The 144179-nt window shown below is 45.7% G+C and overlaps 1 protein-coding gene and 1 long non-coding RNA gene across 5 annotated transcripts; one reads left to right on the top strand and one right to left on the bottom strand.

The window, feature by feature from the left end:
• The first annotated feature begins 29654 nt into the window (after positions 1 to 29654).
• HUNK (hormonally up-regulated Neu-associated kinase) lies at positions 29655 to 135953 on the top strand. Of its 4 annotated transcripts, XM_082393669.1 has the most exons (11): positions 29657 to 30542; positions 70709 to 71001; positions 82852 to 82907; positions 88323 to 88458; positions 101338 to 101465; positions 109622 to 109757; positions 114940 to 115102; positions 118978 to 119061; positions 123924 to 123971; positions 129302 to 129482; positions 132592 to 135953. In XM_082393669.1, exons 1-11 carry the CDS (start codon positions 30282 to 30284, stop codon positions 133248 to 133250), a joined length of 2145 nt encoding a protein of 714 aa, XP_082249795.1. In that variant the 5' UTR covers positions 29657 to 30281; the 3' UTR covers positions 133251 to 135953. The 4 variants fall into 4 exon arrangements, with proteins under 4 accessions (XP_082249798.1, XP_082249796.1, XP_082249797.1 ...); XM_082393670.1 differs by lacking the exon at positions 123924 to 123971 and having other exon boundaries at positions 29656 to 30542; XM_082393672.1 differs by lacking the exons at positions 101338 to 101465; positions 109622 to 109757 and having other exon boundaries at positions 29655 to 30542.
• LOC309629571 lies at positions 115109 to 123913 on the bottom strand. The gene is made up of 3 exons (XR_014245115.1): positions 120904 to 123913; positions 119185 to 119451; positions 115109 to 115693 (listed from the first exon to the last, which is right to left on the bottom strand). It is a non-coding gene; the product is annotated as an uncharacterized lncRNA (long non-coding RNA).
• Positions 135954 to 144179: the final 8226 nt, after the last annotated feature.

The raw sequence follows: 144179 nt of genomic DNA, 5'->3' as shown, positions 1-144179 counted from the left end.
TTTGCCCTTAGTTGATAACCATGTGTCCCATCATTATTTATTGAATGGCTGGTCTTTTCTGATTTAAATGCCCATTGTGTCAAATATTAAATTCGCATCTATACGTGGGTGACAGGAAGTGATAATGGAGTTGTTTTCGTCTTATTTTAGCTGGGTTCTCAAGAGATGCCATGTCCCACTTTCCAAGTGGGAGGACCAGGAAGGGTTGGCAGAAGGGTTTTAAGACTCTTAGTTTCTCAAAAATACAGGGTGCACAAAAGAACTAAGACGGAAGCTAGAGGAGGATTTTCCTTAGAGAGGGTGGTTGACAAATTTGGGGTCTCTTCACCCCAAAAGGGAGGAGGTAGGGGTGCTTGCCCTTCTTCCTAAGTCTAGGGAAAGGGGATCCCATGGGACCACCCAGAGAGCTTGCTGTGCGTGTCCCACAGCTGGGGTGATGCGGTAGGCTGGTGTTTGACTCATTCCGGAAAAACCTTAAGCTCAAGAATCTGCAGCTGCTCTGTGTGGCAAGGGCAGGTGGCCACCCTGCCCCGTTCCCCCTCCTTCCCCTCCCAGGGCTGCCCTCAGCATCTCCACCCTCCTGGGCATCACAGAAGCCAACTTCCCAAACGGCACCAACTTGGCTCCTTGCCCTCTGGATTCCCGCTGGGTCTGGGCATCGGGAGGCCCCAGCAGAGGGGAGAGTGGACAGGGGCACACAGATGGGAGCATGTGCCCCCCCAGCCGCCTCCCCGCTGGGCACGGTTTGTGGAAGGGCTGCCATTCACAGCTCCACACCCTTGCTGCCTCTCGCTCCTCCAGGCCCAGGGGTGAGAGGTGCTCCTGCTTTCCCGAGCTCAGAAGGCTCCCCTTCTCTGCTGGCTTCCCTCAACGCTGCCCGCACTTTTATGGCTCGTCCTCCCTTCATTGAATCAGCTTGCATTTCCCTTCCGAGTGGCCCATCTGTTTCCCATGGGGAGGAACCTCGATACAATGGCTTTTTATCTTTTTGGAAGAAGATCTTTATTCATTTCTTTTTCCTAATTCAAACTTTTTTATGCTTAGTGCAGAAAACTTGGAAATTAGAAATGCATTGGAGAAAAGTTGGAGGACTTAGCCTGACTGTTCTGTTTTCTCTGTTCTACCCCAATTCCTGGGTGATCTCATCCAGGCCCAGAGCTTCAATTCATCTATATGCTACGGATCCCCAAATTTGTATCCTCACCCATTCTTCTCCTCTGAGTTCCAGGTTTGTGTGTCCAAAAACCTATTTACTATGTCCATCTGGTGTCTGCCAGAGCTCCTGATCTCCCCCCGCACCCAGCACCCTACGCGACCCTCCACCTGACACTCACTCCTCATGAGGCTGGGCTGTCTTAGCCATGGCCTGCACCCACCCAGCTGCCTGAGCCCCAGATTTGGAGCCACTGAGGACTGTTTTCTCACTACTCCCCTCTCCTCCTTTCCTTCACCCCCTACACTGAATCCATCATCAAGTCCTGCTGTCCAACTTCTAAAATAGACGTCAAATCTGTGCCCCTCTCTCCACATTGTGGCCATGCCACTTGCCCAAGACAGCTTTGTCACTTGTCTGCACAGTAGCTTTTATAGGGTCTTCTTGCTTCCGTCTTCTTCCAAAAAGTCAGAGTTGTGTTACTAAAGTGCAAATCAACAGTCGTCACCCTCATGCGTCCCAGGATGAAGTCCAAACTCCTTACAGCGGAGCCACTGGATACAGTGGGGCAGTTTGTGTCCTGCTCTGGGCTCCTGGCCACCATGTCCAAGGGCTGATATATGGCCTGAGCCTGGGTCTGTGTCCTGCCGCAGGGAGAACCTCTGCTCCGAGGAGAGGGTGCTTTTCTCCAATCTGTGCAAAGGTTCCCTGACTGCTGGGCTCTAATGGCCTGGCTTCTGCTCACCGTCAGCATCACCTCTCACTGCTCTGCCCCTTGTTTCCAGGGCTGCAGCCACAGCGAATTCCCTCCCTCTGTGAACATGCGTGTCCCCAGATCTGTGCAGTAGCAGTTGTGGGTCTCTGCTTCTTGACTGTCCTTCATTCTCAGTCTTTGGGTCTCTGTCCAAATATTGCGTCTTCAGAGAGGTCTTCCCTGACCACTGGAGGGAAGTGACTGCCCCAGTCAATTCACACACTCACCCAGTGATTCCATAAATACCTAACGCGTGCCTGCTAAGTGCCAGGCATTGATCCATGTGTTGGAACAGTGACTCAGATGAGAATTCCTGCCCACGTGGAGGTTATGCGCCAGTGGTGAGAATCAAAGATCAGATGAAATGGTACATTTTTTGTGTTAACTTGGCTAGGTCATGGTACCCAGTGTTTGGTCAAACGCCAGTCTGGATGTTGCCGTGAAGGTATTTTTTGGATGTAATTAACATTTCAGTCAGTAGACTCTGAATAAAGAGGATTGTCCTCTGCTGTGTCAGTGGGCCTTGATCAGTCCAGTTGACAGCCTTTAAGAGACAAGACTGAGTGGTCTCCTGAGGAAGAAGGAATTCTGCTTCCTGCCTGCCTTAAGACTAGAGACTCCAACTTCTCCTCTTTCATGGGTCTCCAGCCTGCAGGCCTGCCTTGCGGATATAAGACTTGCCAAGCTCCCAATCATGTGAGCTAATTCCTTAAAATCACTCTCTCTCTCTTTCTATGTATATCTCTTACTGGTTCTGTTTCTCTGGAGAACACTGATTAATATGATAGACAAGATAAAGAAGTAAAATAGATTACATATACAGCAGACAGTAATAAAAAACAGTATAAAAACAATGGAGAAAAACCCATAATCTTATTTATTATTCTTCACTGTCTCATGCTGTTCTGGTTATCTTTGCTGTGTAACAAAGCACCCCAAACTTAGTGGCATTAAACAGCAATTATTTTATTGTGCTAACACATTCTGAGGGTGAGGAATTTGGAAAGGGCACCATGGGGATGAATATTCTCTACTCCATGATGTCTTGGTCTCAGCTGGCAAGACTCGAGGTGGAAAGAGCAGAGGCTGCAGGAACCATATCTTGGGGGGCTCCTTCACTGACCTGCCTGGGGCCTAGGCTGGGCTGGCTGAGGGATGGGCTCCACTGAGACTGTTGACCCCAGTACCTCCACATGCCTTGCCTGTGAGTTGGGTGTCTCGCAGCACGGTGCCTGGGTTCCGGGTGGGAGCATCCAAGGAGAGTGTTTGGGCAATGAGCATTCTGAGAACTCCAGGTGGAAGAGGCTTGGTTAACTGGGTGGTTAGAGGGGTGGGGTAAGGGAATGTGTGAAGGTGGTCAAAGGCTACAATCTTCCAGTTATAAGATGAATGAGTTCTGAGCCCCTAATGTACAGCATGGTGACTATAGTTAACAATACTGTATTGCATACTTGAAAGTTGCTAAGAGGGTACACCTTAAATGTTCTCACCACAGACACACGCACACACACACACACAGCACACAAAAGGTAACTATGTGAGAGAATAGATGTGCTAACTAACCTTATTGTGGTAATCATTTCACCATATATGCATATATGAAATCATCACGTTGTACACCTTAAATTTATACAATGTTATATGTCAAATATATCTCAATAAAACTGAAGAAAAAATTAAGGCGATGTTTTCAAACCATCTCACACGTTCAGCACCTAACACAGTTCCTAGCACACAGAAGATAATCAACAGGCGTTTATTGATTGCATAAACAGAAAAGCCCAAGCCAAACAAAAGAAATATCACACTTATTCTACTACCTAGAAATAATCACTATTAAAATAACGCTTCTGCTAATTTTTTTCATTGCAGGGACTGTATACACATATGTCCTTTTTACTCAACCATCACTTCTGTAAGTACCCTTAACAGTATAATATTTTCCACTTAATACTAAAACTTTCCCATGTCCATAAATATTCTTCTGCACCACAATATGGCTGTGTAGTTGCACATTTTCAGAGGTACTGGACTTTACGTATTTGATCTTGTAGTATTAGGCAATTGGATGTTTCCCAGTATTTTGCTGTAAGTAAATACTGCAATAAACATATTTGTGTGTATGTCTTTATACATTTTTGTTAATAATTCTTTTAAGGATAAATTCCTAGAAGTAAAATTGTGGGTCAAAAGGTATATACACTTTCAAGATCTTTCACATATATTCATTCATTATGATTTTCTCATTTCTGAGAAACCGAAACTGAACAGTCAACAAAATCTTTCTTGCATGTTTTAAATTAGATTTATTTTCTTTAGAACAATAAAGCATACTTTTTTTTTGGTCTATTCTAAATGTTGTTCTTTATGGCTTTTGCTTTTTTGATTTCAATAAAATCAGTAGTGCTTCTGAAAAGAAATATTAGGAGGCTTTCTAAAAATATCCATCTTTGCAAAAATGTTCAGATTTGAAAATGAAATGTGTCCCTAGTAATTGAATCCCCCTGCAAACCAATTCATCTTAGTTCTATGTAGCAAAGAAAATTGCAGGTGAGAGGCGTGACTATAGCACATTACTTGTGCTACATGACTTGCAAACTTGCTTGAACAAAAACCTGGAGCCTAGATGTACACAAAGAGAAGATTTTAGTTTTTAGTTTTATGATGGTGATATGACATTTCATCTTTTAGAAACGATTGTTCTGTGAGTTTTAATCCTCTTAGCGACCATCTTGTCCCTTTCATTTTGGCACACCTTTAGTTATATTAATGATGGGTGTTATACTGATGCATAATCTAACTTTTATAGTCTCACTAAAGTTGCAGAGTAAAGAAACAGGCTATCATATCACATAATGCAGCTGCAGCTAAGCTTGTATTGTAAGTTGTGCATGCTTAAATGTTGCACATTGTATAAACCAGTTGGTTTCATGGTATCTCATATTTAGGTTAGCCAGTGTGATGGCCAACTACCTCAACCTTATCAGGAAGATGGCCTGTAAAACATACATTTATCTGTTTGTGTCTCTATCTCCCGTAGAGCAAATGCTATCAGTGGAATAAAATACTAAAGCTTCTAATTTTTAGATTAAAAATAAAGTGATTTATAGTAATTTTCTCCCCCCCCACTTTGATTGAAATATAATCAGCATATAACATTGTATTAGTTTAAACTGTACAACATAATGTTTTGATACTTGTATATATTGTTAAATGATTACCACGTTAAGTTTATTCAATATCCATTACCTCATACAGTTAAAATTTTTTAATCTTACAATGAGAATTTTTAAGATCTACTCTTTTAGCAATTTTCAAATATACAATACAGTATTGCAGTCATGATACTGTACATTACATCCTCAGAACTTATTTATCTGGTAAGTGGGATTTTGTACTTTTTGACCACCTTCACCCCTCCCTTCTACAACTCTGGCAACTACCAATTTAGTCTCTGTTTCTATGAATTTGGTTTCTGTAGATTCCACACAGGTGAGATCATACAGTATTTTCTTTCTCTGACTTATTTCCCTTACTATAATGTCTTCAAGGTCCATCCATGTTGTCCCAAATGGCAGGATTTCCTTCTTTTTATGACTGATTAATATTCCATTGTATATATACACACATTTTCTTTATCTATGCACCTGTTGATGGACACCTAGGTTGCTTCCATGTCTTGGCTATTGTAAGTAATGCTGCAACGAACATGGAGTGCAGATATCTCTTCAAGATAGTCTTTTTGTTTCCTTCAGATATATACTCAGAAGTGGAATTGCTGGGGTTATACAGTAGTTCTATTTTTATTTTGAGGAATCTCCATACTGTTTTCCAAGGTGGCTGCACCAATTTACATTCTTACTACCAGTGCACAAGGGTTCCCGTTTCCCTCAAGCCTTGCCAACACTTGCTATCTCTTGTCTTTTTGATGATAGCCATTCTAACAGGCGTGAGGTGATACCTCACTGTGGTTTTGATTTGCATTTTCCTGAAGATTAGTGATGTTGAATATCTTTTCATGTACCTGTTGGCCTTGTATCTGTCTTCTATGAAAAACATCTATTCAGTTCCCCTGCCCATTTTAAAATCAGATTGTTTGTATTTTTGCTATTCAGTTGTATGAGTTCTTTATATATTTTGGATATTAACCTCTTATCTGATGTATCATTTGCAAATATTTTCTCCCATTCTGTAGATGTCTTTTCATTTTGTTGATGGCTTCCTTTGCTGTACAGAAGCTTTTTAGTTTTAGTTTGATGTAGTCACACTTTTTATTTTGCTTTTGTTGCCTTTGTTTTTGATGTCAAATCCAAATAATAAATTGCCAAGATTGATGTTAAAGTTGTTATTGCCTATGTTTTCCTCTAGGAGTTTTATGATTTCAGGTCTTATGTTCAAGTCTTTAATCCATTTTGAGTTGATTGTTGTCTATGGTGTAAGATAGGGGTCCAGTTTCATTCTTTTGCACGTGCTGTCCAGTTTTCCAAACACCATTTATTGAAGCCATTATCCTTTCCCTAGTGTATATTCTCCTTTGTCATAAATTGATTGACCATACATGCATGGGTTTATTTCTGGGCTCTCTATTCTGTTCCACTGATCAATGTGTCTGTTTTTATGCCAATATTGTACTGCTTTGATTACTACAGCTTTGTAATATAGTTTGAAATTAGGGAGTGTGAAGCCTCCAGCTTTGTTCTTCTTTCTCAAGATTGCTTTAGCTATTCAAGGTCTTTGTGGTTACATACAAATTTTAGGATTGTTTTTCCATTTCTGTAAAAAATGCCATGGAATTCTGATAGGAATTGCATTGAATCTATAGATTGCTTTGGGTAGTATGGGCATTTTAACAATATTAATTCTTCCAATCCACAAGCATGGAATATCTTTCCATTTATTCATGTTTTCTTTAATTTCCTTCAGCAAAGTCTTATAGTTTTCAATGTACAAATCTTTCACTTCTTGGTTAAATTTATACCTTGGTATTTTATTCTTTTTGGTGCAGTTGAAAATGGGATTTTTTTCTTAATATCTCTTGCTGATTTTTCATTGTTAGTGTATAGAAGTGCAATTGATTTTTATATATTAATTTTGTATCCTGCAATTTTATTGAATTTATTAGTTCTAACAGTTTATTTTTTTTAATTTTTTTAAATTTTTGGCTGTGTTGGGTCTTCGTTTCTGTGCGAGGGCTTTCTCTAGTTGTGGCAAGCGGGGGCCACTCTTCATCGTAGTGCGTGGGCCTCTCACTATCGCGGCCTCTCTTGTTGCGGAGAACAGGCTCCAGATGTGCCGGCTCAGTAATTGTGGCTCACGGGCCTAGTTGCTCCGCGGCATGTGGAATCTTCCTGGACCAGGGCTTGAACCCATGTCCCCTGCATTGGCAGGCAGATTCTCAACCACTGCGCCACCAGGGAAGCCCCTCTAACAGTTTTTTAAGGGAGTCTTTAGTGTTTTATATATATAGGTTCATGCCATCTGCAAATAGAAACAGTTTTACGTCTGCCTTTTTGATTTGGATGCTTTTTATTTCTTTTTCTTGCTTATTGCTCTGGCTAGGACTTCCAGTACTATGTTTAATAAAAGTGGTGAGAGTGGGGATCTTTGTTCCTTGTTCCTAATCTTAGAGGAAAAGTTTTCAGCTTTTCACCATTGAATATGACGGTATCTGTGGGCTTATCATATATGGCCTTTATTATGTTACTATGCTCTTTCTATACCCAGATTGTTGAGACTTTTTATCATGAATGGATGTTGAATTTTGTCAAATGCTTTTTCTGCATCCACTGAGAGGAATTATAGTAATTTTCTTTGGCAATGTTATAGTAGCAGCAGATTACTATCCTGTAGTAGGGTTTATTTGCAATGACATTGTCACTATTACTGATGTTAACATCTAATGAACAGTACTGAGATCTTTGTTAACAGCGGTTTCCTACTATATCTTTCTAAGTTCTTGCCCATTTAACATATCCTCTTCCTATGTCAATTAAGTGACCTCCAGAATCATGAGGAATTCTTTGAAATTAGTTTGAATCTTGGTCCAGCCACAGCTTTACATCCTTGAGTATATGATGATGGGCTCAAACCTTGCTTCCTCATTAAGGATACTGGCACTTTCTCCCAGTTGCTTCTCTGGGCTCTGGGAAGAAGATGAACATTTGCACCTGAAGGGGGAACACATTGAGTTTAAAAAGATAACATAACTAACCATTTAAGATCTTTTTAAAAAAAAATTTAATAAACAAATTTTTACAGATGTGAAATTAGCTCATATAAGTTCATTTAACAGATTCAGTCCACATTTTGTTTTCACTGGACCCAGAAAATTTTTGTTATAACAAGGCATTTGTACTTTGTATTAGCTAGGATTTGGGGGGCTTAAATTATTCAAGAATTATGCATTTGTAACAGGAGTCCTAGTTGTGTAAGGTCAACAGGGTTCCAGAGATGTCTCAGCCCTGAAAGATAACACTGGACACTTAAGACTGTCTGTATTATTTTCTGCCATTTTTCTGAGGTCCGGAAGATCCTTGATAAAAGAGTTTACCCCTGTTGTTGGTGGTCTGTATCCATCACTCAGAGTGTCATGAGACGTTGCAACTTAGGGGAAAAGTTGTCAGTTTTTTACCATTGAGTATGAGGGTGAAGAATTCCTGCCACCTGTGAAGAATTCCAGATATTTCCATAGTCCCCACACAAAGTCTCAGGTCCACATCAGAGTTGTCTGATTCTATTTAGAGTTTGCAGATATTGTGAAAAATATCCCCAAGATATTTTTATTCTTAATTAAAATCCCAGGAAGAGGAGTGGCCAAGATGGCAGAGTAGGAAGACCCTGAGCTCATCTCCTCCCATGGCCACACCAAGGTTATGACTATTTACAGAGCAACTATTGATGAATAAAACCAGAAGATTAGCAGAAGAGATCTCTAACAAAAGACATAAAGAAGAAACCACAATGAGACAGGTAGGAGGGGCGGAGATGTGGTTTAGTCAAGATCCATACCCCCCCAAAGGTGACCCACAACAGAAGGATAATTACAACTGCAGAAGTTCTCCCCAAGGAGTGAGGGGTCTAAGCCCCACATCAGGCTCCACAGTCCAGGGGTCCTGCACCTGGAAGATAAGCCCCCAGAACATTCAGCTTTGAAGGCCAGTGGGGTTTATTTTCACGAGACCTGGGGGCTGTGGGAAATAGAGACTCCACTCTTAAAGGGCGCACACAAAATCTCACGTGCTCTGAGACCCAGGGCAGAAGCAGTAATTTGAAAGGAGCCTGGGTCAGCCCCACCTGCTGATCCTGGAGAATCTCCTGGAGAGGCAGGAGGCAACTGCAGCTCACCCTGGGGACATAGACACTGGCAGCATCTATTCTGGGAAGCTAGTTCTACCACGTGGACACTGATGTCGGCAAGCACCACTTTGGAATCCTCCCTCTAGCTTACTGGCACCAAAACCTGGCCCCATACACCAGCCTTTCTGCACTAGTACTGGGAGGCCTCAGGCTAAGATACTAGCTGGGCAGAGACATAGCCCCACCCACCAGTAGGCCTGCTGTCCTAAGCCCCCCTGAGCCCACAACTGCCCTGGGATCCTGCCCTGTCCACCAGAGACCTCAGGACCTGGCTCCACCCACCAGTGAGCTGGCACCAGCCCTGGGATCCCCTGGGCCTCAGCCCTGTCCAGCAGGCCGATACCAGCACTGAGACACTTTAGACCCCTCAGCCAGCTGCCCCAGGATCCAACCCAACTCACCAACAGGCCAACACCATACTTGGGACATCCCAGACCCCACAGCCAGCTGTTTTCAGGAACTTGGCCCACCCACCAGTAGTCCTACACTAGATCTGGGATCCCTGGCCTCACACCACACACCCCAGAATCCAGTTCTGCCCACCATTGGGCCAGCACTAGCCCTGGGAATCCTAGGACCACACAACCCACAGCCACATGACCTGGCCCCAGAAACCAGCCTCTGCACAAGGCAGGACCTGGCAACCAACCAGACTGGGAGCCAGTCATGCCTACCAGACCACCCACAGTAGTCAGCCTGCCACAACAGAAAGACCCACATAGCTCACATAGGGGGCACTCCTAGAGTATATGGCTTTGGTGACCAGAGGGTAGAGCACTGTTGAGATGCATAGAATGTCTCCTACAAAAGAAGAGAACGCCACTTCTCCAGGGTTGGGAAACATCATCAACCTACCAGATACATAGAAATTAAAAAGATCAAATTAAGTAAAAAGAGATGCCAGAGGAACATGTTCTAAACAAAGAAACAAGATAAAACCCCAGAAGAAGAACTAAGTGAAGTGGGGTAAGCAGTCTACCTGATAAAGACTTCAAGGTAATGATCATAAAGATGTTCAAAGAATTTGGGAGAAGAATGAATGAACAGAGTGAGAAGTTGGAAGCTTTTAACAAAGAGTTGGAAAATATAAAGAAGAACCAAACAGAGATGAAGAATACAATAACTGAAATGAAAACTACACAGGAAGGAATCAACAGTATAATAGATGATACAGAGGAACGGATCAGCAAGCTGAAAAACAGAGTAGTGGAAATCACTGATGCTGAACAGAAAAAAATTAAAAAAGAATAAAAAGAAATGAGGACAGTTTAAGAGACCTTTGGGACAATATCAAGCACACTAACATTCACATTATAGGGGTCCTAGAAGGAGAGGAAAGAGGGGGGTGGGCAGAGAACATTTTTGGAGATATAATAGCTGAAAACTTCCCTAACCTGGGAAAGGAAAAGACCTCCAGGTCCAGAAAGCACAGAGAGTCCCAAACAGGATGAACCCAAAGAGGAACACACCAAAGCACATTGTAATTAAAATGGCAAAAATTAAAGAGACAATATTAAGAGCAGCAAGGGGAAAGCAACAAGTTACATACAAGGGAACTCCCATAAAGCTATGGCTGACTTTTCAGCAGAAACTTTGGAGGCGAGAAGGGAGTGGCACAATATATTTAAAGTGATGAAAGGCAAAAACCTACAACCAAGAATATTCTACCTGGCAAGGCTTTCATTCAGATTTGAAGGAGCGATCAAAAGTTTTACGGACAAGCAAAAGCTAAGAGAGTTCAGCACCACAAAACCAGCTTTACAAGAAATGTTAGAGGGACTTCTCTATGCATAAAAGAAAGGGCCAAGACTAGAAACATGAAAATTACAAGGCAAATATACAGTAAAGATAGTAAATCATGCACGCCCAAAGCTAGTAGGGAAGGTTAAAGACAAAAGTAGTAAAATCATCTATATCCACAAGAAGTAGTTAATGGATTCACAAAACAAAGAGATGTAAAATATGATGTCAAAAACAGTAAACATGGGTGGGGGGTGAATAAAATGCAGGACTGTTACAATGAGTCTGAACTTAAGAGATCAGCAACTTGAAATACATAGATGATAGATAGAGATATATATTGCTATGTACAGTGTGGGGAATATAGTCGATAGCTATGTTAATATCTTTGTATGGTGACATATCATAACTAAACTTATCATGGTGATCATTTTGATATGTACAGAAATATCAAATCACTATGTTGTATAACAGGGACCAACATAGTGTTGTGGGTCAGTTTTACTTCAAAAACAAGCAAACAAACTCATAGAAAAAGCGATCAGATTTTTTATTACCAGAGGTGGGGGGTAGGGGTAGAAGGAATTGGATGAAGGTGGTCAAAAGGTACAAACTTCCAGTTATAAGATAAATAAGCACAAGGGATGTATACACAACATGGTAAATATAATTAACACTGCCGTATGTTATACATGAAAGTTGTTAAGAGAGTAAATGCTGAGTTCTCATCACAAGGAAAAATATTTTATATTTCTTTAATTTTATATGTATATGAGATGACGGATGTTCACTAAACTTACTGTCATCATCATTGTATGATGTATGTTAAGTCACATCACTATGTTGTACACTTTAAACTTATACAGTGCTCTATGTTGATTATATCTTAACAAAACGGGAAGAAAAAAAATCCCAGGAAGTCCAGAAACTCATCGATAGCATAAGTAAATTGAAATAGAAATACTTCACTATCTCAGCTCATCAATGACATCTTACATTTCTTTTTTCCTGAGTATTAAGTGGAAAAAAAAAAAAGCCCAGTGGTTTCTCTTAGAATATTTTCATCGAGTTGTTGTTTTCACCTTGGTGCCTGGGTTTTTTCTTCCTTGGCAGTCTTCAGCATTCTCTTGGAAGTGAAGGCACACCATAAGTCAGTTGCCAAAGCTTTATTTTTATGCCTGTTTTCTTTTGCACAGTGTAATGTATCACCAAAAAAGCTATAATTTTGACTTTAATTAAGGTGGACCTCATTGAAATCTTTTATTACATTTTTGGTTCAAGTCTGGACTCTGAGTTTGCTATTGTGCATTTAGATTTGTTTGTATAAGCTTAAATGTGCATATTCTTTATTGATTCTCTTTTGAGATTGGTTTGTATTTTAAGTTTTATGCTTTTGACCTAAAAGTAGCATTTCGCTTTCACCTTTCTTTTACTTTTGAAAAAAATTTATTTTATTGAAGTATAGTTGATTTACAGTGTTGTGTTAATTTCTACTGTACAGTGATTCTGTTGTAGATATATATACATTCTTTTTCATATTCTTTTCCATTATGGTTTATCACAAGATATTGAATATAGTTCCCTGTGCTATATAGTAGGACCTTGTTGTTTATCCATTCTACATATATTAGTTTGCATTGGCTAATCCCAAACTCCCAATCCATCCTTCCCCCACCCTCCCCACCCCTTGGCAACAACAAGCCTGTTCTCTACGTCTGTGAGTCTATTTCTGTTTCGTAGATAAGTTCTTTTGTGTCATATATTAGATTTCACATATAAGTGATATCATATGGTATTTGTTTTTCTCTTTCTGACCTACTTCACTTAGTATAATAATCTCTAAGTCCATCCATGTTGCTGCAAATTGCATTATTTCATTTTTTATGGCTGAGTATTATTCCACTGTGTATATATATGCACACACCACATCTTCTTTATCCATTCATCTGTTATCCATTCAAATGTCATCTGACATTTAGGTTGCTTCCATGTCTTGGCTATTGTAAATAGTGCTGCAATTAACATTGGAGTGAATGTATCTTTTCAAATTATAGTTTTCTCCATATATATTGCATTTCTTTTACTTTTCATGTCCATCTTGACACCGGAGGACTCACTTTTCTTTACTATTGTAGTCTCATCTTCCTGTTAAGGGCTAGCACCTTCTTCTTGCTTGGGCATGGTGCAGAGGTCTTGGTCCAACCTCCCCTCCTAGCCAAGAGGGCAATAGTTAGGATTAAGTCACAACATAACACAGCCGGTAAAGTGCTGGTCTGAATAAGGGAACAATGCAACCATATGCTGCAGGACCTAGCCAATATGTGCTGGCAGAAGTGGAAAAAAAACAGAAGGAACTGAATTCTCAGATGCTGGATGAAGGGGTGTGGAATATAAAGTTGGATAAAGGAGAGCCTATCAATTTGGGAGTGCTCTCCTGGCATATAGGATCTAACAAGCTGGGCAATATATATTTTTTAATCTGACACCAAAAGCAAAAATAGATAAGTGGGATTGCATCAAAATGAAAATCTTCTTCACAGCAAAATAAACAACCAACAAAATGAAAAGGCAACCTACAGAATAGGAGAAAATATTTGCAAACCACACATCTGATAAGGGGTTAATATCCAAAATATATAAGAAACTCATGTAACAACAGCAAAAAACCAGATAACCATATTGATAAATGGGCAAAGGACCTGAATAGACATTTCTCAAAAGAAGATACACAGATGGCCAACAGGTACATAAAAAGGTGCTCAACTTCACTAATCATCAGAGAAGTGTACATCAAAACCACAATGAGAAGAGACCTTCAAGATGGCGGAGGAGTAATACATGGAGATCACCTTCCTCCCCACAAATACAGCAGAAATACATCTACATGTGGAACAATCCCTACAGAACACCTACTGAACGCTGGCAGAAGACCTAAGACCTCCCAAAAGGCAAGAAACTCCCCACGTACCTGGGTAGGGCAAAAGAAAAAAGAAAAAACAGAGACAAAAGAATAGGGATGGGACCTGCACCAGTGGAAGGGAGCTGTGAAGGAGAAAAGGTTTCCACACACTAGGAAGCCCCTTCGTGGGCAGAGACTGCTGGTGGAAGAGGGGGGAAGCTTTGGAGCCACGGAGGAGAGCACAGCCACAGGGGTGCAGAGGGCAAAGCAGAGAGATTCCTGCACAGAGGATTGGTGCCGACCAGCACTTACCAGCCCGAGAGGCTTGTCTGCTCACCCGCCGGGGTGGGCGGGGGCTGGGAGCTGAGGCTCAGGCTTTGGTCGGATCCCAGGGAGAGGACTGGGGTTGGTGACGTGAACACAGCCTGAAGGGGGCTAGTGTGCCACAGCTAGCCGGGAGGGAGACCGGGAAAAATTCTGGACCTGCCTAAGAGGCAAGAGACCATTGTTTCTGGGTGCACGAGGAGAGGGGATTCAGAGCACTGCCTAAACGAACTCCAGAGACGGGCGCGAGCCGCGGCTATCAGCGCAGACCCCAGAGACGGGCATGAGACGCTAAGGCTGCCGCTGCCACCACCAAGAAGCCTGTGTGCAAGCACAGGTCACTCTCCACACCACCCCTCCTGGGAGCCTGTGCAGCCCGCCACTGCCAGGGTCCCGTGATCCAGGGACAACTTTCCTGGGAGAACACACGGTGCACCTCAGGCTGGTGCAACGTCACGCTGGCCTCTGCCGCCGCAGGCTCGCCCCGCATCCGTACCCCTCCCTCCCCCCGGCCTGAGTGAGCCAGAGCCCCCGAAGCAGCTGCTCCTTTAACCCCGTCCTGTCTGGGCAGGGAACAGACACCCTCAGGCAAACTACATGCAGAGGTTCAATCTAAAGCTGAACCCCAAGAGCTGTGCGAACAAAGAAGAGAAAGGGAAATCTCTCCCAGCAGCCTCAGGAGCAGCAGATTAAATCTCCACAATCAACTTGATGTACCACATCTGTGGAATACCTGAATAGACAACGAATTATCCCAAATTGAGGCAGTGGACTTTGAGAGCAACTGTAGACTTGGGGTTTGCTTTCTGCATCTAATTTGTTTCTGGTTTTATGTTTATCTTAGATTAGTATTTACAGTTTATTATCATTGGTAGATTTGTTTATTGTTTTGGTTGCTCTCTTCCTCTTCTTTGTTTTTATATATATAGATATATACGTATTTTTCCTTTTTCTCTTTTTGTGAGTGTGTATGTGTATGCTTCTTTGTGTGATTTTGTCTGTATAGCTTTGCTTTTGCCATTTGTCCTAGGGTCCTGTCTGTCCGTTTTTTGTTTTTTGTTTTTTAGTATAATTTTTAGCACTTGTTATCATTGGTGGATTTGTGTTTTGGTTTGGTTGTTCTCTTCTTTCTTTCTTTTTTTTTTTAAATTACTTTTTAATTTTTTATAATTATTTTTTACTTTAATAACTTTATTTTCTTTTCTTTCTTTCTTTCTTTCTTTCTTTCTTTCTTTCTTTCTTTCTTTCTTTCTTTCTCCCTTTTCTTCTGAGCCATGTGGCTGACACGGTCTTGGTGCTCCAGCCTGGTGTCCGGCCTGAGCCTTTGAGGTGGGAGAGCCGAGTTCAGGACATTGGTCCACCAGAGACCTCCCGGCTCCACATAATATCAAACAGTGAAAGCTCTCCCAGAGATCTCCATCTCAATGCTAAGACCCAGCTCCACTCAATGACCAGCAATCTACAGTGCTGGACACCCTATGCCAAACAACTAGCAAGACAGGAACACTACCCCACCCATTATCAGAGAGGTTTCCTAAAATCATAATAAGGTCACAGACACCCCGAAACACACTGCTGGACGCAGTCCTGCCCACCAGAAAGACAAGATCCAGCCTCATCTACGAGAACTAGTCCCTAGTCCCTTCCACCAGGAAGCCTACACAACCCACTGAACCAACCTTAGCCACTGGGGGCAGACACCAAAACAACAGGAACTACGACCCTGCAACCTGTGAGAAGGAGACCCCAAACACAGTAAGTTAAGCAAAATGAAAAGACAGAGAAACATACAGCAGATGGAGGAGCAAGGTAAAAACCCACCAGACCTAACAAATGAAGAGGAAATAGGCAGTCTACCTGAAAAACAATTCAGAGTAATGAGAGTAAAGTTGATCCCAAATCTTGGAAATACAATGGAGAAAATAAAAGAAACGTTTAAAAAGGACCTAGAAGAACTAAAGAGTAAACAAACAATGATGAACAACACAATAAAGGAAATTAAAAATTCTCTAGAAGGAATCAATAGCAGAATAACTGAGGCAGAAGGATGGATAAATGAGTTGGAAGATAAAATAGTGGAAATAACTACTGCAGAGCAGAATAAAGAAAAAACAATGAAAAGAATTGAGGACAGTCTCAGAGACCTCTGGGACAACATTAAATGCACCAACATTCGAATTATAGGGGTCCCAGAATAAGAAGAGAAAAAGAAAGGGTCTGAGAAAATATTTGAAGAGATTATAGTTGAAAACTTCCCTAATATGGGAAAGGAAATAGTTAATCAAGTCCAGGAAGCGCAGAGAGTCCCATACAGGATAAATCCAAGGAGAAACATACCAAGACACATATTAATCAAACTATCAAAAATTAAATACAAAGAAAAAATATTAAAAGCAGCAAGGGAAAAACAACAAATAACATACAAGGGAATCGCCATAAGGTTAACAGCTGATCTTTCAGCAGAAACTCTGCAAGCCAGAAGGGAGTGGCAGGACATATTTAAAGAGATGAAAGGGAAAAACCTACAACCAAGATTACTCTACCCAGCAAGGATCTCATTCAGATTTGATGGAGAAATTAAAACCTTTACAGACAGGCAGAAGCTAAGAGAATTCAGCACCATGAAACCAGCTTTACAACAAAGGCTAAAGGAGCTTCTCTAGGCAGGAAACACAAGAGAAGGAAAAGACCTACAATAACAAGCCCAAAACAATTAAGAAAATGGTAATAGGAACATACATATGGATAATTACCTTAAATGTAAATGGATTAAATGCTCCAACCAAAAGACATAGACTGGCTGAATGTATACAAAAATAAGACCCGTATATATGCTGTCTACAAGAGACCCACTTCAGACCTAGGGACACATACAGACTAAAAGTGAGGGCATGGAAAAAGATATCCCATGCAAATGGAAATCAAAAGAAAGCTGGAGTAGCAATTCTCATATCAGACAAAATAGACTTTAGAATAAAGACTATTACAAGAGACAAAGAAGGACACTACATAATAATCAAGAGATCAATCTAAGAAGAAGATATAACAATTGTAAATATTTATGCACCCAACATAGGAGCACCTCAATACATAAGGCAAATGCTAACAGCCATAAAAGGGGAAATTGACAGTAACACAATCATAGTAGGGGACTTTAACACCCCACTTTCACCAATGGACAGATCGTCCAAAATGAAAATAAATAAGGAAACACAAGCTTTAAAAGATACATTAAACAAGATGGACTTAATTGATATTTATAGGACATTCCACCCAAAAACAACAGAATACACTTTCTTCTCAAGTCCTCATGGAACATTCTCCAGGATAGATCATATCTTGGGTCAGAAATCAAGCCTTGGGAAATATAAAAAGCCTTGAAATCGTACCAAGTATCTTTTCTGACCACAATGCTATGAGGCTAGGTATCAATTACAGGAAGAAATCTGTAAAAAATACAAACGCATGGAGGCTAAACAATACACTACTTAATAACCAAGAGGTCACTGAAGAAATCAAAGAGGAAATCAAAAAATACCTAGAAACAAATGACAGTGAAAACCTGACGACCCAAAACCTATGGGATGCAGCAAAAGCAGTTCTAAGAGGGAAGTTTATAGCAATACAATCCTACCTCAAGGAAAAAGAAACATCTCAAATAAACAACCTAACCTTACACCTAAAGCAATTAGAGAAGGAAGAACAAAAAAACCCCAAAGTTACCAGAAGGAAAGAAATCATAAAGATCAGATCAGAAATAAATGAAAAAGAAATGAAGGAAACAATAGCAAAGATCAATAAAACTAAAAGCTGGCTCTTTGAGAAGATAAACAAAATTGATAAACCATTAGCCAGACTCATCAAGAAAAAAAGGGAGAAGACTCAAATCAGTAGAATTAGAAACATAAGAGGAGAAGTAACAACTGACACTGCAGAAATACAAAGGATCATTAGAGATTACTACAAGCAACTATATGCCAATAAAATGGACAGCCTGGAAGAAATGGACAAATTCTTAGAAAAGCACAACCTGCCGAGACTGAACCAGGAAGAAGTAGAAAATATAAACAGACCAATCCCAAGCACTGAAATTGAAACTGTGATTAAAAATCTTCCAACAAACAAAAGCTCAGGACCAGAGGGCTTCACAGGCGAATTCTATCAAACATTTAGAGAAGAGCTAACACCTATCCTTCTCAAACTCTTCCAAAATATAGCAGAGGGAGGAACACTCCCAAACTCATTCTACGAGGCCACCACCACCCTGATACCAAAACCAGACAAAGATGTCACAAAAAAAAGAAAACTATAGGCCAATATCACTGATGAACATAGATGCAAAAATCCTCAGCAAAATACTAGCAAACAGAATCCAACAATACATTAAAAGGATCATACACCATGATCAAGTGGGGTTTATCCCAGGGATGCAAGGATTATTCAATATACGCAAATCAATCAATGTGATACACCATATTAACAAACTGAAGGAGAAAAACCATATGATAATCTCAATAGATGCAGAAAAAGCTTTTGACAAAATTCAACACCCATTTATGATAAAAACCCTCCAGAAAGTAGGCACAGAGGGACCCTACCTCATCATAATAAAGGCCATATATGACAAACCCACAGCCAACATCATTCTCAATGGTGAAAAACTGAAACCATTTCCTCTAAGATCAGGAACAAGACAAGGTTGCCCACTCTCACCACTATTATTCAACATAGTTTTGGAAGTCCTAGCCATGGCAATCAGAGAAGAAAAAGAAATAAAAGGAATCCAAATTGGAAAAGAAGAACTAAAGCTGTCACTGTTTGCAGATGACATGATACTATACATAGAGAATCCTAAAGATATTATCAGAAAACTACTAGAGCTAATCAATGAATTTGGTAAAGTATCAGGGTACAAAATTAATGCACAGAAATCTCTTGCATTCCTATACACTAAAGATGAAAAATCTGAAAGAGAAATTAAGGAAACATTCCCATTTACCATTGCAACAAAAAGAATAAAATACCTTGGAATAAACCTACTTATGGGGACAAAAGACCTGTATGCAGAAAACTATAAGACACTGATGAAAGAAATTAAAGATGATACAAACAGATGGAGAGATATACCATGTTCTTGGATTGGAAGAATCAACACTGTGAAAATGTCTATACTACCCAAAGCAATCTACAGATTCAATGCAATCCCTATCAAACTACCAATGGCATTTTTCACAGAACTAGAACAAGAAATTTCACAATTTGTATGGAAACACAAAAGACCCCGAATGGCCAAAGCAATCTTGAGAAAGAAAAACGGAGCTGGAGGAATCGGTCTCCTGGACTTCAGACTATACTACAAAGCTACAGTAATCAAGACAGTATGGTACTGGCACCAAAACAGAAATATAAATCAATGGAACAGGATAGAGAGCCCAGAGATAAACCCACACACATATGGTCATCGTTTCTTTGATAAAGGAAGCAAGAATATACAATGGAGAAAAGACAGCCTCTTCAATAAGTGGTGCTGGGAAAACTGGACAGCCACATGTAAAAGAAGAAAATTAGAACACTCCCTAACACCATACACAAAAATAAACTCAAAATGGGTTAAAGACCTAAATGTAAGGCCAGACACTATAAAAGTCTTAGAGGAAAACATAAGCAGAACACTCTATGACATAAATCACAGGAAGATCCTTTTTGACCCACCTCCTAGAGTAAGGGAAATAAAAACAAAAATAAACAAATGGGATCTAATGAAACTTAAAAGCTTTTGCACATCAAAGGAAACCATAAACAAGATGAAAAGACAACCTTCAGAATGGGAGAAAATATTTGCAAACGAAGCAACTGACAAAGGATTAATCTCCAAAATAGGCAAGCAGCTCATGCAGCTCAATATCAAAAAAACAAACAACCCAATCCAAAAATAGGCAGAAGACCGAAATAGACATTTCTCCAAAGAAGATATACAGATTGGCAACAAACACATGAAAGAATGCTCAACATCACTAATCATTAGAGAAATGCAAATCAAAAGTACAGTGAGGTATCACCTCACAGCAGTCAGAATGGCCATCATCAAAAAATCTACAAACAATAAATGCTGGAGAGGGTGTGGAGAAAAGGGAACCCTCTTGCACTGTTGGTAGGAATGTAAATTGATACAGCCACTATGGAGAACAGTATGGAGGTTCCTTAAAAAACTAAAAATAGAACTACTATATGACCCAGCAATCCCACTACTGGGCATATACCCTGAGAAAACCATAATGCAAAAAGAGTCATGTACCACAATGTTCATTGCAGCTCTATTTACAATAGGAAGGACATGGAGGCAACTTAAGTGTCCATCAACAGATGAGTGGATAAAGAAGATGTGGCACATATATACAGTGGAATATTACTCAGCCATAAAAAGAAACCAAACTGAGTTATTTGTAGTGAGGTGGATGGACCTAGAGTTTGTCATACAGAGTGAAGTAAGTCAGAAAGAGAAAAACAAATACTGTATGCTAACACATATATATGGAATCTAAAAAAAAAAAATGCTCTGAAGAACCTAGGGACAGAACAGGAATAAAGACACAGATGTAGAGAAAGGACTTGAGGACATGGGGAGGGGGAAGGGTAAGCTGGGAAGAAGTAAGAGAGTGGCATGGACACATATACACTACCAAACGTAAAATTGATAGCTAGTGGGAAGCAGCCGCATAGCACAGGGAGATCAGCTCGGTGCTTTGTGTACACCTAGAGGGGTGGGATAGGGAGGGTGGGAGGAGGATGCAAGAGGGAAGAGATATGGGGATATATGTATATGTATAACTGATTCACTTTTTTATACAGCAGAAACTAACACACAATTGTAAAGCAATTATGCTCCAATAAAGATGTCAAAAAACAAAACAAAACACCACAATGGCTTGGTAGAATGGCTTTTATCATAAAGACAAAAGATAAGAAATGCTGGAGAGGGTGTGGAGAAAAGGAACCCTCTTGCACTGTTGGTGGGAATGTAAATTAATGCAGCCACTATGGAGAACAGTATGGGGGTTCCTGAAAAAATTTAAACTAGAACTACCATATGATCCAGCACTTTCACTTGTGAATGCATATCTAAGGGAAATAAAATAAGTATCTTGAAGAGATATCTGTACTCCTATGTTCATTGCAGCAGTATTCATGATAGCCAAGATATGGAAACAACTTAAATGTCTGTCCATGGATGAATAATAAAGAAAATGTGGTGTATAGATATAATGGAGTATTATTCAGCCAGGAACAAGAAGGAAATACGGCCATTTGTGACAACATGGATGAACCTGAAAGACATTATGCCAAGTGCAAGAAGCCAGATGCAGAAAGACAAATACTGCACGCTGTCAATTATATGTGGAATCTAAAATTGTCAAACTCATAGAAACGGAGAGTAGATGGGACTTCCCTGGCAGTCTAGTGGTTAAGACTCTGTGCTTCCACTGCAGGGGCTGCAGGTTCAATCCCTGTTCGGGGAACTGAGATCCCGTATGTCACGAGGCATGGCCAAAAATTAAAAAAATAAATAAAATGAAGAAATGGAGAGTAGAATGGGGCTGGGAGAAGGGGATATGAGGAGATGTTGGTCAAGGGGTACAAAGTTTCAGTTACACAGATAAATAAGTTCTGGAGACCTAATGTACAACAATGTGACTATAGTTAACAATATTCTATTGTATGGTTGAAACTTGCTAAAAGGGTAGATCTTAAGTGTTCTCAAACCACGCAGATAAAAAAAGGCAACTATGTGTGAGGTGGATATGTTAATGGATATGTTAACTGACTTGATTGTGGTGAATATTTTGCAATGTGTACATACACTATATCAAACCATCCAGTTGTATCTCTTAAATATACAAAATGTTTCATTGTCCATTAAAACTCAATAAAATTCTCAAAAACAAAATTATTGAGGCTTCTGCCTTGCCTTCTCTCACAGACTACTGCACTGGGGGGAAGCCAACTGCCTTGTCATGAGGACAGTCAAACCATTTGGAGAAGTCCACGTGGCAAGGAACTGAGGCCTCCTGAGAACAACCAGAATGAACTTTCCCATCCATGCCTCTTGGAACTGGATCATCCAGCCCAAGTCCAGCCTTCTGGGATGGAGCATGGGCAGGGCCTGATGGCCCAAGCAAGTGATATAAGCAGGTAGCTCAGACCTCCATAACCTGCACCCTTTTTGCACCCGCAGCTCTCCATCAGCTCACACTTATGGCCACGTTTGGAAGGGCATCCCTGATGATACACTGATGGAGGAGGAAAAAGCACAAGCTTGGTTCTTGGTTGGTGTGTGAGGGTACTAGGCAAAAATACACAGTGACACTACACCTGCCCCCAGGATTGGCCTTAAAGACAAGAACGAGGCGAATTCCTTCTAAGGGTGGCTTCAGTGGTGTACCTGGTCATCCACTGGTCTAGATGGAGAATATATGTCATCCATCTACTATCTCTACACACAGACTCATCAGCAGTGACAAATGGCTTGGTCAGTTGATCAGAGGTCTGGAAGGAGAAACATGGGAAGATCATCGTTAAAGGAGGTCTGAGGTAGGGGCATGTGGATGGACCTATGACAGTAGGCACAAAGCATGAAGATGTCTCTACCCATGTCAATACTCCCCAGAGAGCCTCCACCTTGAAAGGAAGAGGCTCTGACTGACTACATCTTTTCAACCGTTCACTTTCTATTTTATTTTAAATTCATTGATTTCTAGTGTATGCCCCAGACGCTTTCCATTTTGACTTAAGACAACAGTGACCAAAATAGCTTCTATTTTTGTGGTACATTCATGCATATTTGCCTCATTTTTTCCAGGGGACATTCCTGGGAACTAGGAATGACAGAAAGGAGTTATTGCCTTTACAGGTGGAGAAAACTGATGTAAGAGATAATAATTGCCCTGCGGAGGGTCACTAAGCCAGCAGGTGAGGGAGTTTCTTGTTTCCAGACTGGTGTTCTGTCTGTGGCTCCTTGGGCTGTGGAGGGAAAGCAGAGCTGAGTCAACCAGCAGGGGGCGCCTGATTCTTGTTGTCTGGGTCTGGCCACTGACCGTCCAGAGCAGGCTTCTGCCATCAGCCTGCGTGAGTGCCTGACGTGTGACTGGTGAGTGCGCTCAGTTCCAGAATGCCCTTCCACTCACTCACCCTCCACCTACGGGTCACATTTCAGAGTTGCTGCACTGTGTGTGCTCACTCTCCAGGTGCCACTGCAGACCTGATGATGCCGCGTGGTTCTGCCCAGTCCCCAGCAAGAAAGGGACAGACGTTCGCACCTGCAAACGGAGGCCACGCATTCCAAGCCTTAGTGCTGATAATAACCTTTCCCTTCCTGCCATACTACAAATGTGGAGCTTGTTATGGAGGTTTATCTTTGAGGCATGAATATTGATTTTTTTTTTTCAATTCTTTCTTTTTGACGTGAGCTTTCTCTAACAGAACTCAGTTTTGCTGTGTTTCTTTTTTCTGCTTTCTCATTTATTATGGTCCCCTCTTCGGCAACGGGAGAACCCGTGAATGACAAATTCATTTAATCACGACAGATTTGTATTGAGTACTTCCTGTGTGCCTGGCACCACGCGTAGAGCACCGAACAAGAAATCCCAGCCCTCATGGAGCCTCCATTCTAGGGAGGGAGACAGATAGGAAACAAAATAAATAAGGAAAATATATGATTCGTCACATGGTGTTAAGTGCCAGGAAGAAAAACCAAGCAGAGAAGGGGAAGGGGGGTAGGGAAAGAGGTAGCCTGGGGGACGTCTGTGCTGTAAATGACGAGGTCAGACACAGGCTCACAGAGGGGGTGACCTCTGAGCCAAGACCCAAAGGCGGTGAGAGGGCTGGCTCTGCAGATACTTGGGAGAAAGCTATTCCAGGGAATAGATAGCTTAAAGGGCCCACGGCAGGAGAAGTGTGGCTTCACTAGAGTGAATAGGGAGAGACAGGTCAGAGAAGTAAAGGGAGGGGGAAGGGGTGTGGGTCAGGGAGGGGGAAGGGGTGTGGGTCAGGGAGGGGGAAGGGGTGTGGGTCAGGGAGGGGAAAGGGCCTCGTAGTTCACGGGGATGCTCTTGGTGTTGACTGCCAAGGAGAAGTGCAGGCAAGGAGAAACGGTCCAGAGGAGTATGTGTGATGATCACCTCCTGTAAAATACTTTAACTTCCAATCCTTCTCAATAGCCTCTCTCTGGAATTTGGAGGAAGGGACCAAACCTTAGACGTGGAATCCTAAAGCCCAGGCTCCTGTGTGGCTGTGAGGTAGGGGATACGTTTTTCTTACTGAAATAGCCGTGACATCTGGCTCCTGGGGCCTGATGGAGGTACAACCATGATAAGACTCGAGCTCTCCTGGGGGCAGCCATCAGGATCTTGTTGGAAGAATGCACCTTTCTCTTCCTGACGTCAGCTCAGTGCTGCTGGGAAGCAGTCGCAGGAGGGCAGGCTTGGTACCACCATCCAGACTCCACGCACGGGCATATCAGGAGTTGAGATGGGGTTCCACGGGTGTTGCTGAGCTCCTACGATATGCCGGGCATGCGCGGGGGTTGGGATACAGCCAACGTCCTGGCTGCATGGACCTTAAAGTCTAGAGGGAGAGAGAGACGCATAAACAAACTAATGTGCACCCTTCTGTCAGCTACTGACCAAATGGCACAAGGAAATACGGAGTAGAGTTTGGGGGTAGAGGATGGCGATGAGGGGACCTGGGGAGGTCTCCCTGCTCTCTGATCCAGAGCGCAGAACCCTGAGTGAAGGGAGGGACAGACCACACGAAGATCTAGGAGAAGTGTGTTGTTGGCAGAGGGAAGAGCAAGGGTAAGAGTTCTGAGGTGGGAAAGCGCTGGGTGGCTTGCAGTAGGGGCAGGAGGGAGGTACAGCTAGTGAGTCTCGGGAGGCCAGATGCTGAAGAGGGAAGCAGGGGCTGCACCAGGATAAGGCACGTGGGCATCTTTTCTGTGGTGGGGGATCTGTTGGACAGTTTGGGGAAGGGAAGTGGTGTTGTGATAGGATTTCCATTTTTAGGGCATGGTTTGGGCTTTGGTATGGAAGCAAGGGATACCAGTTAGGAGGTGAGAGAGGATGGTAGCTTGAAGAAGGTGACGATGGTGAGAGTGGCCAGCCATGGTCACATGTGGGTGTGTTGTGAAAGTAGAACCCATAGCATTTGCTGAGGGACTGGATATGAGGCTCAGGAAGGAGAGGAAGCAAAGGATGATTCTTAGATTTGGGGATGAGTTGGGGTGAAAACCTAGAATAGGAGTGGAGCAGGGTGTGTGTGTGTGTGTGTGTGTGTGTGTGTGTGTGTGTGTGTGTGTGTGTTGAGCCCAGTTTAAATCTGAGATCCTTTCAGACAGCCTAGTGGAGAAGAAGAGGGTTTGGTCACAGGACTCTGGATTCAGGGAAGTGATCCAACCTGGAGAAAATGCATTGGCTTCCTCAGTAATAAGGGTAGTTGTGTTTGTGGAATTCTGGGGCCTCGAGTGACTTCTCCCCATGTTGTGATGATCACAGTATTGATTGAAGGAGTGAGAGCTAAAATTCACCACGTGTTTCTAAGTGCCAGGTACTGGGCTGAATGCTTTGTGTGCATCATCTCATTTAACCCTCACGCTTCCTTAATATCCCACTTTTACAGATGGAGGAGACTGAGGCACAGGCAGGTGGTGAGTCACGATTCATTTTCAGAGAAGGACATCACTGCGGGGTGTTGCACGCTTCCTGCTCTCCAGTGCCGGCCTAGGCTGCCTCCACACCCCAGTCTGTGACTGAGGGACCCCACCTTCCTCGGCCTTTGCATTGTGCACATTCAACAGCTGAGTGCTGTGAAAAGATAATGGTGCACATGAACTCTGGGGACATGTGTTCAAGTCCTGCCTCTGTGATTTACTGGAAGCTTTGTTTGGGGAGAGTTAACATATAGGGTTCAGAGAATGTCTTCCAGGCAAAGTTTCTTCATGCCTCTCTTTGCTTTGCTCTCCGTTCCTTCTCCAGTCACCAGCCAGCTTTTGCCATCCTAACCCCCTCCAGACAACTTTCATTTCCTGGCTGTGCCAGCCTGATTACTTCTAATTGTCTTTGACTGCTTCCAGCTGGGTCTCCTAGCTGGCGTTCTGTGGGAGCACATAGACAGTCTCCCAGCCATATGGAAGGAGGGATGGAGCAGGAGACGGGAAGGAGGCAGCTGGTACGAGTCAACTGAGAAAGCTTTTCACGGCTTTCCAGCCCACTGTAATTGGTAATGTTTTTTAAAGGGTTAAAGCATCCAAATTAGAGAATGGCCCATCTTTGACAAGACAAACAATTATATTTGTTGACTGCCCATGGGCAACCAACAATATAACTGCAAACGCTTTTAGAAAGTTATTAGAAGTGTCTTCCCCCAGGACGGAGGGGATCTTGCTGTCTGGAGCAATGAAGCTCCACTCATTTGAGAATCCGTGAATGATTGTTTTCTTTTTTTTTCTAAATTTATTTTTTGGCTGCATTGGGTCTTCGTTGCTGTGTGTGGGCTGTCTCTAGTTGTGGCGAGTGGGGGCTACCTTTCATTGTGGTGCGTGGACTTATTGCAGCGACTTCTCTTGTTGAGGAGCATGGGCTCTAGGTGCGCGGGCTTCAGTAGTTGTGGCGCGTGGGCTCAGTAATTGCAGCGTGTGGACTTTAGGGCAAGCAGGCTTCCGTAGTTGTGGCTCACAGGCTCTACAGCGCAGGCTCAGTAGTTGTGGCACATGGGCTTAGTTGCTCCGTGGCATATGGGATCTTCCTGGACCAGGGAACGAACCTGTGACCTCTGCATTGGCAGGCAGATTCTTAACCACTGCACCACCAGGGAAGTCCCACGATTGCTTTCATTTATGCAAATATATATTGAATGATGACCGTGTCTCAGGGCACTGTGCTAGGTGCTCTAGGGCAAATAGAATCTCTTGTTCTCAAAGAGTCTAAAAGAGAAGAAAGACATTCACAGGAAGTAATACAGGACTTAAGAAGAATGAGTGATATAGAGTAAGAGAGAAGGAGGAGTGATCAGCCTCTTGCAGCTCACTATTGTTAAACTACAGAGCCCACATGCTCTGGAACCCACACGCCACAACTACAGAGCCCACACGCCCTGGAGCCTGTGCACCACAACTAGAGAAGAGAAAACCCGCACACCACAACTAGAGAGAAGCCCACGCATCACAACGAAGAGCCAGCGCTGCAACGAAAGATCCCGCATGCCTTGACAAAGATCCTGCATGCCGCAACTAAAAGACCCTACGCAGCCAAAAAAAAAAAGGTGCAGAGGTGAGGAAGCCCCATCCCGGATAAAGACAGCTGAAATGTAGTGCTCAGGGACATCCCACAGGAAGAGAAGACATATAGTTTGGAATAATTAGTAGAGAATCTTCAATGACAGACTATGACTTTCAACAAGATGTTTTCTACGTGTCTATCTAACATGAGGGCAGTCCATTGTTTTGTGTACTAATTTGTCCTACATAAAGGAATTTCTGGGCTTATTCCTTATTAAACAAGGCCATTTCAGAGAACAGGACCTATAGTTCAAAAACCAGTGACTAAGCCCAGGAAGGGTAGGATTTGGACTTCTCTTTGGCATCCATCCCAGCTGATGGAATTAGCAGTGAACTTGAATCAGACCCAGGCATCAGGCTTGAAAAAGAATTAATGGACCTGGATTTTCTCTCTTCTTCACCCCTTTCCTGACCTCCACCCCGAGAGGATAATAAAAAGGAAAGAAAATCTCTATTTCATTGTAAATATCTTCCACCATGTTTGTGCCTGAATTGGCTAGCTTTTTTTTTTTTTTTTAGGCCATAAAGATAATTTGATGAACTGTCTCTGACATTTGCCTTACTCTATAATAAAGTGATTTCTAAATTTTCATACAGAGCTAATTATCCTAAAATTTAAAGAAATTCATACTCTATTAACACATAGGCTACTAACTGGGGAAACTCTAAAACCTTTGCAGAAAGAAGATGCAGAATGGTTTTGATCCCAAAGTGAACTCCATATTCCTCGTCCATCAGATCTTTGTTGAACATTCACTCAGTGCGGGTCATATAGCCCCCTTCTCCCACCAGGTTACTGTCCTAAAATTTGATTATTGAATCGGAGACATTATAGCGATTGGATTGGCCTTGTGGAAATTATGGGGGTGGGGTGGTAGTAATGAAGTCCCTTAAGCACAGCAAGAAAAACATTTGAAAGTGTATTTTTAATATTGAGAAGAGGGAACAATGAGGAGACTGATGGAAAACAACCCCAGTCATAACACGTGAGTAGTCGATCATAGCATATTTAAAATTAGATCTACTTAAAACAGGCGTTTCTCTGGGTCACTTTTCACATGGGTCAGAAAGCCCCCAAGACACTGGATTAACGGCTGCTGTGCACCCCCTCCTCTTCCCGCCCCGCCCCGATCTCAGAGCACTGACATGGATCATGCCATAATTGTTTACCGAGGAGTCAGTAGTGAAAGGAACTTGAGGACAGAATCCTGCCTTTGAACTCTGGTGCTGTAATATCAGGGGTTAAGTATGCTTGAAACGCTTGTGCCTTTTATCTGGCTGCTCAACAGGTAGCATTTTGTAAATGCCTCCCCCTTCCTCTACCCGCCCCCCCCACCTCCCTGCCACGAGATTCCTCATTTTTGGTTTGAGAAGACGTTGGGGATCCTAGAGAAGATCAGAGTCGTCAGGGCAGCTGCACTTGTTTACGAGGGATGAGCAGTGTCAGGGCGCGCACAGAACAAAAGCCTCCAGGAGCAGGCAGCGCTGGTCCATGGCATCCTGCAATCACCGGCATCATTTCAACGGAAAGCAGAGAAGGTGTAAACGTACGAGCAGAGGCAGCAAATGCCCTGGTTCCTACGTTGCTGCTGCTACTAGTATTGTTGCAGCTGCTCCTCCTCCAACAGAGCGTTCCCGTCTGGTGTGAGCCCGGGCAGACACCCCGCCACCTCTGCATCCTTCCTTCCACCCATCCATCTATCCATCCATCCAGGGTCCAGAGGGTCCTACTATGTGCCACGCCCGGGGCTGGACACCGGGCACCTAACCCACAGTCCACCGAGTTCGAGAGAGCCTCCCTCCCTTCCTCCTGCCCCGGGTGGGTGCGGCTGGTAGTGGGGGGGATTTCTTCGCCGAAAGGTCCAGAAAGCCCGAGCCCCGAATCCGGGCGAGAGGCGCAGCCGGAGGCGGCCCGACTTGGGCGGCCCGGGAGCGCGCGTCTCCGAGGCAGCGCGAGGTCCCCCTGTCCGGCGCTCAGGTGGCTCCGCCGCCCACTCCGCGGCTCCCCTCCCAGGGCCCTCCCCTCTCCGGCGAGGGTCGAGTTTGGCTGTTGCGCGCGGGGAAGGAGGGGCTACGAGGGATTTGAAAGTGTACAGGCTGCGGAGTGGAGCTCGCATCTGTTCCCGCCGCCCGCGACCGGATTAAATTTCTGCAAATTCAAACTGAATGGGGCTTTCTTTTGCTGCCTTCCAGAGGGCGCCTGCAGCCCGCCGCGCGCTGCTCTCGGGCGGGAGCGGCCGCCCGGCGCGCAGCTAGGAGCCAGCGAGCCGGACCCGAGCCCGTGCGGGCCAGCCGGCGGCGGCTAGGGCGGAGGCTGCCGAGGCGCCCGGGCTCCGGGACCAGGCACCCCGGCTCCGGGACCGGGCACCGGACCGCGCCCCCCCTCCGCGCCTCCGCAGCCGGCTCGCTCGCCGCGCACCCGAGCGGGGCGACTGTCACTAGCCGCCCGGACGGGACCCCGGGCGGGGTCTCGGGGTCCCGAAAGGGGCCCGGGCGACCCTCCGAAGAACTTCTTGTGGGCGGGTCCCCGGTACCCTGTGGCCCGGGCGACCGCTATTGTCTACGCGCGGCGCTCGGCGGCGGCCCGGGGCGCGGGAGCCGCGGGCCGGGCGGGGCCGGGCCCGGGGTGGCGGCGGGAGGAGCCGGGGGAGTCGCGTGGGCCGGACTAGGAGGAGGAGCAGCGACCGCGGGAGCCGAGCCGGAGCGGCGCGGGCAGCGGGCAAGCGCGATGCCGGCGGCGGCGGGGGACGGGCTCCTGGGCGAGCCGGCGGCGCCCGGGGGCGGCGGCGGCGCCGAGGACGCGGCCAGGCCGGCGGCGGCCTGCGAGGGAAGTTTCCTGCCGGCGTGGGTGAGCGGCGTGCCCCGCGAGCGGCTCCGCGACTTCCAGCACCACAAGCGCGTGGGCAACTACCTCATCGGCAGCAGGAAGCTGGGCGAGGGCTCCTTCGCCAAGGTGCGCGAGGGGCTGCACGTGCTGACCGGAGAGAAGGTGAGCCGCCCGGGGCGCCGGCCCCTGGCCTTCGGGTTGGGGGATCGGGGCGGCGGGGACCCTGCGGAGAGCCCTGCGCTGCGAGTCTGGCTGCGGAGCCCCGGACGGGCGCCTCCCGCTCCGTCTGCTTTTCCTCTCGTGTTGAAAGCGGGGTCGAGCCAGACGCGCGCGCAGACCCTCGCAGCCGGGATACCGGCCTTTCCCGAGGGGCGATCTGGGGTCACTTTCCCCAGGGGGCGACTGGTTTCCCCGCGGAGCCGCCCGCAGCCTTTTTTGCTCCTCGAAGGGCGCCGCCTGGCGGACACCAGCGCGGGGGTGGGGTGGGCTGGGGGCTGTGGGACTCTGCTCTCCCGGCCGGTAGGGGCGGCAGATCAGTGGAGAGGCTGGAACCAGGAATGGAGTGAGTGGGCCCTTACGCTGAGGGTGGGAGAGCTGATTAGCCAGCCCTTGGGGGAACTCAGAGTCTGATCCGCACCCTGGGCTCTGGGTAGGAGGTGGGGGAAGGACGAGAGCCCAGGGACGTACCCACTTGTGCGCTGCGGCAGCTAGGGGAAGTTTTGCGTGCTCACAGGAGGGTTTTCACACGCCGCCCCTCCCTCCACCCAACCTTCCCAGCCCTGCATCCCCATATCACCCCCTCCCCACCCTCAAGCATTCCACCCCCTCCTTCCCTCCTCACTCCAGCCGCTGGGGTGGGAGCTGCAGTAAGGATCCCGCTCTGGCATATGCAGAACTACACACCACTCTCCCCAGATTTCAGAGGTTGGGAGATGCCTTCTTATCCTTCTAGAAGAGGGGAAAGCAAAGGAAGAACCCCAGACACCTGCAAGGGCACCCCTTCCAGCCTTGTGAGAGGTTAGCAGGGTGTGAACCCTTGCCAGGCAAGCCTCAGCTAGACCTAAGTTGTAACTTAGATCTGTGAGAAGAAACCCATAACATGCATATGACTTACTTTTGAGGTGAGACTCCAGCCGGGAGGCTGCCCCAGCCTGGGAGTTACCCTAAGCTTGGAGCTACTTCAGGCTGGGGTTGCCCCAAGCTCATGATCATCTGAGACTCAAGGCTCCCCCCAGGCTGGGGCTTGCTCGGCACAGGTGGGGTAGTAGCCCCTTTTTGTGGCCCATTCACAAGGGAGGCATCAGCAGCGTGGGTGGGACCGGGAAGCTCCAGGCTTCCTACCTGCCCTTCCACCCTCTGCCCTGGGATCCTCTGTCCAGCCTGGGAGTTCCTGGGAATGCACTGCTGTGCGACCTCTGATTACTGGGCGAGCTGTCCTGCCCCCCAGTCCCCTTCCTCACCTGGCTTTAATCTCCCTCCTCGGTTCCCCAGTGTGTCCTGGAGCCCCTTGCATTTGAGTGCAGGTCTCCATCACCCTTGTCACTTGTCCTTTTCCTACAGCCGCTCTGGGTGGGGTGCCCTTTGTTTTGGGTAAGTGGGGTTACAGTGAGCAGTTCTAAAAGTGCCTCTTGCTTGAATTTCCATGCAAAATGGGAGAGTTCAGGATGAACTCACTGAATTGAGTAACTCTTCAAAGAAGACTAAGAATAAGAAAAAACAAAAACAAAAACAAAAAACTCCAAACCTCATTCTAGTCCAAAGGGAGCGCGGCACCGTTTACTCCTGGGTTCGCAGTGGGCTGGGAACTTAACACATCCCGTCATGGCGCGGGGATGCCCGAGGCCCCAGCTTGCTAACTACAGTGCACTCACTTCTCCGTGCCCGGCACGCGGGGGTAGAACTTTATTTTCATTCGAAATGTATAGGATTCAGTCTAGTTGTGTATGTTTCCTCTTGAAACTTAACAAAAAGAGACGAGGCGTTATGCGGGCAGCAGAATGGGCAACGTTAGGAGTACGCTCGCTTCCCCTGCCCTGCCGCTCAGCTGCTTGGGGCTGCCTTCCACTTTCTGGTCCCTGCTGTGGGTCCGGCTCCTCACCGCTGCATTTTTGCGCCTTAGCATCAGGCTGTTAGTTTTGGCTGAACTGCCCGAGGATGCACTCAGAGCTCAGTCCCTAGCCGGATGCTTGGGTTCTGGAGCTCTGTGCTGGGCCTGAAGGCACCCTGGAATGTGGGGAATCCCTGCCCGGATGGGGTCCAGTGAAGATTCCCCCTCACCCTTAGGTGCTCACGCCCGTTTATGTCATCTTGTCTTTCTTAAATGATGCATCTCACTTCCTCTCCACAAGGGGAGGAACAATTAATTGGATGTAAAATTATTGTGCTGGACTAATTGATTGGATCTAGTTAAGGAGGGTGGTTGTTAGGGTGGAGCCGGAGGTTGAGAGATTTTTGTGATGTGCCCTACTTCAGCCCTGAGAATCAGCGCTCAGGGAATGCAGACATCGTGAGAAATCTGGATTTTAGTTCACTTAATGGCCAGCTTGCAAGAAACAATGGGTGTCATTCATAGCTTTTCATCACCTTAATGCTTAACTAAAAGATGTGGTTTTTGGCAGATCATAGAGATTAAAATGTTTGTGCGTGTGTGTGTGTGTGTGTGTGTGTGTGTGTGTGTGTATACGTGATTCTGCCTGGGAAGTATTGCTGAGTTCATGAGTCCCCAGCCCCACTCATGTGCTGGATAATGTCTTACTAAGACCAAAACAAAGGTGAAGTCAACCTCACACTATTTGCAGCCTCCAGGTCTCTTTATAAGGTGATCTATTAAGAGGGTTTTCGCCCAGAAAGGGGTTACTCCTGTGAGCCAAGCAAGGGGACACCTCGAGGTGACAGGACCCAGAGGAAGGGAACGAAGTGTCCCCAGAGTGGGTGATATGAGTGTTCCAGAAGGGCCTCTCCCCTCAATAATTCCCCCTTTGGGGAGGTGCATACTTTCTGGAGAAAGCACTTCACTTTTCTCCATTCCTTTTTTTTGGAGAGGACACAGACCACCGCGGGAGGGGAATTAAGTCATGAAGGCTGTCCTAAGAAATAGATGTATCCCCCCCACGCGATCCCCTGAGTGGAAGGATCCAGGGCAGCCTGTCCTGAGGAATCAGTTCATGAAAAATCTGCAAAGGGGGATGGAGAAAGGGAAGAAGGGGAGGTGCCCCACACCTGCAGTTGCAGTCTCAAACTGTGCACATTGTGTTGGGTGATTTATGCCAACATCCAGAGTATTACTGGCTTAGGGTGCGTGTATGTGTGTGTGTGTGTGTGTTGTGTTGTGTTTTGACGTGGCGCACGTTTCCAAAAAGCTTTTCCTACGTGGCTCGCTGAGAATTACTGTCTGAGTCCGTCTGACAAAAGGAGCCGCTTTTTCCTGACTTTCATTCAGGCTTCAATCCTATCTTATCAAGAGGCTCCTTTTCCCACCACTGCCTGCAAGACAGTATTTTTTTTTTTTTTTTTTTGGCCAGCCTCTCTCCAAAGTTGTTTGAAAGTCATTTGAATCCAGTTGGCCCTTTTACCGCTTGAAAAGAAAGGATGGCTTTGGGCAAGACCTAATTTTGTCCTCCTGTAGCTTTGAGTTGCTGCCATCCTCCGTTAATGCGGCTTTGAAAATAAATCATTCACTCGATCATGTGAAACTCTTAACCGGCACGTTCTCAGTCTGTCTTTGACTAAGTTGATGATTAGACAAGGAAAAATGATCACAAAATCAGACTTTGAAAAAAAAGGATTCTCAGTGGCTTTGAGACAAAGAGCAAAGTTGCTGTGCAGGAGCATTAAGTGATAACTTTGAAATACGCAGGAAGAGGTGTGCTTGCGGCCTCTGTATTGGTCCCCAATGCCTATGAAATGCATAGTCTCTGGCACTTGATAAGTTATTCATTTTAAAAATGAAAGAATATAGTTGCAGAGGCTTAGAGAGAAGAGCAGAGGGCTATCTCAGGTATAGAGCAGGTTCCACAGGCAGGCAAAGCTGCAAAAAGGGGAAAATAGTTGAGGCCACAATTACTTCTTTTTGTGATTAAGTCTCTCTGAGAGACAAAGTTAGGTACAGAAAACGATTGGTTAAGATGTTTAACTACCTTGTTCTAACCCTTGGTTAAAAAAAAAAAGCCTGTTTATCACTTTCATTGGAGCTATTTTGGGGCTAAAAATAAGGGTTGCCTGCTTAGTAAGCTGCCAATAATTATGCTTCAAGCATGACAGCGCCAGATACCTGGAGTGAAGGAGTTACTAAAAATACAATTTACTATGTTTTTTGGAGCAGGAAACATGACTAATTTTAGAGGTGGCCTTTCGGCAGATCTGTTTTTAGCAAGTATTTCGGAAACAAACAGGTGCTAAATCCTGTATTTTTTTTTTAAGTGCTAGAAATTTAGGGGTAATAGCTCTGAGGCTCAAGAAATGCCTAGGGAACTGGAAATTCCCTATTAGTTCCCAGCAGGGATTTCTTGGCACGCGAAAGGCATTGGGCAAAAGCACCTGCTCAGTGTGTTGCTTGTGATAAGGCAGTGCCTATAATTTCTGAGATTGCATGCTGCAGTTCATAGGCACAATCTTTTTGAACTTCCTGCCCTGCCTCATCTTTTTGAAGTCCTTGTGAATGATGGAAATTGGCACTTAGGGCTCGCTTCTCAGTGTTCATTGATACGCAGGTCCCATGGACTTCAAAGGGCGCTTTGAGTCAGCACAACAGCGCTGAACAGTGCCCACGAAGAGGAGCACAGCCTGACATTGTCTCTGCGGGTGTGGAGTCACCGGCACAGGCCGGGCCCAACGACAGCGGTCCACACGCTGGTGGCCGTTCCAGGGCCGCGTGGCAATCATCCATCCCAGGGGTTAACTTTTCCGGGAGGTGTGGGGAGTGGCAGCTGTGTCTGCCCAGAGAGAGCATCAGACTGGGTGTCCTCTGTGGGAAGGCGGTTTGGACACCAAGTATCGTTTACCTTGGGAGGTACGCCCCATCTCGATTATTCATGGTAACCCGGCGACCTGCTCTCTTGGCTAATTGAAACCCGTAGATAATCCCCAAGCCTTACTTTTAGCAAACTGGTGAAACCTCTTCCTCCGCCCAGCCTGGGCCCTGGCCACTTTCAAGTGCTGACCTGAATTGAATTTCATGCTCTCTGATGACATGGTGCTGGCTGGTAGGATGACCAGCAGGGAAGGGGTGAACCACGGGACCTGAATGGTACCCGAGGAGGCAGATACTTCTACAGAGGTAGACAGAGCTATTGCCTCTCCTGTCTGCTGAACACCAGCTCAGCGGTAGAGCGCTTTGTGGCATATTCAGGGTCTTGCATGCATTTTCTCATTAGTTGCTCGAAGCAACCCCGGGCAGGTGAGAACCAACTCGCTGGTGTCCTTACCTGTGTTGACTACGTGGAGGTATGCCCTGGGTAGATTTTTCCTCTGACCTTCTCTTCTCTATTGCTAGGGGCTGCCCTAACAAATGACCATGAACTGGGTGGCTTAAAACAACAGAAATTTATTCTCTTAGACTTCTGGAAGCCAGAAGTCCAAAATCAAGGTGTTGGCAGAACTTCTGAAAGCTCTAGGGGAGGATCTTTCCACGCCTCTTGCAGCTTCTGGTGTTTGCTGACCATTCCTGGCATCCCTTGGCTTGTGGATGCAACACCCCAACCTCTGCCTCTGCCTTCATATGGACTTCTTTCCCCTGTGTGTCTTCTCTGTCTCCAAATCTCCCTCTCCTCATAAGGAAGGAGGGGAATGTGGTCTTAGGGTGTATACTCGGGACCAACACCTGTGAGGGGAGGAGAGGCGAGGGGAGGGACAAGGCAGCATTGGGCAGAGGCAGAAGTTGGGCCCCGACGCAGTCCCAGCTGAAGCCCCCCGCCCATGCCATGCTGCACTCTGGAGCTGAGACGTCCAAGCTGGGGCTCTGTATCTTTGTATCTACTGAGGTGTCCAGGTTGGGGCGAGGGGACTGAGCCTTCGTAACTTTGGACCCTGGACCCGTCATTGGGTGAGGGCTGCCCTGGGAAGGAGGCGTGGCTTTGGACACTTGCTGAGGGTAGTTCCTGGGGCGAGCTCGCAGCAGAGGTCAGCAGCTGGGGAGGAAGTTCTTAGTCCAGAAGGGGAAGTGGGGCAGCGCGGCCAGGTGTCCACTGCTTACTGGGAGAGACAGGCCAGAGTCCAGGGTCTTGATCTGAGTCCAGGCCGGATCCATAAGCAGAGTGGGCAGCTTCCCGCCCTACCTTGCCCACCTAGTTATGGCGCTTCTCCACCTGCAGTGAGGGGACAGCCAGAGTCTGCTTCCTAACAGTGACCATCCTGGGAATATGCCGGCCTCACGTTTCTTTCCACTTAGGATGCTCAGGGCTCACTGTTGGGTTTGTGGGTACCTTTGGGGTACTTTCATATGTTCTATGTGTTTTCTCTTGAGGACTTTATGTCCACAGAGTTGGGCTAACTTGTCGACCAGCGTGTCTAATCAGAGACAGTGGGAGAGATCCTCCCTCCCCCATCACTCCTGAGTTGTGGGAAATTGGATTGTTGTCAAACAGAGTCACGAATCGGGACATTCGGGTGACAGGAAGGATTGCTCAGGTGGGAGCCATCTCTTAACACCCTCTTACCACCTCTACCTCCAGCGAACCGGCTCTTCCCTACTCAGCTATGCAGTTTCTAATTACTGGATTCTTTCTGGTTTTTAATCACGGGTGTGTGTGTTTTAAGATTCGTTTGGCTAAAGTTTGGAATAGGAAATACAGACATGTGGTCTTAAATGGAAAGGTTTCAAGAGGGGATGCAGTGAAAGGTAATTCTGCCTTTACCTGTGCGCCTCAGTGATGGGTTCCTCTCCTCAGAGGCAACCCCACTTCTAGTTTCCTGTGTATCCTTCCAAACATACTCTGTCTGCATACAAGTGTACATACATTTGATACTCCATATGCATGCATTTGTAAAGGTATAGATATAGGGAAATATATTTTTACACTATACATGCTGTTCAGTATCTTGCTTTTTTCACTTAACAATATATCTTGAACATCCTTCCCCCAAATTACTACAGAATTGCCTTATTCTTTTTAATTACTGCATAGTATTCATCATACGGAGGTACCATGTTTACTTAGTCATTCCTCGATGAGTATGTCAATGGACGTCACTTAAGGAATTAAGCACAATTAAAGAACGGACATTTAGGTTGTATACAATTTTTTCTTATTCCCCAATAGTGCAGCAGTAAATATCTGTGCCTTTGTGTCATCTTGTAAATGTTTCAAGTATATCTGAGGGATAAATTCCTAGTCTTAGGCGAAAGGGTATGACTGGGTTTTTTTGTTTGTTTTTTTGGCCACACTGTGCAGCTTGTGGGATCTTAGTTCCCCAACCAGGGATCGAACCTGGGCCCTCGGCAGTGAAAGCTCTGAGTCCTAACCACTGGACTACCGGGGAATTCCCAAGGGTATGACTTTTAACTGTTGACGAATATTGCCAAATTGCCTGCCAAAGAGGTTGTCCTAGTTTATACTTCCATCAACCTGGTATGTGAGTTTCTTTCCACATCTTCATCAATATAAGGTACTCTTAAACTTTCTGATCTTTGCCTATCTAGTGGATTAAACACAGTATCTTTTTATGTGTAGTTTGTCATATTTGTAAGTGAATTGAACATATTTCATATGTCCAAAAACAATTTGGATTTCGTTTCTGTTAATTGTTCATGTCCATTCTCCATCTTCCCTTTGGTTTTTGGTCTTTTTCTTATTGATTTATAGGCACTTTTTATATTTTAAGGCAATCAATCCTCTTTCAGTGATATATTTTGAAGCCTCCTCCACCTTGCTTGCTCCCTGTTTATTCTTTGTCTTTGTTTCTTGGTCATCCTCACCATTGCAGAGGTTATTTCCCTGGATTCTACTAACTAGTGAGGGGGCCATAAGGAGCTTTGCGGTTCCATGGACCCCTACAAATTGTATGCGTATAATTATATTTCTGGGGCAAGGATCCATGACTTCATCAGATTCTACAAGGAATTATTTACCCCCAAAATGTTAAGAGCCACTGCTTTGTTGCCTATCCGTGTCAGCAATGCTGTCTGAATGGAGGTTTGTATGTTGGGATCAGGATTTGGATCACCTTGGCGTGTTAGCACCTGTGCTAATTGGGCTGAAGTTGCAGATTACACTCGGGCTAGGCAGGTGATTCTATGACTGTGACCTTGGCTTGGCATGCCTAATTTCTGCCTTCCTGTCCCCCACCATGCCTGGGTCACAGGGAGAGGGCATGATAGAGTGTAGACAGATTTTTGGAAGACCTTGACTCTTGCTAGGACATGTTTGAATCATGTCCCATTATTTCTTCATGGGAAAGGTGATAGATACAGTTTATGGTGGGTGGTTGAGAAGAAAGAGAAAGAGGGAGTATCAAGGGAAATGAAAACCTTTTAAGGAGCAATAGCTGCCTCTTAACTTGGACATAAAATGCACTGAGTCAAGTGTAAGCACGTGTGTAAAAATATTCCTGGGACCCTTTGGGGCTATTTTGTCCACCCACGAAGCCCTCCGGTGGGTGGTACTGGTGGAGTGAACAACTGGGCCTGTTTGGAGTCCTGGAGATCAGCATGGCCTTGCTCTGAAGACCCTCTCTATTGCTCCTGTCCCCTGTCACTCTCTGCCCCCTCACCCTGCTTTGTCTTTCCTCAAAGTGCTTCTTACCACCTGTATTAGTTTGCTAGAGCTGCTGTAACAAAGTACCATACACTGGGCGGCTTAAACAGCAGAGACTTATTGCCACAGTTTTGGAGGCCAGAGCCCAAAATCAAGGTGTCGGCAGGGTTGGTTCCTCTTGAGGGCTGTGAGGGCAGGATCTGCTCTAGGCCCCTCTCCTTGGTTTGGGGATAGCTTTCTTCTCTCCGGGTATTTTCACATTGTTTTCCTCTGTGTGTGTCTGTCTCTGTGTCCACATTTCCCCTTTTTATGAGGACATCAGTCATACTAGGGTCCATCCTAATGACCTCACTTGATGACTTCTGTCAAGATCATTATTGCCGAATAAGGTGAAATTCCGAGGTACTGGGGGTTAGTCTGAATGTTTGTGTCCCCTCAAAGTTCATAGGTTAAAACCTAATCCCCAGTGTGACAGTATTATGAGGTAGGGCCTTTTGGAGGTGATTAGGCCATGAGGACAGAGCCCTTATGAATGGGATTCGTGGCCTTAAAAAAGAGACCCTAGAAAGCTCTTTTGCCTGTTCTGCCATGTGAGGATATAGCAAGAAGATGGCTGTCTAGGAACCAGGAAGAGAGATCTCACCAGACGCCACATCTGCCTTGATCTTGGACTTCCCAGCCTCCAGAACTGTGAGAAATAAATGTCTGTTATTTATAAGCTATTTGGCCTATGGCATTTGTTATAGCAGCCTGAACAGACTAAGAAAGGACTTAAACAGATGAATTTTGTGGGGGACTCCATTCAATTCATACCATCACCTGACCCCATGGTATATATTTCTGTGTTCATATGTTTATAATTTTTCTCCCTATTAGACTGTAAGCTCCATGAGGAAGGGATCACTGCTTTATGCTTGGTGGCTAGAATAGTATCTGGTACAGAGCCGGTGCTCAGTAAATATGTTTTGAATGGATCAAAGAATGCTTTGATCTCCCCAGGCCATGAGGACGGTTGGCCGGAATGGTTTTGTTTTGTTTTGTTTTGTTTTTTGTTTTTTTTTTGGTCGCACCACGGAGCTTGCGGGTTCTTAGTTCCCCGACCAGGGATCGAATCCGGGCTCCATCAGTGAAAGCTTGGAGTCCTAACCACCAGACCACCAGGGAGTTCCCTGGCCGGGAATGGTTTGACAGCCCTGTCTCTCTCACTTCCTTGCAGCTCCTGGGTGCGCCTGTGTGAGCAGTGAGTAGATTGGACAGCTTGTTCAGCGGGCGCTCTTTGGGAAAAATCCCAGACCCAGGACAGCTGTGCCTTCTGCAGGGACTTGTTAAAGAAGTCACCTAGGTATCAGAGGGACCAGCCAGAGACAGAAAGATATTCTGCAGTGTCATGGGACTGTTAATGGACCCTCAGCTCTTTCCTGAGAAAATGTACCAACACTGCAGCAGATGGGCGACGTTGCTATTTGCAAACATACATTTCTTTGGATGTTGCCCATGGAGATATATGGAGCTTTGGATTCTGTCTCTTTAACTACAAATTTTTTTTTAAGTTTATCAGTCTCTTAGCCAAATTGCTGCCAAAACATTTAGCAAACCTGCTTGCTTCTCTTGCCTGTTCTCTGAGCTATTTGATTCGTTCTCATCCCTTTCCTTGCATTATCTCTGTCATGTTTTTTTTTGAAGTATAGTTGACTTACAATGTTATGTTAGTTTCTGCTGTATAGCAGAGTGATTCAGTTTTATATATATGTGTGTGTGTATATATATATGTATATATATTCTTTTTTTATATTCTTTTCCATTATGGTTTATCATAGGATATTGAATACAGTTCCCTGTGCTACACAGTAGAACCTTACTGTTTATCCATCCTATATATAAAAGCTTACATCTGCTCACCCCAGCCTCCCACTCCATCCCTCCCCCAACCCCCTCCCCCTTGGCAACCATCAGTCTGTTCTCTTTGTCCATGATTCTGTTTCTGTTTCATAGATAGGTTCATTTGTGTCATACTTTAGATTCTACATATAAGCGATATCATATGGTGTTTGTCTTTCTCTTTCTGACTTACTTCACTTAGTATGATAGTCTCTAGTTGTATCCATGTTGCTGCAAAGGGCATTATTTCATTCTTTTTTATGGCTGAGTAGTATTCTATTATATATATGTACCACATCTTCTTCTTTTTCTTTTTGGCTGTGCTTCGCGGCTTGCAGGATCTTAGTTCCCTGACCAGGGATTGAACCCGGGGCCACAGCAGTGAAAAGGCCAAGTCCTAACCACTGGACTGCCAGGGAGTTCCGTGTACCACATCTTCTGTATCCATTCATCTGTTGATGGACATTCAGATTGTTTCCCTGTCTTGGCTATTGTGAATAGTGCTGCTATGAACGTAGGGGTGCATGTATCTTTTTGAATTATAGTTCTGTCTGGATATATGCCCAGGAGTGGGATTGCTGGATCATATGGTAGCTCTATTTTTAGTTTTCCGAGGAACCTCCATACTGTTCTCCATAGTGGCTGCACCAATTTACATTCCCACCAGCAGTGTAGGAGGGTTCCCTTTTCTCCACACCCTCTCCAGCAAGTGTTATTTGTGGACTTTTTCATTATGGCCGTTCTGACTGGTGTGAGGTGGTGCCTCATGTAGTGTTGATTTGCATTTCTCTAATAGCTAGAGATGTTGTATCTCTGTCATTTTTACCTCCTATTGAGTTTCTGTTGTCTTACATCCTGCCCCATGGCTTTTTGGTAAGGTGTCTGGCCATCCCTCTGACTCTGTTCAGATACTCTTGTGCCACGAATCTCCTCTCTTGGTCACGACTTGCTCTTTGCCAGAGCTCTGTGCACAGGGCGCAGGAGGGGTGAACAGCAGTGAGGGACGCTTCCTGGGCACAGAGCATGGTGCTGACGGACAAAGCAAGTGGAAAATGCAGCAGCCGCCCACGAGGAGGCTTGCTCTCTCTGTTTCGGATGATGGGATGAAGTTCCAAATCCCAGTGATTCTCTTGTCTACCTGGAGCAGAGCAGGGTTTCCGTGACCTTCTGAATCACCAAAAACCTACAGGAGAGGATTGCGTGCTTGCCCTTTGCTTTGACCACGGGGATGTAACACTGATAACAGTAGTAATAATTAACATTTATGGATCGCATACCATCTGCTAGGCCGTGTCCTAGATGCTTTGCTGCAGAATAGAATTTATTCCTTACAGAGGCTTTTGTAGTAGGCAGTGTTGTCCCTATTTTGTAGCTTAGGTTGACCAGCCATCCGGGGTGCCCAAGAGTCTCTAAAAGTTCTGCATTTGGGGAAACTCCTAAGATAACAGCAAAACCAGATGAACCCAAGAAGACATCTCATCAGTATTTGGAACCCTACTGAGGGTTTTCAAATGAAAGTATTAAAGAGGAGTTAATCAGGTCATGAATAAGTGATGAACGAACCAAAGCTCAAAACCCAAAGCCCTGGGCGTAACTGAGATGCTTGCTGTGGATGATGACCTCCACTTGTGGTCCTGGGTGGTGAGGGGGGCTTTTCCCACCCCTGGGCTCCAATATGCTAGGTTCACCGTGCACTCCAAGTCTCCAGGGTGGGCAGAGGTCCTGGTCTGCCATCTTTTACAAGTTCACAATGAGATGAAGAGCTTGAGCCTGCTCTGTGTGTGTGTGTATTATTAAATAAAAATCATAATACCGAGCTAAATATAAACACACATAACTCTTTTTTTCAAAGATTTTTTTGATGTGGTCCATTTTGAAAGTCTTTATTGAATTTGTTACAATATTGCTTCTGTTTTATGTTTTGTTTTTTTGGCCATGAGGCATGTGGGATCTTAGCTCCTCGACCAGGGATCGAGCCCACACCCCCAGCATTGGAAGGTGAAGTCTTAACCACTGGACCACCAAGGAAGTCCCCACACATAATATTTTGGTAGCAGATTTTCTTAATGAAGGAAGCAATGGGGACTAGGAGTTACCTTGAGTAGCTCTGATAAGCGTTCAGTCTGTTTTAATACCTTTCTTTTGCATTGGAGGGAGAAAAATCTGTATGAGGGGAGAGAGGATTTTGAATAAAGGTGAAGCTGCAAATGCACGTCTTACGTAGCTCACTGAACAGTCCCTGAGATCCTCCTTGTTAGACCACCCTCCTTCAAGAATGAACACAGATTATTTATTAAAAACAAAGCAGAACACCCAGTGCCTTTGCCTGCCTTATTTATGCAGACAGTTGGAGCTAGACTAGCTTTTCTAAGCCTTTGCTCTGTCCCCATTTGGGCTAAGAAGGGACGCTGGAGCCAAACGGAAGGAAGTGCCCAAGTGAAAATGCAGCTGCAAGGAAAGTGAGTGTAAAGTCTGGGATCAGAATATTCTAGCATGTTACCTGAGCCCTACTTTAGTGAAACCAAATGCATAAGTGTTATCACTTACGTAATCTGGTCTTTGGGTGGAATTACTGTGGCTTTGATGTAGAAGTCGAGGTTTTTAAGTGTATTCTTTATTCCAGGTTAAAAATTTAATTAGAGAAACTAGTTGATGACTCAGTTCTCAGTTGAACATTTACATTTATAATACTAATAAAAAACTTGTTTTGAAAACACTTCTTCAGGTTTGTAAAGTGTCAGTCCTACGGGATGACATTTTATTCTATTAAAAACTAACATTTGTGAGCAGTGGTTGTAATTTCAAGCCCGACTTGATGTAATGAAACTTGAATTTCCCTCTGGAGGGAAGGTGCTTTATGGCTATGGTACTCCCACCCAATTCAGTACCCTGAGATGCTTCTTCCTAGATCAAAACTGAGCTTTTTGTCATAGAAGCCATTAAATTAAAGCACCTGAGAGCACATAGAGTAACAAATGGTTTCTTTCCAATAATCAGACTTGGAATAATGTGCTACAGATTTCAGCAGGGCATATTTATTTAAAATATATATGTAAATCATCTAGTATAAATCCGTGTTTTTCCTATGATCAGCTATAAATATTTTTAAAATAATTTTTTAAAGTATTTTGGACGAAGTACTTCGTGTTTTAGAAGTTTTTCAGCTAGTCTAGTCACTGGCACATTCTAGAATATTTGTGGTTTTTAATTAATCAAAATAAATCCTAGGCTAATATTTGTCAATTGCCATGTATTTTGTTCTTGCATAGCCACTTACATATACTATTTTCATTATTAACGCTACCACTTGCTACCACACTTGACATGTTTCATTATATACTCCCCTTCTGTTTTAGATACCTTAAAAAAAATTATCCTTTTTTAATCTGATTAATGAAACATAATTTTCCCCCCTGGTTCCTTGTGGAAAATAAACACAAACACGAAGAAGAAAGTAAAAATCACTTGTAATTATACAACCCAGCAATAATCACTGGGTTTAGTTGTTTGGGCTGGTTACATGTGATCCAGATATATATATATATTTACACACACACATATGTGAGTGTGTATATACTTTTAAAAAGCATATTTTGATAATTAGTAGGGTTTATCATAATTTGTGTACTTGATTGAAAATGTGTTTCCTCTTATTAACAACTGTTAATGATTTTTCCCCATTTTTCTCCTGTTCGTCTTGTTGATTTCCACAAACTCTTTACATATTAAGGATATTAGCTTTTTCATCTGTTATGTTGCAGATATTTTCTCCCAATTGATATTTGTCTTTTGATTCATTTTATGGTTCCTTTTTTGGGGAGGGGGTACATAAAATTTAATATTTTGTATAGTGAAACCAATTAGTCTTTTTCCTTTAGTTTTCTCTTATTTTTTATGCTTAAGTAAACTAGAGAGTTTGTTGTTGATTTTGCTTTATAAATTATCAGTGAGTCTTGCCAGTGTTTCATTGTCATCTGCAGAAAAATCTTTGTGTTGGGTAGGGATTTTTGACTGAATTTTCTAGCCTGTTGCATGATTTAACTTAATGGGGTCATGTACTAAAGCACAGGCTTAGGAGCTGAAAGCCTTGGGTTCCAATGGCCTTTCTGCTGCTACCTAGTATCTGTGTGATCTTGTGCAAGGTATTTAAATCTTCTAAACTTCAGTTTTTGTATTTGTAAAATAATGATAATAATATCTCACGGGAATTCAATAGAAATTTGATTAAATATATACGTGTGTGTATAAAATACACATGTATGTAAAAAAAATATATATATATATATACTGTGTATTTGGTGTGTATGTATGTGTATATATGTGTAAAGCACATAGTTAACCTGAAAATGTATTCAATATTGTGTTAGTGAACAAATGGCAGTTGGTTATCTTCTTCTGTTATATTTTCACATTTATATTTAACCCTTAAAGATTTGTGTTAATTAGGCTCTTTCAGATAGCAAGTTAACAGACGCCCACTCAGTTCATCATGGAAGATGGAGTTTATTTTAAGGATAAAGGGAAGGTGAGGAAGAAAGACTAGGGCTACATCTCTCACCTCTGCAGTCAGCACCTCCCTGAGGCCTGGAAGGTCTGCGGGACTCCGCAGGGCCCTGGATGTCTGCATTCCAAACATTGCGCTTCCCTTCCCTGCCTCTGCCTGGAGCTTCCCAGGCTCCTAGGGAATATTCCTCCGTCCAGCCCATCCTCCCTGCCTTCTGGCTTCTCTGCCTCCTGGTTTTCCCTTTCTACTCTTTCTAAGTATTATTTGGTTCCCTGACATTTTTTGAATTGGTGACATAGTGCTTGGAAGGTCTGATCATTGAATCCATACTGCCCTGACCTTCTTGTCACCTTTTTGGCACTGAGCATCCTTTAACAGTAGAAAATCATTTTAAAAGTAGAAGAAAGAGTCAATTTATAGGTGATTCCCCATGAGTTACCAGATTGGTATGGTTTAGAAAAATATATTAGACAACTTAGTTCTCCATGTTTTTGATTTGGTAGCCAGCTCTTTCCTTAACACTCAGTAAAACATTTTACTGTCTTTAGGGGTTCTGATTTCTTCTACATTTGTGGTTTTGGGGATATGGCACTACATTTGTTAACTGGCCCTTTGCTAGAAGTTCCCATTATTTCCAGTGTGATCTAAGATCTCCTTAGAGTCCAGGATTGGATTGAGAATTTTTTATTGGATTAATATTGCCAAAATATCTGTGTTTCCATTTCCTATAGTGCCTCCCAAACTTACCCCCCTTCAAAGGCAACTTTATTCTTGTACTTTTTCATCTACATTTGACCGCCAGTCGTCCTATGATGTGAGAATAGAATATTGATTGTTTCCTGTTGCCTGTGGGACAGGAATGCTTCTTGAATTAGAGCTAATTTTGGAGTTTAAAGTACTCAATGTCAACTTTTGAAGATAGCCTGTTTAAGATCACTTTGTTACACAAGGGAAGGTCATCCAAGGCTGAGGGGAAGGGAAAGGAAGAAAGAGAAGGGAAAAGAGAAAAGAGCTGATGACTTCTCCCTCTTCTGAATCATTCCCTCTACACTCATGGAGAACTCTTTCCATTTTCATATTGTCCTTTTTAAAGATTTATTTCTTAATCTAAAGCCATTTGCTAGGTGTACTGTGAGGTCAGAACGTTCATGGCTGGAGAAGTTTCCCGGTTGTGAATGGTTTTTAAAGAAAGCATTACCTTTTCTTGGCCGTTGGAGATGATCATGTATTTTTTCATTCAAACATTTATTGATTTCTTTCATTATGCACAGCTGCTGGCAACTTGTATGCGCTTTTGTACAAATGAGAAAAGGCATGTATGTCTAGACAGACTGGTTAGAAAAAGGTGTTGCCCTGGGCAGACTGTTTAGAAAAAGGAGTCTCCTTTGCTAGACCAGTTGGAAAAAGATGCCCCCCACGAGTGGCTGCAGCGCCATGGTACCTGGCACCTCCAGGGCACACGGGTTGGCAAGTCAAGTGGAGTCTGGGTTTCTGTCCCAAACGGCCCCTCCAGTGGGTGTTTGTGTGTGTGTGTGTGTGTGTGTGTAAGGCACCAAACGCACTGGGAATAGGCAGAAGAATCAGATCTGCCCTCAGGAAACCCGGGTTCTAGAATCAGAACCAAGCCATGAACCACAAACACAGAGCTCATGGTATTACAGTGAAAATGTTTCCTCAAACCCTACTGTATAGCACAGGGAACTATATTCAATATCTTGTGATAAACCATAATGGGAAAAAATATGAAAAAGAATATATATATGTATAACTGAATCACTTTTCTGGACAGCAGAAATTAACACAACCTTGTAAATCAACTATACTTCAATAAAATTTAAAAAAAAAGTTTCCTCAGAGAGTGACAGATGAAGAGTCCTAGGGTCTTAGGGAAGCTCCAGTAAAATTCTGCAGAATCAGTCCTGGTTCCTCTCTGGAAACATCCACTGTGTTGCTTTGCTCAGTAAGAGAAAGACAAGCAAGATGAAGCATCTGGGTGAGAAATAAATTCAGTTGTGTTTGTGTTACTCACTGTCCGGGAGACATAAGACATACTCCGGCATATGTAACGTTAAGATCCTGGGGAAATGCCCTTCACTGGAGCCTCAAGGCCTGTGACCCGACCCATCTCCTGAGTCATCATTCAAGCCGATGGAGAGGCCCAGGGCTCAGACTTCCTGTGTGTTAAGAGCTGCAGCAGCTGTTCAGCTGGGGTCCCATAGACCCTGCTCTACGAGTCTGAACAGAAAAATTCCCCCAAAGCACTGATTGCACCTCAGGCCCCTCGGCACCATACCTCCCTTGGATGGCTAAATAGCGTGACCGCTTAATAAAGGGTCAGCGACAATTACATGCAAGTGGAGAGAATGAGAAGCAAGAATCTTTGAACAGAGTTGGCTTTTGTTGTTGTTTTTTCTGGGAAAGGAACGTGATAGTTTTGGGTTTCTCCGTGTATGATCTGAGAGGCTCATCCATCTCAGTGTGACAGAGGAAAATTTCAACGTTAGGAGAGTAACTTTTGATTTATCACAAACAGCTGGGTGGGCCATGCCTCACTGGTGCCCGGGCCTCAGTGACCTTTTCAACATAGTTGCTCAGTGCGGCTTCTGCCCCTGAAAGGGTGTGTAGGCTGGTGCTTGGTGTTTGCAACGGTTGTGAGCCACTGTCATCCTGAACATCCTCACCTAGAGACCCCAGTCTTGCATCTCTTGGGGTTTTTGTTATGGGCTGAATTGTGTCCCCCAACGCCCACCCCCTGCCCCAAATCCCATGTTGGAGTCCTAACCGCTAGGACCTCAGAATGTGGCTGTCTTTGGAGATACGGACTTTAAAGAGGTAATTACAGTAAAATGAGGTTGTACCGGGGGATTCTGATCCCGTAGGACTGGTGTCTTCCTAAGAAGAGGGGATCTGAGAAGCTCTGCCCTGTGTTCTCATCTCTCTGCCTTCCGTGGAAGCCTGCCCATCTGTGGGGCTCCCAGCTCAAGTCTGGGTCCGGTATTTCTCAGCCTTGATGTTCACCCACGTGCCCCTTGGTGAATCCCCACCTGGCAGAACCATTTTATGGTTCGTGGTTACTATCAGGACCAGCTTTGTATTTTGGGGTTTTATTAGGGCCAAAGTAAGTGTATTGAATATGCGTTTTGCCAGCTCTCTTTTCTTCCGGACTCTGGAGGCCTCTCCTCTGTCTCTGGGTCACCCCTTGGAGAGGCCCAGCCTTGAACTTTGCTGTGGATTGGGGTGGGACAGGGCAGGGGCGGGGCGGAGGCTGATTAATGTCGGCCCAGCCCTGAGGGAAGTAAGGAGTTCGGGAAGTTTAGGGGAAAGGCAGTTTCTGCTGATACTCAAAGAGATGGATTTGAAAGTAAAGACTTTGATATCCGCCAAGCATCCAATCAGTATGCTTAAATAGTTTGCTGGGAGCCTCTTGGGGACTACCGTTTGTGAACTTACTCTCCTTTATGGCTCAGTGTTACAAACGTTGATGATGGATGTTACAGGGGAAGCAGTTTCAGCGATTATAAGTTATCACCGTCTTCCACTGTTCTGATAGGTATATGAGTATAATGGGGGGAAAGCTGAATCCCGTACTTAGTGCTACAGAGGAAATGGCTTCAGGGCTGGCGGTGATTTCCCGATGAGCTAACCCTCCTCAGATCTTCTGTTTCCACATTCTGTATCCGTTTCCTGGGCCCGCCGAAACAAAGTACCACGAACAACGTGGCCTAAAACAACAGAAATTCATTGTCTGACAGTTCTGGAGACGAGAAGGTCCGAAATCAATGTGTCATCAGGGCGAGGCTCCCTGTGAAACCCGTAGGGGAGTTTTTCCTTGCCCCTCTTCCAACTTCTGGTTTGCCAGCAAGCTTTGTGTTTCTTGGCTTGTAGCCGCATTACTCCATCTCTCCCTCTGTTTTCACAAGGCGTTCTACCTGTGTCCCTTCTCTTCCCATGGGGACACGAGCCACCTTGGATAAGGGACCCTTCCTACCCCTGTAGGACCTCCTCTTGCCTTAACTAATTACATCTGCAATGACCCTGTTTCCGAAGAAGGCCCCACTCTGAGGTCCTCAGAGTTAGGATTTCAGTGTATCTTTTTGAGGGGACACAGTTCCACCCCAAACACATCTGTCTCCTGTGCTAACCATCTGTGCCCCCGATCGCCTCTTTGCCTTCCCTCAGAGGCTTGGTGTCCTCTCCTCCAGCTGCCTCAGCCCCTCCCGGGTTCTTTGCAGCTCCTGTGAGTTCCACTTCCGCGTTGCATTTTGATTTTATCACCCACTGACCAGTCTCTTGGCTGCATTCAGGTTTAGTCCTTATTCATCCTCCCCATCCTCAGTTCCTCAGGGCCAGAATCCATCCTAACCATCTAGAAACCATCTCTATGCCACAGCCCTGCTTAAAACAAAAACAAAAACAAAACCCTCAACTGGTTGGTTTTCTTATTACCTACAGAGCAGATTCCAAATTCCATCCCCTTCGTCCAGGCTTCTCAGTGTTCAGTCCCCGAGCTGTGTTCTGGTTTCTCTCCCATCAGCGTTTGTGTTCACCCAGGCCAGATGGGTTCTCTGTCCTTGGAGTGTCCTTTTCGGGGGCCTGTGGCATGCCTCTGCTCCCTGCTGGTGCCACCCGCAGGCCCACCCTTCCAGCCCCGTTGAGATGCCCCTTCTTCCACGGAGCCTGCCCTGATCTGCCCGACCAGAAGCAGTTTCTCCTGCTTCTGTGTCTTCCTGCCCCTGTCACCTCTCGCACTCCATGTGACATCTTGGACACGAGGGTGCATGTGTTAGCTTCCTCATCGATTTGTAGGATTGTTTAGGTAGAACCAGGTTTTAGTCATTCAAAATAAATACTCTTCTGTGCCTCTTCTGATGTTTCGCACATGGTGGGACTTGGCAGCTCGGGAGAACCAAGGTCTTCCTGGGGAGGCTCTGGCTGCACTTCTGAGGCTTTGTCACCGTGCAAGGGTTTCCTTCGGACAACATGACTGCTGTCCTGTGTGAGACCTCAAGTAATCAGTACTCTGGAAGAAAGCTTTTATCCAAAGTCGGCCGCTGGTTTATTTTTAACTTCCTGATGGACTGGATGTGGAGTGGTTGGAAAGGATTTTTCCAGAGGTTTCAGGATGAGCTGGGTGCCAGTAACCCTAGTGTCCTGGATTTGATTCCTGGGACTGCCTAACAAAGAACCACAACCTGGGTGGCTTAGAACAACAGAAACTATTATCTCACAGTCCTGGAGGCCAGAGGTCCAAAATGAAGGTGTCGACAGGGCCAGGCTCCTTCTGAAGGCTCTAGAAAGCATCTGTCCAGGCCTCCCCTCTAGCTCTGGTAGTTCCTTGGCTTGTGGCAGCATAACTCTGACCTTCACATGGCCATCTCCCCATGTGCGACTGTGTCCAAATTTCCACTTTTTATAAAGATACCAGTCACTGGATTAGGGCCTACCCTAGTGACCTCATCTTAACTAATTACATCTGCAGTGACCTTATTTCAAAGAAGGTCACATTCTGAGGTACTGGGGGCTAGGACTTCAACTTGAATGTTTTGGGGCACACTTGAACCCATAACACCCTGTAGAGCCTGGGGTGTGTCTGCTAGGTTGACTTGGGTGAGGCACTGAAGTTTGCCAGGGCAGAGGGAAGCTCCCTCAGAGGGGAAGGAGGTGAAGAGAAGGAGCTGACCATCCCCATCCCCCCCGTTCCCCTCTAGTCCGTGGGAAATAACTCTGGCCCATACACCTGGCTGTGGAGTCACTGTAAGCCCTTCTCCCACGGGGAAGCCTCAGGCTGGTGGCAAGAGTGACCCACCGGGCTTGGGATGCCTTCAGAGGCCTGCAGGAATTGGTAGGCCCTCTTGGAGAGAGCTTTCGAGATCTCAGAGTTAAGGTCCCAGCATCAGTCACATCTGTGTTTAGCTAATGTTTAAACTTGTAACTTGCCCTTTTCTGTTTATACTGTCCCACCTGTACTATTTCTTTTTTTTTTTTAATTAATTAATTAATTAATTTTTTTTGGCTGTGTTGGGTCTTCATTTCTGTGCGAGGGCTTTCTCTAGTTGCGGCAAGCGGGGGCCACTCTTCATCGCGGTGCGCAGGCCTCTCGCTATCGCGGCCTCTCTTGTTGCGGAGCACAGGCTCCAGACGTGCAGGCTCAGTAGTTGTGGCGCACGGGCCTAGTTGCTCCGCGGCATGTGGGATCTTCCCAGACCAGGGCACGAACCCGTGTCCTCTGCATTAGCAGGCAGACTCTCAACCACTGCGCCACCAGGGAAGCCCCCTGTACTATTTCTTTCTCTGTTCACCAAGTGCTGCGCCTCAGTGTGATTGAACTACTTCCTGTTTGCTAAGACAGATAGTGTAGGATGTCTCATTAAGCAGTGGGAAGATGTAGAGATTTGGGAATTAGGCTTTTAAAGTGACTAATGTGGAGAGTAAAATAAGTTGTTTTTGTTTTTCTTGGTTACATCGAATTACCTGATTTAGCTGTTTACAATAATCAAATAATCCACTGGGTAGTCCAGTTCGGGCTCCAGCTCAGATCCAGTGGCCCCTCTACATGGTAAGAAGAGCTTAGCTGTGGGTTGAGAGTCAAATTCAGGCTGTACCAGTTCCCAGCTGGGTGACCTGTGAGCGAGTTTCTTAATCTGTATAAACCAAGAGTTTCCCCTCTGGTAAAAAGGGGAAAAAGGGACTTCCCTGGTGGTCCATTGGTTAAGAGTCTGCGCTTCCATTGCAGGGGGCACGGGTTCCATCCCCGGTTTGGGGAACTAAGATCCTGCATGCCATGTGGCGTGGCCAAAAAAAAAAAAAAAAGGGCAAATAGTAGGATCTATGGGAGTTACATGAGACAATGCATGTAAAACGTCTTGTAGAGTCTTGCTTGGCAAGTACTTAATAAATAGGACTAGTCCCAATTTGAGCTTTATATGGCTTGGTGACTGTGGTCTACGTGTGTACTTTTTGTTTTCACACTATGCAGTTGACAAAGAAATGGCAATTGCCCAAATAGCTCATTAATTTTATGCTTATAGACCGCTAAACTAGACAATTTAGATCACTAAATGGATCCCTAGCCAGTTGGAATATTTACATAGCTTCAGTTATTCAGACAGTTGCCTACATTGATTGATTGATCGATTTATCTGGACCACAGAGACACAATCCTAATTACAACATGAATTTTTAATACTATTCGCACTACGAATCTTTTATTTATGTAATGATAAAAATGTGTTGAATATAATGAGATTATCACTACGGATCCACTTTAAAAACTATGATAATGATCAAAGTATTTTTTTTTTCCTTTTTGAAGGGGGAGAGGTGGAGTTTGCAACCAGTAAATCTTGTCTCCTATGAAAGACACTATAAAAATCTTTCCATCCTGATTTTGACATAACAAAGCTCCATTAATTTTGATGGAAGAAATAGATAACTGGCACTTGGCCCAAATTCACAGTATGGGACCCAGTAGTGTAGGAAATCATAAACTGGGTAATAACTCCCATCACAGGTATACCTCCACCAAAACTTAAAAAAAAAAATCTCAGAATTTAAAATGTATTTTCATAGTTAGTGATCCCTTTCTTTTAAGTGGGAAACATCCTTTTGAAGTGTGTGATAGTCTGTTCTCTTGAAAAGATTCTTTTATTAGACTTGACTATATAAATATTTATGTTGCTGTGTGTGTATATTTCATGTTGTTTCATCAGTTACTTTTTTGCCATCAGAATAACACAAAATGTTTCCCAGGTACTGACCATACGGTTGAGTTGAGAAATAATTTTAATTCTTGACCAAACAGATTAGTTTATTCTTGCCACAAAAATTACCTTTGCAGCAGACCATTGACTAAATGATGAATAAAAAGTGTATATTTTAAAAGAATTCTGAACATTGGTGTCCTGGTAGAGTTGGAATAATTACATTCCAGTCAGGGAATTGCCACTTTGTCTGTGTCACCCTGGGCAAATCCCCAAACTCCCATTAAATACAATTTATCCTCTCCCATCAGTGGAAATAAAACTAAACTCCTAATACTTTCTTAAATGGTCACATTTTCAGAGGGACTGTGCTATGAAAAGTGCATTTTCACAAGATGAGAAAGGTTTTAGAGAAAATAAGAGAAACATTTGAAGTTGTCTTTCTAAAACATCAGATTGTATCTAATGGGATGAACAATATTGATTAAAAATGGTTTCCCCTTTTTTTTGATAGCTGATTTAGACTATGTGACTCTTAAGTCTTGATACCATTTAAGAAAAGGAAATGGTATTAACAGAAAAGTAGTCTGTTGGGGATGGGTGTGAATTTCTTATCTGACACTTGTAGTTACTAGGAGAGTTTTAAAGACTTCTTTAAGGAGGATGGAGCCAAAAACCAATTCTGTTCCTTCCTAGAACCATCTCAAGACCCCCCCTTTCCTGTAAGCTAAGCAATTAGTCACAGCCCTCTGTCCAACATTCACATTATGACTATTTACCACAAAGGACTGGATTTTTATGCGCACGTATTGAAATCCTGGCTGGTTTTTGACCTGGACTTGCTTCAGGAAATCTTCTTTTGGAGTCCACCCTTGCAGCCCCTTTCTGTCTCTGTTTATTTTTTGCTAAACTTTAAATGGACAAATGGTATAGAGTAGAAAGCATATTTATCTGGTGTTTCCTAAACTTTGTGCGTCGCTAAAAGCAGCTGAAAAAAAAAAAAGAAAACCATGGTGACAAATGCATATAAGACAGTGACCTCCTTTTTCAAAGATATGCAGGAAGTACAATAAATGTCCAAAATTAAGATGCAAAAGATATGTTTATTTGTAGAAAAGTTAATAACTTAAACTAATAAGTATATTGAAATGCATAAGCAGGGAAAACAGGTGACAGATAAAAAGAAACTCAAAGCAATGTGATTGTCGGAATTGAGTTTACTCAGGTCACATTGTTGGTGAGTCCCCATCTCCTTTACATTCGTTGCTTCCTTTCTTCTAAAATTTGTGAGAAGTTTTCCTGGGTGCTACAGATTGTGTTGTCTCCCTGCCACATTCCTGTGTTGAAGTCCTAACCCCCAGTAGCTGAGAATATGACTGTATTTGGAGATAGGGTCCTTGTATTTATTTTTAATTTTTAAATTTTTTTATTTTTTGAAACTTTTTGATTTTTTTAATTGAAGTATAGTTGACTTACAATGTTGTGCTAATTTCTGCTGTACAGCAAAGTGACTCAGTTATATACATATATACATTTTTTAAAAATATTCTTTTCTATTATGGTTTACCCCGGGAGATTGGATATAGTTCCCTGTGCTATACAGTAGAACCTTGTTGTTTATCCATTCTAAATGTAATAGTTTGCATCTCCTAACCCCAACCTCCGAATCCATCCCTCTCCCTTCCCCCCTCCTCCTTGGCAACTACAAGTCTGTCTCTATGACTGTGAGTCTTTCTGTTTTGCAGATAGGTTCATTTGTGCCATATTTTCGATTCCACATATAAGTGATATCATATGATATTTGTATTTGTCTGTCTGACTTACTTCCCTTAGTATGATAATCTCTAGGTCCATCCATGTTGCTGCAAATGATATTATTTCATTCTTTTTAATGGCTGAGTAGTATTCCATTGTGTATATGTACCACATCTTCTTTATCCATTCATCTGTCGATGGACATTTAGGTTGTTTCCATGTCTTGGCTATTGTGAATTGTGCTGCTATGAACATAGGGGTGCATGTTTGGAGACAGGGTCTTTAAAAGGTGATTAAGTTTAAATGAGGTCACTGGGGTGGGCCCTAACTTAATTTTAAAATGGGGCAGGACCCTATCTTCCTTGTCCTCCTCCATGTCCTCAGCCTGCCTTTTGTCTGTGGAAAAACTTTAGCCAAAGAATAAGTTTAATCAGAGAAGTGAGAAAATGCAGAAACAGAAGAAAAGCAGTCAAACAGAACAAAACAATAATAGTTTAGTCAGTAAGTAAAGTCAAGGACCATTAGTTCCTTCTCAAGGGCTATAGATACTATTCTGAGCTGTATCCTGTGAGCTGTCTTATGGATACTGAAACCCCCGCCAGGCGGAAGAAGTTAACTACATGATGACCAGACTGTAGCCATGACATAGGCTGCCAGAATTCCAAGAATTGGCCTCAAGAAAATAGGAACAAACTGACCCTGGAACTGAAGATTAACTGTACTAAAACAATCAAGATGACGCTGGTCAGACCACCGATGACCAATTTCAAGATGACCGTCAGAGCTGCCTGTGCTGTTTCTGCACGGAGCCCCCTTCCCTCACCTATAAAAGCTCTTGCCCTGATTGTCAGCGGGGGGAGTTGGCCTTTGGATAGGAGTCCGCCCTCCTTCCAGGTTGCCAGCCTCCAAAATAAAGCACTTTCCTTTCCACCAACCTGGCCTTTTCATTGGCTTTTGAGCGGCGAGCAGCCGGACCCCACTTCCGGTTACAATATGACTGGTGTCTTTAAAAGAAGAGGAGGTTAGGACACAGGCATGTACAGAGGGAGGACCACGTGAAGACTCAGGTAGAAGACAGCCATCCACAAGCCAAGGAGAGAGGCCTCACAAGAAACCAACCCTGTTGACACCTTGATCTCGGATTTCTAGCCTCTAGGACTGTGAGAAAATAAATTTCTGTTGTTGAAGCCGCCCGGTCTGATGTCATTTGTTATGGCAGCCCTTGCAAACGAATACACTGGGAGACGTTAATTAAAATGATTGAAAGAACAACCTGTATTAAAAAGAAAAAAGAATCAAGTACTGGAGCTTTCTGGTTTCGCCCAGGCCCTCTCCACGAAGCCTGCACCCTGTGCACAAGTGGCTGCGAACGCGCACACACTGCCTGCCGAGCCCCTTTGTTATCTGCTTGTGAATTCCTGGCCCTTCCTAAAAGCCATTATCTGCTGTCAGTGGAAGCGGAGCTTTCAGGATTCCCAGCAAGTGGAAGAGAGGCCGGGAGGATTTATGGTGTCATTGCAGGAACACAAATTCTCCTTTCACACAGACTGACACCATAAATGGATGCGTATAAATCAGAGCAAGAGTGGAAAAAAGACCTAGTTTTCCCTTTCTGAAGAGCACAGGCACTGGGGCTAGCCCTGATGTTTAACGCGTGATTTACGCGGAGAGGAAGGAAGCTTTGTGTGCATGCGGCGCGGGGAGGCCATTGCAGACGCTGATTGAGGACCTCGTGTGAAAGGGCAGCAGCCGCCCCGGGCGCTGGAGACGCGAGGGCTGATAAGGATTCCTGTGCTCCGTGGGCGCACAACTATTATTTTGACTTTCCTTTTCTGGAACCACTGCATTTCTCCCTCCCCCGGGCCTTTGCCCTCTCTCATTTTCTGAGGGTTGGTGAACTCTTTTCCACCTTGAGCAGTACGTCCCTCTTCTTGAAGGCTTCCACGAGACACCCCCCCTGTCCGCCTGCAGTCTACCCTTCCTTCCTTCCTTCCTTCCTCCTTTCCTCCCTCCCTCTTTTCTTCCCTTCCTTCCATCCTTCCATCCTTCTTTCCTCCCTCCCTCCCTTCCTTCTTCCCTTCCTCCCATCCTTCCTTCCTCCCTCTCTCCCTTCCTTCCTCCCTTCCTTCCGTCCTTTCTTCCTTTTTTCCTCCTTCCCTCCCTCCCTTCTTTCCTCCCTCCCTTCCCTCCATCCTTCCTTTCCTTTCCTTTCCTTCCTTCCTCCCTTCTTTTTTTCCTTCCTTCCCCTCCCCATTAGCACGGTGTGATTAGAGCAGTAATATCCTTATCCCACTGTGTTGTCACCATTGTTTGCTCAGTTTTAACTCAACTAATGAACAGTCACTATGTGCGGAGCACTTTACGTGGCGTATCCTGGCCACCACCATCACCCTCAGTCTACTGATCAACAATCTGAGGTTTACTGAAGTTAAGTTTCTTGCCTGGATTTCTCAGTTCTGGAGCTTGACCTTGGTTTGGCTCCAAAAGGTGTGATTTTATTCTCACTACAAATCTGTGTGATTGGCGTTCTCCTACACAATGTGCAGATGAAGACCAAGGAGCATGTCTTCATTCCTTTCTTCATTCACCAGGCTTTTTTGTTGAGTTCTCTGTCTCAGGCAGACAGCATGCTGGGTCCTGTGCTCAGAGGGTGAGTGACTTGGTCAAAGTCATGGAACCAGGACTGCCTGTCTAACCCTGGCCACGCTGCATGTCTGCCTGTGGAACACTGGAAGTGTGCCTGGTCTGAACTGAGATGTGTCGTGAGTGTAAAATCCACATCAGACGTCAGAGACTTAGTATGAAAAAAAAGCGTAAAACAGCTAGTTAAGAATTATTCACAATATGGAAACAAATTAAATGTCTGTTGGATGGGTGGACAAAGAAAGTGTGGCATATATATAATAGAATATTATGTAATCATGAGAAAGAAGAAAATCCTGCCATTTGTGACAATATGGATAAATTTGGAGCACAATATGCTAAGTAAAATAAACCAAACACAGAAAAACAAATATTGCATGATCTCACTTATATGGAATCTTGAAAAATCAAACCCATGGAAACAAAGAGTAGAAAGGTGATTACCAAAGGAGGGGGGTCACAGGGAGCTATTGCTTAAAGAATAAGGAGCTTCGGTTTTGCAAGATGATAAGAGTTCTGGAGATGGGTGGTGGTGACGGTTGCACAACAATATGAATGTACTTGATACCACTGAATGGTACACTTAATACTGCTTAATTTAAACTACAATGAGGAATCACCTCACACCGGTCAGAATGGCCATCATCAAAAGTCTACAAACAATAAATGCTGGAGAGGGTGTGGAGAAAAGGGAACCCTCTTGCACTGTTGGTGGGAATGTAAATTGATACAGCCACTATGGAGAACAGTATGGAGGTTCCTTAAAAAACTAAAAATAGAACTACTATATGACCCAGCAATCCCACTACTGGGTATATACCCTGAGAAAACCATAATTCAAAAAGAGTCATGTACCACAATGTTCATTGCAGCTCTATTTACAATAGCCAGGACATGGAAGCAACCTAAGTGTCCATCGACAGATGAATGGATAAAGAAGATGTGGCACATATATACAATGGAATATTACTCATCCATAAAAAGAAACGAAATTGAGTTATTTGTAGTGAGGTGGATGGACCTAGAGTCTGTCATACAGAGTGAAGTTAGAAAGAGAAAAACAAATACTGTATGCTAACACATATATATGGAATCTAAAAAAAAAAAAAAAAAGAGGTTCTGAAGAACCTAAGGGCAGGACAGGAATAAAGACACAGATGTAGAGAATGGACTTGAGGACATGGGGAGGGGGAAGGGTAAACTGGGACGAAGTGAGAGAGAGGCATGGACATATGTACACTACCAAATGTAAAATCGATAGCTAGTGGGAAGCAGCTGCATAGCACAGGGAGATCAGCTCGGTGCTTTGTGACCACCTAGAGGGGTGGGATAGAGAGGGTGGGAGGGAGACACAAAAGGGAGGAGATATGGGGACATATGTATACGTATAGCTGATTCACTTTGTTATACAGCAGAAACTAACACAACACTGTAAAGCAATTATACTCCAATAAAGATGTTTAAAAAATAAAAAAAATAACGCTTGATTTTATATTAGGTGTCTTTTATCAAAATAAAAATAAATAATAAAGAACAAACAAAAACTTCATGACTATATGTCTCACTATGACTATTATGTGAAACCATTTAAAGAATGAAAACGTCATTTGGCTGACAGCAGTCGGGCTAAATGAAAGTTGATAGAATGTAAGCTAGTCAAAATTTTGCTCAAAAAAAAAAATATGCAGAGGGGGAGGTAAGGGGGCATGGTGGCTTGTGCCAGATCATGAAGGATTTTAAATTTCTCCTCAAGGGATCGATTTTCTTTTAAAAGTTTCTGAGCACAGAAGATGATCATAACCATCCTTAGAAAGAAACCTCTGATGCCTCAGTGTGTAGAGAAGGAAGAAGGTGGAGACCTGAGGAAGCCCCGGGGAGCCCTTAGGAGGCTGGGCCAGCAGCAATGGGGGTGGCAAGGAAGGAAACTTCCAGAAAAGACTTGGTGACTGGTTGCCATGGAAATTGGGGGCTGGGGGAAGAGGGGGAGGGAGTCAAGTGCTCAACAAATAGGTGGGGATGATGATGGCCTCAGTGAGGGGAGCACAGAGAGCGATTCACTCAGAGGAGGAGCATGGCGGGTATGATCTTGGAGAGGCTATAATGGGAGGGTTGGATGCCGGCTGTCCGTCTGGGGTGTCCCGCGGGCAGCCGGGAGTTGCTGTTCTCAGCCAGTTGACAGTGATGGCTGGCGAGTGGTAGTCAAGCCTAACCATCCCATTACCTTTTGGATTCCACGGATCGATTTGCTTCTAGATGATGTAATTTGTGGCTTCCTCCATATTGGCCCCGAGTTACATTCTGGGTCATTAAAAAGTGGGGCAGAGTTAGAAGAGAATTGGAGCAAGAAGAGGCTGCTGGGGGCATCGGAGTTGAAGAGTATTTGAGACAAATGGACGTTCAGTTTTTTAACCAATATATTTATCGATGTAATGTATTTGGTGTTTTTGGAGCCAGGCGCTGTGGGGAATACCAAGATGAATTACCCATGGTCTCAAAAAACTTGTAATCTGTTACTGAGCTGGGGCTTTTTGACCCTTTTCCAAAACCAAGGAGAAATGATTCTAGCATTACCTGTTTTAATTCATCATTTAATCCTCATCTCCCCTTAGGATTCCTGAGCTTTGGTGAATTCCAGCTGGGCAGGGAATTGGGGGTTGCTTTTATCCTTGTGGATAGTAAATACATTCTGACGACAAATGAGGCATGCATATTCTAACTAAGTAGCCGGGCTTTTGATAAGAAGTCCAACAACTGCACAACTACTGCCCTTTGTGGGCAGCCTGACTGGTCTACATAGCTCTCTCAAAGTTCTGTGCTTTGCATTTTTCCTCCTTGCAGGAACCAGTTTCTGGTTTCCCACCCACAGGATGTTTCTAGGGTGTCAGGATGTGATTTGCTTTCTGAATCGGAGCTGGAGTCAGGGCGCAGAGAACCCTGGTGATGGTGGCTTCAGAACTTCCCAGGGTGGGTGTGGGAGGGTCTCCCAGCCCTGCATTGCGAGCTGGATTCTGCTCACATCTGCCCAGCTCTGGGTTCTGCTCTCATCACCAAGATCAGCCCTAATGAGCTCTGTTGTTTAAACTGGGGAAAGAAACTTTTCCCCCTCATTTCCACAGAGACGGCCGGCGGGGAGCCAGGGGTCAGAGCTGTTGTGCTCCGTGACATAAATAGCAGCAATTAATGGGCCCTCATAAAAGACAGCAATTTGTGTGTGCTGTCCAGCATCATTTCTCTGTGAATTGGGGCTACCCTGAAATTAATTATAAAGCCAGCAGAGGATATTTTCTGCTTTCGGTTAAATAAGTATCCTCCGCACAGGCACACTCTCTACTCCAATGCATTTACACATATACTGTTTCTACGGGAAGAAGGCGTGAAACCAATTTATTTTCAAATCTTCCCACTGGGTCACGCCAATCACCACAGGTTTCAGCCCTTTTACACCGAATTCAGGTTTGGGCTAGAGCCTCAGAGTCCTCAGTCCCTTGCTGTTTTCTTCATGGCTTTTGGGATGTCCCCTCCAGCTCACCCCTGCTCAACTCACTTCAGCCAGTATGGTCACCTAGATATTATTGTTGTAATGAGATCTACAGAGCAAGCCATCCTATCATCACTGATAACTTTCATGAAGATTCTGTATTAGTCCACTCAGGCTGCCCTAACAAAATACCACAGCTAGGTAGCTTAAACAACAAATTTATTGTCTCACAGTTCTGGAGGCTGGAAGTCCAAGATCAAGGTGTCAGCAGGTTAGATTTCTCTTGAGGCCTCTCTCCTCGGCTTCCAGATGGCCATTCTCTTGCTGTGTCCTCGCATGGCTTTTTCTCTCTGTGAGTGGATCCCTGGTGTCTCTTCCTCTTCTTACAAGGACACCAATCTTATTGGATCAGGGCCCCACCCATATGTCCTCATTTAACCTTAATTACCTCTGTAAAGAGCCATCTCCAAGTAGTCACATTGAGGGTTAGGTCTTTTAACATATGAATCTGAGGGGAGACACAATTTGGTCCATAACAGGTTCTGATATAGTTAATAGAATCTTTTTCTTCCAACTGCACTTGCATTCATTCATTCATTCAAGAAATATTTATTGAGTGCTGTCTATAAGCCAGAGACTATTCTGGATGCTGAAAACATGACAGCAAAGGAGACAAAGAACTGTTTCTTCCCTTCGAGAGCTGCCATGGGTCAGGCAGATTCCACACTCAGTCAATGAGTTCTACAGAATTTAAGAGGTGATGAGCCCTATGGGGACAGATAGACTGGATTGAGGGGATGGTGAGTGCCAGGTGGGTGTGGCTGTAAATAGGTGGGTCACGGGAGCCTCTCTGAGCGGTGACATCTCGGCAAGTCTCGGAGGTGAGGGAGAGCGTGTGTGGCCAGGGCGGGAATACACCTGTCACATTCGTGGAACTACAGGAAGGCCCGCAAGTAAGCAGAGGGAATGAGAGGAGGTGGGAGGGAGATGGGTGTCCAGGCACTGTCAGTACTTTGGCTCTTTCTCTGGGAGAAATGGGGATTCTGGGTGCTTTTGGGTGGTCCTTGCTTTGGGGGAACTTTGCTGCCCCTCTAGATTAGCTGTTCTAGAGAAGGTGACAGATGGTTCAGACAAGTTTAGGAGGGAGAAAGGGTACATGGCAGGGGCACAGGCCAGAATAAGATGTTGGGGTAGGAGGGACTTAGCGGGCACGAGGGGGAAGAATGAGGCTGCTTCTGTGGTGGGCACCAGGTCCCCAGACGGCACATTTCACCGCTGGTCATGGGTGTCCTCTCCAGCACCCCTTGTCCTTGGTGACTTCTCCCAGCTGTCAGCCAGACTCTCAGGAAGTGAGAAACTGCTTTCTGCAGCAGGATGGCTGGGCAAGTCCAGTCCACATGTGGTGAGCAGGGGACCACAATCCACCGCCTTTAGCTTAGCAGGGATTCTGAATTTCTCTGTCTGCTCTGGCTCACCCAGAGAGGGTCACCAAGGATACCGTTTGTTCCATGTCATCTCATCTATTTTCTAGTGTGGGCATTTAGTGTACATCGTCTGGCTTCTATCCGGAATCCACAAAGCTCACATGTAAGTGGGAAGGACTGGAGCCATCCATCCATCTTCCCTCTTCCCCGCCCTCCCTTTCTCCCTTCCTCTCTCCTTAACCTGCACAATTGTTGGCTGTGTCATTGGTCTAGTACACGTTTCTTGAGCTTCTTCTCTGTTCCTGACACTGCTAGGCACAGGTCGTGGAAGGGTGAGCACTGTTTGAAGTGACAACGGGGATTGGGGTTCTGGAAGAGTATTCTACGAAAAGGATGAGGCTTGAAGAAGGGTGAGAAGGACCCAGCAGGGCTGATCCCAAAATCTGGGAGAATTTTATGCTGTGAAGGAGGAATGTCCTATTGGAGCCCAGTGGAAAACCAGAATAGAGTAAGGGGATTATGAGTGTTGCCACGGGGGCGGGGGTGGAGGGCGTGGGTGCAGCTCTAATTAGGCTGGTTAGGGAAGCCTGTGACGAGGTGCCATCTCTCAAAAGGGGAAGGGTGTGTTTCCGCATCACAATCACGGCTCGAGCTGAAACCACGTACGCAGGTGGCGTCACATTTTATAATTTTAATGGTTGAAGGGAAGGCTTTTGGTGTGCCTGTGTTGTAGCTTAGGAAGGGGAGGGCTCGAGTGGCCAGCTTACCCAAGGCAGGTGAAGAGACGACCCCCAGCTCACCATCCTGACCCGCTGTAGCAGACTGCTGGGCCCTTTTGTTCTTTTTTTGTTCTTTCTCTCACGTACTTGCCCTAAATGAGCCAAGCACAGTGTGGAAGCCAGGAACACAAAAGTGAGGAGGCTGGGCAAGTCCTGCCTTCCTGGAAATGACAGTGGAGGGTGTCCCACACCGTGAAGAGTGTGTGTGATGGGTGTGACAGCTGGGGAATTGCAGGGTGGCCCGAGCCAGTCTGGAGAAGCAAACTGTAATCTGAGGTCGGAGAGGGGAGTGGGAGTTGGGAGTTGGCCTGACCGAGAGAGCCCTGTGTGGGAGGGAATTCCAGGCAGGGGAGGGCGGGGGTGGGAGGCATCTGGGCGGGAGAGGATGGTGGTGCAGCAAGCAGCAGATGGAATGGGGGAACAGAGGGGGTGGGGAGGTCTTAGGAGGTGGAGGCGACAGGCCCTGGTGATTAATTAGGTGGGGGACTAGGGGTGCGCTGGGTGGAGGAGAATGCACAGTTGGGGTGCAAGGACACCTGTGGAGGGAGGCGCTTCAGGCCGAGCTGGGGAGCCCCAGGGAGGACCAGGGGGAAGTGATGGGTTTGGGGAGCCAGTGGACCATCCAAATGGGAGGCGTCCACAGGGCCGTCAGAGCTCGGGGAAGAGGCATAAGCAGGATGTAGGTGTTGGGACTGGTCAGCATATGGACGGTCGTAGGGGTCCTGGAAGTGGAGGAGATGGACTGTACCTCCCTAATGTGAGGAAGGATGGGGCCTGGGGCAGAACCTTGGGAAGACCGGGCTGGGAGGAAAAGCAGGAGACCAGGAGGGAGGGTGACCTCGTGGACTGGGTAGTCGGGAGGCACTGGGGACCCTGACGAGGGCTGCAGGGAGCGACGGGGATGGAAGCTGAGCGGCAGGGGCTTCCTGGCTTCTCTTCTTGCACAAAACGTGCAAATCCTAACAGTGGACACTTATCGAGGGCTTCCAGACATGTCCCCGGTGCTCACCGTCCTTCCTGGGTTTCCTCATTTATATCCCCAGCATCCCCACGAGGTAGGCACTATTATCCCCGCTCCGTTTTTTATAACAGCAAGGAAACTAAGGTCCAAGCTACCAGGTGGCAGAGGTAGGCTTTGAAGTCAAGGCACCCAACCTTGGAATCTGCATGCCTGGCTGTTGTGCCATTCCACCCTCTGAACTGCCGGGGTGTGGAAAACTGGGGGAGGGCAGGAAAGGAACTATCAGATCTGACCCCAGTCCTTGGAGAATGGACGCTAGCCCTTGGTTCTTACAGTTACACTCTTCTGCATAGTAGAATTGTGCGATGCTCGGGTGGTCCATTAGTCTGCTCGGTGGCCATAACAAAAGACCACAGACTGGATGGCTTAAGTGACAGACGTTTATTTTCTCACAGTTGTGGAGGCAGGAAGTCCAAGATCCAGGTGCCAGTAGGGTTACTTCCTAGGGAGGCTTCTCTCCTTGGTTTGTAGATGGCCGTCCTCTTGCTGTGTCCTCACATGGCCTTTCCTCTGTGCATGTGTGGAGAGAGAGATCTCTGGTATCTCTTCCTTTTCTTATATGGACACCAATCCTATTAGATTAGGTCCCTACCCTTATGACTCATTTAACCTTTTTACTTCCTAAAAGCCCTATCTCCAAATATAGTTACATTAGGGGTTAAGGCTTCAACATGTGAATTTGGGGGCGGGGTGTGTGTGGGGAGACAGTTCAGCCCATGACAGATGGTCATCTTAAATCACTATAAAAAATCTGAATTATGGCCACAAATGGGCCTGAAGATCCCTATCTCTCTCATAGTGTACACTTGGCATGTAGAACAGTGTCAAGTATATTTTAGGTGGTTAATAAATGTTTGCTGAAGAAGAAAAGATTCACTTGAGTTTAACATACAGTATTTATTAAGAAACCAACATGTTCTGGAAAGGAAGCTCTTTTTGGCTAATTTCCATGTAAAAAGAAAATCCTGCTGATGAGAGCCTCCTATTCTCCGTGCATTCTGATTATTTAAAACATCATGGTATAAAATTGCTTTAATTAAAGAAAGGCTGAACTTACACAGCACACATTGTATAATGGGTAATACATATATGTATATTTCTGTGATATTAGAGAGTAGTTTCTTTGATCAGTGTTTCCCTCCCTCTCCGTTGTATGGAAGATCCATCCATTTTGCATCTGCCTTTTCATTTTGGAGATTGGATATGTGAACAATCCTCGACATGTTTCAGAGGAATGAGTTTTAAAGGCAGTGAAGGGTGATCCAGGATGAAGGGATGAATTTTAAATCCTGTTAACTCTGATCCTACGTAGACAGTCTCAACTAAGTCAATATTTAAAGAAGATGAGAGACTAGACTGATATTAAACCTCCTCCTTGGGATTTAAAAGCAACTCTATTCCAGAGAGTTTGAAACACTGAAATGAGGTTCAGGCTTCTTTTTCTTCTTTTAAATATGCTAAAGCGACAGGTCAAGGAAATGCACATTTTTTTCTTGGCTGAACTAAGCTTGAATGCTTTTCACCCTCTACAGGTTGCCTCAGTGAAAGTAAAATGATAATGATAATAAGAATGTCAATTTAAGGAGCTCTTACTATGTGCCAGACGTTGTACTGAGCGCTTTACGTACGTTATCTTAGGTACCAGTTGGTTTGTCGGAGTGTGTGCCGTGACTGCAGCCCCGTGCTTTTGTGGACCCCGCATTCTAAGTACAATTCTATGTTGGAATTTTTCTCCTAATACGTCACAGGGGCCATTAAAGCATGAATGCCTTTCTGCAGCTGGCGCCTCTCCTGGAGAATTGGGATTCACGCGCTTCGCTTCGGTCCCTCCTCCTTCCCGTGTGGGAGGGAGCGGTGCTTCCCATCCCTGCAGAGCAGACTCTGCCACCTCTTCCTTTCCTTCCTCAGGATCCTTCCTTGCAGTCACCCCTTCTTTTCTGTATCTTCTATTTCACCACCCCATAGCTGCCCTCTCCTCATCTTAGATCTACTCACTTTTTTTTTTTTTTTCTTGGCCTTGGAGGATTTCCTTTTCTTTCGTATGAGCTTAGTTATTTAAAAATTTGCTGATATTATCCATCATTGATAGGTATTTTTTTGGCGGGAGCCTGGGGGGTGGGGTGGTGTGGGAGTTGCCATATTGTGAGAAGTGCAACTTCTTTTCTTTGGTGGCGTTTGGTCTTCGTTGCTGTGCGTGGGCTGTCTCCAGTTGCGGCGAGCCGGGGCTACTCTTGCTGTGCTCCGGCTTCTCACTGTGGTGGCTTCTCTTGTTGTGGAGCACGGGCTCTAGGCGTGTAGGCTTCAGTAGTTGTGGCACGTGGGCTCAGTAGCTGTGGCTCACGGGCTCTAGAGCACAGGCTCAGTAGTTGCGGTACACGGGCTTAGTTGCTCCGCGGCATGTGGGATCTTCCCGGACCAGGGTTCGAACCCGTGTCCCCTGCATTGGCAGGCGGATTCTTAACCACTGCGCCACCAGGAAAGTCGCAGAAGTGCAACTTCTTAGTAAGAAGTTGATGAGTGATCAGTTTCAGCTGTGGTATACTGGCGCTGTGTTAATCTCTCTCTACTAAGTTCCTAGCACCTTAAGACTTTGCTACTTACTTGGAAATATGGGGGCAATCTTTGAAAACGGCTTCCTCTGTAAAATTTCAGGAGGCTTTGCAACTTGGATCCGTCGAAGAGTGGAGTCTCGGTTTATTGACCTTTCACAGCAAAAGTTCCTGTCCCAATGTGCTCAGGGTGCAACTCAGAAACTCCCCTGACACCCTCCCCTCCCTTCCCTCCTACCCTCGAGGACCAGCTTGGGAGTTCCAGTGTGGTCCTGGGACTTGGGGCCTCAGTCAGTCTGTGCAGATTTAATTTCACTCTTTAAAACTCTCCTGACTAAAGCAGTTTATCTTTTCAGCTAGAGACCCATCATCACACTGGGCTCCCCCCAGGTAGAATTCGTGCCTGTAAATCTCTGATTACTGTCAAATTAAATTAGATGCCTCCCTTTGCCGATCATTGATCATTGCCTTTTCCTTAACTTCCAATTCAGTTTTTCCCTTTTCGGTTGTTACAGATGAAGTTGATTAAATGGTTTTGTGTAATCAAGAACGGATTCCATTTTCAGTATTATCAATGCAGAGCTTATAAGTTTAAGGTCGCTTACAAATAAGGGTGTTTAAAAATAGAGAGGGGGCTTTATAGAAAACCTTCTCCAGGTGAGGCTGCCTAAGGGTTCAGGGTTTTCACTGAGGGACCCTCAGAATCAGTAGAACTTGGGAACCAAGATGTCAAATGATGGTGGAACAGACACCTGGTGTGTTAGTTTCCTGCTGTAATGCATTATCACAAACTTGGTGGCTTAAAACAACAGAAATTCATTCTCTCACAGTTCTGGAGGCCAGAAGTCCAAAATCGATTTCACTGGGCCAAAATCAAGGTGTCGACGGGGCTATGCTCCCTCTGATGGCTCTGGGGGGATCTGTCCTTTGCCTCTCCCACCTTCTGGTGGCTGCATTATTCCTTGGCTTGTGGCTCATCCCCGCCATCTCTGCCCCGTTCGCCACTTCTCTGTGTATTTGTGTGAAATCTCCCACTGCCTCTATTTTATAAGGACACTTGTGATGACATTTAGGGCCCACCCAGATAATCTCGATTAATCTCATCTCAACATCCTTCACTTTTTCCAAATAAGGTCACTTTCACATGGTCCACAGATGGGGCCTTAATGTCTTTGGGTGGCCATTATATAACCTACTCCAGGCAATTAAAGAGCTAAATAAATTATCCTAATAATAATTGTGTGCTCTGTTAAGAAAGGCAGATCGTTTTACTGCTGGGTTTTCAGACTGCTGTTTATTCAGAGTACATTTAAGAATTTCACTGCCAAAGGGTGTAATTTTTAAAACATTGCAACATAGACTCGAGCAAAGACAGAATCTAATTGTACTTTCCAGCATTCCTCTTTCTCTCCACCTCCACAAGATGATGGATATATATTTGTATGTATAAATATGTATTATATATATATATATATATATATATGTATAGGTATGTGTTATACATATATACACAAATGAGTACAGTTTTGAAAGCTTTTAGTTTCATGTATACTGGACTCGTAGGCCAAACTACAGCCCACTTCTGTGGGCTGACAGCACCAGCCTCTCATGGCCCTGGGACAGAACAGGCCCCCAGCTTGTCTGGTCCAATGGCTGATTGTCCCCTGTTAGTCACATCTTTGGTTTAAGGGCCTGAGAATCTCCATTAATATGGGTGAAGGTGGTCCAGAGATACACACTTCTGGTTATGAGTCCTGAGGATGTAAGGTACAGCCTGGTGACTGCAGTTCACAATACTGTATATTTGAAAGTTGCTAATACTGAAGACCTTAATAGTTCCCATCACACACACACACACATTTGTAACTATGGTGATGGATGTTAACTAAACTTATTGTGGTGACCATTTCCCACTATATACATATACCAAATCCTTATGTTGTACACCTAAAACTAATACAGTGTTATAGGTCAATTATATCACAATTAAAAAAAATAAAAATTAAAAAAAGACTGTTCCCCAGAAGAGATAATAGATTAAGCTGTTACAGCTCTTTTTGCTTCAATGGTTAGAAAAAAAAGGTTCACTGATTTGCTCAGTGACCTGTTGGTCACTCACTGTTTATAAACTGCTGTGTGTGGTGAGGGGGGAGCGGTCCCTGTTTTAAGGGAGGGGTGGGAGCTTTAAATGGTATCGCAGGCAGTGGGTGTGGTGGGAGCGTAAGGAAGGAGGGTTGAAGAGGCTTCCTGGAAGGGAGGTGGGCCTGGAGTTAGCATCTGCAGGACCAGGCAGATTTGAAGGGGTGAAGTGGGCTTGTGAGTGCAAGCTTGGAGAGTAGCAGAACGTGTGGTCTGGGCGGTGAGGAGACCCGCCCTGGGGAACTGGGAGTTGGGGCTGGTCAGTGGCGGGGCTGATGGGGAGGGAGCTTCAGGGCTGGGCTGAGGCTGTGGACCTTGCTCTGTGGGCAGCAGGGAGCCGCCGAAGAGCTTTAAGCAAGACATCAGAGTTCCAGACCCACTGACAGGATGAGCATCAGGGAAAAGAGGTAGCACGCTGACATCATAGCCCAGGCTAGTGGTGGATAGACTTTTATTTTATTTTATTACAAACTTCTGTCAAGAAAATAACGTTTGAGCCCCTTGCTGCAAACATGTATCTATCTATCTATCTATCTATCTATCTATCTATCTATCTATCTATCTATCATCTATCAATCATTTGCTGATTGATCTATATCACACCTCTGCACATTGAGTGCATTATGAAGCCGTTAAAAAATATAATTACAAAAAAGGAAACAAATAGAAATGGGAGGTCCACTGTTTTTGTCCTGCAGCCCAGTGGCTTGGTAGCCTTGTATGAGAACGTCCCTTGGGTTGCTGGAGTCTCACGTAGAGACAATGCGTCTGGGCGCTGCGAAGCAAGGTCCTAAATGAACCCGACCTGGCATGGGAACAGAGAGGAAGGAAAAGTGAGGAAGGCAGTTAGCAGAAGGTATCGACGTGATGTCACTGGCTGGTCACATTAGAGAGGAGCGAAGACATAAGTAAGAAAAGAAGAGGGCCAAACGGTGGTGTGCTTTAAGGCCAGGTGAGTGGATTGGTGACAGCCATTGAAGGAAGGGAGAGTGGGGAAGGGTGCAGACTTGGGCAGAAGGAACAATCTTCCCTTCCCCTCCCTCACACCATCGTTATTTCCATTCTCCTGTCCCTCCCTCCCCCCTTCCCTCCCTTGATACAAAGCTGGAGGGTCCACACATGTGACATGTTGATTGTGGGGAAGTGACCCAGGAGAAGCATTCAGTGGGCAGCTGACATACCTCTCTGGAGCAGCAATAGGTTGGGCCTGACTTGGGGCCAAGAGATAACCTGTACAGTGATTCACAGGGAAAGCGGTAACCATTGGACAGAGGTGGCCTGGCCTGAGGTCCTGGTACAGGGCAGAGAAAGGGTGGGGAGGAACTGGGCATTGCATCCCCCAGCTCCCTAAACACGCCCTAGAACTGAAGATGGGGCAGATTCGGCCGATTCAGAAATGGAATCATGGGGGGACCCAACCTGGAGGGATGGTGGCGAGGCCGGAGAGGGAGCGGGGAGGGGCCCTTTGCTGGAGGAGAACTTGGTGTTTCACCCTGCGGAGAACCAAGTTTAACACTGACTCTTCATGGAGGCTTCCGGACCACCATTTGAGTTTGCTTGAGTAAATTTCATTCTCTTCCTTCATAAATGAATCTTTTGATCTTTGCTGATGTTACATCTTTCTTTTCTCCCTTGATGCCACTTCAGATAAAGTTCTTCTCCTGGTGCAGACGAGTAGCTATGTATTTTCCTAGGGTTTTGTGAATAGTCAGGGAATAAACTTTGCCTGCAGTGTCTGACAACAGCCATATTCTTGGTGTCTCCTTAGGTGGCCATAAAAGTCATCGACAAGAAGAGAGCCAAAAAAGACACCTATGTCACCAAAAACCTTCGGCGAGAGGGGCAGATCCAGCAGATGATCCGCCACCCTAACATTACCCAGCTCCTTGATATCTTAGAGACAGAAAACAGCTACTACCTGGTCATGGAGCTGTGTCCTGGGGGCAACCTGATGCACAAGATATATGAGAAGAAGCGGCTGGAGGAACCCGAAGCCCGCAGATACATCAGGCAGCTCATCTCTGCGGTGGAGCACCTGCACCGGGCCGGGGTGGTCCACAGGTAAGGGCCACGCCATGATGCTGATCGCCAACTCCGTGCTGAATGGACGGCACTGTGCTTCAGCGTGCTCCAAGCAAGGCTGATTCCTTGCAGCATGTTTTACAATTCTTCTGCAGTTTTGTTTCATGGACTTGTTTTGTGTGTTGGGTTAATGCTAACGTGGGGTTAAAAGAATAATGTCTGAAGCCAGAGTTGCCTGGGTTCGCATCCTGGCTCTCTCCTTTCATTGTTGTGTGCCCCTGGGCTAGTTAGTTAACCTCTCTGAACCTCAGTTTCTTCTTCTGTAAAATGGGAATATTCGTGATACTTATCTCGTGGTTGGTATAAGGGGAAATGAGTTAATATACAGAAAGAGGGACTTCCCTGGTGGTCCAGTGGTTAAAACTCCACGGTCCCAATAGAGGGGGCCTGGGTTCGATCCCTGGTCGGGGAACTAGATCCCGCATGCCACACGGCTTGGCCAAAAAAAAATTAAAGAAAAACTATGTGTATACGGAAAGAGCTTGGAACAGCGTTTGGTACATAGTAAGGGGCATGTTTAGTGTTGGCGGCTCTTATTATTATTATTTGCAAAGTAATGAGAACAGTTGCTCAGGTGCCTGAAAGAAGCATCAATGTTAAGACGCCGTGAGATTATTTTTCAGCAAGTGATGGTTCTTTCATTGTATTTGCTTTACATATGGTAGTTGCTAAATAGCTGTTTCATTCAGTGGAATTGAATCACCACGTGAAGTGTGAACTTGCCCTTGAAAGAGAGGCGTGTTCTCCATAAGCCAAACCAACCTTGCAAATAATTATGAAAATCAAACTTTTTTTTTTTTTAAACAGCCTGTTCCTTCCTGAGGAGGAGCTTTGCAAGCAAACTGAGTGGAAACAGAATTCTTAGTAGTGTTGCTGTTGGTGGTGGGTGCTGACTTTTAGTGCTAGACTAAATAAGGTCAATACGATACAATAAAATAAAAAAATGAAAGTGCCCTCTTTTCCTCCCAAGAAAGTGTTGACTTCACCAATAAATGCATAGTTCTTCCTTCATGGAGTTATAATTCATAATTACTCTGGGTTGTTGAGAAAAATTAGGGCTCATGTTTGATTCTCATTCACAAAAGCAAGATCAAGGAATTATATATATATGCACACACATATGTTTAAAATTTTTTGTATTGAGATACAACTCACATACCATAAAAGTCACCATTTTAAAGTGTACAATTCAGTCATTTTCAGTATATTTACAGAGCTGTGCAACTATCACCACTGTCTAATTTTAGAATATTTCCATCACCCCAAACAAGAAACCCTGTACCCATTGGCAGTCACCCCCCATTCCCAGCCCTCCCAGCAGCCCCTGGTAATAACCACTAGTCTGCTTTCTGTCTCTATGAACTTGACTATTCTGGACCTTTCATACAAATGGAAACAATATATGGTCTTTTATGAGTGGCTTCTTTCACTTAACTTTACCAATGGGATTGGCACCGGGGGAATGCTCTACCTTGTGTGCTTGAATCTGGGACACTGTGGGGAGGTCCTGGGCTCGGGCGGGGGGACACTGGGACGAGGTCCTGGGCTCGGGCGGGGGGACACTGGGAGAAGGTCCTGGGCTCGGGCGGGGGGACACTGGGACGAGGTCCCGGGCTCAGGGGCAGAGGGGTGGCACTGGGGGGAAGGAGCCAGCCTTGGCCAGGCCCCATTCAGGCACATCATTTTCTCACTAAGGTAAGAAAACCTCTCCTTGTATATATTTTTAGTCACACACATTGTCACGAAATCACGATTCATTAGAACTCTTTGAGTTTCGATCAGCAAGGAAGGGAACATTCAGAAATTTTAAGTGAATAACACTATTTTTGGCTCTTTCCAACAATACCCTTGTGTAACCTGCCGTGTCAGAGCTCTGCCGTTATTAGGAAAATGATGGTCGTAAGTGCTCCTGGTTCTGTCTTTGGTGATTAAGATGACAAAGGCAGAAACCTGACGAATGAATCAGCTTGGGTTACCCACTCGGCTGGTCACGGCGGCAAACAGAAACCGGGGAAGAGCTTTCCAAGAGACTCGAGGTGTTATTACAAGGGTTTCGTGCTGTCAAAAATCAGACGTGCACCGAGCTTGGAGCTTTGAGGACAGCAAAGGGAAAGCCAGCAAAGGCTGTGCATCGCTCGCTGGTCCCTCCCCCAGGAAATTCTCAACAACCCTTTTCAAGTAATTTTAACAAAATCCATTCCCTCTCAGTGCAATTACTGTCAGAATGTCAAAGGAATGAATTTAATAATGTTTTGATAGCAAAGACGGTGCGCTTTTTCTCTCTCTGATCTCCAGCGTTCTACTTCTTCCCCCCCTCCCTGGAAATATATTCATCACCCAATAGTGGCAAAGGCTCAGATCTTTTAAAGTTAGGGAAGATTGGAAATACAGGTGTTGTTTCGGAGGAGTTCTTTATTTTCTTCTCTAGAAATCATGTTAATGAGTGTCACCTATGCACGCATGGGCATAGGTGATTAGGTGGTTGAGACAGCACAGGAAAACGTTTGTTTAGAATATATTCATGGGTGGCTGTATCTGGAATGTCTTGATTTTCTAAGGTTCTATACGTCTCATTTTTAGCAGCTGTAATCTGGCTGGTATCCTATATGCTGTAGCCTTTTTCAGTGGTGGAGAATCTTCTCCTTTTATGCTACGGAGGTGGAGTGAATTTCATAAATTATTTTGAGGTTAGATTTTTCAAATGAGTAAGAGAGTTTCGATAGCATTTTAGAGATGTCCCGGAGTCCCTAACGGGAAGAGTCCTGAGCAAACAGATTGGATCATCCAGAAGGATTCAGGATGAATTTTGGTGGCTACATTACATGATTTAAAGGGCTTTTGGTTATGTGTTAGAGGATGCTTTAAAAAGCACAGTTCCTGATGAGGCTGGTACTATAGCGTCATGTCATCATCAACTTAACGCCTAGCAGAGCCCTCATTTCCTGTGAAATTAAATCTGAATATTTAATTATCTCCCCAGAACTATTTAAATATCATTTAAAGGAAGCAAATCTTTAAAAATCTTGGAACTATTACAAGTGGAAGGGAAAAAAGGAAACTAAACGTCTGTAAAGCAGATTTCCTTAGCTGGCAGAGAACTTCATTTAAAACTGGACCTGCCGTAGCTTCTGTGTCTTCTACAACAGGGTTGTTGTTCACTTTTGCAAAGTTAGAATATGGTCTTAACTTCTTCATTACACCATTTGAGGATTGCCTGAGATACTTCCGGTTTAAAATCTAATGAGGGTTTTTTTCTTTTTTTCATTTTCTCTTCCGGGCTCACCCAGCAGGGTGCCATAATCTGATGATTTTCCTATTGTACAAAGAGCGTTGACTCTTCACATCCATCATGAAGAATACTGATTCTGCCAAGAGGCTACTCTGAGATTCCTCTGTTCATTCAAAATAACAAAGTCCAATCAAACTGTACAGACAAAACATACCTGGGTAACTCAGTACCGCCGTCCCCTAAGCAGGAAGAGACAAGCCACAGGGGCCCGAGGACGGGGAGAGAGACACCGACGATCAAAGTGAACGGCAGCCTGTGTGTCAACACGGCTGCGCCCAGAGCCGTGTCTTTATTCACTCATCAGTATTGGGGAAGGACCTTCTGCACTTGGGAGGACTGTGGGGCAAGAGAGGGGACTCTTCTTTGTTCTCATGGGCCTGACAAGAAGCAAGTCCCTCCTGTACCGGTGGGGGGTTTTAAGAAGTTGTTTTAACTTTTAAGTTTCCCTGGAGAGGGGAAAGAGGGCAAGGCAGATGAGAAGGGAGTGACTTCTGCTCACATCGGGGGCTGTTGGAGATACCAGGGCCTGAGCACACATCTGGAGGTGCTGGTTATACAGATCAGAGGTTTTTTGTTTAATTGAGTTTGAAAAAATGTGACAACTTTGTGGACTGGGGTGCACGGTGGTCGGCCATGGGGATTTTAAAGCCAGACCGCCTGTGTCCACGTGTGGGGTCTACCACTTAAAAGCTGAACTGTTGCTGGACTTCCCTGGTAGCGCAGCGGTTGGGAATCCGCCTGCCAATGCAGGGGACACGGGTTTGAGCCCTGGTCCAGGAAGATCCCACATGCCACAGAGCAACTAAGCCCATGCACCACAACTACTGAGCCTGTGCTCTAGAGCCCGTGAGCCACAACTACTGAATCCACGTGCCACAACTACTGAAGCCCGCGAACCACAACTACTGAAGCCCGCGTGCCTAGAGCCCGTGCTCCGCAACAAGAGAAGCCACCGCAATGAGAAGACTGTGCATCACAGCGAAGAGTAGCCCCTGCTCGCTGCAACTAGAGAAACCCCGCGCACAGCAATGAAGACCCAACACAGCCAAAAATAATAAATAAATAAAATAAATTTATGAGGAAAAAAAAAAAGCTGCACTGGGCAAATCTCTTAGGCTTTTTTGCCTCGCTTTCCAGAGCTACACAACAGGGATAAGGGATTATCCACTTCATGTTGTTGTCGTGAGGATTAAATGAGTCAGTTCATGTAACGTGCTTAGCACCGAGAGCCTTAGGAAGTACTGAGTACGTGTTTGCCGTAACTACTACTGAGTCCACCTCACTCATTTTATCCACAGAGGCTGAGTTCTGTGTGCTCAAGGCCTCACAGCTGTTCTCTGCTCATACTGCCCTTGCAATCTTTGGATGAATCGTATTCATCCTTCGGGTCCCAGCTAGGAAGCTCATGTCCTCCAGGATGCCCTCCAGGCTAGGACCCCCGGTCATAGATTCCCCGGCACCTTCTACTTTGATTTCCAAACACTTTTCACAAGATAACTGGCTTGTTTGCTATCTGTCTTCTGCATAGGCCACCATATAGCCCAGCGCCCAGCCCAGTACTCACACAGAGAGACTTTGTTGGATAAATGAAGGGAAACTGAATGGATACAGTTAGTGTCAGAGTTAGCACTGCAAATGGAAGCTTTTGGTCACCCATTCGTGTTCTTTCTGGAATATTCCATATTCTCCCTGGAGTTTTAAGGGAGTTTCTTCATTGACTTCGTACCAATTTGTTTATTTTTCAGGTCACAATTTGTAGAGTGGCATCTTTTTAGTGAATGACCAGCTCTTTCATTTTATAAACAGCATTTGTTTCCGGAGCATTGTAGGAACTCAATAAAGGTTTCATTTTGAATAAATAAATCAGGTACATGCTTAACAAATTGTTCTTATGTTTTACCAAATTGCCCATCTTGTAAATAAATCAAAGATTAAAAAATCATTTGGTTTTAATACAGTGCTTTTGAAGATAAAACCTAATCAAAAACAAAAACAAAAACAGAAAAACCTCTTGTTCACGGCAGAATGCTTATTGCCTTGGGGAGTTATGTGCTTTTCTTTAAGAATGCTTTATTCTTAGCTTATTACTGAAATCCATCTTGTGGCCATCTCCACAGGTACAGCTTTCGCCCCTAGACCTAATCCTCTGTGGGTTTGGTCCAGGCTCCACACCTCCTGCCCGGGCCCCTTCTCTCTGACCTTTCCTTGGAGGGCTCATGCCCCCCAGTACTGTTTGCTTATCACCAAGTGAACCACTTAAGTCTTTCCTGGAGTCTCCCCCTTCACTTTGTCTTAGAACCTTTAACTTCATATCCTCCCCTGGCCACACCAGCCTCTCACCTCTTACCTGTTAGTGGTTGCTCAGCTGGGAGTGGCCCATTTTCTCATTTCCGCCGTGAATGGCCCTGCCAGGTGGCCCTTCTCATGACGCCATTTTCCAAAGAAGAATCAGAAGCTCAGAGAGTTTAAGTAACTTGCCCAGGGCGGCTCAGCGGGTCAGTTAGAGAGACCCAGCCTCCAGAGCCTGTCTCCTTCCCTCCCCAGGCTGCCGTGTTGGTCCAGGCCTTGCTCAGCCCCTCCGCCCTGGGCCTTCACCAGCTCTTCCCCAGCTCCCCCATGTCTCCCTCTGTCCTCTTCTCCCTTCCCTGGAAGCCTGGCAGCCTCGATTTTATGCCCCTCCGTTCCTCACTTTCATCTTGGGTCTCAGCCCTGAGTGGCCCCTGGAGGCTCTCATTTCGGCCCGGGGTTTGTTAGAGGCCTGACCTTTGACCTTCACTGCATGGCCAGGTGAGGCCCAGGGGAGAAACTCTTCCTGCATTCCCATCCCAGTATTCTGGAAGCGTGTGCGTGCAGGTGCACACAGACACACGTACACACGAACATGTGTGCTCGCACACACACGTGGGTGTGCGTGCAACACATATTCGCACGCATGCAGTCTCGGACAAGTACCCGTACACGGATGTGTGCTTTCCCCGTAAGCGTGCGCACACACCCTCCCACTCGGGCCTCTCCTCTGCAGCGTGTCGGGAGCCGCTGCTCCTCCCCTCCCCCATGGCGCCCCAGGACCCTGTGTTTGCTATGGCAACAGCCTCCTCCCCTCCACCCCTCAGTCTGGGAGGGCAGAGTTCCTGGTGGCCAGTCTCCAAATCTTAGAGATTATCACCTTTAAAGAAATGCAAGGAACCTCTGGGTGGGTGGGTGGGTGGGGAGGGGGAGGGGTGCTTGGTAGCCTGTGGGTGAACCTTTAATTATTAGTTGCGGCGGCCTGTTCGAGCTTGTTCTTTTGAAATAACCTAGAACAAAGGGCTGGTGATCAGGGCTCTCCCCTTGGGCCTTCTCTCAATCTCTGGAAAGATGCCTACCCACCCCCACTCCCCACCCCCAAACACCGTAGGGAACAGGACCCAATGTTTGGTCTGCCGAGGGCCGCCATGTTGAGTCCCACTGGGCATTTTTCCTGAAACTGCCCAGTTACTAGAGATGGGTCCAGAAGCCTCTGAGCCTGCACTCTGGGCCTGGCTGCCTCATGCTTTGCCAAAGGCCACTTCACTGGCTACTTTCCTTTGTTCCTAAGACACACCGTTGCCACTCCTGTCCCCCAGCGCTGTCCTAGTCAGTGGGTCCTCCACACGGGCCCCATCCCCTTTCTAGCTTGTCCTGACTCCTCTTGGAAGCCCCTTTGGCCAAGGAAAAGCTATTTCCTCTCCATCCAGGGACCGTTTTCTTTCCTTCCCTTTGGCTTTCAGTTACAAGTTCACACCACCTCAAGTTTGCCAGCCACAGAGAGGAACTTCTCACACTGCAGGTCGGGAGGAAGAGCCCTCCACTTCTCTCTCGTCTCCACAAAGTGGTTAATCCGATCAAGGACCGTACATGGGAAATTGAACATTGCCCCATCATGAAGTGCAAACCAGTCAGCTGTCAGAACCTTCCTTCCCATCTGACAGATCTGACACTTAACACAGACAAATATTCTGCTTTCGGGATGGAGCTAAAAACCATGCGTTTCACATGGACCATGGGGAGGTTTTCTGGATTATAGAGGCCTGCCAGTATATGTGTGTGTGTGTGTGTGTGTGTTATATATTTAAGGTACATTGTGATACACTAACACTAAAACCTTGTGAATAAATTCATCCTTCTTCTATTACTCATGTAGTTATCTTTCAGTTTCTGGCCTTTTGGGTCATATGGTGAGTAGCTGGGCAGAGGGTCTGAGTGGCCCACTGTGCTGAATGGATTCGTAATTAACTTCAGACGGTAAGGATACTCCGCAGTGAACATCCTGAATGAGGTGCTTGGTGGTGGCCGTAGCATTCCTAGTACTGATCTCTTAGGAAGGGGGAAAATATCCAAGAGCTACTTAAAAAATTAATAGATTTTATTTTTGAAAGCAGTTTTAGGTTTACAGAAAAATTGTGCAGAACTGCAGAGTTCCCACCTCCCTTCTACATTGTTTTCCCTATTACTAGTATCTTATGATAGTGTAGGACATTGGTTACAATTGGTGAACCAATATTGATACATTATTATTAACTAACATCCACAGTTTACATTAGGGTTCATTAGGGTACATAGTACATTAGGGTACTCTTTGTGTTACACATTCTATGGGTTTTGACAAATGCATGATGTCATGTAGCTACCATTATAGTATACAGAATAATTTTACCACCCTAAAAAAATGTGTTCCACCTATTCATTCTAGCCCTCCTCCTGCAACCTCTGGCAACCAGTGATTTTTTTTCACTGTCTATAGTTTTGTCTTTTCCAGAATTTGGAATCATACAGTATGTAGTCTGTTCAGACTACTTTCTTTCATTTAAAAACATGCATTTAGGGTTCCTCCATGACTTTCATGACTTGATAACTCATTTCTTCTTAGGGCTGAATAATATTCCATTGTCTGAGATGTCCCCCAATTTGTTTATCCATTCACCTACTGAAGGATATCTTGGTTGCTTCCAAGTTTTGACAATTACGAATGAAGCTGCTGTAAACATTCGTGTCCATAAGTTTTCAATGCGTTTGGGTAAATACCGAGGCTAAAACGACTTTTTAAAATATGATTTCAGACCCTTTTTTCCTAAAGAGTCAGAAGGAAAGTCTTCTTCTCCTCTTTCTAGATAAATCTCCAAAGACAAAGCAGGAGGTGGAAATAAAGCCAAAAGAGGTTGAAGGTTCCCTTCATTTGGGTAGATTAAGTACACTGATCTGGGCAGAGAGACTGATGTAGCTACCTTACCATTAACTAGCCATGGAGGCAGTTAGATTGTTATCACTGAAATCTTTTAGAAACCTTAACAGAAGGGTATGGGTAAACAACCCATTAACCAGGTTTGTTCTGAGCATTTTTCCTAGGGGTTGGGGTGGGTGGCTATGGGATGCAAAGGGTGAAAAAAAAAACTGATTTCATTTTTCTCATTTTGCCTAAGAATTACATTTTAATGCTTTCTCCCCTGGTTTTATGACCTTTTCCCGATTTTAAAAGTGGGCTTTTTTTTTTTCCTTCTACATTTTTGTCTTAGTTTTAGCCTTCTATTTATATCATTCTTCTAATCACTGTGGTTGTTCTCTGGGCTTTTGTGGCCCCAGAATTATCCAGCTTAGTCTTATTATTCTTGACAATTGCATTCTTTTACCTCACCTCTTTAAGCTGTTTTCCTTTATAGTATTTGTTCTGAACCAAATTTCTCCTTTAATGCCTTAGTGTGGCTTCCATGCTTCCCAGGGAAAGAGGTTTAATTTTGCTGGAAACAAACTGTGGCTCTCCTTTAGATTAAAATAATGCTGCTGCTTTATAATCAGTTTTCACAGAATCACAGTTTGGGCTATTGCTGGCACACTGTTTTTCTGAGTCTGTGCAAGTGGCTGGGAATTACCGTATATGCTTGAATATAAGGGTGTTGTCTTCTGTCCCCATCCTCTTCAGGAAAGAGGAAGTGCCTTACAGAGTGCTTGCAAAGTCTCTGATAGTATCGGGGTACGATCTCAATTACTTTATTTTCAACAACAAAGGACCAGTTAACCTTGGCCTGACTCACTGATGACTTTGGGAACTCTAGAAGTCGCCTGAGGAAACCAATAGAAAGGGAGGCATTTTGCACGGCTTTAATAATAACTTCTAAAGAGATATGACTCACAATTGTGATAGTTTGTGAGACCACTCTAAAATCGATTCACTCAGCAGATAATTTATAGAGATTTTAAATGGGCTCTTGTTATTTAAATGACTTGGGATAATATTTCCAGCAAGCACATCACAGACAGATTCGAAAAGTGCTTTATCTCAAATATCCAATCAACTTAAAGATCATCTTACACTGGAAACAGCGGGAGATCATTCTGTCATCCTGCTCCTGCCTGCCACAAGTTTGAATGAAACTGTGTCATAAAATGTGAGGGTGTGGGAACAATATTTCTACAATTAATTATGTTAAGGTGATAGTATATGCTCTTAAATAAGATGGTGCAGCTTCATAGGTAAATAGTATAAATAGTCATTTGATAATTTCATTGCATTTCTAAAAATTATATATTTGTGTTTTCCAAAAACCCTTCTGAGGGGCAGGGTCCTCCCACTGGGAAAGTAAGGAGGATCATCTTGTATTGGGGGTCGCCCTGCATTTGGACATATGTGACATCTTTTAAAGCCTGGCACAGTTTTTCAAGTGTATCGTTTCATTTGAATTGAAGTGCAGGTATACAGTTCTTCCCGTTGGTGGGTGCATGTGGATTGGAGACTATCGATTTACCTTCCCCAGCTGCCAGTTCAACGCAGTCTCCCTTATTCAAGTGTCCAACCTTAAGGCTACCGGCCACCTTCTAATTTTGAAATCCACTGGTCACTGTTCAGAGCCCATCTTTTTCTGCGCTTGACTCCTTAACGCTTCTCGTCTTGAAATGCTGCCCTTTTGTCGTCCTGTGCCAATACTTCCCCGACTCTTTCTTCCCAGCCAGCTCTGAATGTCGGTGTTCCCACCAGCATGTCGTCCTTGGTCTTTTCACCCTCATTCTCTACCCTCTCCCCTGGGCATCTCATGTCCTTTCCAGGCTCAGCTTCTACCCATACTGAGGTTGAAAATTGGTAGGCTGGATCTTGCCTGCAAGGTTGGCCCACGCACTGTGATTGTTATTGTTGTTTTAAATGTGAATTTGTTGCCAACATTTAAAAAACCGGGATGGAATCTAGATTTCTGGCTTCTCTTGGGAAACAGGATGAGCTGGCAGTGCTGGGACCAAGCTGTGAGCCACTGGCCCCGTTAAATGGGACACTTTTGCTCTCCTGGCTACCACGGTCCTAGCAACTGCTGCTTCCCTTGCCTCTGCACTTTGAAGAAGTGCTATCAGTTGCCATTTCTGTTTATCATGACCACACTATTCTAGTCCTAACAATAGAGATAAGAAGACAAAAATAATTCTATTGGCCATGTCTCTATTCAGAAGTGGGAAAATAAAAGCTGGACCAAGAATGTTGTGTTTCAAAACAATGGAAGAAATCATTTTGTGTGTGTATAGAAGGGAAGAATATTCTTACATATTTAATGTTCATGGTGTGTCTGAATTGACAGGCTGCAACTTAAGATGCTCATAGTCATTGACATAGAGGGCTTATACTTTTGCCCATGTTTTTTCCTTCTGAAATCCCAAACGATCTCTTTGGTAATGTAGATTCATTGGTATTTGCTGAGTATGGAATTGTGCAAAGGTACTGGGGCATAGTGGTAAGCAAGGCAGACATGTTTCTTGCCTTCAAGGGGCTTACAGTCAGCTTGTACAGATACCACAGGCCCCTCACACTCAGCATGACCCTGGGTGCATTTCTCCCTCCCACCTTCTGAATCATCTCAGTGTCCATGATCAAAGTCACCCATCTGATTAGCAATCTTCATTCCATCTGCAAACTTAATTTCCTTTGGTCATGTAATGTTAACATATCCTTGGGCATAATACCAAGGATTAGGACCCTGACATCTTTGGGGTCTATTTTTCTGCCCACCATAATAGCTGCTTGCTAAATAGATTAATTTATTATCACTTGCCAACTTGTGGATTGGGCTCCAAGCATGGAGGTTGTAGGACCGATAATTATGTTAGCTTTCCATTTTTTTTTTTAAAAAACTGTCTCCCTGAATCTTCCTTACTCTGGCTGGTTTTGCTCACCATCTCACAAACATGTGGCCACATTTGTATTTCCCTGACTGTTCGAACAGTGCCTGCCTTGAATGATGCTTCCACTGTCTCCTGGTCTTATTAACTTCCAAGTTTCAGCTTTGGTCCCATTTCTTTTGGAAACTGATTTGTTCTGCCCTTCTTGCTCCCCATCTTATCTGAAATCCTTTAGCTTTTTCAGTCTGCAGCAATTACTTATATCATGTTTTATAAATATTTACTTATTGATTGTGTGAGTTTTGGCAGAAAGCCTTATGGGTTGGTTCAAAGTGGCTCTAAAACAGTTCGTTTCCCTTGAGAAGCAAAATGTTATTCCACCATTTCAAGTGCTTATCTGAAATGTTGTATGGTTTTGTTTATTTCAGAGACTTGAAGATAGAAAACTTGCTGCTAGATGAAGACAATAATATCAAGCTGATTGGTATGACCTTTTTTTTTAAAGCAAGATTATCCTCTAAGTGCTGTGTTATCAATTCTCAGTTATTTGTTTCTGACTTTGAAAATTATCATGGTCTATTTCTAATCCCCAGACAATACATCTAGTTCGCCTCCTTTTACCTGCAACATTTAACAATGGTTTGGAAAAAGAAAATTAATTTTAATAATTTAGACATAAAACATGTTCTTAGGATTCTTCAAACTTCTGCTTCTCTGTTAATTCAGATGGAGCTGAACTTTTATAGGGGTTCTTTTTATCTGAATTCACCAGAAAGCTTCTTAAAAATAGTGGAAAATAGTTTGGTTCAGAAATGCTGCCCTTAGCTTGGCCATGCCTTATTTTACTTTTCAGTGAATGTAGAGGCACTGAAATCAGGGGGAATGTGACCTACCTTCTCATTTTAATATCTTTAGCGAAGCCCTATAGTACACTGATGGTCGTGCAAAGAGAAATCCCCACAGAGGGATCCTTTAGAGGTCTGTCCCAATCAGAAGGAGGTTCCAGGATGGAGTGAATCATAATTGGTGCACAAGTCAGGGTCCAGAAGAGAATTCACTCCATGGCTTATTCTCTAGAATTCCGCTTCTGTTTGCCTGTTTTGTTGCTCTTGGCAAAACCTCAGGGCATCATTTTTCCACCCAGATGTTAGCATCATCTTTTATTCCTTTCTTTCTTTTCCCACCTCAAGTGCAAGTAATTCCTTCCAGCTCAATGGCTTGAAAAAACTTTATATTAGAAGAAAAGAGAAGGATCAATAGAACTTTGTGAATTTTAACTTTTGTACCCAAGAAGGAAATTTTGTTTGTCAAATACTGAAAACCATCTCAAGACTTTCTAAAACGTATCATTCAAGTGACCAATTATATTCTTTGGAAGCCCAGTTGGCTTCCAACCCAGTAACAGGCAAGAGGCTGCAAGGGACTCCAGACCCCTTGGCTGGGTGATTAGGCACCACTGACAGGTGTTGATAAATACACCCATTATTAGGAGATTAACAATTAAGAGGAAACCAGTTTTTTTCCCCCAAAGATTTTATAGGAGGTATTGTTAAAAGATTCCTGGATGATTCAAAGAGTTTTTTTTTTAATCAAATTGTTTTACTATTGCATCTGAGTTGTCCTGAGGGCCAAATGCAGCAGCACTAAACAAGGCAGACATTGAAATGCCTGCAGGATGTCTTTCTGGTCCTGGTTTCCGGGATCTGCGGCATTAAACAAAGGCATGTCCTGGTGAGGGGGGTGGTGAGGAACGGAGGAAAGGAGATTGTTTTTTAGGTTCCCTGGCAGGGTGACCTGGAACTTGTCTTTGGAAAGTGTGTAGGTGACAGTCACAGAGTTGCCCTAAAGCTGCAGAGATTGTAAGAGAACAGGCTGTGTGAAGGCTGGATGTCCATGACTGTACGAGTTAGAATAATCCACTTTCCCTGCGCACCGTCTATACTGAGGCTGGTAACTCCAGCAAAGTGCAGGCCACCGGCAGGGGGTCTCCCTACCCACCCATCATCCCCTACACTGTTTCTTCCCTTCACTTTGCCTCACTGTCTGCCCCTGTGCTTGCTTTCCCTTGTCTCTCTTCAAATGATAGCCCTAGACGACCATTTGTGAGAGTATACAGTGTTGAAAAGCACAGATCTTTTCATTGCTGAGAAGTACCTCGAAGAACCAATCTCTGTCAACAGCAGATGCATTTAATAAGTAGCTCACAGATTGGCCACATGATAAACCCTCTTAGAGGAGACCTGTACAAATAAGATGAAGACAGGATGGACCTAAATTAGAGCCCACAGTTGCCTTGGGATGAGTGGTGGACCCTTTGGATAGCAGGGGCCATTTTACTCAGTCATCATCTCCCAGCTCGGCAACCGCTGGATTGGTACCCACGCAGGGATTTCAGCTAATCCAGACAAAATGGGCCATGTCAGAAACCAGGTGTCAGAAACTGGAATTCCCAAAATTGTTCAAAAGGAGGCTCTGATAATTAGATGTCCCTTTGTTAGAACTTTTCACTTGGCGCCTAATTCTCTCATGATCAGCTAAAACCAAAGAGTGCTAACGCACGTCCTAATGGAAGGAGACATTATGCCATCCCAGAGGGCAGCTGGGAATTGCGTTTTGTTTAGCAGAATCTGCGTTTCCTCATTTTTTTCATAAAGAGGAGGCCGAAGGAGGGGAGGGAAGATGCTGGAGGCAAGGAAGGCCCATGGTCTTGTGGGTTTTCTTGCCCCTGGGTTGGGCAATTTGGATCAAATGTCTCTACAACTGTCCTTTTGCAACTTCAAAGTCCTTTGAACCTTTTCTTCAAAGGAATTACCTAGTTGTTTATTCAAAGGTTGATTATAGCTATTACCATTTTCTCTTAATAGTTTCTCTTTGAAATAATCTGATTTAAATAAATTTACTTAAGCCATGTTTCAAGTTAACTAGAATTAGCTGGAATGAGATTTGATTTAATCAGGATCCTCCCCCCCCCCCCCCCCCCCCCCCCGCACCCCCTTTAAAAAAAAAAAAAAGCAGTTTGATGTTTTTAGTTTAGTATAATCTTAAAATGTATCAGCCACAACTTAAAACGATTTTGCACTTCAGTTTTCCAAAACAGCGTTCATTTGGATGTCTTTTGAAATTCATTGCGTAGCTCCCAGAAAATTGAGTGATAATTGGCTTATGTGTTTACCAAATCTAATTGAGGCAGACCCATGTGACATTACCGGGAGGCGAAATACTCCCTAGTTTCACAATTCTAATTATAGGCATATGTGTAAAATTTTAATAACTACAGTTATGAATGTGAAACATATTAGTTATTTCTCTACAATATATTTTAAATTAAACCCTTTCGGCTAGGTCAACATAAGTCACTTAAAATGTAGATTTTATCTTCTCCATTCCCCAGATCCTCTGCTTATTTATCTTCTTGAAACTTAAGACAAGGCAAGAGGCTGTGTGCACAAGCTTGCCTGGGAGCAAAGGGGGGTGATCTGGTCTCTTATCTCCCCTCCCCTGCCCTCTTTTAAGATCAAGCACTTTGTTGTAGACCCCAAGTCAGGAGGTGAGGGAGTAATTGAAGGAGTTAATGGAACCCCACGGAGATTCGAAAGGGAGGCTTTTAGTTTAGGGGCTCTTAGGAGACTGAGCCTCTAACATGACTGTTAAAGAAATTTTCCTTGAAATGTTGGCCCGGTTAATCTGATGTGTATTCCATGGTGCTACCTCTCCATCTTACCATGGTGGGTGTTCTTTACACATTGGTTGTTTCCTTAAATTTCCTTTGGGAGTTTTAAGTGGCCCTTCAGTTTAAAGCTCAGTATGATTTTTCTACTTATGATCCCCCCATTTCTCCCACTTCAGTGATACCACAGGGTGGGACCCGAGAGCAGGGCCCTCAGATCCTTCTGAACAGAGATCTCCTCCTAATCCGAGAGAGCCGTGGAGCCCCTGAAGGGCCTTTTTGGGCAGGTTATGTGCGGTCTGCTAGTGCAGGCTGGGCCGATGGGAAAAGAAATCGGGGCCTTTTGTCCCCCTATTTGTCAGGGTGGGAGCGCAAGAGTAGAGAGCAGAGGAAGAGAGGAGGAGGGAGATTAAGAGAAAGGAATAAAATCATATTTTAAAAAACTCTTCCAAACAAAAGAAGAGTCAAGTATGTGAACAGGCAGCATTCCTGGTTGGTTTGCTCACCCCGATTTTGGTTCTGATTCTTCATTCCAGTCTTGAGCTGAAGAGTTTGGGTGATCTTCAGAGCCTTGACGTGTTTTCAGAGCTCTGCTTGGATGGGGTTCTATTTATTTATTTTTTTAAATTTTATTTTTTTAAAATTTATTTTTGGCTGCTTTGGGTCTTCGTTGCTGCATGCGGGCTTTTTCTAGTTGCGGTGAGCAGGGGCTACTCTTCGTTGCCATGGGTGGGCCTCTCATCGTGGTGGCTTCTCTTGTTGCGGAGCACGGGCTCTAGGCATGCAGGCTTCAGTAGTTGTGGCACACGGGCTCAGTAGTTGTGGCTCGCGGGCTCTAGAGCACAGGCTCAGTAGTTGTGGCGCACGGGCTTAGTTGCTCCGCGGCCTGTGGGATCTTCCCGGACCAGGGCTCGAACCCGTGTGCCGGGCATTGGCAGGCGGATTCCTAACCACTGAGCCACCAGGGAAGTCCTGGGGTTCTATTCAGAAGCGCTCTTTCCTTATACAGCTTACACCAGCGACTGTGGGGAGAATTTTTGGTGGTGCATCTTGACCTGTGGTGTGTGAGTAACTTTGTGGGCTCGCAGCGCTGACCCACCCTATGTCTCTCCTTTCCTGAGCTTTTCTACAGCTTTCACAAGAGTCGTAGCTCTGCAGGTGGAGACGTGTTAGCCTCAAGGAGAAAACAGTCAACGAAATTAGATGTATATCTTGCCAGTTGAGAAAGTGCAAGGGTTTTGTTCCCGATGTGGAGCCTGTCTCTGACCACAGCCCCTTTCTGACTGAGCCCCGGGGGCTGAGCCTTCTGTTTGGGGACCAAAACCATAATATTTACATTGAAGTTCAAAGGAGGAGCCATGCTCTTAATTCTGCAATCAACAAAGATTGAGGAAAGATATCAGATGAGGACCTAACACTAACAGCCCTCTAATGACCTGTCAGTTGCAGGATCTGTAAGGTCAAAAGTAAACACAGCACAAAAGGCACAATGGACCCAGTATGGCTTTAGATGCACTGGGTGCTTCTTTCTTCCTCCCCCCTGCCTTAATCATCCAGGAACAAAGCAATGCTACGACGTCATTTAGTCTAGTTCTCATTGCTATCTTTCCGGCGTTATTTTTCCGGCCAACACTCAGCCTTGTCTAAATCGTTGGGTGTATTTTTCCCCCCTCTTCAAATCACCATATGTTGCCTCATGCATTGGGAGCATTTTTAAGAGACGTGCATAAAATGAAAGCATTCAGCCAAAAAAGTCAGCCCTAACTAGTGGGATCGCATGTCACCTGGGGTGACACCAACACCAGCCAGAGAAAATCAATCTTCCTTCGGCTTTTTCCCACTTGGCCACTTGGAAGCCAGCAGGCTGACTCCAAGGACTTCTGCTCGTTTTCTCCTTCTGCCTTAGTCCTAGAAAGCAAGCCTGTCTTTTTTCTGGATGACTCATTTCCAAGATTTGATGAAAATATGTTTTGGTTCAACATACTTTTTAGCTCTCGCTGGATTTGACTGTGAGGCCTGATAGAAAATGTTTCCAGTTCAGCAAGGGAACTTTTGTCTTGAGACCCATATCCAGAGGTTACGGTTCACAGCTGCTGGGTTTCCTTTTGGATGTGAAATGATGTGTTAGCCCGAGAGAATGTTTCCTTTCCTGCTGCTTCCCCCAACCCTCCCCCCTTTTTCATTTCCATGGTTTTCTAATTCCGGGCTGGTTTTGTCCTCCCCTCCTTGCAGACTTTGGCTTGAGCAACTGTGCCGGGATCCTGGGCCACTCCGACCCGTTCAGCACACAGTGTGGCAGCCCCGCGTACGCTGCGCCCGAACTCCTCGCCAGGAAGAAATACGGCCCCAAAATCGATGTCTGGTCCATGTGAGTTATTGAGCTTCTAAGACTGAATGCTCCCTCCTGCTGTCTCCGCTGTCCCCTTCTTATGAAATAACCTTTGAGTATTTGATGAGCATGAATTATAATGATAGGCTCTGGGATATATATGCAGTGATTCTTTGGGGTCCTGACTTCCATCTCTGTTCTTTCTGTCTTTTCTCCATCAACTGCCCAAAAGGCCTTTATTAAAATTCATTAACGTGCTGGAAGGGAGGAAAACAGAGCTGTGCCCTCGCCGAGATCATGTTCTGGTTTCACGAGTCACTCATGTCCTTCCCCTGCTTGGAGTCTCCCAAAGCTTTCCGTCAGCATCAGCATAAATCCCAGCCTTGGGGCCTGGCCCCAGACCTCACGGGTCTGCTCACCTCTCCTGCCTCTGCACCTATCACCCCACCCTCTGCTCACGGCTCTTCACACATGTCAGCTTCTGTTTTGTCTTCCCCACCTCTGGGCTTTGCACTCGCTATTTCTTTTCTTTTATTGAAGTATAGTTGGCGTATAATATCGTATTAGTTTCAGGTGTACAACATAGTGAGTGGTTCGACATTTATGTATATTACAAATTGATCAACACAATAAGTCTAGCAACCATCTGTCACTGTACAAAGTTATTGCCATATTATTGACTATATTCCCTATGCTGTAGATTACATCTCAGTAACTTATTTATTTTATAACTGGAAGTTTGTGCCTCTTAATCCCCTTCACCTATTTTGCTCAACCCCCCCATCCCCCTCCCCCCTGGCCAACACTTGCTGTTGCTTTTGCCTGGAATGCCATTTCCCAGCTCTTTGAATGGCCCGTCCACTCCCACATTCCACTGTTAATCCAGTGTCACCACTGCAGAGTCCATCTCTTGTTCCAGGGATGCCTCAGCACCTGGCACAGAGCCTGGGCTGGAGAGGGATGGAGGGAGGGAGGGAGGGAAGAAGGAAGGAAGGAGGAAAAGGAGAGAAGGGAGGGAGGGAGGGAAAGAGGGAGGGAGGGACAGGCACTTCATCCAGGTGAACAGAAGCTAGAGGGTCAGGGGCTAAAGCTGGCAGAGGAAGCAGACAAAGGAATGTGAGGCAGTGAGGGGATTTCAGGAAGTTCTGGTTGGAGATTATTCAGAGGAACCAGAGACGAGACTGAGATTCTGAGGGCACCAGAATTCCCTGAACTTTCCCAGAAAGGGCCAGCTCTCCCTGGAACCGCAGCTCTGCCTGTTCAGCCAGCGGGTGAGACCAGTGAGTGGGGGATCAGCTTCCGTTGCTGAGGGCTCGGAGTTAACTGTCCCCTTTGCTCCTCAGGACAACCTGTGAGGCCGGCTCTTACCCTCTTTTACACAGACAGGAGGGCAGCTCTGTGGTTAGTGTGGCCCAGAGCCCCCCAGCCTGTAGGTGTGGGAGCTGCGCTTGGCACTCAGGGCTGTTCACGCCTCAGCCCGAGCTCCCGGTTCCTTCCCTCTCTCCAGAGGATGTGTGAAGGCTGCAGGTGGAGAGGGTGCCGTGTGCTGCTGACCTGCTGGGGGGCCACTGGGGTGGGGGGAGTGGCGGAAGGAAGCAGAGGCAGAAGATCCCTTCTCTCTGAGGTGCGCTGGGTGGTGAGACTGGCAGCGCTAGTCACAGACTCTTTTTATACTGTGCCCAGGTGGGCCTCAGAATCCTTCTCAACACAACCCCCCAGGCAGCCAACACCAATGCGTCAGAGTCAATACACAGGTGAAATCCATTCTTGGTGTCATAAGTGTCTGGCACGTAATCTGCCCTTAATAAGTATTTATTTATTAATGGGTGAATATGAAAGTTTGAGTCTATAGTCATTCTCTCTCCTTAACAGTTAGGGAACGTATTTAGGCTAAATGGAAAGCTTTGAGAGGGATGATTTGTGTACCAAAAAAAAAAAAAAAATGTGGAGAATGGGGAGTCTGAAAGACCAGGGGTTCAGGGGTGTCACGTAACTGTGGTGACAGGCAGTGGGGTGGGCGACATAGTGATCAGAGGGAAAGGGAGGTTGGAGAAGAGGTGACAGTTTGCTCTTGAGGTCCTGCTCTCGAGGGGACTGGACAATACAGTGTCATCCCTGGTTGTCATGGTGATGAAGCTCAGCCTGTGTGAGAGGGACCCTTTCTGGCCCGTGACTAACAAAGCGGGCATCTCCGCAAAGTCTAGAACTGCTGGTAGAAGGAAGGAAGGAAGGAGCCAGTGGATTGTCAGAGCTGTAGGAGAGCGCCTGGCCTTATAACCAGCCTGGGGTCACTCGTCCCCTTGTGCTAACACTAAGATGGGGACAAATCATTTATCCTGTGTGGGGAAATATAAAGGAAAATGAAAAGCACAGGCTGCAAAAGGCAGCACCATCCGAGGGTCAGTATTAAGCTCGGACTTTGTTCCTACCTCTTCTTCCAAGTCCCTTGACGCGGGAAAGGAATCCACATTTAGTGACCACAGATGCTCCATTTCTTAGTTTTGGGGCCCCATGATTAAAATAAAGGGACTTGGGACTTCCCTGGGGGCACAGTGGTTAAGAATCCGCTTGCCAATGCAAGGGACACGGGTTCGAGCCCTGGTCCGGGAAGATCCCACATTCTACGGAGTAACTAAGCCCGTGCACCACAACTGCTGAGCCTGAGCTCTAGAGCCCGCGAGCCCCAACTGCTGAGCCTGTGTGCCACAACTACGGAAGCCCGCGCGCCTCGAGCCCGTGCTCCGCAACAAGAAAAGCCACCGCAATGAGAAGCCTGTGCACCACAACGAAGAGTAGCCCCTGCTCGCCGCAACTAGAGAAAGCCCGCACACAGCAACGAAGACCCAACGCAACCAAAGATAAATTAAACAATAAATAAATAAAATAAAATAAAGGGACTTGGTCCATTGCCACCTGCTGTGTCGCCAGCCATCCAGTGACTCTACCCAGAAGTAATGGTGGCCTCGGAGGAGGGCAGGTGAAGGGGAAGCTGCAGGAGGAATGGAGATGACCCGAGACCAGGACGCCCGGACTCTTCGCCTCCCGCTCCCACCCTGGCTGCTGGCCTGGTGAGGCTGTGTCTGGGGCAGCTGGACACTTCTTTGCTAACCTCCACTTAATCGCATTTTTTTCAAGAAGAGGATGTGCAGCTGAAAGTCTCCTGAAAGCTCTAATCGGGCCATATTCTTAGTCATGATACCATCAAGTAATGTATGTGAAAGCCTTTGATAAACGGTTATACACTTTACAGACACTGGGCTTCAGCTGATCACGGCAAAGCTCTGGAGGCCCGTGTGGGATGCGTCCAGGTAAACCAGAAACCGCAGCCCCCCGAGTTCCTGTTCCGGTGCCCTGAGGTGGGGAGTTGAGGTGGAGTAAATTCTTACCCTTGCTCAGCCACAAAGGGTCGTGTTTTATTCCTTCTTAGAAACGAGGTTTCCCCAGAGCAGCTCTGCGTTAGCTGACTCTCTGGAACATTCCCTAGGGGAAGAGACCACATGACCAACGCCTAATTCACAGGGATGGTATAAACTCGGCCCTTTTTAGAAGCTGTTGATAAAGCTTAAAAAACAAAAGGAAGCTATGTGAGCCCTATATTGGCTTACTAGAGATTTGTTCATTCGGCAGATATTTGTGGAGTCAGGCCCTGTGCCGAGTTCCGAGTGCACAATGGTCCGTCCTGCTCCTGTAATGATCGCTGTTAACCCTCACGTACCTCCCACCGAGTGACGAGCAGCGTTCCAAGGGCTCTGCGGGTTTTAGCTCATCTCGTCTGCCTCACAGCACTTCAAGGGAGTGCTCTGTTGTCCCACTTTACAGATGAGGACACTGAGGCATGAAAAGCTGAAGGCACTTGCCCAGATAACACACACAGCTGGTGCGCGATCAAGCCAAGATGGACTGAGGTGGTTTGACTCTGGAGTCTGCCTTTAATCGTCACCCTCTACTGCTTCTACTATGTTGTACTTCCTCTTGTAGGGTTTACAAACTAGTGGGGCAGACGGACAATTTTTTAAAAAGCTGTAAACTCAGTGCGGTAATGGCTGTGGAAGAAGTGGACGGGGTGCAGGTCACAAGGATGGGGGTGGCCTCTTGAGAAGACCTCAAGGCCAAATCCTAAGGATGAGAAGAATCAGCTATGGGAAGAAGAAGGTGTGGGAGAAGGCTGTAGGCAGACAGAACAGGATGTGTGAAGGCTGTAGAGTGGGAAGGGGTGGGAAGGGGTTTGAATTTTGCCCTAAAGGTAGTGAGAGACTATTGGACAATTATAAGCAGGTGGGTAACAAAAAGTTATGGATTGAATTGTGTCCCTCCAGAAAAAGGTATGTTGGAGTCCTAAACCCCAGGACCTCAGAATATGACCTTACTTAGAGATCGGGTCTTTAATGAGCTAAATGAGGTCATTAGGATGGGCTGTAGTCCAATATGATTGTGTCCTCACATAAAGGGGAAATTTGGACACAGAGAGAAGACTATGTGACAATGAAAGCAGGGATCAGGGTGATGCATCTAGAAGCCAAGGAACCCCAGGTGGCCAGCAAACCACCAGAGGCTCGGGGAGCAGCAAGGAACAGATGCTCATTCACTGCCCTCCGGAGACACCAACACTGCCAACACCTTCATCACAGACTCTGCGCCTCCAGAATTGTGAGATTTCCTTTGTTTAAGCTCTGCAATCTCAGCAAAGGTGAAAGGTGAGTAAAAACTCACCACTCCAGATCCCAAGAGCCATTCTCCTTCCCAGTGAATCAAGTGCACTAATTGACAAGTGAAACGGACTAGCTGAAGTCTTGGTCACCCCTCACAGCCCCCCAGCAGAGGTCACCAAAAGGTCAGACCATATACCGAAGTCTCAGTCCTTGCTGTTCCCCATATATTATTGGCTGCATGAAAACCAGAAACAAAAGAAAACCACCAACATGTAGAATTTCATTCACATAATGGTGGGAGAGTCCCTGGAGCAAGAGAGGACAAGCCTTGGTGCAGAAGCACTTTTCAAGAGGCCTCTGTGTCACCTTTTCTCATGTCTCTTTGGGCAAAGCAGAGTGCATGGCCAAGCCCAGAGTCAAGAGAAGAGATAGATTCCACCCCCTGATGGGGGAGTAGCAAGGAATTTGTGGCCTTTGCTTTTTGTTTGTTTGTTTGTTTTGCGATTGAACATACTTATCTACTCCTATGGAAAAGTGTGTTCCCCCCAAAATTCATATTTTGTAGCCCTAACCCCCAGTGTGATGGTATTTGGAGGTGAGGCCTTTGGGAGGTCATGAGGGTGGAGCCTTCATGATGGCATTGGTGTTCTTTTAAGAAGAGCTTGCTCACTCCCTGACATGTGAGGACACGGGGAGAAGGTGGCCGTCTACAAGCCAGGAAAAGAGACCTCCCCAGAACCTGGCCACGCTGGCACCCTGATCCAGACTTCCAGCCTCCCGAACTGTGAGAAAATAAATTTCTGGTGGTTAAACTACCCTGTCGGTGGTATTTTGTTATGGCAGCCCAAGCTGACCAAGATACCTGCTTATAGGTGACCCAGAAGTCTCACCTAAAAACAAATAGAGCATGTCAGGAGGCACGGTGCTGAGAACAAATGAGGCTGCCCAGCTGGGTTAAATTCAAGAAGGCATCAGAGGAGCCTTTAATCTGCTCCTGAGGGATGACGTGGAATTTGCCAGATGGAGAAAAGGAGGGGAAACTTTCCAGGCAGAGGGAACAGCCTATGCAAAGGCGGGTAGTTGTGAAAAGTCTGATTCCTCTTGCTCTTAATCTTGGAGAAAACAAAACTTCAGAACCTTCTTTAAGAGATTACTTTTCCACTGCTTTGGGGTGTTGTGTCTGAGATACTGGTTAGGTTTCTGTTTGGTGCCCACGACTTTGCTGGCGGCATTGGAAATGGAAAACCCAAAGAGAATTTAATTTTAAAGGCTGTTTAAAAAGCGAGTGAAAGTGGGACCAATTTTCTTCCTGGGTCAGACACCAGTATTATAAAACATCCCTTTTATTGTTTTGAAACAATAAAATGAAGACTTCGCTTCCAAAATGAAAGCAAACTCCTGTCTCCAGAGGTTTTTTTTGGACCTTGACAGATGGATGGGGCCTTTCTTCAAGACTTCTGACACTGACTCAGGAAGAAAACCAGCTTGTCATTCAAGGAAAGCTTGGGAAAGAAAGCTCTTCCCCACAAATGGAGCCCCCAGGATCCTCCTCCTCTAGTGAATCAGGAATTAACAATGGAAATGGAAAAAGGTGTGTGCCATCTTGGGGAATTCCCGTTATTTTCAATGATCATTGTTTTTGTATTTGAACTGTATATGAATACCTTTAAAATCATTCACTTCTTTCCTTTAACCCCTATGAATGAAATATCTATATCTCTATCTCCAGTGAATTTTGAAACTTCAGACACAAAAATTAAATATTTATTCTGGTGCAGTGAACTTTTTTTATTGCAACTGACTTTTCCTCAGAGTGACATATATGCTAATTTAAAAAACCCTTTAATGCAGATGTACTTTTTAAATGAAAAGAATCCAAATTAACTTAATTTTCAAAATATTACAGTGCTCTTGGGAGAACTTTGGTGAATCTCTAAGGGTAGGGAAAATGGAAATTGAGAGTTCTATCCCCAAAACATTGAGAATGCAACATTTTTTCACCAAAGCTGCTCTCTGCTCTCGTGGGGGCATCTGAGGTGAGGGAAGCATTTGTGTGAAGACCTGGTACTTAGTGGAGTGTCCTGCATAATACACCCAGACCACCCTCCCAGGCTCACTGAGTCTGTTTTCACTTTGTGGGAAATCTCTGCTCCAGTGCTGTCCCTTTGGGTAGACAAGTTGGCCGAGGGGTGCCATCTTGTTCCCAGCCCTACTATCCCCATATAGACCTAAGCATTCAGGAGGGAGAGCGGGAGAATTTGTTCCAGTCCTCAGACTCTGTTTTGTAAAAGTACTACCAGACACCAGCAGCTACTTCCAGGGCTCAAATCTGGAAGGATAGCCTTTTCTCTTCATTCAGGCCCCCTTAAAATGAAAGATGGCAGGAGAAGCAGGCAGAAAGAGGAGCCTGATGGCTTCTTTTGGGTAGTTTAGAGCTTTTGGCTTTTCAAAGAGAAGGTTTCTTTAGCTTCTGAGCTTTTTCAGTTATAAAATACAAGACTTTTTTGTTTTTGTAGCCAGCATGTGCATTTAAAATAGAAGAGGAAAAGGAAGAAAGGAAAAGTGGGGGGGGGGGGGGGAGAAGCCTTAAAATCCACAAGAAAATAATTGCTTGCTGAACACAGACCATTTAATGGAGCAGTTGTGAACTTTGAGATTTACCAAATGGATGGATCTGTTCCCGCTCTATTTTTAAGACCTTAAATCAGAAGTTTGATACTGAAAGATGGAAGGCTATTGCTTTTAGGCAGAGAGTTATTTTTAATTTTTCCAAGGCAGTTTCTTTCTTGAAGAATCACACAGAAGCAAGGTGTGTCAGCTGAAGGTTCTCTCAGTTTCACTCTGGTATAAACTGGGCTGCCCACTGGCCCTGTGAGAACCTGTATCCACACCCTGCCCTGACACCGTAGCTCTGCCAATTGCTTTGTCCCTTGTGTCTTGTTAAAGTTGCTGGCCGACTTCTCCAGGGAGCTGTGACTCTATGTCTTTCCTTTCAGAGATGCCAGGTGATACCCCAACTTTTCCTCCAGGGAATATTTCTGTGTTTCAGATTAGTATCAGGACCACAATTTGGCTCCTGATTTAATCCCAAAGATTCCACATTTACATTTCCCGGGGCCCCTTCCTCTCTTCTTCTAGCTGCCCTTCAGTGGCACTTTTTCCTTCTTTCTTGACATCAGAGTATTCCACCTGGCCAGTCTCTCTGAATTTGCTTCCATCCTTATTTCTTTCTGCTTGGAAAACCCTGAATGGTATTTGCTTGTTGCCCTCCTTTATCCCAGCATCTCATTACTTTCTTTCTTTAAAACTATCTGTGGTTCTTGGGGGCCCCATGTCTGCCATGGAGAAGCGAGAAAGCCCATGGGCCATGTTTCAAAAGACACATCAGGAAATTCTGAACATGTTTTGAAACTCCTACTAATTCTATGGGATTACAGAGGTTTATAAACCGCATTCCACATTTTTCCCTTGGTATTCTCACATCCTTCCGAAATGTCAAAGGGACTGGATTTCTCTTTATCCAGATATTAAACGTGTATGAAAACTCTAGGGGAGGGGAATTAAGATGCTCAATCTGGTTTCCCTTTTCAAATCTCCTGTGGCTGTAGGACTATTAATGTACGTTTCCATTATTATTTGGCAATAGGTACAAATATAATGGTAGCTTTTTATCTCTCGTTTTTAAAAGTTTTGTGATGAAATGACAGGTCACATTTATCAAGCAGTAAATTTATGCCAGGCACAGCATTCAGCACTTTCTGTAGCTTAGTTCATTTGACCCTCATACAGCCTGAGAGGTAGGTACTATTATTATCCACATTTTATAGATGAGAGACGCTGGATGAGAGAGCTGGATCTTCTTTACAGATTTGCGACTGTATTTTGTTGATGATAAACTCCTCCAAGAGAAATGGAAACCTGGAGTGAGTTTGGTAAAATAATCAGGTAGAATTACTATAAAAACCACTTGCTCGATCCTGGTCTGACCACAGAGTTCACGGACACCATTTTTAAGACAAGCATCTGCTACCTTTATCTGTGGTCACTGCCAGATCATGGAGAGGGGCAGTGACTGGAGGAGATTTTTTTTTTTTTTTTTTTTGGCTGCTTTGGGTCTTTGTTGCTGCACGTGGGCTTTCTCTAGTTGTGGTGAGCGGGGCTACTCTTTGTTTTGGTGAGCGGGCTTCTCATTGCGGTGGCTTCTTTTGTTGTGGAACACGGGCTCTAGGCGCACGGGCTTCAGTAGTTGCGGCACGCGGGCTCAGTAGTTGTGCCTCACGGGCTCTAGAACGCAGGCTCAGTAGTTGTGGCTTGCGGGCTTAGTTGCTCCGCAGCATGTGGGATCTTCCCGGACCAGGGCTCGAACCCGTGTCCCCTGCATTGGCAGACGGATTCTTAACCACTGCGCCACCAGGGAAGCCCTGGAGGAGATTTCTGTCATCTTTTGCAGCCAGGGGTGACAAGGAGACAAGCAGTTTGATGTCTTAAGAACTCCTTGAAGGAAGAAAGTTCATAAAGCTTTTAGAGTCAGTTCTCTGACCCCATATTACACTCACCAAACGTCTTCAGTTGGATCCCCGTCCCATTACCATAACATGCTACCTTATGTAGCATTCTGCACTCTTTCAGGCACCCCGCCTGTCACAGGATGCTCTGCGTCCCTAAAGATAAAGGGAAATAGCAAAGGTCATAGGGCGATATTCATCAAACTTCAGTATCGTTCATTCTTATAAAGGAATAACATTCTTGGTAACCCCTCGTGTTGACTTGTGATTTTCATTTAAGTTTTACTTATTGTGCATGCCTGTAAAATTAAACTCCTTTTATTTAGGGTCCTGTAGAAATGAAAAACCAAAACTCATTTACAAGTTAAATCTAACCAAGACTAAAAGAACCCCCAAATAATCAAATTAGCAACATTCACTAAAGGCCAAGCCTACTGTGGGTGGGAGCTGAATTGCTGTACGCAGTCTGAGTGTGGTTCTCACTGCTGGGCACAGGCTTTTTGAGCTGCTCGGTCCTGGCTTGGGATCACTGCACTCGCTCACCACTTTTCACTCTTTGAGTGGCTTTTAACCTTGAGTGTGCACGGGAAGCACATGAGGGGTGGGTCCCCACCCCCCAAGTTTCTAACTCAGTAGGTCTGGCGCGGGGCCCAAGAATCTGCATTTCTAACAAGTTCCCAGGTGATGCTTCGGCTGCTGGTCTGAGGACCGCACTTTGGGAACCACCACACTCTCCAGATCATCAGGAGACTTTCTTTCCCACAGATATAAACATAGAGACATCACTGACAAATTAAGTCCACCTCTGCTCCTTTCTCATTGGCCTATGATAATAAAGGTGGTATATTTTAGCACACACCTTAAGAAAGGTGTGTGTTGGTAAACACAAATGCAAAAGCAGGCACTGCAGTCAAGTGTGTACAGTGGAGGTGACTGGGTTATATGGCAGCCGTCCCATGTCCCTGGTTGGGCTTTGTCAAATGTTTTAGTATTGTCACCACAAGAAAAGCAAAAGTAGGACTGCTGAGCCCCTGAAGTTGTGTCCCTGGGCCTCAGTTTGGGAATCACTGTATGGGTTGGGTACCATAAAACACCTGCAGGAAAAATGATATTGTTTAAGTACCAGGCTGTTCAGCTTTAGGTGTGAGTGTCAGAGCCAGGATTAAGGCACGCAGAGGTGAGCGGGGACAGGATTGACTGGTCGTGTCCCACAGCCAATGGGTAGAAGTTGTAGACTTTGGCTTAGTATTTGAAGCCCTTCCCCATGCATTGCCCTGAATGGCCCGAGCTGCCTTAGGGAGGTTGGAAGCTGTTTGACTCTGAGGTTCTTCAGGGGTCTCCAACAACAACCTCGTGGAGTGTCCCATGGGGTTTCCATCCATAAGAGCCATGTGTCCAAGACCCCTTTGAATGCAAAAATGATACAATTTGGAGGCCCTCTTAGTTTTCCCCCTCATCAGTCTCCAAGCATCCTCCAAGCAAGGATGGTTGGCTCTGCCTCAAACAGACCCACAATGCAGCACTGCATCCCAGTTTCTCAAACAGGTTACATCCTCTAACACCCCTTCCCTCTGCCCCCAAACTGGCTCTCCTCCCAGCTTCCTGTCTTCTATCACGATCACCACCATCATCCGGCTTTCCACGTTTGCATCTTGCTTCCCCTTCAAACGTCTCTATTGCTAATTTGCCTTTCTCTTTCCACTGCACACCATCCCTCCCGTTCAGACTTTAATAACAACATGACACAGTCTCCTGCGCCCCATTCTGAGCCCTCATCCACTTAATGCCAGGTGACTACTCCCCAAATTATCTGGCCGTAGAAGGTTTATTCACCCAACATCTATTCTTGTCCTGGGAAACGTGTTCCACTTAGCACACACAGGAAAACGCTGCTCTAAACGGCTCTGCATGTGCTTTGTTCATTCTTGTCTCCATTTCTTGGTCTACACAGTTTATCCTCATATCCAGCCGGCCAAGACAGATAAGCTCACACACATATACTTACCCCTGAGAGGCCTCCCATCTTCAAGTACTTATTATAGTCCTCTGTCTCCCTTAATTGAACTCCTCTGGGGTCAAGAGCAGCAGAGTTCAGCATTTTCTTATCCCCTCTGCACTCACTATTTGAAAGAACTGTGCTTATTTATTTGTTGACTTGCTGGTTGTCAGCCTTCACGCAATTCTAAGTCCAAGATGGCAGCTCCTTGTCTGGTTCCCCACCCGCCCCAGAGCCAGCATCTATTCCACTGCCTGGGGCAGAGAGCTGACCTGCAAGCATTTGTGGAATGAATGTTGATGTATCAGTCTCCCTAACTCGACTGCGAGTTACAGAGCAGGAACTGGGTCTTGGCATAGGCCTGCAATTCGAGAATGATCTCTAGCTGGAGCCTGTGGGCTCTGTACCTGTCCTTCTCCGGAGCGGCTGTGATTCAGAGGCACCTTGGTGGAACTGGGCCCCAAGGGTCTTCATGTCAGTCAGTCTCATTGGATTTGTTTGGACTGGAGATCCTGTTGCCTCTTTTTAAAAACATTCCCTTGGGCGCTTTTGAACACTTCAGACCTCTTGGCAGGCAAGGCATTTCATCCCCATCAGGAAATCTCATCAAAAAGATACTAGGTTTGCACATCAGAAGAATAAAAATCCTCCAAGAGATATTGCTGCTCTCTGGTTTGGCTTTGGATATAAGTATAGTTAAGCCCATTCGAAAGGTATTCTGACCACATCTGAGATATTGGGCCAGAGCTGTGTGGCAGAATCTCACAATAAACAATAATATAGAAAATAAGAGTGGGAAAGAGACTTCCTTTCCCCTCCCCACCCCCAAAGGAATTTCTCCAGTGACAGGCCAAAACAGAACTCAAGGGAAGAGCGAAACACCAGTGTGGGGTATGAGACTTTTGTCTCAAAGGGCTGAGTGGTAACCAGACATGCTGGCTATGCCGTGACTTGCCCTCCTGTGCAGGGTCTTGCTATGTATTTTTTGGTCCGACCTCCTCCCGGCTCCACCTTGTAAACTGTACTTGGAAAACCACATCATGGCAGACCTACTTTTATTCGAGGTTCCCATTTACATGAGGTTCCCCAGGTATTTTTCACATCATTTGGTCTGGACTTCCTTCCACAAGGAAGAGACATAGTTACCCCTCCTTACTGGGATAGCTCTTGAAGCTCTTTATTTATTTATTTTTAATTAATTAATTAATTTTTAATTTAATTTTATATTGGAGTATAGTTGATTTACAATATTGTGTTAGTTTCAGGTATACAGCAAAGTGATTCAGTTATACATATACATATATCCATTCTTTTTCTGATTCTTTTCCCATAATAGGTTATTACAGAATATTGAGTAGAGTTCCCTGTGCTATACAGTAGGTCCTTGTTGTTTATCACTTTTATATATAGTAGTGTGTATCTGTTAACCCCCAAACTCCTAATTTATCCCCCCCTTCCCCTTTTGGTAACCATAAGTCTCTATGTCTGTGAATCTGTTTCTGTTTTGTAAATAAGTTCATTTGTATCATCTTGAAGCTCTTTAAACTCTTCTTATTGCCTGTCCACATCGTCAGAGTTGTGCTTTCACCCACGTCTTTCACATTTGCTGTTTCAGAGCAGAGCTGAGTGTTCTAGAAAATGACCAAGAAGGAGCACTGAGGTGGACATGAAAGTGGCAGGACTGCAGCTTCCCCAAGCCCACGCCCTCTTTGCCATCCTCTCCCCGGGGTCTTCTTCTGGTCTCATGCTCTGGTGTCTCTCTTTTCAGAGGTGTGAACATGTATGCCATGCTGACTGGGACCCTGCCTTTCACGGTGGAGCCTTTTAGCCTGAGGGCTTTGTACCAGAAGATGGTGGACAAGGAAATGAACCCCCTTCCCACCCAGCTCTCCACAGGTAACGCACCTGCCACTCCGATTCAGGGCCCAGGGCTGCATTCTAACCACCGGAAGCAGTGTTTGTTTTGCAGCACTGGAGTTAGGACGACCCTCTGCTTGTACTCGGTCTCTTCCTAGTATTAAAGCTAAGTCGCAAAAAATGGTTGGGTTTCCCATCTCTAAGGAGGCACTCTCCTCAATCCTTTCTTTTTCCGTTGTAATTCCGAACCCCTAACTTCCTCCTTCTGCACAAAATACACATATCAAAAGGATCATATAGTCTCCCTTGGAAAAATACTTTCAGGCTGGTGTGTTTTAAAACTCACCATAGTATCATGTTGACTTTGAAAAGAATGTTGATCATCACATTTCTATTGTGTCTTCCTTAGTCAAGTCACTGTAAAGAAATGTTAGTTTCATTCAACTTTGGTCTGGGATTTGTTTAGCAATGTGAGTTTTTGAGCCTGTTCAGGAGCTTTTAAATATATATAGGTTTGGTTACTTGATTAGACTGAATCATCAGGTGTGTTTGGAAAGTACACTCAACTTTACCTGGTTCACGTTTCACTAAACAGTTCGTATTAAGGTTTGGTTTCAGATCCAGCAGATTAGTACAGTTTGTTCTTTGGTTTGTTTCACAATTCACTTCAAGTTCCTGGCCTTGGCTTGGCCTTGACAGTCATTTAATTGGCTCCTTAGAATAAACTCAGCTTCACTAAGATAAGGCATGTGGCCAAAAAAGAAAAAAGGAGTAATTATTTAATTCCAATGTATGAAACATGGTTAAAATATAGCATTTTTGTTTGACTACTATGAGGTATTTTTTTCTTGAGTTTATAAAGCATCCATGAGCCTGACCCGGAATTTAATGCTTGCCAAATGGCACCCAAGCTGAAATGCATTCTTATAGGTAATTATCTAATTCGGTTCATACTTTCATCTCTGCTGGGGAGGTTCGAATCTCTGGAGGCTGAAAGCAAAGCAGGCATTATGTACTTGGAAAGATGAGTTACACAGTTCTGTCGTTGTAAAAGAAATAGTTCTGCATCAAGAGCCATAACTCCTGGAGTTAGAAAATGTGCAAAATGTTGATTGAATTGTTATATTTATGTTTTAGAGCTTTCTGCAATGTTCAAAGTGCTGCAAGGAAAGCATATTCATTCATTCATTCCATATTTCACATTCATTCACTTATTCCATGAATATGTCCTGGGCATCAACTCTGTGCTAGGACTGCTCTAGGCACCAGGAGGATAAAACAGTCTCTACCCATATAGAGCATACATATCAGCAGGGGAGGCAAAAAAATAACATATAAACAAACACGTGTGATGTTTAATAGTTTAAGTGCTCTAAAGAAAATAAGATAAACCAGGATAAGGGGATAGAGAATAAAGATAGGTTTTTGTTGTTGTTCTTGTTGTTTTTTAACCAATTACAATTTTTAAACACCTTTTTGTTGTGGTGTAATTGTGGATTCACATGCAGCTGTGAGAAATCATACAGCGAGATATGTTTACCCTTCACCCAGTTTCCCCCATTGGTAGGATCTTAAGTAACTGTAGTTTAATATCACCACCAGGACCTTGTTAGAATCCATTGAGCTTATTGAGATATGCCTGCACTTGTGTGTGTTGGTGTGTATTTAGTTCTATGCAGTTTCATCACACGTGCAGAGTCATGTGACAGTTACACAGTCAAGATAGGGAACAGTCCCATGACCAGGATTCCTCGTCCTACCCTTCTGTGGCCACAGCCAACTCCCTGCCTCCTAATTAACCCCTGGCAACCACTAACCTGTTCTCCAACTCTACCATGTGTCCTTTCAAAAATGCTGTATATTTATATATATCACTTTTTGTCACTCAGCATAATTCCTTTGGGATCCGTCTAAGTTGTTGAATGTATCAATCCTTTGTACCTTTTTCCTGCTGAGTAGTAGTCCATGGTATAGATATACCATAGTGTAAATATTCACCCATTGAAGGACATTGGGTTGTTTCCAGTTTCCAGCTACTATGAATAAATCTGCTGTCAACATTCATATACAGGTTTTTGTGTGAACATGTTTTGATTTCTCTGAGATGAATGCCTAGGAGTGAAATCGCTGGGTTGTATAGTAAGCACATATTTGGTTTGTAAGGAACTGTTACACTCCTGTTCTGAGTGGCTGTACCACTTGGCATTCTCTCTAGCAATGTGTGAGTGATCCAGTTTCTCTGCGTCCTTGCCAGCATCTGATACTCTCACTACCTTTTATTTTAGCCATTCTGATAGGGGTCTAATGATACCTCATTGTGGTAACAAAAAAGATTTAATGTTTATAAATAAATTCAATCTTTCAAGGTAGTCTCTTTAAGGGTTATATAGTCATAAGTACTGCCATCTTTCAGAGTGATTCTGAAGTTCCTCTTATGATTCAGAGCCTGTTTTGTCCTAAGTGGCCCAATACAAAGAACAATAGGAGGTTGTTTGTATCCTCATGCCTGGAAAAAGCAGACAGTGTTCACTTTGAATCCCAGTGAAACCCTAAAGAGCTGGAGCTCCTTCTCACTGTATTAGTCAGGATAGCCCAGGTTATGCTGCAGTAACAAACAGCCCCCAGATCTCGATGGCATAAGACAACAAAGATTCTCTCTTTTTTTTTTTTTTGGTCACGCCATGTGGCATGCGGGATCTTAGCTCCCCGACCAGGGATTGAGCCCGTTTCCCCTGCATTGGAAGCACAGAGTCCTAACCACTGGACCACCAGGGAATTCAACAAAGATTCATTTCTCATTCCTGCTTTATGTCTATGGAGAGTTGGCTCAAAGGTCAAAGGGTTCTGCTCATTCTAGTTAGTCAGGGTCCCAGACCAATGGGGCAGCCACAATCTCAAATGTATCTGATCCGTTCAGAGGGACAGAGAAATCTAGAAGGTCTCATGTCAGCAGTGAAATCTTCCACCAACATTCCACTCATAACTCCTAACTTTCCAAAACATGTCACATGGCTTCACCCAGCTAAAGGAACTGAGGAAGTGCAACCCTACCATATATCTGGAAGGCAGAAAGCCAGAAATATCCGTTGACCAAACAGCATTATTAGTGTGAGCCACAGGCTGTAGGAGGAGGAGCGGGGGTTGGGGGTGGGCAGTGGTCCCTGCCATCGTCACTGAGGAGGGTCGGGCAGCAGGGCAAGGAAAGGTAGAGTAAGAGCACGAGGAAATCAGTCTCATTACTTCTGAACCAGACTTGTTTTTACCCCAATACCATTATCTGGCCTTAGTAGGCTAGGCTCTAAGTGTCTTCTGATTGTGACAATTAAATTTACCCTTAAAGAAGTAAAAGTTGCACCCCTGAAAATGTTAACAAAAAAAAAAAAGTCCAAAGGAAATTCCACAGAAGAAAAATTAGAAATGTTCCAAGCAATGTCAGCATCCCTGGAGTTGGGGTCCAACCTCACGTAGCTCCTGCGCTGAGCAGACAGTTTTGACTTTGGCCTTAAGCTCTGTGTGTGCTTGTTAAAGATCTTCACATTCCTACAGGATGTTGTGGTCTTGACTGGTGAGGCATGAACAAGCATGAAGTGCATTTCTATATCTGATTTTACAATTAAGGAATTTGGACATTGCCCTCCCCCTTTTATTCTTTTACCATTGGGATATGTGTATATCTGCTCATCTTGGGCTTTAACCCTTTGTGCCAGGTACCAAACATAGCATTGGCACATAGTAGTTGCTCAGGGAATCTAAGTCTCTGGCACTTGTGTTAAAGTGTGTGGCCTGGGAAGGCAGCCCATAGATTCATTTGACTACTCAGATACGGGATCTGGCTCGATGTGGTAGGGCCCAGAGCTGTGCCCCAGCTGCTGAGGAAGCTCAAGTCATCTTGTTTACAGAGGGAATGACTTCAGTTTTGGGGATCAGCCACTGCCCTTCCATCAGCCCCCTGCTTCTCCAACCCTTTGTTCTTTGCACCCCGAGTTTACCACTTCTCCCTTCTACCGTGCCTGGCCCACCTTCATTTGTGATACTGTATGATACTGCCTTGTTTACATCCCAGAATACTAGCTTACAGTAACAAGAGTAGCTGCCATTTACTGAATGGCCATCGGTAAGTGCTTTTCATAGTACCTCCTGTTCTCAAAACAACTCTGTAAGGTAAGTTCTATTATTCCCAATTTATTAAGGAGGAAACTGAGTCTCGGTGAGGTCATATAGCTTCTCTGGTTTTTAATTTGCATCTGCTTGACCCCCAAACCTGAACTTCCCTACTATACTGGGTTGCTTCCCTATCTTTCTTTATGTTATTCAGTATAAGATGCCTCTGCTCCCCTCCCCACCCCAGATTTGGTGGTTTTATCTGTTGTCCTCATGTTTTGAGTGATATCAAAATTGAAACGTCCAAATTGAGGATATGCCATTTTATTGTGTCTCACTAACACATCTTTATTAATTTGATGATTCTATCATTCATCCTTTTTTTGAGAATATTTATTTGGTTGCGCTGGGTCTCAGTTGCGGCAGGCGGGCTCCTTCGTTGTGGCACGTGGGCTCCTTAGTTGCAGCATGCGAACTCTTAGGTGTGGCATGCATGTGGGATCTAGTTCCCTGACCAGGGATCAAACCCGGGCCCCCTGCATTGGGAGCGCGGAGTCTTAACCACTGTGCCACCAGGGTAGTCCCCTATCATTCATGCTTGTAATGATCTTTCCACGTCTGTTGTATAATAGCACTCTTTTTTAAGACTAAGTTGGAATAATTTTTGCCAAATTTGAGCTGAAAAAGAGCACAGTGTTATTGCCCCTGTGAGTGCGTTCTGCACGCTTTTGAAGATTGCCTCTCTTCTCCACCACGTAGTCTGAAAGCTTAAGCTGTTGGGATCTTGCCAATTCTGGCTTCTAGACAGTTTCTCTTTCTGCTTGTTGGTGCTTGTACATCACAGAGTTGTGAATGCCTTTCATGGCTTTCACGTTTACCTTTTCATCACTACACCTCAATGATGGCACTTAGAATACATTCCAGACACTCAGTTCAGACCTAGAGGGTTTTGCACCATGAAGTCACTGAAGTGATGCTGAAGGTGGGGTGTTAGCATTTGTGAGGGTTGAGCCAATGCCAGTTAAGATTTCTGAGATGGCCAACAGGCACATGAAAAGATGCTCAACATCGCTAATTATTAGAGAAATGCAAATCAAAACTACAATGACATATCACCTCACACTGGTCAGAATGGCCACCATCAAAAAGCCTACAAATAATAAATGCTGGAGAGGGTGTGGAGAAAAAGGAACCCTCCTACATTGTTGGTGGGAATGTAAATTGGTGCAGCCACTATGGAAAACAGTATGGAGGTTTCTTAAAAAACTAAAATAGAATTACCATATGATCCAGCAATCCCACTCCTGGGCATATATGTGGAGAAAACTCTAGTTCGAAAAGATACATGCACCCCACTGTTTACAGCAGCACTATTTACAATAGCCAAGACACAGAAGCACCCTAAATGTCCAGCAACAGATGAATGGATAAAGAGGATGTAGTATATATGTACAATGGAATATTACTCAGCCATAAAAAAAGAATGAAATAATGCCATTTGCAGCAACTTGGATGGACCTAGAGATTGTCATACTAAGTGAAGTTAGTCAGACAGAGAAAGACAAATATATGATATCACTTATATACGGAATCTAAGAAAAATGATTTAAATGAACTTATTTACAAAACAGAAATAGACTCACAGGCAGAGGGAACAAACTTACGGTTACCAAAGGGGAAGGGCAGGGGTGGGGGGGAGATAAATTTGGAATTTGGGATTAACAGATACATAGTACTATATATAAAATAGATAAACAACAAGGCCCTACTGTATAGCACAGGGAATTATATTCAGTACCTTGTATATAACCTATAATGAAAAAGAGTCTGAAAAAGAATACGTATATCTTTATATATATGTATGTGTGTGTGTGTGTGTGTGTATATATATATATATATATATATATATATATACACACACATACATATATATGAAAAAAAGGTTTCTGAGAAGCCTCGACTGTCAAATAATTGTTGTTGCTGCTTTCTCCTGGGAGGTGATGAGGAGGGAGCTTCAGGTGTGGGAGACCCCAGCTGGCGTCCCATGGGCTGCACTGAAGCAAACAGTTTGATGGCTTCATCTGTCTCCTGTGGCTCTTTCTCTAGGCACAGGGTCAGGAGCTCACACAAGCCAGTCCAGACTTTGGAAAGCTGCAGCTCGTGGAGGTAACAGGTCTTGCAGCGGAAGAGTGTGTACCTTCTGTGACATGGAGCACAGACAGGGAGTGCGCCCTGTGCGGGCCATCCCTACGCTTGAGCCCGCGTGGAGACCCCAAGCGCTAGCTTAGAAGACGGGCTGGGACGCATGGCTGTGCCCCCCATGGCTTTCCAGGACAGTGGAGAATATTTTAATCCCTCTTGCTCATGAGTCAGAGGGATAGTCAAGACCCTAACACAAACTTCAAAGAGCTCTAAGGATGTTTTCAAAGTCCTTTTTGGATAGGAAGGCAATATTTGTGATGTCCACAGAAAGAAAATTCACCAGTAGAGATCTGAACTAAAATTACTCGTGCTCATCAGCAATTTGTGAAGGCGCAGAGCGCTTGTTCTGAAAATAGAACAAAAACACGCATCCAGTCTGTTCTTAGCTCTTCTGGTTAATCATACTCTGAGAAAGCCTGGGTTGCTGTTCAGGTCCTTTGAGGGTAAGCAACAGAGATGTCTGTAAGCGGAACATCGTTTACTGAATAGCCTCCCCGTTTCAACTCATTAAGCTCACATCTTTTTTTCTTTGACCAATTGATGCCCCTGATAAAGCAAATATAAATGATCTTACAATATAGGGGAGGTGAGAGAAGGGAGATAGATAGAGGTTCCAACAAGAGGAACCCCTCTTTTGGAGCCCCACTAGCATTGAAGAACATTTTAGAAAAGTTTTATTTGGAGACCCAGCTATAAACCTTAGAATAGTAAATGTATCTCATTGACTGTTCTGGCATCTACCCATATATTTTTACCCACAACGTTCTCAAAGGGAAATGACCTTCTGGTGACCTCATCAACTGTGTGGGAACCCACCTGGAGAGGTTACCTGGGGTCCTGAACTAGCAAAGGTTATTTCTTTTGGGTTGATTCTGGCATCAGAGTTAGCTCCTTTTTTGATGGCTTCATTTTTACCCCGTGAAAAATGGTTGACAGTAACACCCATCATTCTGTAAAGGACAGTTTTTGAAATGACAACTAAAGCCTGTGAGAAAGTGAGAATTTTTATGACTTATCACTGAAAAGTTAGATTATCTTAGAAAACTGAAAAATAGCTTTGGAGAGAAGATAGAAAAGTTTGGTGACCAAGCAAATTAAGATTAGTTTCCGGAATCTATTGCTTGGTATATTGGAAATTGGATATCATGTAGAAAGCTACATAAAAGAGTATTTTTTTCTCTTGCAAGGAGAATATCACAATGCTTCATAAAATGAGTATAAATAAGAAAATATCCTGGTCCCCAAACTCAAGCAAGACAGACCATCTTCATTTTGAAGGAATCCCTGGCATTCCTTGTCCATATGAGGACCTGCATATTCTCCTGCTGAACAATTTTGGAGCCTGTGACCTTCATGTGCATTATAAACGTATTTTCCCATGTTGTGTAGTTGTCTCCATTGTTATAATCTTAAAGGATGCATGTATAGCACAGGGAACTATACTCAGTATTTGGTAATAACCTATAAAGAGAAAAGAATCTGAAAAGAATTTGTATATATATAATATATAAATATATAATTATATTATATATATAATAATATATATATATTCCTCAAAACCTACCTTGAGATCAAGCACTGTCTTTTTACTTTCTTTCATCCCTCTTTGGCTCACCTTTAGCAGTGGACCAGAGAAGAAACCACAGCGGTGGACCATAAGATAAGAGCACAGGTGGTTTGGGGAAGTACAGGATGTGGGGAGACCCGCGCTGGTTCGTGCTCTACCGCGTTCCAGGTGCACCTCTTGGACAGATATCTTAAACTCTTGACTTATGACACCCAGAGATCCAGAAAATAGATCAGCAGTGGCTCAGGAGGTGTGGTGGGTCCCCTGCCCTGGGTCTTCCTTCAGCCTGTAACACATGCGTGTTCTCTGCTGAATGCCTTTACAGGAGCCGTGAACTTCCTGCGTTCTCTCCTGGAACCAGATCCTGTGAAGAGGCCCAATATCCAGCAAGCACTGGCGAATCGCTGGCTTAATGAGAATTACATGGGCAAAGTGCCATGCAATGTCACCTATCCCAACAGGTAATCAAGTGCACACAGAAGGACTCCTCCTTGTGCAAGATGGGGCCTGGCTTACGAGCCCCTGAATAGTTCTGGACAGGAAACTACACGTGATTCGAGGAAAGGCCACGCCTTCTCTTGGCTGCCCTTCCCCGCTCCGCCCACAAGAGGGAGGGGAGGCGGGGCCGGCCCGTGTGGCTGTGCAGAGCGCGCCCTGCAGGGGGCGCCCGGCGGAGGGCGTGTGGGCGCTGAAATCAGGCCGCACTCCCCTTATCAAACCTGCGTTTTTCCAGAGCAGCACCTCTTTCTAATTCACAGCAAGGGACCGTGTAGACTAGCTATGACCTGAGTGAGTGTGTGTGTGTGTATGTTTGTGTTTGAGTGTGTCTGTGAGTGTATCTGTTTGTGTTTGAGTGTGTCTGTGAGTGTATCTGTTTGTGTTTGAGTGTGTCTGTGAGTGTATCTGTTTGTGTTTGAGTGTGTCTGTGAGTGTATCTGTTTGTGTGTGTGTGTGTGTGTGTGTGTGTGTGTGTGTGTGTGTGTTCCACTCAAGAGCTCTCCTGTCGGCATCGGGCGGAATCCAGGGTAATCGCCTCTCTCCCTTTTCAGACCACCCCCCGGGCTCCTCTTCTGCCACTTCTTTGCTCTGATGTTTGTTTCAGCCCGAAGTCCCCTGCCCTGAAATGTTGGGAGCGGAAAGAAAAGTCAAGAGTAGGAGTCCTTTGCTTCAGGCCGCGTCTCCCCGTGCCACTTCCGTGAGGAGGAATCTTTAGGGAAGGCTTACAGGCAGGAGTCCACAGGAGTCCTCGGGTATCACTGAGGGACACCTCATGATGGCCCACATGTCCCCATGCGTGGGTATCGAGTACAGATTTGAAAACAAGTACAGGAAAACATTTCCTTGTACTTTTCCCTACTCATTTGACATATTGTTAACTAGCCCGAGTGGGGGAATGAGGACCCTCTCCCTTGGTGACTTTAGAGCCAACGTGAGGACCTATGGGTCCAATACCCCCCAGGACTGGGACCTACCTTGAGTACTTCTTCCTTCAGACCTAGAGTGGCCTGCACATTCTAGATCTGAAGCTCAGATGAAGACAAGAGAGCCACTGATCAAGCGGGACAAGTAGAGCACTGACAGGGCAGGGAAGAGGTGTCCTCTGTGATCATATCTTCAAAATGCCCAGGAAGGTCTGGAAACATCCACCAAGACTTAATGAAAGTTGCAGCACTGACTTCTCCAGATGAGATGGGCAGGCGGAGCTCCGTCTTGGGGAGGAAGGTCTAGAAGAACTTCAGGGGGTGTGGGTGGACAGTGCTGGGACCCGCCTCCTGGCTACTGGGCCACATTTGCACTCGCCATGGCCATAGATAGCTGTCATCTACAATTCTAGCGTTTGACTTGTGGGAGGTAATGTAAACAAAGTCTAGGTTACTTAGGTTACCAGGGGAACCTGGAAATAGACTGCTGGTTTCCAGTGCTGGCTTGATTTGGGCTAGTACCTGAAATAGACACGGGGAATATTAGCCCAGTGTGAGACGGAAAGCAAAGCCGAGGGGCCGTGCCTCATCACCAGGGCTCACGCTGCCTGTCACGCCCAGGTGTGCTCTCTGTAAAGGAGGAGGCGCTGGTGGCAGCCAAATGAGTCATTAACCTAATGTAATCATGGTCTAAATGAGCAGAATCAATCCACTCAATGCAGCAGCTGTTAAAGGAAGTGAAGCCGCTGTTAAAAATACAGTCCCCCCCCCCACCCCGCCGCTTGCTGACCACATCTTCATTCACAAGGATTCAGGCCCAGGCATCTCATTTTGTAGCTTATAAACAGGCTTTTGTAGATTAAAACTTAAATTCTAGTAACCTATACTGGCTTTGCCAGATTGGTCATTTTTGCATTTGGACTTGGTCAAAAGCAATAAAGGCTGCACATGATCTAGTTGGGTAGATTGTAAAAATGGTTAAGAGCTTGTATATTAAGGAAAACAGCAGCTCAATATCTTCTGTTTGGGTAAGATTCGTTACTCATTTTATACTCGAGGCAAATCAATGTCCAGTTTTTAAGTAATGAAACCAGAAATCTCAACTATTGGGAAAGACACGTGTTATTTACAGTCTTTATTATGAAAAATATATGATGCAAAAAAAAAAAGTGCTTTTGATGATTATTTTTCTGGTTTTACCAGCACACAGATGAAGGGAGTAAGAACATGTGACCAGGGAAAGGAATATTTTCTTTATAAAGTCTACTTTATAGCTTCCCGACATTCATAGCCCCAGATTTAATTATTTTAGATGTTGTCAATGTTTTACGTCTGGGAAAGAGAGAAAAAAAAGGTCCTGTGTTTTATATCACTCTTCTGTAAAGCCTTCTGTTAATTCATTTGGGCCTCCAGGTTGATATCCCCAAGACGCAAGAGGAAAATGTCTTTAAATGTAAACTCTTTATGATAAATGTTCATGCCAGTCAGTCACAGATGTTTGCTGTGTGCCAGGCTCCCCTCCCTGTTCTGGGAGCAGACATTTTTTTTAGAGCCGACCTTGGCTACCTCCTTCCTGTCCTGCCTGGGCCTGGACACTCTCCCACACCTCCAGTTAGCTCTGGAGATGAGTGGGAGGGAAAGCAGGTCATTGGTTCACAGGACAGAATTAGACCAAAGTGGAATAAAATTGGATTTAATGCAAATTTACTCAAAATTATACCTAGTGTTCTGGAACATTTTTTACCATTGTCTATATCATCAAAACTTGGAGGGATACGTTTGTTCTCTACATCTGTGTCTCAATTTCTGCCCTGCAAACCAGTTCATCTGTACCATTTTTCTCGTTTCCACATATATGCGTTAATATACGATATTTGTTTTTCTCTTTCTGACTTACTTCACTCTGTATGACAGTCTCTAGATTCATCCACGTCTCTACAAATGACCCAATTTCGTTCCTTTTTATGGCTGAGTACTATTCCATTGTATATATGTGCCACATCTTCTTTATCCACCAAGGGGGGGAAAGTGGTGGGGGGGAGGGGTTGGTGGTGGGATGAACTGGGAGATTGGGATTGACATATATACACTAATATGTATAAAATGGATAACTAATAAGAACCTGCTGTATAAAAAAATAAAATTAAAAAAAAAGAAAGAAACTTGGAGAGATAACACAGGTTCAACAACTGATACAGGAGAGCACTAAATACATGCATTGCTTATTGAAAATGTTTAAAATATTACTCTCAGTCAAGAGCCAGTCCACAGTCTACGTTTGGCAGAGTTCACCTGTTTTGGAAGACAGCGGGTACAAAGGGCAGAGACCGGGTGTCCCCCCCTGCTCACTTTCCTCTCTCCTCCACCCCCAGCCCCACCCTGGTGGCCCCCCACACCCAGGGCACCCTCCCTTCCAGGGCCTGCTCCTGGTAGGGGGCGGGGCCATCCGTGTGTAGCTGTGGGTGATTGGCCAGGGGTGGGGGGGGGAGGGTCACAAAAATCATGATCTGATTGGCTGGGAGGTGAGGCCATGAGGCTGTGGTCTGATTGGCCAATGTCAGGGCAGTGATCTCATTGGCCAGGAGTGAGGTCAAGCGGCAGTGGTGTCATTGACCTAGGGCAGGGCTGCTGGCACGTGGTTGTTACCAGATAGTTTCAAACAGTTGTGCTTTCTGTGTTAAGTGCTTGTGGCAATCTTCACGTAATTGTATCCTTTTTAAACAAACGTTATTATTTTTAACCATTAATCACACCAACCATACTCCAACCTGCTTTCTAGAATTTGTGATTTTGTAGCCAACAGGAGTGAGGAAGGCAGATTTTGTGGTTTTTTGGGCACCTTTTCTTTGGACAGCACTTAGCCAAATAGAGGGAGAGCTGACCTAGGTTACAATGGTCAACAGACCTAGGTCTGCCCTTGCTGCCCCTACTAACGGGCCTGTGAACTTGGCAAGTCGGTTTCCTCTTCTGCACCATTATGGGGTTATACTGTGTGGTTTTTCCTAGTGTTATGGTTCTGAGGTTCCACCAGAAATGTCTTCAGACTCTTTGGCGGTGGTTACAGAGCTCTCTAGCCAGATGTGCTCGCCTTCCGCTCACAGAGTACTGTATTTGCATCTCTCTTAAGGACTGTAGCACGTTCTCTCTGATGACACACCTCCACTACCAACACACATACTCTCTATGCCCCTCAGTCTGTTTTTGTGTTCCCCATAGCTGCCACTTCTTGCCTATGTGTCCCTGTGCAAGTTACTTCCCTGTTGTGGGCCTCAGTTTCTCCATCTGTAAAATGGGGATAGTAATGGTACCTACTCATAAGACTGTCATGAAGAATAAATGAATTTATTTTCTCTCTTCCCCACTGGAATGTAAACTCCATGAGGTAGGGACTTGTTGAATGAACGAAATGAGTGAATGAGTGGTTAAATGAATGCCTGGCATTCATTTCTTTGGCATTTTATCCCAAGGAGTTTATCTTCATAATACTCCTGTGTAGAAGCTTTAACCTGTCCTCTGAGAGCACTTTACTTTACAGCTGAGCCCCAAATCCCCTATTTGTGAACTTGTGACTCACATTGTTCCTTTAAACACTCTCTGGGCTGGCTCCTGAATACCCTCCCTTCCCAACTCAGCTTCCACCCAACCTAAGTGTGGGCTCCACCCCATCTCCAATAAATACATTTTAAGGAAAAAATGTCAAATTGTAAAGAAATTTGGGACAATTGGGGAAATTTGAATATATTCTAGATATCAGAGAATATTAAGAGATTACTAAAATTTTGTTGGCTGTGTTGATGGTATTGTGGTTCTACAGGAGATGTCCTTGGTTTTTAAAGATGCACGTCGAGGTGTTTAGGAAAAAAGATGTCATGATGTTTGTGATTTAAAATACTTTAGGAAAGAAAGGAAGGGAGGGAGAGCTGGAGGAAGGAAGGAAGAAAGAAAGCAAGACAAAGTGTTAACAATTGGTTCAACCAGGAATTGGGTACACACATAGGCTATTAGACTATTCCCTTTACTTTTCTGTATATGTAACTTTTCATAATAAAAAGTCAAGTGAATGAATGAGTGAACGCATGGACTGGTTGTCCCTGAGGGGGCCCGTGTGTGTGCTGGGGGGGCGGTTTCTGTGCTGTCATGTTTGTGACCATCGCTAAGGAGGCCCTGGAGCCTCTCAGCGACGGTGGAGAGGTGACTGGCTCTGTGTCCCTCTGCCCCGCAGGATTTCCCTGGAAGACCTGAGTCCGAGTGTGGTGCTGCACATGACGGAGAAGCTGGGCTACAAGAACAGCGACGTGATCAACACCGTGCTCTCCAACCGCGCCTGCCACATCCTTGCCATCTACTTCCTCTTAAACAAGAAGCTCGAGCGCTATTTGTCAGGGGTGAGTGGAGCCCCGCGGTGGTTTTCTCTGCTCTCTGTGGAAGAACGAGCTCTGACATTTGAAATGTTTCCCAGTTACTGACACTTGATCTGAGCTGTTAATTGAAACTAATGTGAGGCTGAGTTTCCTGAAGGTGGGATAAAATAGTAGCAAAACCTGCTTCTCAGGGAGCGCTTTTTATCTGAGGTGTTTTAAAAATATTCTCCCACAGAGTTAAGCTCTGGGCAGACTCGTGAGAGATTCAAGCCTCTTTTCCTTTCAGCTTCTTGTTGCCTTTTTGGCTCTGTTTCTCTTGGCTCCTTGGGGTCCCCGTGTAGACACACTGGGGCTTGTGTAATCATAAAAGTTGGGGAGCAGAGCCCCTCAAGCCTTCACCTCTAAAGCATGGTAGATGAGAAAGCCACTATTTACATTTACTTCTCTAGAAAACAAAAGTGAAACCTTGGCCCCTTCACTCAGTCTGGGCATCAGATAGTCCAGGTGTCGCGTGTGTTGAAGATGAAGGAGGTAGAGCTGGGAGCCTGTGTTGGGCCATGGTACCCTCATGCTTTGGTCACCTTCATCCTTCTGCCTCATGAAGTTCATACGTGCCTGGGTGAGGGAATTTACATGCTTCAATATCTAGTTTTGACGAAATCAACTCTTTCCAAATGGACAATGGATAAAAAAGAATTCTGCAAAGAAAACTGGATCACAGGCAGATGGATTCTGCATATCACTCCTTCTGTTTCTCCTACTCAGAACGGTGAGGACTGACCAGATCTAACAGGAAGTCAGCCAGAGAAATTTGGAACTGTCAGGAAGCCCATCTGAAATTTGATTTCATACCCATTCCTGAAGGATGATCTTCACCTTGCCTATATGGCACCTTGAGATCAGGTTGTATGGGGTCATCACTGTTAGGAAGACATTTAGAATCCAGAACGTAAAGAGGAACTTCTAGAGTTTTGCGGTGCTATTTAAAGTCATGTGATAGCCCAATATCCCACAAAATTCCACTAAACAATAGGTTTACAAACCTTTTATGCTAAAGATGAAAATTCACCGATAGTTGGGGAAATGATATTCTCCCTGATGAGGGAGAAAATGACCAAAATGATGCCCAGAAGACAGCATGATCAGAATGTGTCTCTTATTAGCAAATGGATTTGGGAGACATCTAGAAAACATTGCCGAATAGATGAAGAAGCTTGACGGGAGATTTGTTAAACAATGGAACAAAAGTATAGATGTTTCTAAGGTGATTCAGCTTAGGGTATTTCCTAGATTTGGCTTCAACAGGAAATTATCCACAAAACAACTTTTTTTCCTGGTGAGCCACCAAAGGAATGATGTACATGAGAAGAAACATTATAGTAAAAGGCATTTAAAAAAAAGAGCAATGTTTTATGGGGAAAAAAAAAACGTGCTCCAGAAGCAGTGATGGGACGAAACTTCGGAAGGGAACAGATATGCAGCTGGATTTCAGAGCCAGTGTCACGGTCACAGGAAAGCTACTGCAGGAGAGAAGTGGAGTTCAGAAAGATGAGACCTTTGATACATAGTATGTTATTTATATCATTTTATTATGTGATAGGAGGGATCAAGAAATTCTCTCACACCAGAGAACAGAGGTCCTCTGTTCACCTATGATGATGAGCTTAAAAGACATGTTAGACTTGAAGCCATTTCTCATTTCTCTTTTATAAGAAGACCATATGTCCTATATTTCTTTCTTATCTTATCCTTTTAAATTCCTATTTTATTGCCTATTTTATAATGTACATATGTTAGTACAGTACATGCTTATAATTTATAAATAAATGCGCACATACTGTAGATGCCTGCTAACAACTTTTTTCACTCATATGGGCTCAAGGTCACACCATTTAGGAACCACCATGCTAGGGACAAGTAGTTCTCAAGTAAAAGGAACAGAGGAGGGTCACACGCTGATTTTCTTTTTGAAATGATGAATGTTGTTCGAAAATTAGTTTTAAAAAATGTTTCCATGAAACTGACTATAAAGTTTATGATTTCACATATTTAAAGGATGACATTGCTACTTTCCTGAATAAGCTAGCAGATTCAAACATTCTTCTTTTGGAAGAACCAGTTTTCTGCATACTGATCAATAAGATAGAGGGGATTTTGTTTTTAAAATAGTTTATTTCCTTATTTAAATTATATTTTGTATTTTTGTCTGTGTTGGGTCTTCGTTGCTACGCACGGGCTTTCTCTAGTTGTGGCGAGCGGGGGCTACTCTTCGTTGCGGTGTGAGGGCTTCTCTTATTGTGGAACACGGTCTCTAGGCATGCGGGCTTCAGTAGTTGCAGCACGCAGGCTCAGTAGTTGTGGCTCCCAGGCTCTAGAGTGCAGGCTCAGTAGTTGCGGCGCATGGGCTTAGTTGCTCCGCGGCACGTGGGATCTTCCCAGACCAGGGCTCAAACCCGCGTCCCCTGAGTTGGCAGGCGGATTCCTAACCACTGTGCCACCAGGGAAACCCTAGTTTCTTTCTTATGTCTACCTCCACATCTACATATGCAAACTTTGGTTACTCACACTCTTAATCACACGGCTCATCCCAAGTAAGAGACATTTGTATGAAGCTCTCAGGGCATGTCTTGCTTTCTCTGGATGTCTTGCCATCTGCTGTGTTTGCCCAGCGTCAGGGTTACAAATGGTGCAGTGTTGCAAAGCTCTGTGGTTTTGTCTACTGAGAAGTTCCCTGGAAACTCAACTAACTTAGTTCTAACTGGAGAAGGTTCTTTCTTATTTTATTGTCTGTTTCACCCTTAAACCTTAAATCATAGGACATAGCTGGTGTGAGAACCAGTGTCTAGGTGGGTGGCTGCTTTTAAGAATGAATTATTCCCCACAGACAGCCATAGCTGGTCCACTCAGTAATTTCCACACAAGGCTAATTTAATTGCACCTATGCACTGGTCCAGTTTTGACTATCATTAACCAATTACTAACAGCTGTGTATAATTTTGAAAGCAAAACTAGTGAACTAAAAAGTAAAATATTGTAACTTAATTATTTGTCATTTCTCCCCTTATCCCTTGATTCTTGTTTCCTCTTTCTAAAACCTAGAAGCATGGATTTTAATTTGGAGAGCCTGTAAAGGCATTCTGTGAATATTTGTTGGCTGAAAAATTAATCAGTCATTTAATTTTACCTGTCGCCAGAGAGGATTGCACCTAAATAGTGCCCCTAGATCATCTTAGGTGTGGTTATCTGTCTTCTTCTTTAAGCTATATTATGAATTGCTGTGACATTTATTGGGGCAGGGGGCAGGAACTAGGCCTTTTTTTTTTTAATTGAAGTATAGTTGATGTACAGTGTTGTGTTAGTTTCAGGTGTACAGCAAAGTGATTCAGTTATACCTATATATATATATTCTTTTTCAGATTATTTTCCATTATAGGTTATTACAAGATATTAAATCTAGCTCCCTGTGCTGTACAGTAGGTCCTTGTTATTTATCCATTTTAGGGCTGTTTTTAAATAAGCAACATCTGTATCCCATTCAGTAATTCAGTAAAATAAGGTATTCTCCCCAGCTCACATACTTGGTCTCTGCTTTCATGTCTTAGAGTGGTCTTCATCGCACAGATGAGAGGACTGAGGCCCAGCAAGGAGCAGTGATGTGTCCAGGGTCACCTGGCCCTTTCCTGGCAGAGCCAGGAACAGAAATAGGTCACCTGATTCTGGGTCCCGGGCTCTCCCCACACTCCGTCCTTGGATGAGGCTTTGCACTGCAATTAAGTGCCTTGCCAACCACTTTCTGCCCTTTCTCAGCCAAGCGCTGGTTTAAAAATTAATGAATGCTTAATGGACATTTCTATTTCCTGTGAGTTAAGCCAGGCTTTTTTTCTCTTCTCCTCTGGTAGAAATCCGACATCCAGGACAGCGTCTGTTACAAGACCCAGCTCTACCAGATAGAAAAGTGCAGGCCCACCAAGGAGCCCTATGAGGTGAGTGGCCCCCAGAGCAGACCCCAGGATCTCTTAGGAAGAGCGGATTTCCATTCTGGGGGGAAAGGGGTAAAGGAAACCAATTATTGTGGGACACAGAAGTAGCCAAAGACAAATACTCACTTGACTGAGCCTTTGAGAAATGGTTTACAGCGGGGCCGCCATCGTTCTGTCTCTAGACTATGGTTCTCAGCTGTGGCCACATAGTGGAATCCTTGAGGAGCATTATAACATCTGGATGCCCAGGCCGTACCTCAGACTGATTCCATCGATCCATTCTTGATCCCCAACGAGGTCGGGGGTCAGTATTTTTTAAAGCTCCCTGGATGGTTCCCAGTGGAATCAAGGTTGGAATCCGCTGTCAGATCTCCAAAAGGTAAAAACGAGGTGCTGAAAAATATAAGTGTGTGTAACACTTGGCATCAGGAGAACAAAGTACAGTGAGGAACAGGAAAAAGTATCTGGAGCAAAAGCCTTTCCAGTCAGCTGTCCCTGGTGACTTGATGCTACCTAAAACGAACCTGAGAGAAAATACCAAGAGTCTTTGATTTCAGAGTAAAAACTGGTATCATATTGTCCCAAATTTGGACCCCAAATACATGCTTGTTAAGAGACTGTACCTGGGAACTCGAGATCCAAGGCCTGGAGCACAGGGTAAGGGTCCCCCCCACCAGGGCTCCTCATTCGCTGTTTTGTCCAGTGGGGCTCCCCTGTCTTCTCAGTGATTTTCCATGGAATATGGAACGAGCTGGGCTGCGCTCCACGGCGGCAGCAGAAAGCAAGTGGGACACGGCCCGGGCCAACCCAGTGACGCGGTGACGGGGTTGCCGAGCTGCCGGGCACCACGTGTAAACGCAGCCACCCCTGAGCATCGAGGCTGGGGTAGCGTGGGGTGGCCGTAGGAGGAGGGCGAGGCTGGTCAATCTCGACAGCCTGGGGGATGGCACAATTTAAGGAGGCAGAGAAAAGGAGACGCCGATGACAGAGAAGCTAGCGAAGATAACGGGGCAGCCGGAGACCCAGGAGGGAAGGATGTCAGGGAGGACATGGGAAAGGTCAAGTATAAGGCAGCCAGTGGTGACAGCTGGGCAGTTTCTCGTCCTGGAGGAGGTGGAGAAGGCAGAAAGGAGATTGCGTGGGTTTGGGGGAGCGAGGACCGTGAGCACAGATCTCTCCGTCGATGCCGCTGGCAGTGAAGAGGGGCTGGGGAGCAGGTGGGCCGGGAGGCAGAGGAAGGAACTCCAGCGATGGGTGGGGAGGGGCATGCATTCAGAGCAGCCAGGGTGGGCCCTAGCCTTGACCCCAGGCTGCAGGCCTCCTTCCTCTGAGACTGGCTGTGAGGCACCAGCATGGTGAGGACGGAGATGAGCTTTTGGAGGGTCAGCGGGGGGGCGCGCACTGGGGCTGGGCGGGAAGCACACGCATGGCTCCTAGGGCTGGGAGCGGGAGAGCAGAGACGGTGTAGGGCCAGACTCCTCTGAGCTCCACCCGCCTCCGGCCAGTTGCTTACTGAACCTTCTGTTGCGTGAATGAAGGCGTCTCAAATCCAGCACACCTGGAACCAGCCCCACCTCTCCTCCCCCATCTCCCCCCACCCCTGGCCCCTATTTTCTGTCTCCAAATGGCAGCCCCACCCTCAGTACAGGGCAGAAACCTGGAAGACCTTCGTATTCCTTTCCCTCACCCCGAGAGCCAGTCTGTCGCCAAGTTCTGCTGGTTTGACTCCTGAAGCTCTCCAACCCCTCCACTCTCCATCCTCCCCATCCTAGCCACCATCACTTCTTGCGTGGACCTCAGCGGCAGCCTCCTTCCTAACTGGTCCCGCTCCTTCCCCGTGACTACCTGGCGCTCTGTCCACACACCGGCCAGAGCGAGCGATTCACACTCAAGTCAGACCGTGTCACCTCCCCGCTTGAAACCTTCAAAGGCTTCCTTAACCTGGAAGGCAAACTCTGTGACGTGGCCACCACGTCCCGGATTGAACTGCCTTTGCCAGCTCCTCCAGCCTTGTCTCCCGGGCCCCGCACACAGCCCTGCTTCTTGCTTTGTGCTCAGTCCCATGGGCCTTGAGACTCTGTGCTCTCTTGGCTGCCAGGGCTGGGCACACCCTGTTCTCTCTTCCAGAATGTTCTCCCCAGCCCTCTCTGCTGAGTTAATGTGTATCTTCAGATCCCACGGCAGGGTCATGTCCTCGTGGACCCCTGCCGTTCTCTGACCTCGGCCACTGGGTTGCATCCCTCCAGTAAACACTGTCACACACATTCTGCTTCCTGGGGCTTGTCCCATTGGCAGGGTTCTGTCTGTTCAGGGATTATTTGATTATCATCTCTTCCCCACTCTGGACTGCGAGTTCCTTAAGAGCAGGGACGGTGTCACTTTTGCTCCTCACCGTGTCCCTAGAGCCTACACAATGCCTGGCACCCAGTAGAGGCTCAATAAATATTTGCTAAATGAACAAATGAAATAATCAAGTGGACCTTGGCCCTAGTCTCAGAAAATAGAATTGGGCCAGCATCTGGGGAAGGTCGAACATTCCAGGTGGGACACCTAGAAAGTAGGGGACCACCTGCACCATAGCGTGCAAGTCGAATTATCATCACCTGATGGCCATGCCCTGTGGCAGGTAGGGACCTCTTACAGTCACTTGCAGGGAGGTTGGGTACCTCGGCTGGGGTCCAGGGGATACTGAATTCACTGGTAGGCTCCCCTGCCTCTTGGTTTGACTGTTTAGGGCCTCAGGTAATAACAGAAACTTAGACGTACCGCATGCCCCTATGTGTGTGCCCTAGGCAGCCTCTAAGCCACCTGGCTGACGCCCACGTCCTTTGTTGCCCTCGTACCCGACCTTGCTTGTGTGTTAAGTGTCAGAACCGCGATGGGAAAGGGGCCTCTTTTTTTCATCCAGATTATTATTCTCAGCTGATTACTTCATTTGGCCTGGAAAACACATAGTAAGCATTTTAAAACATTTGTCGAAATATTTAATGGTTAGGGTTTCAATAGGAACGCTAATGGGAAGACAGCATTTCAATTTTCTGTGATCCATTTGTTTTCTCCAAACTGCGGCGATACTTGTGCTAATTAAATTACAGGCTCTGACTAGATGATGCAACTCCTCTCTGTTGGAACCTAGAAAGTGAAATGGGGCCAGTTAGAAAAAGTGGTGAGAAAGTCTGAAAGAAGCCAGATTTTCCAGGTAAAGCCCACTCAGAGCCTCTGTGGGGCTCTTCCCAGTTGCCGTCAGCTGGTCCAGGAGGAGAAGCGGCCAAGTGGCAGGGGAGGGAGGTGCCGTGAGCCGGAGCCATGGAATGAAGTTCAAGGTTGTACACAAGCCGGCTGGGGAGCGGCTCCGGGGCCATGTCCGGGCATTGAGGGCAAGTGACGGTCTCTTTCTTCTTCTTGATCCTGGTTCTTTTTCTCCAAGGAGACGGAGGAGCTGAATTAAGTGGAAAAAACTTCCCTCTTGGGACTACAGTGTCGTCATTTTATGACTTTACCACTTTCTCCCCCTCTTCTTCCTGTAACAGGCAGAGATTATGTCTGGAAAAGTGGGACACTTGTCTCACCTTAGGCATGTGCCCCAGAGACTCCTTTTCCTAAGACAGAGGCCCTGGGGGACCATGGGGGTGGTGGCAGAGGAGTCATCATTTCTAAACTGGCTTATTAAAGCTGTAGAGAGCCAGGAGCCAAGTTTGTTTAGTCTTGAAGAATAATGCTAATTTGTAGCAAAATGTAAGTTAGAATTAGCAGGGCTTCTCTGTAGTGTCAAAGTAACATTGCAGTTTTGGAAGAAAAGTTATGCAGGGGTGGCGGAGGGACTGTATTAGTTTGCTAGGGCTGCCGTAACAAAGTCCCACAAACTGAGTGGCTTAAACAACAGAAGTGTATTGTCTCCCAGTTCTGGAGGCCAGAAGTCCAAGGTCGAGGTGTCTGCAGGATTGGTTCCCTCTGAGGGCCGTGAGGGAGAATCTTTCATGCCTCCTAGCTTCTGGTGGCTGCTGGCAATCTTTGGCATTCTTTGGCTTGTAGAAGCATCACCCCGATCTCTGCCTTCATCTTCACATGGCGTTCTGTGTGTGTGTGTGACCAATTTCCCCCTTTCTATTAGAATACCAGTCACATTGCACTAGAACGCACCCTGATGACCTCATCTTAACTTGCTTACCTCTGTCAAGGTAACACCAACACTCCTTCTTCTCAAAGGCAAAGGAGAGCAAACTTTCACACTCCCCCCTCCCCCAAGCTTCAAAGAGGATGTGACGGGCCTGTCCTGACCCTGTCTTCAAGTAAGGCCACATTCTGAGGTCTGGAGGTTAGGACTCCAACATATGAATTTGGGGGGAATAAAATTAAACCCATAACGGAGACTCTAAGTTTAAAGGTAAAATATTACAATGATTTTTCTTTGTGTCATTTTAAAATCTGTACAAAGTTTTAAAATCAAGTATGGAATCAGGTCAAGCTGAATTGTTAGAAATCAGAACAGTGGTTACCTTTGGGGACAGGGAGAGGATGCTGGGAACGAGGGACTTCCAGGTGCCAGCTGGGTTCTGTGTCTTGATCAGGGTGCCATTTCGACGTGTTTTCGCTGTTTGAGGAAACGTATTGAACTCCTTACTCATCATCGGAGCACCTCTGTGTTATGTGTCCTAGACTTTAATAAAAATCTTACCTAGAAAATCTATCCAGGGCAGGCAGGCATTAGGACATCTGCTGCCTGCTTCCGCGACAGTTTGGTTTCTTGTCTATAAACTTTGAAATGGAGAATCCTCAACTGGAGCTGCAAGTGGGAGGGGGTAGAGTTTAGGAAATAAACAACAAGTGCAGCTTCTTGAATTGTTGAAAAATGCTGCTTTTTACAGGCCTCCCTGGGCACCTGGACAAGAGACCTCGAATTTCACGCTGTGCAGGTAAGAACTTGGGGGGTTATGATGGCTTAGTCAGAGTTCTCCAGAGAAACAGAACCAATGGGGTGTGTGTGTGTGTGTGTGTGTGTGTGTGTGTGTGTGTGTGGTGCTTGGACACCCAGGGAAGGGCTGATGTTTCAGCTTCATCCCTATGTCTTCTGGAGGCAGAATCCCTTCTTCCTCAGGACACCTCAGTCTTTTTCTCTTAAGGCCTTTAACTGATTGCACGAGGCCCACCCAGACTGTAGAGGCTAATCTGCTTTACTCAAAGCCTACCAATTTAAACGGCAGTCATATCTACCATATACCTTCACCGCAGCATCTAGACTGGTGTTTGACTAGACACGGGGTACCCTGGCTTAGCCAACTTGACACATGAAAGTAACCATCGCATATGACCCTGAAGGTTGGCAGATCTCTGCCCAGGGCTCTGGACCCTGCACACCTCCATCCTGTCCTAAATTCCAACATGCAGAATCCTGTTGTAACTGTCACATATGACCCTGAAGGTTGGCAGATCTCTACCCAGGGCTCTGAACCCTGCCCGCCTCCATCGTGTCCTGAATTCCACCGTGCAGAATCCTGTTGTAAGTGGATTTGTCAGAATCCCTCAGATCAGATCAGTGCTGTCTATGCGTAGTTGACCATTTTTTTACTGTCTTGCTAAAACTACACGCTTGGCTATGCGTTCGTGTTTCTACCTGTAAAGAAGTGGGGTTTACAACAGTCCAGGGCTTCCCGGCTCAGTGGCCTAATTTATGAACCAAGCCCTCTTTTTTCTCAACTCAGTTGCTTGTTTCCTATGGCAAAATCAGGCCTCTGTGGCTTTCCCTTATGGGATGGGCAGCAAGGAACCAAAAGCAACCAGCAGACAACACCTGGGCCCCTGGGCCATCCCAGGTGTCCACGATCCGCACCTGGTTCTGATGTTCCAAACAGCCAGGTGAGGTTGTCTCATCATCAAGGGGACCCCAGGCTCCAGAAAGCCCACGCTGAGCGGACTTGAAGACTCCTCAAAGAGGACAGCTTTAGCTCGCCTCCAGTCCCCTGGCCCCTCCGCTGTGCCATCACTGACACTCTGTGGTCAGTTCTGCACTGTGTGAGGGGCAGGTGGCCCCGCTGGGCAGCACTTCCTCCTGCAGCCCCGGGGGTGCGGGGCTGAGGGGGTGGCCCCAGGAGGCATGGCCGCAACTGTCCTAGTTGAATGAATGCCTTTGCCTTTCAGACAGTGAAGCAGGCGAGATGTGGGGTTCATTTTTTATAACCGGAGAGCTTAGGAAGGACCCACCCTTTTGGTTATAGATGGGGAGGCCCGTCCCTCAAGGGGAAGTGACTTGCTGAAGGTCAACTGGCCGTACCTTCAGGAGCAAAACGGGAAAGGCAGGGGGAGGGCTGCGGCTCTTTGGAGCCAGGAGCCTGGAGTCACAGGGAAGAGTCTAAGGGGACCCGCGCCCTGGAGCTCAGATCTCAGAAGCTGAGGACTGGCTCCCCGCTTCTCCCCGGCCCGGCTGCCGAGCCTGCAGACGCCTCCCTCCTGTAGCCCAGTGGATCCTCGCTCAGTGGTTTCTTCCTCTCCTCCATCAAACAATCCACGACATCCAAAGAGTCTTGGGTAGGTAACCCTTTAAGGGGTCACATTTTCAAAGTGTCCAGCTTTGTAAATGTCCACGCACATGTGTGGTGGTTGGAACGTGGTTGAAAGAAAACAAGAAGCTGTTTTGTGTGGGGCTTGCTTGCGGTCTCCTCTTGGATCTGCCTTGGGGGTGCGGACTGAACATGAGGGGGCAGAGGAGACCCCTGAAGCTTCAGCTCCATCGCCCACCCTTAGGCACACGCGGGGGAGGGGCGCACCGCCCTCCCGTGAGAATCACAGGGAAACCAAAGAGGCCTGAAGGCAGTCAGCATTGCTGGGTGGGGTGCGTGGGAATGGGTGCAGGCATGTCAGAGGGGGAACGTAATTAGTCCTTCTGGAGATCTGTTTCTGTTACATAAGGCAATTCAGCGTCCTGCTTCCTGGGAAATCTCTTTTGGAGAAAATAGGCCATGCAAATGAACAGGTAGAATTGGATGATCAGTTGCATTTGTAACCTGTGTTTGGAAGGCATGAGGATGGCTGCTTGTAAACAAACTCGTTTCCTGGGGGCTGGTGACCCTTCCACCGGGACTGACTGACCCAGGGGATTGTCCCGCACAGGGAGCGGTCCGGTGATGAACTCTTGGTATCTCCCAAGAAACCGGTCACTGTGAAGTCACCCAGTCTTTTCGGCTGGAGAAAGGTGCTCTGGGGGTTATGGAGGAAGCACCATGGTTCAGGATCCTGGGATTAAGTTCAACAGGGGGGCCTGAGCAAGCTTTCCCGCAATCTTTAGTCCTAAATCCATGTCCCCTTTCTTCTGCCCCCATCGCAGGCTTTCTGCTCATTGCCAAATACCCCTTTGTCGGTTGTTGGAGAGATTCCCAGAGCCAACCTTGGTCTCTTCCTACAGAAAACTCTCATACCTTGTACACCTCTTGGTTCATGAGCTCTATCTGGGTGGTGATACTGGCCCCCCAAAAGTTTGCATCTTGATCCTTTAGCTTTGAGAACCCATGGAGAGTTAGAAAAGGGCTGAGCTGGACCCAGGAAGCCGTCGGCAGGAAGCCCTCTGAGTGCAGGGAACTCGGGGCAGCCCAAAGGAAGGCGTGCTCATCATTCTTAAAAAAATCCTTAAAAACGGGCCGGGGGCGGGGGGAGGGGGGGACTGAAGTTTTGCTTTTTCTTTCAAATACTGTTTTACAATGTATCACAAAAGCGTGTTTGATTTCTTTTTTCCTGTTTAAGGTGTTACCAGGTAGAACTTATGAGTTTTCTCGTAAAATCAGAGATAGAACGGAGCAAAAGGATGGAATTCTGCCAGACTTTTCGGGACAGGCCCTTTGGTGCCTGGGGGAGGCTGGGGAACGTGAAAGCTCACTCTCCTTTGCCGTAGAGACGGGGGCCTGTTGGTGTTTGATAGAAACGGGGAGGGGGGGCAGCGGAAAATTGTGCTTGGCCTTGACCTGGAGCGGATGCCCCCTTCCCCCTCCGTAGTGTCCTGCCCACGGCCTCCTCTGTAGCATTCCAGATGCCGACCCGGAGCCCTGGGACTACAGTGGGGTCCCTGCTCCTGGCCAGTCGCTGTGCCCAGCCTTCCTCTATGGCACTGGAAACTCCTGGCCCTGCCCCAGGCTTCAGGCTTCCGGAGGGCACTGTGGAGTCAAGCGTTAAGAACACCGACTTTCAGGGAGGGCTGTGAAAAACTGAGTTGCCGTCCGGCTCCTGGATGAATTCTTTTTTTTCTTTTTTTTATTGAAGTATAGTTGATTTACAATGTTGTGCCAGTCTCTGCTGTACAGCAAAGTGACTCAGTTATACACATGTAGACATTCTTTTTTTATATTCTTTTCCATTATGGTTTATCACAGGATATTGAATATACTTGTGTGTGCTCTACAGTAGGACCATGTTGATTATCCATTCTAAATGTAATAGTTTGCATCTACCAACCCCAAACTCCCAGTCCATCCTTCTCCCTCCCCCACCCCCCCGCCTTGGCAACCACCAGTCTGATCTCTATGTCTGTGAGTCTGTTTCTGTTTCGTAGATAAGTTCATTTGTGCCATATTTTAGATTCCACATATAAGTGATATCACATGGTATTTGTCTTTCTCTTTCTGACTCACTTCACTTAGTATGATCATCTCTAGTTGCATCCATGTTGCTGCAAATGGCATGATTTCGTTCTTTTTTATGGCTGAGTAGTATTCCATTGCATATACGTATCACATCTTCTTTATCCATTCCTCTGTCAGATATTTAGGTTGTTTCCATGTTTTGGCTATTGTGAATAGTGCTGCTATGAACATAGGAGTGCATGGATCTTTTTGAATTATAGTTTTGTCCGGGTATATTCTGGGGGAATTCTTTACCCACCACAGTCCCCTCTGCAAGAGGGGATAACAGTATTTGCCTCGTCGTGGGTCGTGCTCTTAGAGTAGCGTCTTGCATTCCAAGCATCCTCAGTAAAGGTGCCAGTGGCTGTCCAGAAGCTGGGGAGGGTGTTTGCAGAAGTTTCACCTCTGCTTTCATCCCACTTCGCCCCTCCTCGGGTGACGAGCCACCTCAGCCAAGGCGTAGGCCCCAGGGAGCTATTGTCCTCATGGTGACACTCAAGGCTGGGCTGGGCGTCCCCACTGTCCATCTCTTCACAGTCGTTCTTTCCCACTCAAAACCTGGACATAATGAACCCCAGTTCGTAAAGGCTCTGAAAATCCTCATTAGAAAGGGCTACCTGAGTGCAAGGGGATGTTTCCTCGAGAAGCTTTTCAACAACATCAATGAAAAATAGATGAGCTCTCTTGAATTGCAAATGCTCTTAAGGTTTAAGGCAAAAAATGTGAAAATCGGTCTCTTTTCCCCCGCTCCCTTGTGGTGAGGTCCGGATTCAGTTGCCTCTGTTTAACAGTAAACATCAAACATAATCTTTAGGGCCAGAAAAAAGCTTCCTTTTAGCAACATCACCCTTCCCAGAAGCTTGAACCCAATTAATTTTAATTTAGTTCCATTTCCACTGGCTTTTTTGTTTTTGTTTTTTAATATTTCAATAACTATTTATTAAGCTTTCTCTCTGTGCCTGCCTTCATGCCTGAGGCTGTGGGGTGGAAGATATATAAAACAGTCAAATTCACTCCTAGCAGAGGGATTATAAATGAGTTAAATAAAGGCAAGACTGACAGCACAAGTGGCTGAATCGTGCCAATTTAAGTACACAAGTAAAAGCCCACGTGCCCAGTGGGGGTAAAGGGGTCAGAAACTCACCTAGACTGGCTCAGGGCTCCGTGGGCTGGTCGTCCACCTCCTCGGCTTGACTGAACACACAAGCACCGAGGAAGCAGTTACGTTTCCTTTGCAGAATTGCCTTTGCAAAACCACTACTGTGGGCAGAATCTTAGGGCTCTGCTATAAATAAGACAGCAGGTTTCCGGGAGTCCTCATCTGCTTTGCCTCAGTTTGTTCAGTTTGTTCTAGAATAATGGACCACCCAGGGATGATCTTGCCCTTGTTGGAACACGTCAAAACGGCATAGGGCAGGGAGCTGGGGACCACCGGAGCCTGCTGTGGCCCAGGGGGAGGGAGGGAGGTTCCCTGGAGCAGCCGCTGGGCCTCAGCGCTTCCATTGTTCAACATGTAGCTGAGAGCCTAGCGTTTTGGAAAACTGGGGTTTCTTAACTCTACTTCGATAACTCTTCACAGAGGGACCCCATTGTGTATTCTTGTGTGCGTCTGAGTACCTATGTTTGCTTCTGATTGGAAGGATAAAAAGCCCAAAGAACAAGAAAAAAGAGGGGATTTTCTTCACCGGCCATTTTCCAAGAAGTTGGATAAGAACCTGCCGTCGCACAAGCAGCCCTCGGCCTTGCTCATCACGCAGGCTCAGAGCACCAGGGCCCTGCTGAGGGACCGGAAGGCCGCCAAGCCTGGCCTCCCCGACAAAGGTGGGTCAGCTCGGGGGGCTCTCCAGGCCGTTTGTGTTCAGCTGCGGGGCCGCCGTGTACCCCATGCTGGTGGCTGTGTAGGCCCCTGGGACAGACACGACTCTCGTGCCCATGGGAAAGCAGGATCAGTGCGTGCAAGGCAACCTGAGAATAAGCAAGTCCAGGCTGCCGGGTGCTGTCTACCGGTGTGGACAGGATTTGAGAAAGCAGAGGTGGGGTGCACGGGATTGTGGGAGCAGAGATCAGGGGGTAAGGTATTACAGGCGTAGAGATTTTGGTGCAGAAAAAGAGATCAGGGTGAAGGAGCAGAGATCGGGAGGAACGGTTTTGCAGGAGCCGATGTCAGGGCGTGTGGTACTGTGAGAGCAGATATCAGGGTGTGTGGCATTGCGGGAGCAGAGCTTGGGGTGCATGGTATCATGGAACCAGGAACGGGTGTTCAGTACTTGGAGGGGCAGAGATCGTGGTGCGGGAGCGGTGATGGGGGCGTGCTCTTGTGGGAGCCTTCACCAGAGAAGTGCACCCTGAGAGGCAGTGATGTGGGCTTTGGGGTGGAGGTAGGGTGCTCAAACCCAGCTCTGTAGTTGGTTGTGGCCCAAGTTCCTTACCCACTGAGGATCTTAATTGGTTCCCTTACTTGTGAGGAAATCTACCCGTCAGAGCTACCGGGTGGATCGAATGAGATACGGGTGTGGGCTACTCTGCCTCATTCATCATCCAGCACGTGAGGTAACTGATCCACGCGGGTCTCCTTCCTCTGGGCCAAGCATCCAGCGATGCAGAGGGGGGGCTTAACACACAGAGAGCCGGGAGGCGGGCATAGGGGGCCGGGGAGCATCCTGAAGCCAACTGTGGGGTAGAGGAGAGGTTCTCCTTACGGAGGGCGGATGGGAGAGATTGTGGAGTCCAGTCTTTGATCTCTTTGTTTTAAATAGGAAGAGACTGAGGTTCCAGGAGGGCCCTGGCTGTCTGAGATCAACCAGTGGTTCCCTGGGGAAGCAGGAAAATATCAGAGATTCAAACAGCACCAAGCAGCATGGTCCATTTGACTCTGAGACCGGTTCTCACCCAGAGAAGAACAATGCCATTTAGTTCAGTTTCACTCTGCAGGTTTCAGGAAGGCAGGGACCCCACTGGAGGGACTGTGCTTGTCCCTCCTTGGGGGAATCCTCCTTTCTGGCTTGGGAACAGGCAGCAAATCCTGTTAGGACCCTTGGCAGTGGCGTCCTATGGATTCCCCAAGGAAAGTCTAGGTCAGGGCTGCATATGTGGGGGTAACTTTGCAGCCCCAGAGGTGGAGTGCATTCCTTGATACTTTCCTGGACCAACTGTCCTCTGTTTCTTTGCATTTTTCCTTCCTCCTGGGATTTGAGAGCTTGTTGCTGAGAAGCACCCCGGAGCCTATATAATTGCTAGCACTGACCACTCACTGTGCGGTAGGCACTGTTTCAACTCTTACCTCAACCCAGTGAAATCATTCTCACCCCCATTTCTAGAGACGAGGAAATAGCCCAGAGAGTTGTCCAAAGTCAGAGAGCTGGTGAGTGACAGCATCTAGATTTCCAACCAGGCAGCCTGGCTCTAGAGCTTTCTCTCCTGACCAGTGTAGCCGACTGCCTCCCGGGAAGGATGGGATGAAGAGGAGCTGGCAGTCATGCTCAAGGGTCGGGGCTGGTGACTGTGCCCTTCTTGCGGGGGACACTGCAGTGTCTGGCTCTGTGCCCCGGGGCTGACTCTGAGCAAAGGATCAGTAGGGCGAGTGTGGGGGGCGTCCTCCCAGGATCTGCACCTCTGGGGAAGTGAAGGAAGCAGGACGGCACGGAGGGAGAAACCGGGCTACAAGTTGGGAGCACGCAGCCATCTCAGGGAGGGACGGGGACCTCACGTGCCAGCTGGAACACTGGAGACGTTAGCCATCGATGAAATTTTCCTTCTCTCTGCCGGTGAATCTCAGGCATCTGTGCTGGCCCGAGGAGGAGGTTTATTTCAGGATCTGTGTATTTATTTATGTAAGGCGAAGGATTCCCAGTGCCCTGGGATGTCCCCGAAATCTCTGCTGGGGGCAGCAGCTTGCTCCTGCCTCCGGGCCCCGACGGGGCCTATGAAATATGATGGTAGGAAAAGGCAGCTAAGATAGGGCCTGTTCCATAGGAACTTGGCTTTACTTCCCTCACCTCCAAACTCGTGGAGGTTTTCCCTTTCTTTTCTGGCAGAGTGTGCAAACCTGGATTCTAGTCTGTGCCAACTTGAGATGGAAACCCTGGGGGTCGGCTGGTTGCCTTAAATATACAGAGGAAGAGTGTTTCACCCCTGTTCAGAATTAGGTGAGGCTCCGGTGAGACAAAAAACCATGAGGGAGCCTTAAAAAGGAAGGGGATTCTGACCCGTGCTACACTGACACGGAGGAACCTTGAGGACATTGTGCCCAGTGAAACAAGCCGTTCACAAAAGGACACATATTGCGGATTCCACTTATACAAGGGACCTAGAGTAGTCACATTCATAGACGGGTTGCCCCTGGCAACCACTGTTAGATTTGCAAGGTGAAGAGTTCTATTTCACAGCAGTGTGAATGTACTGAACATTACTGAACTGTACACTTAAAAGTGGTTAAGTAATAAACACTTTAAAATTCATGTTATGTAATTTTTACCATATTTTTTTTTTAAAAAGTCACAAGGGTAACCCTCCTTCCAGCTTTGATTATCTGAGGACCAGATTTGCAAGTCCTCAGAGAGCTGGTATCCATGTGCTTCCCCAGTTTTGTGGTCGTTCTGTTGAGCCATGGACCTTTTTATTCAAAGGCTCTTCGGCAGGGTCCAGAATTTTAAGCAACCGAAAGGAGAACAGATGTTAAGCTGGCGCCATGAGGCAAATCAGAATCCAGGAGGCCTCCCATCACCAGCCTTCTGTGCCCTCCATTCTAGGAAGACCGTCTGATTCCCCATGGGGAGAATGGGATGCTGAGGCCATTCACTTCTTGGTTCCATCTGACCTCCCTGGATAACGCACTGTCTTAGTGAAGCTGGAGGTCAGAGCAGGCAGGAGTGGGCCATTGGCACTGTTTGCGTGGCCATCTTCATGTTTCCTTTGCTTTCTTGGTGTGCAGATTCCTTCGGCTGCCGCAATATTTTTCGCAAAACCTCGGACTCCAATTGTGTGGCTTCCTCCTCCATGGAGTTCATCCCCGTGCCACCCCCCAGGACACCCAGGATTGTCAAGAAACCAGAGCCCCCTCAGCAGGGGCCTGGGAGCGCTGGCATCCCTGCCAAGGAAGACCCCCTGATGCTGGATATGGTGCGCTCCTTTGAGTCTGTGGATCGTGATGACCAGACGGAACTGCTGTCCCCGTCCCATCACTATAGGATTCTGAGCTCCCCTGGGGGCCTGGCTCGAGGGAATCCCGGTGAGCGGACACTCTCTCCCGTCCTGCTGCCTGGAAGCCTGTCACCTCTCCAAACTCCTTTGCACCCCACTCTGGTCTCCTTTGCCCACGAAGATAAGAACAGCCCCCCCAAAGAGGAGGGCATGTGTCCCCCAGCCCCGGGGCCTGGCAATGGCACCACACAGCCCCTGGGGAGCCCGAACTGTGTGAAGAGCCGAGGCAGGTTCCCCATGATGGGCATCGGACAGATGTTGAGGAAGCGGCATCAGAGCCTGCAGCCCTCCGCAGACAGGCCCCTGGAGGCCAGCATGCCCCCGCTGCAGCCCCTGGCCCCCGTGAGCCTCTCCTTCGACATGGCTGACGGGGTCAAAGGCCAGTGTTAACCTGGGCCAGCGGCGGGGTTCTTGGCATTTCTAAGGAAGGCAATGGAGCCGCTCCCTACATCCGTCAGGGCATGAAGACTCAAAGGCCTCTCACAGAGCATCCTTCACGGTCTCACCTCCTCCTGACATGTGATGTCCCCACAGCTGAAACCCACAGACCCAGAGCCTGTACAGCCCAGTCCCGAGTAGGGCCCCCTGGAGATGCTGGGATCCCCCAGGAGGGTTGGCTGTCTGTGCGTCCAGCTCCAATCACGCACGGCCTCCTTCCTCCCACCCACTCACCAGCCCTCCACCCACCTCCCTCAACTGCGCTGGGGGTGAGAACCCAGCATCGGGCTCTGGCCCAATCAGATTACAGACCCTTCCGAGCTGTTTCTCCACTTCGTGCTCTGTGTGTGCCTCTCAACGGATTGTTCTCTTTTCAGCAGTCAGATGGCGGCGTCACAAACTGGTTCACCCAGGCACGGTTTCCCCTCTTTTCATAGAGGTGGATCCCTGCAGGGGTGGCAAGAGTTGGCGACCTGGAGCACCCAGTCCCATGAACCCCTGGGGAGGACAGGCAGGAACCTCCGAAAGCAGCACCGCCCCCTCTGAGCAAGAAGGGGCATCTGGTCAAAGACTGATCCGAACAGTGGGGACGCCAATGAAAGGAAAGGGCCGATGGGGACACTCATTTGCCAAGCGGAGTCTTGACAGATTTCTTTTCTCTTTTGGTTGAAACTTGCTAATGGTGGAATTATCTTCTCCGAAGATGATTTTTCTTTATGTGATGTCATTAAACCGAAACAACATAATTTTTAAAAACCTGGATGGAGAGATGAGAATTGATTTCACCAAACTCCTGTTCTCACGGGAGGATAAGCGTGGAGGGCATCAAAGCTCACCCAGGTGATGTTTTGAGTGGCTGGTGGCCCACGCTGGCCTGCAGGAGGGGCGAGATCACAGCCGGCCATGTGTTCTTCCCATCGGATCAACAGAGCCCTGATCCTGCTGGAAAGGGTAACACATAGTTACAGGTGGTTATTCGGAAAGAGAGAAGAGAATTAAGGTTGGATATGGATGTACTCGGAAGGCACCATTAGCTCTGTGCAATGCGGTTTTCAAGCTGCCAAGGAAACAGGCATGATTTAGAACTCAGCCAGTTTGCCGTGGGCTGTGAGAGGCTCGTCTGGAGGGCATCACGTTCAAAATACAGTACCGTGTCTTCTTTGAGGACAGCAGCATTCCTCACACAGGGTTGAGTCCATGTTCTGTTTTCACACCTTTTGCCAAGGATGGAACCAAAGATGCATCTCTGGGTCTGTGTCTGTGCCGTCCCTCTGTACGTGTTTTGTGGACCCCAGCGTTGTCTGACCGTGTGTAGCTTGGAGCCCACCGGGGGCTGTCTCCACCGGGGGCTGTCTCCACCGGGGCCTGGGCCCTGGCACTTGGCGGGGACCACTTGGTGGTGAGCGGAACTGGCAAAAGAAGAAGAATCAGCACAGGTTGGATAGAGGTCAGTTCGGAGACGGGTTACACTACAGCCTGGAGTCTTTGACTGTTGGCTGGTGCAGGTGCGGCCAGAAACCACTCATGTGGCCACCCCAGGGCTAGTCCTCCCAGCCCACTGATTCTGAAGAAAGGCCACGGCCTTTGAGCATTTGCAAAGCCTGCCTTCCCTTCCACCGGCAGCCAGCCTGTGCCAGAGAGTAGCGGGGATGGTCCTTCGTTTCTTCTCATTCAGCACTGGTGACCTCCTTCTGCCCCAAACGTCTCTGACTGAGCAAGGCGAGAGCGGATACTTGGCTGTCCCCAGAAGCCACTGCCGTGCCCAGTCTTGGCCGACCTTGACAAGACCTGGGGCTGCTGCTTCCCCCTGGATGGGATCACCCCAGCCCTAGGGCTAGGGAGCAAGTCAGGCTCTCCGCTGTTGGTGGCACTCCTTTGGATGGCTCCAGACCGGGTTGTGGAACTTTCCGTTGAAAATAGAGCTTTTTAAGCCGAGAGAAGAAAAGCATCTGAGAAAGTCCCTCTCTCCATTTGACATGAAGTGTTTGGTTTTTGATCGCCGAAGAAGCCTTTTTGAAGATGGTTTCCAGCTGCAAGTGCCGGCTCTGCAGGCTTGCAGGCTGCGTGCCTGTGAACTTGGTCTAGCTCTTTATGTCTCTCTCTTGTGTTTTACTTGCCTCGAGAACATGAGCATTTCTGTGTCGCTGTTAGCTTGCTGGGACGTGCTCCCCGATCCTCGTATGCTTCCAGAACGGCTGCAGGCTCTCCTACAACTGACCAACTGCACCACCACTGGCAACTTGAACTGTGAACTCAGGTTTATTCCAAACCCAGTGAGAGGTGAGGGGGGAGTGAGGAAGGGGGGAAACTGTATTTTGTGTGTGTGAGCACCTGACAAATCTATGGAATCGAGTGAGAGAAGAAATGTTAATTCTTTATTATTTTATTATATTTATATGGAGACCTTGATTATCCCTTTGGTAAGTACAAAGCGTGTTGTCTCTTTGACCCATGACTGTCTCTCAGTAGTCTGCACCTGGGAGCTGAGTCAGCCTATAGTTACTGCCGGAAGTGACAGCTATCATCGTGTGACATCCGGGAGGAAAAGTCAGCTTTCATCGTACCATCTGGTCATAAGTAAGGACTGTATTTATGTCACCATTATTAAATATATGTACTTTTATAACGACTGTGAAATACACTTTTCCCTCACTATGACTGCTTCATTTATTGGCTGATACATCTTAAAACTAAGAGCACGTTGCAAAATAGTGGTATCGTCTCCTACATAAAGTTCTTGGCCCAGGAACTGACAGGATACAAGAGGGGATCGAGGTGTGGGTATTTGAGGGCATTTTTGGCTTCGTTTCACTTGCCACAGGGTGTCTGCCAACGTCTATCTGCCTGACGTACGGCAAATGGCAGTTCAAGACGAATCAGCATTTTTCTTTTTTTTTGCGGGGGGTGTGGTCAGGATCTTCCTTGTCGACTCTGAAAATGGCACATGAAGAATGCCATCTGTGAACATTACCTCTAGCTTTTGTCCTTGTTTGAGGGTTGGGGGAAGAGGAGTGATGAGTAGAATGGAAGCGGGGTCCAGACGGGGTGTTTGGATTGGCCCAGTTCTGACTTCATTCATAACTGTTCACAAAACATTTTTCATATCTACAGACTTGCTGAAGCCCTGTGTCCCCCTACAGTGTGGCTCCCCTGTACGGTGTAGCATGGTAGAAAGTGAGAGGCCTGCAGTTTCCACTACGCAAAGCTCGCCCTGAAGTTTGATGGAGTGGGGATGGGGGAGGCAAGAAGGTGTATCTAGTTTTGATGATGATATTTTCTTTTAGGAATCAGAACAATTTAGAACAGAAGGGACCTGAGATGATGGGGTTCAACCCAAGCTTTTTTGAAGAAGAGAAAACTGGGGCCCCAAATGGTTTAAGGACTCTCCAGGGTCCCTGAGTGAGCTGGTCCCTCAGTGGGTCTGGGGGGGCAGGGCACCTTCCTCAAAGAACACAGAGAAATCAGAGAGCATGGCCGCCGTGGGCAGAGGGGAAAGTCAACAGCAGATCGAACCATCCTTACAGCACGTATCTTTGGGGTTTCCACGTGGGCCAGGTCTTTGTGCTGTTTTAAGTCATTCTCAAAATTGTGCAGTTTCTTGAGATTCTGAGCATCACACGCTTTCCGTCTACCATCAACTCTTTTTTTTTTTTTAAACTCTTTATTTTATATTGGAGTACAGTTGATTAACGATGTTGTGTTTCAGGTGTACAGCAGAGTGATTCAGTTATACATATACATGTATCTATTGTTTTTCAAATTCTTTTCCCATTTAGGTTGTTACATAATATTGAGCAGAGTTCCCTGTGCTATACAGGAAGTCCTCACTGGTTATCTATTTTAAATATAGCAGTGTGTACATGTCAATCCCAAACTCCCTAACTATCCCTCTCCCCTCCCTTTCCCCCCAGTAACCATAAGTTCGTTCTCTAAATCTGTGCGTCTGTTTCTGTTTTGTAAATAAGTTCATTTGTGTCATTTTATTTTAGATTCCACATATAAGTGATATCATACCATACTTCTCCTTCTCTTACTTCACTCAGTATGACAACTCTTGAAGCTGGACAAAGACTCTTTCTTTCTCAGCAGATCTCCCAAGTAAGCAGCCATCCTGGATAGCCTTGTTATCTATGTTAGCTGTTAAAAGGCTACTGGGTTTTACTAGATTAAGTCAATAAAATACTTTCTATATAGCCATGTCATAACGTGAGACCAATTCAGAAAGAATGTGAGACTGATATTTTTAGGGGGTCTGGAAGCCTCTTGATTATTGTATTTGTTTTCTTTGTAAGACCCTCTGAGTGTTACAGGCACAGTTAGAATAATTCAGAGCAGTAATGGGAGCTGGTTCAATTTAATGTCATCACTTTTCAATGAAAAGAGCATATTTCCTGAGTAGTAAATGAGTGTACTATTTGTGGCAGATTTTTTTTTTTTTTTTTTTGGTCAAGGGTGCTTTTCAGACACCTGGTTCCAAAGACAAATGGAGTCTGTGTTTGCACTTCGTTTCTGTGGACCTGTTTTCGGGACACACAGTTACCTCTGAGAGCTGATGCCTGTGGCACCAAGGGCCTGGGGGTGGGAAAGGGTGGGGAGCATCTCGGCCTTTGCAATTCCCTTCTATGTGTATATCCACGTTTGAGCTGGTGTGCGGATAAGGAGGTCTTTGGGGGCATGAGCTCTGGGAGCGTAGAGTAGACTGATGTGCAGCAAACTCAGGGACTAACCAGTGACACATCACAGAGTGGACGGTGCCAGGATGCTGCATTATTTACGGGTGAAAAAAATAAATGGCTCCAATTTAAGGGCCTGAGTTAGTTACACAACATATTCCTTGTTCAGAAGATGGCCCATAGCTGTTTTTTTTTTTAACTTATTTACTTTATTTATTTATTTTTGGCTGCATTGGGTCTTCATTGCTGCGCGCGGGCTTCTCATTGCGGTGGCTTCTCCTGCTGCAGAGCACGGGATCTAGGCACGCGGGCTTCAGTAGTTGCAGCAAGCAGGCTCAGTAGTTGTGGCGCACGGGCTTAGTTTCTCCACAGCATGTGGGATCTTCCTGGACCAGGGCGGGCTTAGTTTCTCCACAGCATGTGGGATCTTCCTGGACCAAGGCTCGAACCCGTGTCCCCTGCATTGGCAGGCAGATTCTTAATCACTGCGCCACCAGGGAAGTCCCCCCATAGCTATTTTGAAGAGAAAGTCTTTGGCTGATATTATATATAAACCCTCAGGAATAACAAAATTTATTTTTTCTAGGCCTTGTTACTACAGCCAGCGAACAAAGGGCAGAGTGCAAGTCTGTGTCAGGAATAAGGCTTCTTGTCCAAGGTTAGGTAGTGAATTCACAGCAGGTCTGAAATGAGCGTGCCTTCTGTGATCCTTCTCCAGCGTTCGGCTCTTCTCTGACAACCAGTGTGTTAGATAGATCAGCCTTTGCTATGATAAATTAAACCCCAAATCTCTGTGATGTGTGCAATAAAGCTTTATTTCTTACTTACACAAACGTTTATGCACTTTGGCTGACTCCAGAGTAGCTGTCCTCTATGTGGTGACTCAGGGACCCAGGCTGCTTCCAGCTTCCAGTTCTGTCCACTCAAAATGAAGCTTCTCTGGCTGCTACAGCCAAGGAAGGGCGAGCTGGAGGGCTTCCACTGGCCCGTGAGAGCTTCATGAGAGCTGGAGCTAGTCCTGTGGCCCTGCCTGTGAGCAAGAGGCTGAGAAATGTGTGGGACCGTATGGATATTTTGGGTGCAGTGAATGTTTCTGCCACAGGGGAAGTGCAGATACCTCTCACTTAAAGGTTCCCTAAAGTGGGATTGGCCTTTCCCATTGTTACACAATTATGGCACCTCTTCATGTGTAAGGGCTATTTGTTCTAAATAAAGGGATAAGCATTGTTAATTATAGATACTTCCTTTAATTTAAGAAGAGCGTTATAAGCTGAATTGTATACCCTCAAAAATTCATATATTGAAGGTCTAACCCCCAGTACCTCAGAATGTGGCTGTGTTTGGATATAGGGCCTTTAAAGAGGTGAGTTTTAAAAAGACCACCATTAGGGTGGGCCCTAATTCAATCTGACTGGTGTCCTTGTAAGAAGAGGAAATTTGGATACACAGAGGGGACACCAGACAGAGGAAAGACCATGTGAAAACACAGTGAGAAGGCAGCATCTGCCAGCCAAGGGGAGAGGCCTCAGGAGAAACCCAACATGCTGACACCTGGATCTTGGACTTCTGGCCTCCAGAACTGTGAGGAAATAAATGTCTGTTGTTTAAGCCGCATGGTCTGTGGTATTTTGTTATGGCAGCCTCAGCAGACTAACACGGTGGGGAGGCCAAATAGAAATATTTATATATTCTACAAATCCTACAGATTTTGTCCCATATGTTGAATCTCATTTACCCTTTTCTTGCAACTAAATTACTCCCAGAAAGTTGTCCCTTTTTTGGAGTGAAATTCCACCTTTTCCAAGTGTCCCCGATATGCTAGACCCATGTGCCAGTTGTTTTCAAGTATATTTCTTCCTTCAATCCAGAGACCCACAGACTTTTCTGTAAAGGGCCAGATAGCAAATACCTTATGCTTAGCGGATTGTCATGCAGTCTGTGGTATATTCTTCTTTGTGTTTTGTTTTTGTTTTTCTACAACCCTTTAAAAATGTCTGGTGGGCAGACAAAAACAGGCCACAGAGATTTTGGCCCTCAGGCCTCCCGCTTTAATCCTCACAAGAACCCTGGGGAGTGGTCACATTGTCTCTATTTTACAGGTAAGTTGAGGTAGCTTTGCCCAGTTCACACAACCAGCACTAATGCGGTCACAGGCCACAGATGTTCAAAATGTCCCACCACCCGAAAAGAAGAGAAAGAGAGCTCCTTCCTGTATTGCTTTTGGTAGATTTCCACCGCTGGTTCCATCCACGGGCGCGGCGATACTTCAGGAGAACGTCCTGGTCACCAGTCTGCCGCTGCCACGATTCGTCCCCATTCTCGGATTCATCCTGCTTCATCCACGCAGAACAGAGCGTGGCCCTGGTGCTCAAATCACATTCCATTCAAGCCGTTTCCCATTCTCTTTGTGAATGGCCTCTCCAAAATGAGCTCTTGCTTGCTCATAAAAAGAGAGAGCTTAGCCAACATTTGAGGGAAAATGTCTAAATCTAGAGCAGATGTGTAGCTGCGTGATGTCTTGTAGATGAATCATGACCATTACTCGAACCTGAATGACACGGTGTCACCACCGGCTGGACCAGCGTCCCCTCCACTGAAAGAGGAATCGTGCCATCTGAGTCAGAGAGCCCATTCAGAGCCCTTCCCACCATGGCCACTTCAATTACGCGAGCCATTCTCACTTTCAGAGCCTTTGGGCCCAAGTCACAGAATCACAAGGACCTTGGGGTCACCTAGTTCCTGGGCTTAGGCCCCCCCAGGAGCTTGGGGCAGTCCACAAAGAGCAACAGGAAACATGGGTTCTCAAGATAAGCACGAAGCAGCTTCTTGGAGCAGAGCTTTTATAACTCACTGCTAATTAAAACAATTTTTTTTTTTTTTTTTTACTTAAAACTAACATATGTCATGTATTCAGATGCAAAATTAGTGTGAATATTGTGAATCCACCCCTGATTGTCCTCTCTGCTTTGGATATTTCAGGGGATAATTTTAAAAGGCAGAGTCAGGGTCAACCTCCCTCATTTACAGATGATGCTTTTGAGGCCAGAATGGAGAAATAAGGCATGAGGAACTCAAACTTGTCATTGGCAACATCTGCCTCCATGGTCCGTTCTCTTCCCACCACCCTGCGTGAAGAGCCCAGAATTAAGGGAGTGGCTGGGGATGCTTAGGAATGTCACGATGTCTGGGGTCTACTCGTTCCCTCTTGCAAATTTTGGGCCACAGAGAGGGTGGATAATAGAAAGAAGGAAATTGATTTGTGAGGAGTATTTGAAGGAAGAGGGTATGTGTAACTGCTCTCTCCACCTTCCCAAGCATGGTTTGTCTTGCCCTTCTCTGGGTACTCCTGGTCCTCCATGAGTACATCCAACACAGGGATGGATGGGTGGGTGGATAGTAGATAGATGGGTGGGTAGACGAGTGAGTAGATGATGAATGGATGGGTAGGTGGTGGATGGATGGGTGGGTGGATGGGTGAGTGGCTGATGAATGGATGGATGGGTGGTGGATAGATGCATGGGTGGGTGGTAGATGGATGGGTGGGTGGATGGGTGAGTGGCTGATGGATGGATGGGTGAGTAGCTGATGGATGGATGGGTGGGTGGTGGATAGATGCGTGGGTGGGTGATAGATGGATGGGTGGGTGGATGGGTGAGTGGCTGATGAATGTTTGGGCGGGCGGTGGATAGATGGGTGGGTGGTGGATAGATGCGTGGGTAGATGGTAGATGGATGGGTGGGTGGATGGGTGAGTGGCTGATGGATGGATGGGTGGATGGTGGATGGATGGGTGGGTGGTCGAACTGATGCATGAATAGTATTAAGAGTAAATGTGGAGAGGAGTTAGATGACTTCAATTAGTGGATGGCTGAAGGGCACTTCAGGGAAAGGAAAATACTGCTCTAACCCAGAGTATAAGCCCGCAGATATATCATAAACGTTCAAGCAGAGGGCCTGGGAAATAAATAGGGCTCTCAGTTTGGGTACCAACATCCTTCACAGAAGACGGCCAGAGTACTGCCTCCTCCTAATATTGGTCCATTCACCATCCTGGAAACAAGTAATCATGGGCCTTGGTTGTGTGGTGAAGCCATTGTCCCCATTTCTTAAAGGCATAGAGATTTGGCAAGAAGGTGAGGCGATTATGAGAGAAGCTGGGACAGTTACCTGGCCTCCTCCTCCCCCCACATGGTTGCTTACTAGCCTAGTTTACTGAGGCCCAAACTCTTCTCTGTATCCTAATACTGACTCTGAAATGCTCCTTCTTATTTACTTTCATATCTTGTCATCCCAATCTTTCAGCTCTGTTGCACACAGATCATCTAAAAGCTACAAACAGATAATGCATTTTTACAAGGGAGATAGAATGTCTCACCCCAGCTGACCTGGTCTCTTCCCCTCTGCTATGGGCTGAATTGTGTCCTCCCACAATTCATATATTGAAGCCCTAATTTCCAGTATCTCAGGATATGAATATATTTGGAAATAGGGCTTTTAAAGAGGTAATTAAGTTAAAATGAGGTTGCTGTTAGGGTGGGCCCTAATCCAATGTGACTGATGTCCTTATAAGAAGAGGAAATTTGATCACACAGAGAAACACCAGGGATACACAAGCACAGAGGAATGACCATGTGAGGACACGGGGAGAAGGCGGCCATCTGCAAGCCATGGAGAGAGAGGCCTCAGGAGAAACCAACCTGCCAGCCCCTTGATCTTGGACTTCCAGCCTCCAGAGCTATGAGAAAATAAATTTCTGTTGCTTAAGCTGCCCAGTCTGTGGTATTTGTTATGGTAACCCTTGCAAACTAATACACCCACATATTCCGGGTGTGGAAATAATGAAGACTACCCAGTGAGAACAGACAGAGGCTATTTCTCAGAGCTCGCTGTAGCAAGGGAATCAGAACCATCTCAACAGCAGGCAGGGGAGTGGGAAAGCTTCGTAGTGGGATCAAGGGAAGGCTTCAGGTGTGCCCCGATTGGAGGCGGTTGTCATGGAGAAGCTGGAGACAGACTAACTAGAAGCAGGGCATCCTACGTGATTGGCTAGGGGAACACAGCTGGCTTCTTCTGGTTGGTTTGGAGTTGGAAGCAGAGACAAAACTAGGGAAATAGGCAATCACTGACCAATTCCTGACCTGCTGGGCTGATTGTTGCAGAGGGTGTAGTTTGGTTTTGCAGGCTGGTTACATCAGAGGTTGAAACTCAAGAGTTCCTCTTAGAGCTTTATAGCGTCCCACTCCTGGGCATATACCCAGAGAAAACCATAACTCAAAAAGACACAGGCACCCCAGTGTTCATTGCAGCACTATTTACAGTAGCCAGGACATGGAAGCAACCTAAGTGTCCATCGACAGAGGAATGGATAAAGAAGATGCGGCACATATATACAATGGAATATCACTCAGCCATAAAAAGGAATGAAATTGGGTCATTTGTAGGAACGTGGATGGACCTAGAGACTGTCATACAGAGTGAAGTAAGTCAGAAAGAGAAAAACAAATATTGTATATTAACGCATATATGTGGAATCTAAAAAAAATGGTATGGATGATCTTATTTGCAAAGCAGAAATAGAGACACAGACGTAGAGAACAAATGTATGGATACCAAGGGGGAAGGAGGGGTGGAATGAACTGGGAGATGGGGATTGACATATATACACTACAGATACTATGTATAAAACAGATAACTAATGAGAACCTACTGTATAGCACAGGGAATTCTACTCGTTGCTCTGCAGTGACCTAAATGGGAAGGAAATCCAAAAAAGAGGGGATATATGTAAACGTAGAGCTGATTCACTTTGCTGTACAGTAGAAACTAACACAACACTGTAAAGCAACTATACTCCAATAAAATTTTTTAAAAAAATAAAGGATTGAATTCAAAAAAAAAAAAAAAGGAAAAAGAAAATCAGAGTTCAATTTCCATTTGTACAATATATCCTGTACCTCACTGGTCTTCTCATTCCATTTAACTGGCTGTGTTAGTCTCTGAGGACTGCTGTAAGAAATTACCACAAGCTTGGTGGCTTAAAACAACAGAAATGTATTCCCTCGCAGTGCTCGTGAAGAGAGTTTGAAATCAAGGTGTCAGCAGGGCTGTGCTCTCTCTGAAGGCTCTAGGGGAGGACTTTTCCTTGCCTCTTCCAGCTCCAGGTGGTTCTTGGCAATCTTTGGTATCCTTGGGCTATAGACTCATGACTC

The sequence above is a fragment of the Balaenoptera borealis genome (assembly GCF_965194805.1).
Source record: "Balaenoptera borealis genome assembly, chromosome: 5".
NCBI lineage: Eukaryota > Metazoa > Chordata > Mammalia > Artiodactyla > Balaenopteridae > Balaenoptera > Balaenoptera borealis.
The sequence above is the reverse complement of the archived record's forward strand: the minus strand, read 5'-3'. Positions and strand labels throughout refer to the sequence as shown.

What these genes read in the sequence shown, in the direction of transcription:
- HUNK (XM_082393669.1), top strand. Translation starts at nt 30,282, where the DNA reads ATGCCGGCGGCGGCGGGGGACGGGCTCCTGGGCGAGCCGGCGGCGCCC. An exon ending in TCCCACCCAGCTCTCCACAG is followed by an intron (nt 101,466 to 109,621) that starts GTAACGCACCTG and finishes ATGCCTTTACAG; the next exon opens with GAGCCGTGAACTTCCTGCGT. An exon ending in GCCTGGCCTCCCCGACAAAG is followed by an intron (nt 129,483 to 132,591) that starts GTGGGTCAGCTC and finishes CTTGGTGTGCAG; the next exon opens with ATTCCTTCGGCTGCCGCAAT.